Here is a 144,179-nt window from a genome sequence, read left to right on the forward strand (position 1 = left end):
TTTAATACATTTATACATTGGGTTTTGGCCTTTTTTGTTTGTTTGTTTGGGGTTTTTTGTATTCTTTGATCAAAGCAGGGCTGGGAAACGGGATTTTGAATTTTGTGGCAGAAGCATGCCGAGAACAGGCTGAATGCCTGTTGTGGGTATACTGTCGTGTCAATACAGACTTCAGCTGTATCTGTACAAATACAAATATTATTGTCTTTCATCAAACCTAGCCCATACGGTAGCTATGAGTCACATTGAGGTATGTTTGGTTATTTCTTGGTCACTTCCAGATCCCTGCTTATCTATTAACTCCCCCTCCCGCCCTTCCAGTGAATTCTTACTAGCATAAAAATTAACATAATCCTGCCTCAAATTTGCTATTGGTAAAACCAAAACTTGTTTCTATTTGCATCACAACTATGAAAAAATATTCATGAAAAGTACCACAACTGCACTACAAGCCTCCTTATGGATAGCACTATCTTATATCTAATGAACTTGTATCTACTTTTTTGTCTTTAAGAACTGACAAAACCAAACCAGTTACCAACTAAGCAGCGATTTACCTGCTTCTGGTTTTCATATCCATTATCTTGGATAACAGAATTCCCATCTTCTAACTACATTTCATTAGTTAGTTAGACCATTAATATTTTCTGGCTAGAAAGGGAGAATTAGTATGAAGCCTCATGCTTTTAACAGGACAGTTAAATGGGGAAACAGCAAATCAGGCTCCAAGCCCAGCTTTGCTTGTACCGGTCCCACAAGGCAATAAAAATGTGACATACATGGTGTAGCCATTCTGCATCCCTTCGGAGCTGAATTCAGTGAGACACAGTTGAAGGAAGCCCAGAGTTTCATTCCTGTAGTTCTACCATCCCATTCTTTTCTTAATAATCAATAAATTTTTCCATTTAAATGAACAAAGCAAACAGCGTCCTTCCTCATTACGAGCCATTTCAAATGTCTTAGCGAAAGATCTTAAATGTTACATTTTGCTATGTGCCTAGCACTAAAATCGAAGAAAATTAAACCTCCCAGGCTAAGATACATCAGTTAATATTCAGTGTCTACGGTGCAGCTATCCACGCCTGTGCTAGAAGCCAAACCTCCCCTCGTGCTCTTGGAGACAGACGCATCTTAGGTGGGATTCACTGTATCTGTGTGAGTGAGTATCTGAAGCAGCTCAAACTCACAATTCACCTTGGGCATTGTTAGGAAGATGTCTGTCAACGTCCGTACCTGCGAGCAAATCTCACTTCTGGGCTCTGCTGGCTGAGTACAAGGAGCACTGGAAGGGGCAGCGCAGGTCCAGGTTTAGCAAACCGTAACACCAGCTTCTATATTTCTCAAATTCAACAGTACTCAGAGTTGCACACTCAGAGCACAAGGAGGATTGGGAACAGAACCTGTCCCACAGGAGAAACTCTTGCATATTTCAGTTTATTTCAAATAAGTGTTCGAAGGAAAAAAAATAATCCGAACTAAAACAGGTTTAGTATATATTTGCTTTTCTTAAAAAATGATTCCATGAAAGAGTTTTATAGTTATCTAAGTAGCAATACAGTATTTTATATACAAAATTCCATTTCAAACAATTTACTGTACAAAAGAAAGTATAAGCAACTGTTACTGTTTCATGATTTCAGCAAGTAATGAAAAATTCTCATGTGTTCAGGATATAGTTCTACCATTTACAGGAATGTCAGTATTAAGTTGGGAATACTTTCGGATAAGTATTTACAGATGAAATCCTCTCCGAGGAAGTTCCCCTAAGATTTCTCTTCAGAACAGGTAGTTCATGTTTGGCTTTCTTCTGGATCTTTTGGGCTACCAAGGAATGAGAGGAAGAACACTTCTCCAACAAGATGTTTGGACAGAATTCTGCTTGACTTATTCCCACTCACAGTCCTATTGCAGTCAGCGGGCCTGATCTGGTAAACACTTACTCACCAGGCGTAATGCTTCTTGTGTGAATAAATCAGGCAGGATTTGGCCCTACAGTAGGAAGCTACCATGTTACAAATTTTACAAATAGTGACATTCCTGCAAGTCAAAATACAACAGAAACAAGAGTTAACAAAATATAAGCCCTTTATTAATAAAAATCTTTGGTTGGATCAATATTTTAAATAAGCTTCAAGAATATTTGGTTAATACCATTTTCTTTCTTCCACATAATTTTTCTGCTACCTTCTTTGGACAGACTACAGAAAAATATCAAGTTCATCACATACTTTAAAACAAATAAATATATCAAAAGCTAAATATGGCATTTTTTTAAGTTCTAGCATTAATCTTTAAATTAGTTTGGCAAAGAAAAAAGAAAAGGAGAAAGAAATAACTAATTCTTGAAAACAGTCTTTGACATTTGGTTTTGTAACAAACCATACAGTAGTTAGACTTTAAAGAAATCTTTCATTTTTATTCTATTTTTCAGTTTTATATTTGTAATGCAAGTGCCATGAACAAGACAAAGCAATAAAAGAAATGAGGTTAATTGCACCAATATTATTTGGAAGTGCAGTTTATCGTTTGACAAAGCAAAACTAAAATGTACTATGCTTAAAAAGAGTTGTACTGATGGGATTGAGCTAGGCATCGTAAGTAGGGATTTCAGACTTACACTTTAAGGAAGCTCCTTGTACAAAAAAGTATTTTTAAGACAAAAGAAAAGTCCTGTAACTAACTGAAGGTCTGGTCCTGTAGCCCCAGTGCAGGCAAAACTTCCATTGAAGACAGTAAGTGGGATGTATTTTGAATTTACTCCTCTGGGAAATGCCATCCAACAGCAGAAAGTCTGCAGGAGCAACTGCCTGGGAAAAGTGGGTGCAGACTCCTTTCTCCTGCAGAGAACAGAGGGCTACAGAGAAAAACCTGGCTGAGAAAGGGATGTGCTAAACCCATGGGCAAAAGGGACTTTCCTCAGCAACAACAGTGCCCAAGTACTAGGCAGGGCAGTGTGAGTCACTGTAGCTCTATGTGTGCTCTTTAGTTCAGGGCATTTATCAAAACGCTCTGTGATCACCTACCTGCCGGGAGGCTCTCCAAAACTGTGCTGCTCTGCCCAGCCACAAGTGAGGCATTGCTGGGGGCCTGGACCAGATGACCTTTAGAGGTCCCTTCCAATCCAAACCATCCTACGATTCTACGACTGCTCAAACACAGCTGCTGCAGTCTGGGGCACTGAGGTACCTTCATCCACATCAGTCGCTCACTGATAAAAACCAACTTTTCCAGATTCACTTTTCTGATGTTTATGAAGACAGCAGTGCCCCGGAGGGGGCCCTGGGTACACAGCAGATTGCCACAAGTGCCCCACACGCTGGTGTGACACTACAGCTCAGCGAGAGCTCCGCTGGTTTCAGACCTGCAGGTTCAAACACAGATGTTTGCCCGCAGAGCTAAACCCTGTCCTGGAAACAGAGTCAGCCTGGTGGGCTCGGCATGGTTTCCCTCCCGCCAAAAGGAATACTAGGGCACAACCTGAAGCTGAGTTTGCATATACTTTATCGAGTTATCCCATGGACCTTCAAGCCTGGGGTTCCAAAAATATTTTGAATTAGTATTATTATTACTTAAAATGTACCTTAATTTAATTACTTCATTAATAGGCTAAAGGTCAGATTCTCAGAGAATATCTCTATCAAGACATACTAAGTACCTGCATTTATTAATGCACACCAATGTCAATAGTGTTACCTAATGATGAAATATAAAAATTCCCTGCATTACTGCTTGTGCAAAAGAAAAAAACCCAACATTATCAGAAATAGAATGTGGTCCTCCATATTTGTAAGAGCATTTCTCACAAAGATGGGAGCAAAATGGCAGCACATCCTTCAACATGCACCAGGTTGTCCATTAATCGAGTCCTGCCCTTTACGCGATGGCTTGTGGATCAGTGGAATGCCCCAACACACCGAACTCCCTCCTCTTCTATACATCAAGAGGATACGAATGGCAGGAGGACAAGCTCCCACTGTGGCTCCTGGAGAGTCTGGGGCTGTGATTGTTACAGTTTTCACCTTTTTTCTTGTCCTTGTCTTTCCAGGTTTCTAGCATTTGCAGCTTCCCTTGCTCTTCTCTCATGAAGACCTCCACCATGAGAACTTTCTCTTTATGAATCTGCTGACTAATGTCCTTGGGAATGTCTGGGATAATCCAGTCAACAAAGTCACTCATAAACATGACCAAGTTCTGAAAACGAAATTGTGAGAAAATGTCAGAGAGACCAAATGAAGGGATGACTGTAGGAGGAGGGGCCATTTTTGGAGTACTTCGAAAGGAAGAATGAAGAAAGGACAATTATTTGAGTTGGGCTCAACTGCATGTCTGAAGCCTGATACGGAGCCAAATTCACCTCAACTTACTGTTCATGCTGGAAGTGGAGAAAAATGGCAGGCACAGATCTCTGATTTACCTGCAAATGCTGTCACAGCCCCGTAGAAATCCAAAGGAAGTACTGTCACTGATAAAGGGTTTACGAGTTTTACATCAGAAAGGCAGAAGCAAATAGCAGGGGTAGAATGATGAAAGTTGGTAAAACACACTTCAAGTAAATGTTTCTGATTTTAAACCCTTGATTCACTGAGAGGGAGGTCTTTCACAAGAAGGTGCATATTTTACCCCTCCCCCCTCCAAAAAAAAAGGGAATAAAAATTTTGCAACTGGTAGCTGGTTGTTTAGATGAGGCAGACTTAAAACACTTGTGCCACAATACCCAGCATCGCTGCTGTGACCGAATAATGTCATTTAGTGAAAAATGACAAGACTTTGCCTTCTTGTTCAGGTGCAAGTTAAATTCTAACTGGGAATATTCTGGATGCTTCATTTCTTGTCTAGGTCTAGAATAGATATTGGATGAAATTTATGCTGCTTCAGTGAAATTGTTCATGTTCTACTGGAAAAACTGGTGGAATCTGATTATGTGCTTTGCTGCTTGCTAAGGTCATTAAGTTGCTTTGGCATCAAACCAGTTCAGGGAATCCCTAGGGATAAATTTTTCCACTGAGGATATACCTGGGCCTGGTGAGTGGGAAGAAGAGGGTGAATGAGGATGGGAAAATTTCTTTGCTTTCCCATGAGACAGCTGAGAGACAAGATCCCTTCTTTGGCCTAATAACTTATTTCCAAAGCTGCCCTGCCTTATGTAGCTGAAGAAATAAAGATAACACTTTTTCTTTCTCACATAAAAAGTGCCTGCAGTATAACCTACCTGGAAAACTATCACAAATGCTAATCTTGCTGCTAGGACAGCCCAGAAATCCTTTGAAATGTCATACTTGTTTTCAGACCAGGGGGGTTCTCGATAGTCTTTGTATCTGCAAAACAAGACTCAGTAAATCAGTGATGTCATTCAGAAATTTTAGCACCATGAGGAATTAATAGTTGAAGAGTAAATCGAACTGTCTAAAAGCAAGTTCACTATTACAGCACGACACTGTATTAACTGCTCAGAAACAAGACACACCTGAACAGGTTTTACTCAACATTAAAGGTCTTCAATCTTAATACCCTATGATTAAAACAAATAATATCAATTCTGCATACAGAGTAAACTACACAGCCCAGGTAATTTATTTTCTTTTCGGACTGGCAAAAAGATCCCACAAAATATATTTTTAAGACTGATTTTAAAGACAAAAATACTGATCTCAGATCCATCGAGTGTTATGCTGATGGTGTTCTTGTTCACCATTAGCAAAAGAACGCAGCTAAATTTTGCCATATAGAGAGGTGAGAATTTTGCCTTACCTATGGCTTACAGAAAATCTATGTGCTAATCAACAATAACTTGTTAGAAATGGGAGCAAGAAAAATAGATTCAATTTAAAACCATAGCATCCTGTAAATATTTTGAAAGAATTAGGGCTCCATATTTTCAAATTATTTTAAAATCCCTGGAATATGGAAGAAATGATGGGATGAGAAGAAGAAAAAGGCTGGGACTAGAAAGGAGATAAACCTGGCATTTTTTAATTGGACCATGACATTAATACTTCTGTCTTGTAAATTCTGTGCTAAAAACATGTTTGCCAACCTCATTTATCCTGTACCTGGAGACCACCAGAAGGAAACCAGGAGAAAGTAAGAGCAAGCAAAGCTAATACATATTTTGGTGGTTTTTTCCTTTCATCTCAGAGTGATTTTTCTGTTTAGCGGTCATTTCAGCAGTTCAACTTGCACTATTGACATTTAAAAAGAATATAAATTAAAAAATAATATGATTATAAAGGTGGAGGCTTCTCCTGGTCAGTATGTGTAAATTTTTAGTATATGTATACTAAAGTCATCTTTTTTTTTTTTTCTCCATGGAATGTCTCTTCCCTCCTTGTTGTCCTCCTCCTCTTCTTACCCCCATTGTTCCCCTTTCAGGCTTGCTGGTCTAAGTGCTTTCACTGTTGCATTTGGCTTTGGTCCCCAGTTCTAAGCATTAAAACATTTGTTTTTAAATATGATGCATATCTGAGTAAGCCTAGGGAAAGCATGCATTTCAGCACGGACCTAGATTGCTTCATAAGCTCAAATATGCAACAATAATTTTCCTTTAAAAATGAAAACACTATGTAGAAATTGTTACAGGCATGCAGACTTCTGTGCAATGACACTTTAAGTTGGTCTTAAGTTCCAGTGCAGATAAAGATGCTATTACTCTCATCAGGAATTGCTACAGAAACTGGACAAAAAAAAAGATACGTACTCTGACATCATGGCTATAACATCAATAGCACATGACACAACATGACATCAGAGTAACATCATTTTGTTCCCTTAAAGCATCATTGTGCTGTTTATCATTATTTACCTCCTTTCCTGAAAAAGGGATTACATAGCAATAAAAATCTCTGCATGGATAAACACTGAATTTAACAATGCTAATCTCTATTTCCCAGACTAAGCAGTACGTCAGGGTTTGTGGCTGCTTAATATGTAAGCCAAGATGTTCCAGGCAAAGGATCCATCTGACGTAAGAGGCCACCAAGGTGCTAAAAAGGTACTGAAAATATAAGGCACCTGCCCCAGGAATGTAAAAGTTTGTCTTGTTCTTAGTCAGCTGTGAAAATACTTAAAATCAGTTATCATTCAGGAGAGTACCTGCATATCTGAACCTCGTAGCCAAGATCCATGGGGTCGTTTGGAGCTGTTCCTGCTTGAAAATCGCTGACATTAAAAGAAGATAGTGTATGGTTCACGAAGCCATGCATGGTGCCATTCTCACTGTACATATACAGGTACACGAGGCGTGGAATGAAGTCGGATGTGAATGAGATCACAAATGCCTAAGCCATAAGAGTAAAGAGTGAGCGCAATATTCAGGCAGTGGTTAAGTTAATAATATCCTCAAGCATGTCTGGCCCAGACAACTCGCGCAACACGGGGGCTGCTTCAGAAAACAAGGCTGGGGCAACTGCAGTCCACGGGGCCGTAAAAATGGAGTATTCACTCCTGCAACAAGGTTGTATTTACTGCTGGCTCTCCCAAGTTGCAGAATATTAGATGGGATAGTTCCATGACGACAGAGATTTCCACATGGATTACAACTTGAACTCCCCAGGGCATGAAGAGGCCATACCCCCCAGCACCAGAGGAAAGCAAAACCCAGCACTGCTTCCCCACGCCCCAGATGCATTGTATAGGGTCCAACTGATCGATTTCCAAGTACTTTTCTGTTCTGCAAACAACTGACAGTGAATTGACTCTATAAATTCTCATTGTGTTGCAAAAGGCCATTAATTGTATGTGTTTTTTAACTCCATCAAGATAAAAGGATGAGCAGACTGAGCCCAGTTTTATTTTTATGGTCATTAAAATTGCATTTTATTTGGTTATTTTAAAAGGTCTTCTAAAAACATCACACAGAAAATGCAAGACAGCCAGTTCGGCTGAGTTCTTCATAGCCAGCCTTTCTCATTTATCATTATTATGAAACATTCTCACTGGCATAAATCTCAAGTACATGTGGAACAAACACTGTACAAAATGTTTTACTTATATTATGTTAAAGAGAGGTAGTACATAGATCAAAGAAGGAAAAGTAACACTGGATAATGACGAAGAGAGACTACACGGAAGAGAAAAAAAATAGAGAAATTATTTCCAAAGGAAAAGAGCAGAAATGGTAAAGACTGTTTAAGGCAGCACACCAAATAACCAAAAGAATGGATTTGCCATAGCACAACAGACACCTGTGGGCAAAATTAAGGGATTTCCAGTCTGGATAATGGTGAAAAAACTGAGAGGGCTGGTGGGCACGTGGCTGTAAACCCTCCCTGTTCTGCTGCATTGCAAACATGTTGTCAGGTTGTTATTCAGCTTTTTCTTTTTCATCTTTCCCTAGGGAGGGTGCAATGAAGATGATCGTTGTGGATGTCTATTCATATAGAGTATTAGATAAGTACATACATGAATATATTAAGGCATGCTGAAGTTTTCTAAAGGGCTGAGATGTTCAGTAAACGAAATATTTTCATGGATTTTCAGAGCTACCTGAGTGACAGCAATGCAGTCCAAGGCCAGATTTTTCAATGGAAGGACACTGCTCTCTGAGGAGCTGAAGTAATTCACACTCAGTTGACTACCAGACCCTAAATAGGTTTCAGCATCGAAATTAAAAAATATGTCACCTTAGTGATAGTATTTAAAAAAAGCAAAAGTAAGAACTGTGGCCTTATTTATTTGAAGGGCAAAATTGTTCTATGAAAACATTCTGGAAAAAAGCTGCAATGACTACTATTTTATGTTATTGCTACTACTACCACAACTCTAAAATAAACACAACATCTGATGCACTGATATTTTGAAAATTTTCTAAATCATATACTTCCCCTTGATTTTAAGGAATTTATGCTGAAATAAAACTAATGGAGCAGAATGGAAAAGCCAGCCTACTTAATTAAAACTGTATTCATGCCAAATTACTTACATTTATGATGACAGCAAGCTTTCCAATACCTCTGAGGATATTATACCAGATTCCTAAGGAAGGAGACAAACATGTAAATGCCGGTCCACTCAAAATCAGATAAATGACATTTTTAGTTACAGTGTTAGAAGCACTTATGACTGTGCCAAATGACAGTTGTATTTTAAATTTTAAAAAAAAAGAACTAATTATAAGAGATTGATATAATGACCTGGAAGCAAAGGGAGCCCAACTCTGTCTTCCAAAGCTATGTTTGGGCACCTATTTTTTAAAAGTTTTAAGGCTCGTGTGAGACAGAGGACTGTTGGCATTGGTAGAAAAGAAAAACATAACGAAATTTCATTCAGACTTCTCAAATGCTTGAGGAGACTAAGAAAGCTACAGATGGGGAGCTGGAACCTCCACACACCTCGTGCAGAACATATGGGTCTACCAGCTTTAAGGATCTACCTGAATCTGTTTCTACAATTTCTTATCACTCTTGATCCTACCTCAGTTTCAAAAAAGCAAAGCTCCAGTGGAGCCACTTGATGAGGTTTTTACATTTGCATCTAGAAACCATACAGATACAGGTTTCCTCAGCATGGGCTCAGTGCGTATGAAATGCAATACCAACCAGCCCCATACTGACTGAGGTTCAGCCCCTCTGGATTTAGTCTGAGGATGATGCATGAAGTCCCACAGGTCTGCCCTTTCCCCATCTCCAGGTCCCATTCCTCACGGACAGGCTTCTCTGAGGTCTACACAGAGTGCTGATTTAGCAGACGTGGTTGTGCACCCTTGTGCCTGGTGTCTCTAACAGCCTTTTGGGCACTGGTGACAGCTTGAAAATTTCTCCTTAGCTGAAGTACTTGAACTGTAAGATTCAGTCTTGATGGAGAAACCCAGGGCTGCTACCAGATCTGCGTGGTCACAGCCCTGATGAGCCACTCTCCTGCGTCTGAAGGGGAAGGAAGCTGTAAGAGGCTTTACACAGGGTGACATCCCTGGAAGACTCTCCTGGCCTGGCCACATCCTCTGCTTGTTAACTCATACTTCATGTAGCTTTAGTCACCTGGCACAGCATACAGAAGCCAGCCTGGACAGAGTACAGAAGTGAACTTCAGGAAAAGATATTGAAGTATCAGTGGAAGCAGAGGTAGACCTCTGTTGGCTGCCAGTAGTTACCCACTGCCTTTAGCACATGGAACCTTCATCCTTTCCTGATTCTGCTGACGCTGGCCCTAAAAACTTGTCTGGTTTGTCCGTGGCCATCTCACAGTCTCTGAATTCGGGATGTCTCTGAAAGAAGTGGGGTTCTTTCACCCACAAGAGCGGGACTGATTGCAATAAATTGCAATCAACACCTTCTCAAAACCAAAAAAACCCCCTCAAAAACCCACCACTGACAAAAAACCAACACCCCTCCATGATCTCCACCAACAACCTTAGCCTGCAGCACCAAATAAGCCAGCCACAAACCACCCCAAAAGCAATGTCATGGTAAAGGCAATAGCATGGCAAAACATGATGCGTGCTTCCAACCCAGGATGATCCTGGTGCACAAGGATGAGCCCAAGGGAAAACCCTGCTTGCACAACACCAGAACAAACACCGAGTTTCGTACGGATCGTACTGCTCTTGCTGACTGGCTCTGTAATACAAACAATTATTTTAATGACCTTTTTAGTTGTAAGTAACCCCCATTTGGGAGCAATAGCTTCCTCATTATATACACCCACAGCTGTTAGCCCCCGCAGTAAAGGGAGGACTGGTCAGTTGTCACTGTCTCACTGCAGAGCCCAGTTCCGGCTAGATTCACTGCAGCTTTCAAGCCTCACCCTTCCAACATTCATGCTGAATAGGGATGAAGGGATACATTGACCCACAGACTTTTGAGTCTCTTCTTGCTCCCAAGTGTATTTTTCCAGGCCAGCCCAGAGTTATTAAATGCAGAAATTTTTGCTTCTGCAAGAAAACTGCATTGCCAGAAAGAACTGTTGATGTGCAAACCATGCGAGATATTTCGCTGTTGTATTGATCATTTTGATTTGAAAAGTGATACTGTTTGCTTAATAAAATATTAATCTGAATTTAAAGCTCTGGTCTTTCCATTTTAAAAGTAAAGCCTCAATAAGTTATGACAGTTCACAGTTAAGCCACAGTCTAAAGTTTTGAATTTTCCTATAAATATCTTCCTGTTAATGAAACTAACTCAGCATAATAATATCCTGCCATCAATCCAGGAATAAACAAACAGGGATAACAATAGCAATGTGCACTTACCTATATCCTTTGCTCTGACTGCTACCGGTCTCCTCAGCTCAGTAACAAATTTTTTCGCATCTAGACGGATTTCAATGATGTTGTTCAACAAAGCAAACAAAGGCGCCAGCGGGAAGGATGCAACGAACAAAGTTACAAACCCAAACTGAATAACTGAAAAGGAAAAATAAACCATTTCAATGGCTGTGGTCAGTATTTATCAAATGCATGCATCATCATGTCGGTGCCAACCCCCAAATTCTACCAAGATGACACATGCTAGGAGACTAAATGACATCTTCTGTGTCAGGCACAGTTTGCCTGGCTACTGCTCCATTCGGGCACTGAAGGGCCCGTTGCCCCTCTTGCAAAAGGCAAGGCAAAGTAACCAGAAGGATGCCGAAGCTCCTAAACCAATTTTGCCGTGGGAGAGGCTGGCACAGGAGCGATCTGAAGGAGTATGGCAGTGACCATGTTAGCTCCACATAAACTTGTCACACTCCACCCAGCAGGTTTTTAGACCTCACCAGTCCCACTGGAAGCTTTCTCTTCTGAAGTATAGAAACTTCTGGGCTTTGAAAACGCGCGCTACTGATTCTCTGCCTTTCCTGGGAATAATTTGCTTCCTACAACCTGGGATCTTACTTGCTTTTGTTTGGTGAGGACATCACTTTGATGTCATGCTCCTCCTGGTACTGTTAGTGTCCCATCTTTCTTTTTCTCTGTTCCTTCCAATTGCTGAGGTCAGTAACTGCACTTTTTCTTATTTTTAGGAATGGACAGCATGACCTCGTAGTCCGTACTGTTAAATTTCAATCTGTTTCAACTACTCTGAACATCGAGGTCATCAGATATTCTAATGTGCCTCTGCATTTACTGAGCACGCCAATTTTTGGTATTAGTATGCTTCATTGTCCTTTACGACTATTTTTGCCTAGTAATTCCTTAAAATAGTAAATAAAGTTGCTCTTTTAAGACAGAACCTTCAGGAATGCCTGATACTGCAGCAAACAGCATGATGTTGAAGAGTTCGCAGCCTTTCCAAGATTGAAAATAGGAAAAGAAATGTAGTTGCACAGCTGCAGCAATGCAGAGCTAATATCCAGTGCTTAAATAATACATTACTTAAAAAACCCATTATATATGAGCTGTCAAGTACAACCTAGTCTACAGGCACCTATCTCTCTCAGATTTAGTCCAGATTTTAGAAAAAAAGAAACAATCTGGTGTCAGAATACATAGTGGAAATGATCAAACCTGAATTAAGTAACTAATTTCCAGTGTAGGGTACAACTGATGATAAAACACGCCTCACATTCTCAAGTTCATGCCATTTAATCATTTGCATTTGAAACTTGACAGTGGCATGTCACATGGCTTGAAAGAAAATATCTAAAACAGTGCTGAAGGAAGGTGTCAGGAACAGCAGAGAACACAATTCAGCCCGCCCTGAAGCAGCCAGTGGCTGGCTGAAACATGCTGCAGTCCAAGACTGTACATTTTAATAATTAAGTTATGTCTCATATCCACTGTCCACTGAATCGACAGTTCAAAACCCTCAGCTCTCCCAATTAGAACAATTACGGTTTAAAATGCCTTCTTTCCACCTCACTCACTCATTTCCATATATTCAGGGGTAAGTCCAGCGAAAGGCTCCAGGTTATAGTCCACTTCATAACGCTGCTTTTTTTTCATGTGCTCTTCATGGTCTAAAGAACGCCGACGCTTTAATTTCATGTATCGTATAAATTTCTTCATTTTTCTGGGGGAAATGGAAATGATTCAGTTAGCGTGCCATTTTGGTCACAGTGCCCGTTTTTCAGTTCTTTTACATTATCAGACACAATAAGCTCCATACTATCCTCATAAAAACTGTGCAAGAGCCACCGTGCACTGAAGTATCAGGGATGATCATACATAGGTGCTGTAACACGGTGTGAGCGAGCCACATGTTCAGCAAGTATTACAAGTCTTGCTAACCTGTAGGAAAGCCATATGTTGCCCAACACTTTTCACAGACATCTGCATTGCTGGATGCAGCTGCAATTTGCAACACAGCAGACACAGGCTTACTGCAAAAATCTTGCGGGTAGCTCGTGAACCACGTTCATGTCACGGGGCAGCGGATATACAGCGTACTGCCCACATGTTTAAAACAAACAAACAAACAGACAAAAGTTGCTACTTACGGGATGCCAATCTCAAACAAATTGTTCTGAATCAGCTGCTTGCCCAACATGATGATACTGAGCTGGATGCACAACTCCATCAGGCAACCGCCTGGAGCACACTAGGGTGGACAGGGGAAATGCCAGTCAGAAACCTGCTGCATCCCTGTGGCAGGGGCAGCTGCTCCCACCCAGCGTGATCACAGACAGGCTGGAAACGCAATTACCTCTTCCATTCGGAAAGAATGGAAAATGTAGACGTAGTCTCCTGGACGTCCAACAAATCTAGGGCACAATAGTTAGGATTATAAACTTAATATGTATTTTATACTTGCATATTTGATTCCTAAATTTATGTCAAACTCTACGCCTTTGAGTGAGACCACCTAACCTTTAGTCCTGAAAAAGTGAGCGAGAATAATTATCTTTGATTTTGTTTTACTGAGTAAGCCCTGTTTCCTCAGTAAACAACTCAGTAAAACTGCAAGTCTTGTGTCCTACAATATTATAGGCACACCTTGGCAGAAACCCTCTGTGGTAATCCTCATTTCTCTTGCATTATCTGGAACATGCCACGCGGAGTATTTATTTTAGCCTCGTGCTTTCATGCTGGTTGCAAAAAGAGAGATGAAACTTGCTATGATATAAAGTTAGGAGTGGTAAATAGACAATGGTAATTAGCCTGATGGGGGATTGTATCTAAACATACAAAGCTATCTTTACGAAATGGTTTTAACAAACTTGAAACAGCAAAGTACCAGCTCCCTGCTTTATCCCATGAGGCTGCAGATTTTTGGGGTCAATACTGAGTTTTTAAAGCAGATTTACTTTATCACCCAACTACAGTCTTGGCTCAGCTACAGCTGCCCCATAAGCAACATGCTGAAACCCCGAGCAGCCGTTTGCGTTACTCACCGGCCTTTGAAGAAAGCGACGTAGAAAATGGGTGTGTAGGCATTGACAAATTTCAGCAGGAAAGCCTTAAAAATCAGCCGCTCTTCAAAATTTTTGTCAGTTTTTGGCACCTCTGGAACCAATGTGATATGGATAAGAAATGTTAAGGAATTATCCTACCTGCAACATTTCAAGATCTTATAAATGTGGACTTTGGAAAACATCAGCCATCTTTTAAACAAAGAGGTGTATATTTATAGCAATATATATTATTAAAGCAATATGGCCTCACTGAGGTCAGTGGTCAATCTGCTGAGCATCAACACCATTCAGATGTGTTACAACAGTAATTCCAATTTTATCACACATCTGGCTGACCTCCATGACAATCATTTGAAGATGGACAAGAACTTATCTGAAAAGACTTCTGGACCTTTTGTCACTGCTGCTTTTTGGAAATTATTTTTAAAAGATTTATTTTTTCTACAGTGTTTTTTTTGCACTCCATAATTTTGCATTTCTTGACATATCTTATGCCAATTAAAAAACGACAGAAAATGAAAACGGATTTTGCATGATACAGAAGAGTGAAGCCTAAGATTAGGTATAGGAATTTCTGCTGTATCCCCACCACCCATAACTGGATTAGTGATTAGCACTGCAACTGCTGAAAGAAAAACTTTTTGCCTTTCCAAAAAGCCAAATCCATGTGCACTTTGATGTTTATAAATAGCTGGTTGGAATTTTAGCCACACATTTGAATTTCCTAGGTTTGCTCATCATTTTGAAGTTAATCATGACAGCTAGTCATTTGTGTCCTCTCATTTAAAATGGCTCAAGCAAATATCAGTTGAAGATTTAAACCTACCGATCTGAGTTAGCCACCTTGCAATGCAGCCGTATACTTCATCCAGGATGATGATAACAACCAAATTGATGATGACTGCGGTGGCAGTGACGGTGACCCTAACGCTTGACCGGCCCGAGGGAGTTGAACTGATTGCCAGTGCAGCTGCAGTCGAGATCCGGTATATTATGACTCCAAACACTATGGCGAATGTCAGCCCAACCTGCAAGTAAGAACAGCACAGCCTCTTATGAAAGATTTAACTACAAATACTTTTCTTGGGACTTAGCAATGACCTTAAAAATGGGATCTCTGGGCCACATCCCAAGTCCACCGAACTCTGCATTAAGGATCCCAATCACTTTGATGAACTGTGGGAAAAGATCCTCTTTTGCTAGTAATTTGACCATCAGATGAAAAAATTGATACCACAGTCACATGCAAAAGGATTTTTTTCAAAGGCACCTAAATGTAAACTACCTGCTCATATTAAAAGCATCGGTGGGCATCCTTTCAGCCCTAAGAGCAACAGCATATATACATGGTATTTGCTTTATTATAAAAGCAAGCCAGGGTTGCAGCAGAGAGGAGTATTTCAGCTTAAGTCTGCCCACAAGCCTTGAAACACCCTACTGACACCCGCTGCACTGTCATAATCCCAAACTGAAATTAAATCTCATTAAATCAACGCACCTTTGGGCAATATAAAGGTGCACAAAATCTTACTCAATTTTTCACTGCTTAAATAGAGGAACAATTTTAAAATGTAAATCATATAAGACACTGATTATTCAGCTGAGAATATTAGATTTACTGCATTTGCATTCCCTGAAAACAGAAATAAAAAATAAACCCAAAACCCAGCCCAAACCAGAATCTCTATCCCTCCAAAAAAACAGATGAACTCAGTTAGTCTGGTATATTCTACCCTTAGGACTTTGGCTTTTTTATCCATCTGCCAATCTGTTCCATGTTTTGAATTATTATTATTTCCTTCAAAAATTGTTTTAAATGCTGATACTTTATCAGCAAATGGAAAAAGGCTGTTCTCATCATTACGTTACCTTTTTCTTGAATTAAGTGCTCTGTTTGCAATTCTCCTGTTACGTGGTATAACCCCATATTTGACTGACTTGTTAAAAATCCTTGCAATCAGGACTGCAATTGGCCACATCATTTCTTTCAAAAAAGTTTGGTATAAAAATGAGACCATTCTTGACTTCCTGACTACCTTCTGAGAGGTCGCTCTGTACTTTTTAAGCTTCATCCCATCAATGGTGGTGGTAATTTCCATTTCTGTGTCCTCATTTTTCCCCTAGCCTATTTAGGTATTCTTATTTCTTTGCTTGAAAGAGACAGCAAAGTAGAAATTCAAGCTCTTGAAAAGATTTTGGATTATAAAACAGTTAAATGCTTGAATTTTTTCACTAGGGAAAAGCCACGGTGAACCACATCAGTCTGATAAAGTCTGTCACAGTTTCACCAACAGTTCCATCACTTCTGTTCTATACAATGACTCTGTAACACAACTTTTAGGTTTTGCTGGGTGATGCTTACCATGAAGATAATGCCAACAAAATTGGTTAGATAGGCTGGAAAACGATCCTTCCATGTCAGCTTTTCTTTATCTGTCTAAAATTTAGAGGGGAAAAAAGGGTACATTTAATGAAGACAGAGTGTGTGATTTTGCACGGGACAAAAACAGAGAGGGGGAAAAAAAGGCTAGCAAATACACAACCGGTTAGAAGATGCAGACACAGTGTTTACAGTTACTATTCCACACAGGCAAATTGTTTACTGCGTATCTAGGTTCAAATTGGTCAAGCGCCTGCACTGCGAGTATAAATAAACCAGATTTTTCTGTATACTTTTTGAAGGAAACATGCAAATAGGCTGTCACAAACCATGAAGTAAGATCCCTCTTACTCTTAAATATTTTCTTTTGCTTTCCCTAGAAAAATTCTTCTTCCTCTCTCCCTCCCCAGCTAATATTTGTAGCTTTCCAGTTGTACAAGTGGTTCCACTGAAATATAGATTAAGTATGTTACTGAGTAACTCCAAGATGAATGCACAGTTGACAGGGAATATCTTGCTTTGGTGTGTGGTAAGGCTGGAAATTCCTTCCAGTGTGATTTTTAATATAAAATCCAGAATGATTTTTAAATACCTGACTACCCACGTGGAATTCAATGGACCACGCCAATACGAGTTAAGATGTGCATGTATAATAATTCTTTGTAGGATACCCTAAATCCAGTCAACCAGCCACTGCCTTGATTTGGCCAGGAAAATTTCATTTAGAACAATATTGCACATCTAGAGTCCTTCATAAGCTGTGATGCCAGGAATTGTTTCTACATACCAGAAAATAAACATCAGAAGGAACATTATGGAAGATGATGCAGAAGGAACATAAAAATATTACTCAAATTCTATTTTTATTACATGCATGTTGTCTCAGGGAAGTGCAAGCAACTCTTTCAACACACAGCCCATGCTCCACTGCACAACATAACGTCAGTCCAGGATGGTAAACCTAAGATTAGCCATGCAGTGCCATTCCCAACGCATAGAAACAGTGTCCCAAAGAGTGCTGAAGAAACAAGGGGAGGAAGGGGAAGAAACCCAGAACTGAATGTGAATATTAAACAAAGGTTCAACAGCCAAAAACAAATTGATTTGTGTCTTCCATAATTACTCATAATTTGAGTTTCTTCATAAGTTTGAATAAAAAGAACCAATTTCACCCCAGCCATGACTGTCTTAACTCTTTGTCTCCATTTGTTTGCTGTCTCTTCTGGAAAATATCGGTGCTTCTGATGGCAGTCAAAGGAAACAAAAAAAGGATCGGGCAATATAGCATTACAAAGCACTCTAAATTAATCTATATACTCTCTACTGACTCAGCATACATAGCGGTTTAGCCACAAGTGAATGCTCTATTAGTTTGCTTAAGGCTTTGTGTTTCAGCTTTATGTTAATAAAACATAACAACAGCAAAAGACAAACTCTTGCCCCAAATCCTAGGGTAGATCAAGCAATCCCGCAAAGGATATTCCCTTTCTAATTTAGGATTGTGCCCTTCTTTTTCCTTTATGGTATATAAAGTATATAATTTTTTTTTTCCTTTTAAAATATTTCTTGAAAAAATTATGAGCAACTTCTGGTTTAGCTTTAGATATTTCTTTTTTAAGAAGATTCCCAAATCATCTTACAACTGTTGAATTTGAACTTTAACACTGTAGATCCTAATGAAAAATAACTACCAACTCTTTCAGAAAAAACTCCTTTTCTCATGTTTCCCAAATTAGTAACATCCAGATTGAACACAGCCCAAAAGGTTATAAATAGTCTGGTTAAAAAAAAAATAAATTATCCTCTTTTAATTGCTCAGCTTTTGTACTCCAGTATTTGGAGGCCACCATTCATTAATTGATTACCCTACAGTCTTCCACATTTAAGATCTGAATTCTTAATATAGCCAGAAGTACAGTGAGTTGCAGGGTTTTAGCAGAATACAACAAAGTCTGATTCAAACATTGTTTATCCACTAACCCAAATTCTTCTTCTTCTGCAGGGCTTTTTAAAGCAGTGCTGTAAGGTATTGCATGTGACACTGAACCGCTTACACACAGCACCCTATAGATTAACACAAACATACCACCATCAGCTTTGGAGCATCTTTTAAAAGGGGCCCAACAGTACTCAAGTATAAGCACGTGACAAAATCTGACACAGATAGTTTAACACCAGTCCAATCTATATATGCTGTCTCTTCAAGCATATGTCATGTTAACATGGTTATTGCAGTTGTATTTCTATAGGTTTTTCATAAAATCCCAATTTAGGGTATGGTTCCACTCTACTGTGCTGCTGGCAGCAGATACAAAAGAGGAATTTCTGCTGACAGGTTTTGCTTATGCAGGAGCTTTTATTTCTCTGCTTAAAAATGCATTCATACAAATGGCTGAATTCTTGCAGTTAAGGGGGAATAACTGCTGGTAGGGTGGGAACCAGGATGTGAGGGAGAAAAGGAGCTTTTTCGTATCAGTCTGCTGCTGACAGACGGGAATAAGGAAGCAACTGCTTCAGCGAAAGGGCAGGGGAGCGGCTCAGAGGGATTGCACCGTCCGCTGGCAAGATGCACGCGTCCCTGGGATGGCTGGTAGCACCTTTTTCATGGTGATGTAAAGAGCAAGTTAAAAGTAAAAGCGAGCGCTACCTGATTCAGTGGAATAAAATGTTTTTTAAAGTTATGTTTTTAAAAGGCAGAAAGTTATTATCAGAGCTGGAATTCAGCAAGGAAATTGGTGTTAGTACTCTTCATTAATGCTCTAGTAGTATTTTTATTTACAAAGTCTAGCAAGACAGAGAACCTCTCCTGAGAGGCTTTAGGTACTGATACCAGCACAGAATAAGATGCTTTGCTGCAGTTTTCTCAGACTTGATTCGTTAGCCTAAGAGAGGCACCCTTTCAACTGGGCTCAATTAACTTCCCTAAACCACACTCCCATATCTAATTATTAAAGACATTTCTAGACTTAATCAGGTCTTGTGCACTGGCATACACCGAGTATCCCATGTATGCTAGGACTGAAGACATCTGGAATCTTAACACAATGTGCAATGACTCTATTTTTTACCTGTTTCTTATTCTTGGCTCAGTGCCTGCTATAATGACCTTCTTTTTCAAAGTCTTTTATAAATCGAAAAAACGAATGTTTTTACCATACCTCTTTATGTTTGTGTTCTTTTCTCAGTGATTTTTCTAAAACTTTAGCTTCATATTCTGCTCTTGGATGATCCTGTGAAATAAGTCATATTTAATATAAAGCAAAATTATTTCTTTTCTGTATCAGCTACACATGAACTGTTTGCAGGTCAGTTTCCTGATCATTTCTGAGTTTTCTAACTGGATTCTAATTCACTTGGTATGTCATTCACGTCAACTGACAGTTGACTGTAATTAAAAAAGAACATTAAATCCCGTATCATTCACAGTTCTACAGCAGCAACTGCAGAATGATCTGGACTCACTATCAGACACCCACGTGCAATACCATGTAGATTAAATTTAGTACATGAGAGTATACAGCACAACCTGCTGTTAGCATGGTTCATACCAAGTGCCATTATTCTTGGATTTTAATTACCTACATTTTTTATAAACATTAGATTTTTCATGACATTAACTGTAATTTCAGTGATCCTCATCTCATGAGGGTAACAGTCATCTGCTGTAAATATGCAAAATACTTGGCTTTGGGGTCCCAGAAAATTGTCAGTTGGGGTCTTCCCCTAATCCTGTCTCAGTCAAAATCCACAGATTACCCATGTGCATTGAAGGAGAAAGTGTAGGAAACACTCAGAAGTAAGAGACAGCCAAAAGATTCAGAAAGATTCACGGACTCAGAATTCACTACAATTATGCATTCACAAAAGACTCAGGATTTACAATTATGCATCGGATGGGAAACAGAACTGAGTTGAAAAAAGTCTGAGCAAGTGGAGAGGGGGAGGGTGTAAAGGCAAAGCAATCAGTGGGAGGTCTAAAGAAAATCTGATGCTTGAAAAAGAAACAGTGGAGATCAAAAGATGGCATTCATCAGTAGACATGTAATAAAAAAAGGTAGGAGCAATTTTAAAAAAAATGTTTTCCAAACCTTGACTGCCTCCTTCGGGAAACCAGAAAAAACCACGAAAAACAAGAAAAAAAAAACAACAAAAAAAATGATTACTGAACTGTTGCAGATCATATTGGATTTATATTTTTAATATTACATGAAACAAGCATAGGTACAGTGGATGGCTAGGCACTACCAGAGAAAATTAGTCTACTCATGTTCTACAACTTTTATTAACATTACTCTAAGTATTGTATGAACTAGGTGTCCCTAAAACACTAGAAGATGAGACACTTGGGGGGGTTTAGTGTACCACTGGAAACCCTGACCCTTCAATATGGTTCAGTTTCACCCAAATCAGAAACAGGAGGGGCTTAAATTCTCCTCTAAACCCATGACTATATTATCTAGCATTGACTACACAAAACAAAGAATAAAATATACTGTATTAACAGCTGCTGTTTTAGCTGTGTAGAGCTCTGGACTCAGACATGAAGGGGACAGACACCAGAAGGATACAGTTAATCCTTTCTACTTTCATGTATGCTAACAACAAGTTACCAAAAATAAAAGAGCATATAGTATCCAGGAAATAAAACCCTATATTCTCTCCCAGTAAAATAGGTATGATCTAACAAAGCTCGTGGCATAGAGGCTGCTGGCATAGCACACCTAAATATATTATGGAGGAGATAAACATATTAAGAGAAGGTAATTCAAGCAGAAGGGTTTTGGGGGTGAGGCGAACAATAAACTGTGCCAGGCTCATCAAGCTGCACAGTGCCAAACCCAGAGCTGGTGAGGTTTTTGTTTCACGTGAGCAATATTTTTTGTGTATCTATTTAGAACATCTAGAGATATGACAAGGGTGGTCATACTTATTTTAATAACAACAACAGTACAAAAAAACCCCAGCCAGCCAGCAAACAAAGCAGCAGACGCCTGTACAAGCCATGGGTCCTAGCTCAGAACCTGCAGCAGGGGTTTCTCAGCACGGCTAGTCACATACAATGGGAAAAAGGAAGGGACCTGCACATCGCCGCCGCTTCTGAACTGTGGTACAGCCCTGGGCAAGGCTGCTGGGGCTGAGACTGCGTTACAGCCCTGGAAGGTGTCTCCTTTTTAGTAAAGCGACAGAATTAAAAAGAAAAAGGTGGGATACAGCTTCTCAGCTGGCTGGGGATTGTCTCTCCTTTCCTTCTAAAACTTAATTGATTTTTAAGTCCTTTTTTTATACAGATTCCGCCTTTTTCCCTTTCACACTATTTAGCACACTTAGCATAAACCTAGCTAGTGATATTCTTTTTTTTAGCAAATGAAAAAAAAACCTGCACACTGTGTCCCTCCCAATAGCCCAAGCCCACATGTCTGGCAATATTTTCTTTGGTATTTTCCAAGTCACGGCTTCATCCTGCATCGTTAAAGTTAATAGGAATTTTTCAGTGCTTTTTTACAGTGCTGTAACTTTATCAACTTCAATACATTCATTTCTGATTTACAGCAGCATGAGATGAATGAGGTCCTTAGTTGTTAGCACCCTGACATCAGCCCAGCAGTAAGATCTGAGCTGTATGTTCCATGCCTATGCTGCTAGGTGTGACCGGACTACACACTTCAAAAAAATAGCAGATTTTGTGGCTATACAATTACGTTTCTATGGCAACAAGACATACTAGTCATACCCTTGCTATAAAAATCTCGAATAGTTCATGTACAGAGATTTTCCTTTCTTTGAAATGACGGAACCGCCCCAAGAGCAGTTCCCTGTGAGGCAACGTCTATCGGCTTGGGGCAAAGAGCTATTGGTAACACCACGGTGGAAGTCAAAGAGTCAGAACTGAAGGGACAAACCTCCTCCTCTTCAAACCCAGTCAGGTCCCACCTGTAGTTGAGACGCATCTGTTTTCTCTTCCAGTGTTCCATGAAGGTGGCAGCTGAAACAACAGTTTCAGAATTATTTTGACATTTTACCAAAAAAAAAAAAAAAAAAAAAAAAAAAAAAGAAAATCGCAGCAGCCTCTGGGGTTTGTCTTAGGAGGCACTCTGGCCACACTGCCCATCGCCTGCTGTGTGTCTGCGGGCTCACACCTCCCAAGGGTCTCAGCAGGTGCAATAGCGTTTCACATACCGGGCCAGGTTAACTTCATTCTTGTGACCCATATTTCACAGTAATGTCTCTCTCTGGGAAATAATGAGGCATTAGAAGCTAAACTTTTTATCTAGGTAAGCTAAAAGAAATGGCATTTACTACATCCACAGCTTCATACGGAAAGACACCTACAATTTTTTAAGGTGTCTAAGACAGACAGACACCCAAACTTATTTAAATATTTGTATGTCTGACTATGGTATTGTTGGTCTTCATCTGCATGTAATTCCATCTGTAAATCCAAATAAACCTGTGTTTTATCTCTACAAAATATGAATGACTTAACTAGTCCTGTTCTGCTGGTATAGTTATTCCCTCAAAGACAGCAAGATAAAGCATTTTTATATTGTTATAATTACATCCATTTAGTGGTCATAATAGTATGATTAGCTCTAATTATCACACCCAAACCCAAATACTCATGCCAGCTACAGGTGGACAGGCTGTAATTCCTGAGTCCCAGTGAATGATCCCGGTCTATATCAGTCTATCTGCCTCTGAGACCGAGCAAGTTCTCAGAGGACATATTTAGATGCTGGGAATACACCAGTGCTGTACAATAAAGAAGTGATTATGAAACAGGCAAGTCTACCAAGAAATGGTGTTCCCAGGGGAGTTTCCCGCAGTGAGTATTAACAGATGTGCCCAGAAACATTCATGTCCAGAACGACCAGAGGCAGGGGGAGGGTAAGAAAGTTGAATAGAGAGGAAAGGACACCCTCACGACTGGAACCAGGCTAGGGTCATGATATTAATTCGCCTTCCAAGAGAAACTCTCACGTGCAGAACTTACAGCTGAGCCCCTTTACAAGCCGTAGGCTTCCTGTAAATTGGGATGGCCACAGCTGTGTCTTACGAGAGTCTCTGTCATGGTCCCTGGAATTGCCTCCCCTCTCCCTGCTGCTGGCAGTTCTTGTGCTGGGGTCTGCAGCTTCCATGTTCAGCAAGAAATACAGAAAATGAACAAGAGCTGTTCCTTAGTCCTACTAGAAATCCTTCCGTGGCACTGACTTACAACAATGCAAAATGAAAAGGCTGCATCTGAAACACAGCCAGCTCATTTCAAAAGCCCTCAGTGAACGTGCCAGGTGGTGATGTACTGCTGCTTTGCCAGGCATACCTGCATTTTCATATTTCATCTGGGCCCATAAGCATAAGTGGAGCTTAAAAATTCCCAAAGGTTACTGTCTAGATGATATTGTCTGGATTCTCTGACATTTTTAATGCCATTTAATTCCAAACAGCACTGGGCCACAGTCCATGTTTAATGTTGAACTTCTAACCAGGGCCCAGTTTGGTGCTATAGCTGTTTTAACACTCATGTGAGTGTAGTTCTCCAGGGTGTTACGATACCCCCATGAGACAAAGAAAGCCTGGCCAAATGTTTGCTCACAGCACCCCTGAACTTGGGATCATTTTCTTGCTATGCTAAGGATGCCCTGGGTCACCTGAGCAGGTTACTTGGGTCTCCTCTGCCTCAACTCTTCAACTATACACGAACCTAATACAACTTCTCCTTATGTGCTGTGGTGCTCACAAATGTCACTGGAGTCCATATGTGTGCCTATATTTAGAGACAATTTCTATTGATACTATTTCCTTAAAAAATGAAGTACTCCTTTCATTTTTAAAAAATTCTTTTAACAAATCCTTTAGAAATGAAATTTGCAATCATGCAAATTCAAAACCTTGTGGGAAAAGTTCTGATCTTCCCAATTCAAAAATACCTTTCTGAAACAACATTCATTTTATATGGTATTGTACCACAATAAAATTTTATGTTGACCCTGAAGAACTTCAGGAATTTCACATCCCACTCCAAAACTATCATCTTAGTATTAAGCCTGATTTTGTACAGAGCACAGAAACTGGCTTCTGCCATTCTGCCTTACTTTGCCCAAGAATGTTACAAAATGGATGGAGGGACCCATAGTTGTTTGCTAAGAAAAGGGAGGTAAGCAGCATTACTTTCTAGACAAGAGAGTATTTTGTGCGAGATCCACACGGGTTCACAACAATTGTAACTGAGGAAGACCGAAACCAACACTTGACTCTCCATGTGAGAGAATCAGTCTATTTAAAGTCTCTGACACTGCATTCTGCTTTGGAGTGTATCACGTTTCTCCCTATATGCTACATGGCAAGATGATGATCTGTAAGATAGTGATCCCTCCTCTCTGCTGTGTAACTGGTCGAGTTCAACCTCCCACCACCACTTCCCAGCTTTCCTTCCAAACCTGCAGCGCTCTTGACTCCCCACTGTTCCCAAAATCCCTCTGCAGCACTGTCCTTGTCCTCTTCCTTACAGTACTTGATAATCAGCTCTCAGCATTGCATCTAAAACCTTATCTCAAATTGAGACCTTGGTCAAAAAGACACTGCTTTAAACTGAATTATGTTGAATTGTACTAAAATCAGTTCAGATGGATGGTAATGTAAAAATGACTCCCTGCATTCTAGAACAAATAAAAACTCAGGCTGTGTTTTCAGGATTAAATATAATCCAAAACAGGTTATTTGCTAACTCACAACAAGGTGTACAGGAAGGGCAAGCATCATCTTGTGCTGTTCTCACTGATGCTGGGACTTTGTGGCCATTAAACTTCAAAGCTGGGGGGAATAACATGCATTTCCCTATTCTCTGTAGCCTCTCTATACAGGGCTCCCAGTCACAAACATGGGGTTTGGACCCCATCAGTTCCCACTTATCTTAACAGGCCCTCCTGGCCCCAGCGAAGATGACCAGAGGCTCCTCCCCTCTCCTCCAGCACCCATGCCTGGTGCTGGGGTGCCTGAGCAAGGGGGTCCCTATCCCTCCTGCAGCAGGGAGGAGAAAAGCCCTCAATAACCATTCCTGAAGACACTCTCACAAAGATTTCATGAGTGGGTTAATATTTTCAACTAAGTTCTACAGACATGTGAAGAAAGGTTAAGTGATGTGCTTAAAGTACAAGGGCAGTCAGCGTCAGAAAAAATACCTATAACGCCACTGTTCCTGCTTCATGGTCTACACGCATGATGTCTGCCTGCTGATAAACTTAATTGCATCTCAGAGCTTACTCACGAATCAATGTTGGTTTGTCCTGAGACGCTAAAGGCCATTACACTTCCCTGCGGAGCCCTCCCCTCAACCCCAGAGTACATTAATATATTTCTTCTGTAATGTTGTAAAGTGGAAGCTGGCTCTCCAAATAGATTTTTTTTTGTGTTGGCAAGCTGCGCAATCCTGTTAATGAAATTTTGACATACCACGCAGCAGTTTTATGACAGATGCTTAACAATTTCATTTGATGTTCATCTTGAGCAACTTTTTGAATCTTAGCCTTCAGTCCAGAATATAAATTTTGGGATGACAGTTTCATAGGAAAGAAAAAAAAAAAAAAAAAGAAAGAAAAGAAGTTCTCTATATAATTAACTGCCCGAGTATAAATATACTGGTTTATCTCTTCTGTTTCTTCCTGTTGTATCTTAAATAATTAAACACTTAACATGAAGGCATATATCTTCCTACCCCAGAGAGCCATGAAGACTGAGAAGAAGACAGTTGCAGGGTTATCAAACAGATGGCTTGCACGAGCAGTCGCACAAGCAGAGCTCATCTTCCAGTAACTGCATGTTCTGTCACATAAGGGACACATGGTGATATTGTTCCTCTGGTCACACATTTCCATACTGCAACAAAGCAACCACATATGGAAAAATCATGGTCAGTATGGCTCCATCTTCCATGCTCCAATGATCTTTGCTCCTCTGCACAGCACCTGTTTCTGGTCTGTAGGACCATCCGATACTACCCTCACAGTCCTTCCCAGCTCTTGCCCCAGTGAGCAGCTCTGTTCATAGCCTACACCGTTGTGGGGGCTGAAATCCTCGTGCAAGGCTGCTGTCTCCCTCCATCCCCAGCCCTACTTCTATTCCAGGGAATAAGAGAGAGCATTATGAGAGACACAAGGCTCTATCTTACAGTAGAAAAATAAAGAAAATAGAATTTAAAAATAATTTTTGTTTTGAAATACTAACTACAGTCATAGATAAGGTACAGGGGAAGTGCCGAGTATCAAGAGACTGGAGTTCAACCAATTTATCTTCTATGCACTGCATCTGTGAAATAGCAGCAGTGACCCTCCCTTTGACTTTCTTCAACTGTTGGAAGCAGTACAAAGCAATCTTAATGAACAACACAAAAAATAATCTATTTTTCTATATCCATTATCTGCTTTGTTACTTAGGGCTCATGGCTGATGTACAAACTATGTCATTTTCATCTACAGCTGATGATGCATGCAGGGAAAATAATGCAAAATCATAGGGCTTTAAAAATATTAAAATACAAAACTTAATAAAAAATTAAAAATAGTAGGACATCAAGATTTTGCTAATCTGATCACAATTGCTTATTTAAGGCATGTATATTCTTGATTCATCTTTATGGCACGCAATGCCCTCCTCAGCACTTTACGATGGGAAGCACTAAAACCTATCATTAGCAGTATTTTGTTGGTTTGTTTTAACATAATGATCTGAGTTAGGAAAAAAACCCAACACCTGAGCAACCAGCCAAGAATTATTTTTAGTACATCAATGCAAACTCCACAAGTAATATTAACAAAAAACGCTAATGATTTAAAAACATGCTGCAGCAACTCTCAGCCCTTGGTAGCAAATCCATCTCTTACTGTGATCAGAAATCAGTGGGACCGCAAGCTCTCCTATCCCTACAGACTTGGCTTAATTTTCAGCACAGCTTCCAAACAATGAAGTGTGTGGGGCATGAGGAGGGAAAGCAGAGGGAGCACACCACACACTGGCAAGTGCCAGTTGGCAGACAGACCTCGGGAAGCCACCACCAGCAAACATGGATCGGGGCATCGGGCTGTGGGTGGCACAGGGCAAGCCGCAGCAGCCAGGAGTTTTGGCTGCGCTCACCCTAGATATTAGTGACAAAACATTTCTAGAGAAAGGTTACATTGAGTTTCTAGTGGCCTCCAGCAATATGATATACTTATTTATTTTACCTTGGTATATTCTCATCCACAGTTGCACAGCCGTATAGGAAAACTATGATCCCTACAATTGAAGCTGGAATAAGCATTTGTGTATAAACTCCCAGCCAGGCAAAATACAGTCCAATCTTCTCTCCAAAGTATTTTCTGAAATACATTTAAAAAAAAAAGAAATGAGAGAGAGAAATGTTTCCTATTTCTTAAAATATAACATGGCTAAAATTACAAATTGCAGCTGGATTAAGCATGGAGAAAGTAAGATCTGATGACCTGTGGGAATTTTTTTCTTCTCAGAGGACTCTCTTTCTCATGATGCTTGGAGTTAATCCAGAGATACAGGCACCATGAAAATAAGTCATTTTTTCCCCTGTGCTTCTGCTGCGTAAGTCGGTATCTTTGGATCTCCTGTGAGTGAATCCTCTTTAAAAAGCACCTCCTTTTCTTCATGGTCTTAGCTCTCACCACCAGCAAACAAAATTAATTAAAATTATGTCCCCCACAAGCTTTCACACTAGGTGGGATATATCAGTGTGTTTTTAAACTCACAGAAACCTCCTTTTGACCCAATGAACTTGCCATTCTCCAGAAACCTCCAGCGTGGCACAGAGGGCAGCACCCCCACAGGGACACCCGCCCGAGCATCACTGTGCACAGCTTCGGCGCTGCCCAGTGGAAACACAACGTTAAGGGCTGAACTCTCACCTGACCAGGTCAATTGGCTGGTACTTATAAAAAACTCCGTAGCTTGCCCACTCCTCACACAGGAGCTGTAAAACAAAAAGGCAAAGCAAAAGTTAAAGCGCTGCGTACACAAATGTTTCTCCTTTGGTCCAGCAAACTGCAGAGCTTACGCTGTGGATCTGGTTTCACTGCTTTGTGGTTTCAAGCCATAATCTGCCAATACACGCAGTATGCATTAAGTATTAAAAACAAATTTGATGCTCTGGCATGCTATAGTACAGTGATGAATTCTAGTACATTAAAAGGCTCTCCAGCAACTGGACTGACGGATAACTATAGCAGGGACAGGGACAGTAGTCCTGATGTTACGATCCGTAGGAGGTATCTAGTGGAATGGATGTGAAAGATGAATATGCTTTGAGTTAGAAGACAGAAAAAAACCTAGCATAAACTGGTTTTTTTTTCACTACACAAACCATAATATTCATCATCCATCAAGAGGTGCTGTGCAGAGGTGTCTCAAAGGCTGCATTTAAGAGTTTTTCAGCTTTAAACTAAAAGGACACGATGATTTCCACTCGTCCTTTTGATTAGGATATGGGCCAAGGAAAACAATGATCCCCATTAGTGATTTATAAAATCAAATCACTCACAAAAATAGTTTCCTGTGAGGCCTTCAACTTAGCTTTTACTTTGTAAAATATATAAATAGTGCTTCTCAGACCCTATTTTTTTCTTAATTCAATTCAGCTAACAGAGTGAATAAGCAATCAATGTGTGTACAAACAATACTGGAGAAGAGGAACTGTGCTCACTGGCCACCCAGCCATCACCTCCTCTGTGGGACAAGGGGAAGAGAAGCTTTACAAGCTCTTGTGAAGTCAGGTCTCCCTTTACTGCTCTTCTTCCTGCTTTAACCCAGTGACATGACCTTGGTAGCAGGATGTTTGTGGGCCAGCTACCGATATTTCAAGGAGATGCTTTGATGGTCACGTCTGTATTCATTAATTCATTTAGCAACAACATCATCTTTTTCCTTTTTCCTCAAATGTAAAAGCACAAACTGATTATTGCTGAGGTACTTCTTTTTGTTGAACATTGGGTAAAAAATAGAGAAAAAAAAGACAACAAATTTCAGAGCTTGGTTGCACAAATCTCCATCAGTGGGTGAGGGCTGTACAAGCAGCTCAGCTGTGGAAGGAACTGCATCGGGGAGCCACAACCTAAACCAGCTATCATTACAGGGAGGGCAACATTATTAATCATGTTTATAGAAGAACAGACCAAAATAGGGTATTATTGCTTAAATCTGTAGGCTATTTTAACATGAGAAACTTGAGAGATGTCAGCCTCCTACAGCTCTCCAGTGAAACGCAGCAAAGCAAGGAAGGGCAGGACTGCCCATGCCCATTCCTACTTCTTGCATTTTATCACAGAAAAGTCATACAGCGAACAACATTTCTAAAGTAGTTTTGCAGTTCTGCCAAATCATTAACACAAACTTTCCAAGCTGAACTGCTGTGCTTCTCATGCAAATGGTTCAAGCCATTCAAAAAAATACAGCTTTACTTTTACAGAAATATGACATAAAAAATCTAAGTGGACTGTGGATTTTCCCCTCTGCAACTCAAAATCATAAATCTTTATTAGTTTCCTAACAACAGTAAGAGCAGAAACTGAAATGTAAAGGCAGGCCTTTACTAAGCAGCATCGTTCTTGCTAATTTTATTTTTATTCTGCTTTAGGTTTCTTTCAACCACATTTTCCGAAAGTTTAAGGCCAGCTGCCTGTGTCTGGGAAACAATTAATGATTTGGGACACCTCAACATCTATGTGCACTAGCTAAGACCCTTCCTTTTATTATTTTTTTTACTTCATTTTTACAAACTAAGTTTGTGCTGGAAATTAGATTCCATTTCTGTGATCTAAGCTGGTGAAGCATATCAGGAAAACACTAAGCTAAGGAGATTTTGCATCGATGCCATGTTTCAGTTTTGTACAACACTTCAAACCAAATTTATGCCTAAAGTACAAATGAATTATCTCTTTTATCCTGACATTTATCAGCTTGATATTCAAAGCACAGCTTCAAAGACATGATTAGAGGAGATCAGTACACTAAATATTTACTTCATTTCTATGCCTCAAATCTTTAATTTTGTAGTTAAAAAAGGCACAGGCCTGGCCTAGCACTGGATTAGATTAAAGCAAGTTTCAAGAAACCAGAACAGACATGCCAAAACACGCCACAAGATTATTTGAAGGAACTGGAAGTCAAAAGCCAAGGTAAACATTTCCAAACACACAGTGAACTTGTGAAATGAATGAATTTGTGAGGTCAGAAAAGTTAGTAATAAAAATGATAGTCCAGATGCCTTGAGGAAACATGCACTCTCATCCTGTTTTTGGTTGAACAATGTGTTGCTTAATAATGAAATGACAGGTATGTGGTATTTTTAACACACATTAATAGAGGGTGAACATATTTTGATGAGCCATTTGCATCTTTAAGGCCCAGCAGACCTTTAATTTTGGGTACCTATTTTTTACATGACCAACCTGAAAGGCTTTATACCCGTTTTTCCTATTATCTGAATGTCCACAGCAAAGTTTTGGATATGTGACCGTCAAACAAACTGAAAAGGCAAAGTTTCAAGTCTGAAAGCCCAACATATATGGCACCTAAATTTAGTAGCTCCTCCTGAGAGAACTGGTCATAACCACTCTACTTCAGTTTTTTTCTGATACATGGGAAAAAAAAGCCTGTGTTCTTTAGAGAAGTGTGATCAGGAGTATGTAGTAATTGTACTCTGAAATTAAGAAATCAATACTTCTTCAAAGGGAGAAAAATTTGGTTATTCTTATGAAAAGTTATTTCCTTGGAATATTTCCTACTCCTTTTACCACTATGAACAAATGTCTTTCAGTATACAAACAATAAAAACACAATTTAAACCACAGATGTATGCAAAAAATGATGCGATGTATCAGTATACATTCACAGGGCAGCTTCTGGCTGAACAGTGCACATTAAAGCTTTGCTGAGAATGTCTCATTTCTGATAAATATTCAATCTTTCTTTCCCAATAACTTCTATGCTTACGTTTTTCAACTGCCTCCCTCCTCCTCCCCCCAACCCAGTTGTGATCCTCACACTCCAGATCAGCAGCACATTAATTCAGCAGAGGTTGCAGTGTTGAAACCAGAGCTCATTATAGAGTGGAGCAGGATTTACGTCAGGTACAGATACTGGAATATGACTGAGCATATTCTCATCAGACCTGGTCTGAAATGACATCATCTGAACTTTAGGAGGGTTTATATGTAAACGCTGTCAGTACTCTTACCAACAGGGCGAGAAATGTATCATTATTGAGCTTGGTAACTTATACATGTCCATACTGCATTTCATATTTGGGTAAACTTAAAAACTGGAAAGTACTTCTACTGCTTGCCATTTAGTGCCTTTTTGCAGTATTTTCTGTGAAAATTTAGCAAACATCCAGATTCCAACAGGTGACTCTTCAGGCTGGGACTCGTGCAAATAGGTCAAACCCCCTTGATATCAACTTACTTTTCTGTCATTAGGTTCAATGTTTTCACCTTCATAGTCACCCTTTAAAAAAAAAAAAAGAAAAAAAAAATCTGCGTCATTCAGTGAGTCGCACCCAGAACTGCTATGCATCTTGCATACCCATGTATCCCACTCACTTAATGCATCAAAAACAGAAAAAGCAATCTGTAAAATAATGCTGTATTTTCGGAGTTCATTTGTCATAGCACACTTTGTCTTCTGTCATCAGGCACATTAAGAAAGTAATAATGTCCGTCACTGGGGGAAAAGGAATGAATAAGTGATAAAGGTGGCCTAAAAATGTCAAGGGAAAGGATGCGGTATTGCCATGGTATTTGGGGTTCAGCTCAGTCCACTTGCAAGAGAAGAGACCAGCTGAGAGAGCTGATCCCTATCCAGACTCTCCAAACACTCAGGGCTGATTAGATTTGAGGTTTTAATTTGAAGCTATTTTTAAATATGATACAGGAGTAAACCAAGACAATAAATAACTTATATACAAGACTATCAGTAGCTGTCTAAAGACATGAGACAAGTACATGCAGAGAAGTTTATTTAACCTTTCTGGATTTCTATGCGATATTGCTGTAGTTTAAGAGTGCCTGACATTTATGATAAACATCAGGCAGATAAAGAGGCTGTTCTGGTCTCAGTTACATCGTGATAAAACACTCGTGGTCCCGTGTAAAGCCAGTGTGAGTGAGGGGAGCAGAAAACTAGGAAGACACACTTCATCTTCACATCCAGAAAACCGGCACCAGGCACGACAGCCCTTGTAAGCTCACACAGCCAGTACATCATGAGGAACACGACTGCCACGTCCCCTTGACAGCTGTCAAGCCTTTCTGTTACAGTCTAGCTAAGAGCATGTGTTTGTTAGTTCTAGTTGTACCTTGAACCTTTAAGTAAAAATGTCATCAGCACCCAACTGCTGTGTACCTCTGGCAGGATAGGGATCCCCAGCTCAGGTATGAATGCCACCAAAATTCCCCACCTCTCTCTAATCCTCTTGACAAACACCATAGTTGAACACACTCTTGACATCTTACTGAACTGCTCAAGAGCAGATTTCATCAGTAAGACGGTCTGCAGCCATGCCCAGTCCCATGTCACTTCAAGGTCTTGCTTATGGGTTTTCCCCCAGTGGCAACCAGTCGCACAGACACACAGCTACTGACACCTCTGTGCTGGCAAGGGGGATGCCAGGCAGATGTGGTTGAGGGAACAAGCTACCTGGTGCCCCAGGAATAAATACATTTCTTAACACTGATGCCAGGGATCTCAGGAGCAGGTGGTCAGAAAATAACAGAAGCATTTCATTTGCTAAGCCAGCAAAACAACTCTTCTAATGTTACGTTCAAACGTTACTTATGTTCATCAAAGTTAGAACAGAGGTGGGGAGTTCATTAAAAGGAGCAGAGTGATGGAAACAACCCACAGAAGTTACTGCAGTCGTGATACAAGCAAGCAGGAAGTCAGGATCCAAAACACTCATGGCTTGGGATGATGCCATTAATATGTAACGCATTGAGGATTTCTTGTCAGATAGTAGATATGTAAAATACATTGCAAGGTCACTTACGTCATGCAAAGGATACGCAGCACTGTAAACTCCATTGGCAAGCAGACTGGTGATCCCTTGAAAAATAAAGACATAATAGTTATTTATAATTTTAAGGTTAGACAGTCTCACTTTATCATCCTTCCTGGAGATTTCCCTCAAAATAAGAGTCATTTGGTCAGATAATGATTTTTCTGCCATCTCATTCCTTTCCATGTAGTTTCATTTTTAATCATATAGGTTATTAAACATGACTCATTTTATGAAATGGAAAACTGCAGAGAGCAAGAGGAAGTCATATATATTTGAGAATCAAGAATTAGAAGCCAATGACTTGAAATTAGTCATTAAAATAAATTACATTTTCTGAAAAGTCAGTTTGATTTAAGGGCAAGCCTGAAGATTTGAAAGTGTACAGCAGAAGGCTCGATCACAAGAAGAATATGGCTGGAATTGATGGCGTACAGGAACACGCATACACACTCATCATCCACACAAAGTTTTGAATTAAGATTTCAGATTGCTTAGAGAAATTGTAGGGAAAGCCTTTGCGAAGACCTTGGCGTAATACTTACCATATTTACCACATTTTCGTCTTTTATTTAAAAGGGTAGTTTCCTTCTTTCTTCCCTCTCCTTTCCCTGTTTACACATCCGTTTATTAGTGACATGCATGAGGCTGAAAGCAATTAATGCTTCATCTATAAAATGTATGTGGTATAAGGGACTTGGAGGAGCCCTGCCTTCCCAGGTGTGGTAGTTAGTGTTCCTTAACTTAGGGCCAGAGTATGGATGGGTTGGGAGGAGCTAACGTGTAAGTTTGGAGGAGCACAGCAGCAAGCGGCTCTTCGACATTGCAGTCCACTGCACCATTCCCAAAGGTCACTGGGCTGGACCTGGACCTTTGAGGGCTGTAGCACATTACTCCTCTAATGTTCTTGCTGCAGCTGCTGGCATTAATATAGCTACTTCCAATTATGGAGTATTACCCACGTCTGAAGGTGTCACGTTATCTGGGAAGATACATTTGGGGATTCAACGAACCAGTCTTGGGTGCTGAATCAGAGCTAAGTCAAGTATTTGTCTTTGTGCAAGGCTAAGCTGATTAATGCCAAGAAAAAAAAATAAATCTGGCATTGTGGAGAATTTAAAAGGACTTAAAAAAAGGAAATAAAAATGATGTGCTGCAGTGTGCTCCATGCTGCCCATCAGTTCATTGCTAAGAAAAGAGCGTGGGACTGGATTTGAAGGAACCTTGACTATGAACCAGGAAACAGCTAACTGTAGGATCACTGAGACATTTTTGATTGTTCTTGAAATGAGAATTTTCCAAGTTCATTAACATTTTCAAGATACTAATCACCTGCTGGAGGAACTACTCCAGGAATGCTCAGTATCTTGCAGTATCGTTGATTTTCAAAGTCCTATTTAAGATTATACAGTACTATGAATTGTCTGCAAATGTTTCCACACTTCTGGCAGAAACAGCTAGTGATCAGATTATTTTTCTAGGGCTGTGCAACCGATCGAAGACCTACATAGTACCCTTCTACATATCAGTATTTAACAATGAAGACAGGTTCATACTTTTGCAAATTTTCAAAATAAATAACAAAGACTGCAGTGTTCACTGGGCAGCCACCTTTTTCCTGCTGGGCAGAAATGTTGAAGCATTATCTGTGTTTGCTCAAATCTGTTTGCAACCTTTGCTGGGTTGTAACCCAGCATTCCAACGCTGGAACACAAAGGACCTGATTGAGTTATGCTGAGTATACCCACGGACAGGCTGGCCTAATGACATTTTTATTAGGTATACTGTGTGACCTTGCCTTTAGCCTCCCCGCTATTCAACTAATCTCTAATGTGTTTCCCATTTCGGGACTGGGAAAAAGAAAAAAAAAGAAAGAAAAAATATCAAGTGAGTAATCAAATCCAAGGCAAGAATTGAAACCGAACTGTATGACCTTCCCCTTTCGAGAGTGCAAATACGTAATTTCCAATTAAAATGATCCAGCACCAGCCTCGAGAAGGGTCCTGAAAGTCACAGATTAATTTGGATTTCCCATGCTACAGGGAAACAGTACTTCTGTTAATACTGGCTGAACACCAAAATTCAGTGTATACAAGGACTCAACAATTGTACATTGTATGTTGTTACTTCAACAGAAAAGTCAAAGCGTGAAAATCATTTTTGGCATAATTATTCTTCTATTATTTGATGTATTTCTAAGCAGCTGATGGGTCAATATTGAACAGAACTACCTGTAATTCAAGTTCCCATTGTTATATTTAACTGCTTGTAAGCAAATAAATGCCATAACAGATTCCAACTGTTATCAAACATTTTCTCCCATGTTCACGCACTTTTCTCATACAAATTTGTTTCTATTGGTTGCCTGTTAAAAAGCTTGGATAGGAGGGTATTCACCCTTCATCCTTATATCATTTGGTTTACAATTAACTATTTGTTAATTTTGCTCCCACAGTCAAGGGGACCTATATATCACAATATGTATGAAATAAAGTATGTAACAACTGAACAGGAAATGCTGCCAACAAATCTTTCAGATGACCTGATCTGTAATTCATGTTTACCTGTATTATGAATTTACTTCTTACAGCACAAGCCCCAAGGCTGAAATCCTAGAACTACTGGCCATGGCAGTACCAATTTCACAGCAACTGACTTGCAACAACTGTTTTGAGGGCTAAGAGATGGGCCAGCTTTCAGGGTGTGCCTTAGTCCTTGGCCATTCCACCAGGGTAATCTCAGTTCCACATAGAACAGTGTTTCATGCAGTCATCAGTTAAGACTACTTCACTCAAGTCATTGAAAAGCCTTCCCACGATAAAAACGTGAGGTTCCTACTTCAAAGGAATGGGCCAAACCATAGACTTTAACTGCAGTTATTGAACTTCATGGCAATACCCTCATCCGCTTCAGTGAGTGTAAGACTGAACCAACACAGAGCACATATTATCCACTGGTTTATATCACCATCCAGTCCTGCTGCAAAGGACCTAACTAACATCTGCAGGGGCTATATGCTCACTTACCACTTCAATTCAAAGTCAAATCTATAAAATCACTTTTGAAAAAATTCCAAACAGCTATATTAATTAAATTTCCAAATGAAACAATTATATCCACAAACATCAAATTAGAGGGCAGGGGAAAAACCTAAACTCCACAGCCAGTTACAACTCACAGTTATTTTCAATACCTGAAAACGATACCAATCTTAAAGCTAAATAATGTTCCTTACCCATGCTATATTTTGCTTTGGTACATGTCGTTCTTTTCAGTATTTCATAAACCTATGGAAGTAAGATAAAAGAGAGGAAAGGGTTACTTCAGATACTGCCAGTGAAAAGCACAATCTTTTTGTGTACAGCTCAAATATTGGCAAAACCAAGATGCTGATGAAGTCATCATTCTTTAATAAAAGTCATGGTATTCAGGAAAGCAGGACTTAAAGATTTCCATCCCAATTGTCCATACAAGAGAGAAATGCTTAACTAAATAGCCAGCTACCAAGATAACTGATCAAGGGAAACAGGGTTACATTAACCACCCACATAACAGAAACGCTATTTTTGCTCATGTTAGACATTGATCAAAGATCAGAAGCCCTCTTCTACCCGGGCCAGGTGGTGTGCTGCACCACCTTTTCCCTTGCCTCTGATGGCGCAAGCTGGCTTCAATCCAAGGACCTCAGTAGAGCTTCAGGCTCTAATGTGTGCACAGCACGCAGCCATTTATCAGAAACTGGACTAACACAGGCTGACCTAAAAGTTTCTGAGCTTGCACGACCTTGGCGGCAAAACAGATGTATTTATTTTAGGTTATATTGCATTTATTGTCAAATAACCTTTGCACATCTGAGCATGCCACCCGAGTGGTTAGGCTTTCAGCCACTCCCGTGCAGCAGTGCTCTTAGGCAAGGCAAGCACTCAGCCAGCATGAGGCTGGCAGGGGAGCGGGCAGCAGAGGAAAACCTTGAGCAAAGGGACCTGCTGCCTGTTGTCTGGCCTGTCTGGGGAGTCAGGGACTGGTTTCCTGGAGATGCTCCCTAATCCACATGCTAACTTGACTGCTGCCCAGTTCCCGGAGGGAAGCAAGTGAGTGCATATGGGGCAAGTCCCACAGCTCGTCTGCCTGTTGTTGTTTTGTAACTCCAGTGAGTTAAAGGGCTGTCACAGAAAGATTCCCAGTTATATAATGTTTGGGGTTGGGTTATTTTTTTAATAACTAAAAGGTCTTCGGCTTAGTTTCTATCCATCAAAGACTCACAGGTAGTAGCTAGATTCTTACTCATTTTGCAGTAGGCAAAAGGGTCAATATTTGCACTATGGTTTAAAAATACGTATGAGAAAGGCAGGAGAGAACTTTAAGAAACAAGAATACAAAAATAAATGCATGCAGGATAAAATGACGCTGGGAAGCATTCAATACATCTTTTATAACTGGGTGATTTACAGAGATTTCAAATTAACATACTACCAGCATTATCGTTTTATGCCCAGTGTTCCTTGAGAGGCTTAAAACAACCCCATCCCTCCTCTTCCTCCCTGCCTCTGCTATGAGATACTTCTGCTTCAGTCCATTTTTCAGTCAGTCTTGCTCACCTTCTTGCCCTATGGTGCCATTTTGTCCTGCTACCTTTCTTAGCCTGTTGCCATGAATTTTAACTCTTCATTTGCTCCCTGAAGTTTCTGGGACTTACAAATTTTTTTTACCATATATCTAGACATATAAAAGAAAGTCTACAAACAAAAGTTATGGGTTTTTTTCAATCTCAAATGAAATGTTTTATTGCAAATAAGCCAATTATATGTTTGTATTTTTCTTTTCCATTTCTATGCCACTGCATCTGCCTTCCCCGGTCAAATTCACTTAGCCCTGATAAATTGTGCTCACATCAAACCAGTGCACTTCAAGCTACCTGGGAACTACATTATGGGGTCCACACACTGGAATTTCAAAGCAGGAAAGGGAAGTTAGATATCTTACACCCCTTATCACCGTAGCAATAAAAGGCATCTATAACTGCGATTAAGCTCTTTTGGAAACCACTTAGCATCCAAAAAGGCTAAAGTTAAATATAAGATAAAAGCATGTTCACAGTCACATTCCAATGCACCGATTAGCAAGAGTGGAATGGGGCGAAGAGTCCATGTTATACTTTGAAAAGTGTTGCAGCAAGTGCTGCTTAGCATGGTCCCTTCCAACTGCCCCGGATGTCATATGAGCTGGTCTTTCAATTCCCCCCTCAGTGGCTATAAAGGAGGCTACACCTTCTTCCCCACTCTTATGTTTTCTAAGTCACAAGAAAGCACTCAAATGCAGTTTGTGATATCGTATTCCTGTATTAGGTTTTATTTCTGTAAGGGAACTGCAGAAGTTTAATTAAGTGAGGAAAAGTCCCATGGTAGTGCTGAAGGAGTAGGGAAGCCCTCCAACACAAAAGTAGGAATGGCTCAGCCCAGTTCCAGTGCTGCGCAAGCTTACATCACACTCACTAGCATAACAGGGGTGAACAGATGCATAAACAATCAGAACAAGATGCAGTTTTCTGTCCTTGTTTCATTTGCTCCATGTAAATTTTAACGTTAAAGGCAAATCATTAAAAATGTTAAATAATGTTAAACAGAAATCATCAACCTCAACACTTTAAACACCATTCTAGAGAATCACTCCCCAAAACTATAAATAATCTTCCCTGTAAATTTCATTGGAATTTGTCTTGGGAGATTTCCCAGCATTTTACAAAAAGAGCAATGTATAGTTAGAAAAAGGTAAATGAGTCACAGGGGTGCACGTAGCTGGTAGCAGAACCAGCAGGAGAATCTAAGTCTATTCCTTTCTGCTGATATGCCTCCTAAGAAACTGTCCCAAATTAACTGTGAACTAGAAAGAAGATCCACATTATTTTCCAAAAGGCAGCAACCTGTCAGCGTTCCTGTTCAGCACATAAACTAAAGCTGGAAATGCTGCATTTATAATTTCAGTAACTGATGTCACAGGTGATCCTTGGCATTTGGTTGAGAAAGGCAAACGTTAGACACGCAACGTACTAAAGCTGGCAAAGGGGCTGTTAAAACCATGACTAAGGCAACATCCACCATAAATTATTTACATACAGTACTTACTATAGTGCTTCTTGTTTTGCTGTCAAAGAAGGAATCTCTGTCAGACAAATCAAATCTGTTAAAAGATTAGAAGGAAGACCATTAGGTTAAGAAAAAAAGCCTGTAATTTCCTGCTCTTGTTGACCCCTTCAATATTTTCATTTCTCCTGGGGATCTCTCATAGCTAAGATTAAAGAATGGCTTGTAGAAATGTCATCAAAAAGAAAGTCCATCCCAACTCTCCTGTTTTAAAGAGGCCACTTACGTGTTTCACATGGTTTATATATTTATAGGCTTTTCTGCACAGAAGAGACCGTGGATGCTCATTTAAGTTGAATTCCTGATCACTGCTGGCCCTGAATTTCTCCTAATAATCTTTATGTTTTGTCTGTACCTAAAATCCCATGAGGCCACTCTTGCCTCCCTTGTTCAGCAAAGACACAGGTGGTCACACTGAAAAAAGCCACCACCGCAAGCAGCGTAAGGCACACCCACACCTAAGCTAAGGAGCATCTTCTGGGCCTTCTCTGAGCCATTGGGCTCCTTCACCGTAGGAACATCCTACATGCAATAAATATATAAATAAGTTTCCTGCAAGTCCAAAAACATGTCAAATGTCACATACATTGACTGGCCCCTCTAACACACACAACTCCACCAGTGTTCTGCATCCCTTGATTAAAAACTAAAAACCCTGCATGTACAGTGAAGAAATCCTGCCCCAAGACTGTTGCTCATTCCAGCTGGCACATATATAAACACAGTCTTCAAAGTTTCTCCTCTGGGATGCTGGCCAAGGAAGAGCAGCAGCAAAGCAATCCAGGGCAGTCGAAACTTTGGCTGGGCCCCACCTTATGATTTTTTTCCTACACCCACGTTTACAGCTCTTCTTACTGCTCTGAAATCGATGGCAAAGCTACCACTGACTTCATAACATTTCCAGAGATGAGGCATGGCTGGCAGTACATGGGTGAGCTACCCATACCAGATGAATGAAATTATTCTGAAATTTATCAACCCACATCTCTGGCTACAAGTTTTACTGAGCATTTTATTTTATGTGGAAAGTAGACTATTGTAAACTACATTATAAATTGTATTTGGTGGTCTAACAGTTGATGCTTATAGTTATACAGATATGTATTATAGGCCACAACAGCAGCTAAAACACACAGAGATTTCACAGAGGGGCTCTACAAAGCCTCATTCCTCAATAGTGAGTTAAAAAAAAAAAAAAGTAAATTTACTGCAAAATGGAATTATTTTTTACAGTAATCCCTAAACAAAGTCTAGGTGTTCATTTTCCCTTTCACCTTTCGGTGCCTTGGCTGCTGTCAGAAAGGCTGGAACTTGTTGACACTGGACAACTACAGAAAGTTTTCACTTACAAGTGCTGCTTCTCTCTGGAGAAAGGATAGGAGAGGCGCTTCACTGTCTGAGGTTTGTGTTCTGCTACTTTTGGCTGGATGGGTTCTGTTATTTTTTGAATTACGGAATTAATCTTTTTCAGAAGACCATGGGTTTGATTGATCTGATACATCTGAGTAGGCAAAGAGAAAAACAGTAAAACTTTATTGCTTTTTGGTTATCCATAAGTGAGCATAAACTGTAAGGAATAAACCATCAATTAAGTAAATACATCACAAACAAGTATTGAGGAATATAGCTTACCTTCTTGAAAACATTCACAAAGACATAGATGGATGGGAAAGTCAAAGCAAGGCAAGCAGAGGAAGCCTACTGCTCTTCCTCTGAGCCAAAACACGGACCGTGTTTGATTCCAAATAATCAGACTGGGGTGTTCAGTGGAGATATACTCAGCACTGGCTCCTGAGACACTGGCTTCTCTGGCATTTACTCTTTTTCTTGGTGCAATAGGACAAAGAAATGAAGAAGCTACAGAGCCCCTGTGTAAAACAACAGAAGTGGTCTCCTCTCCCAGGGAGCTTTCCTGGGAATACTGTGCAGGTTTCAGGAGTCTCTCCTCTTCCATATAAAGGAACCAAAATCTCTTAAAATGTCAATTGCAGTTCTTTAGCGCTAAATGCAGGAATTGTGTTAGCAGGTCACACAGGCTTCCCTCTCTGAGCCACAAAAACTACATGCAGATCCAGGGCAGGGTTCCCACTGCAGGGAGATGCTCAGCTGGAAATAAGGCTTTAGGGGTCTGAGAGTGTTCTTTGGCACATCGCTTCTTCTGGGCAATGCCTGCAGGCTTAGGTGGCCTCTTTCACATCCACAAAAAATACCCCACAAAATGCCCACTCTAACTTTTCTTCTGTGGCAAAGCAGCTTTAACTGCAGGATCACAACAGACTTGTTTATCTAACTGTGCTTCTGATTAAAATCAGCGGTGAGGCAATAATGGGAATTAATATGAAAGCCAAACCAAAAGTGTGGGTTTAGTGTTGTAATAAATGATGCTAGGCTTTGAGACTGTCTCTTGCTCCATTATAGACTTCCCTCTGCAGTCTCGGACATGCACTTAGTATGTGTTTAAATATTAATCCATCTCTAAGCTATGCTCACTGAACAGGTAGCTATCTATCACAGATGATTTAGAATTGATGAAAATATACTGTCATTTCTTTAATGATACTTCAAATATTCTGAAAGGTAATTTATTTTGTGGTACAGTAGTTCCAACTCCTGCAAACATGACTAACTATGTATAGGAATAGTCAGTAAACCCAGCAAGACTACTGCACACAAATTGTTACTTTTATGTTCATTTTTAGCAGTCTAGCATTTCAGTTAAGAAAAAAACTCCAAAACGCACACAGAAATTTCATCATCAATTGCAATGTTTTCTGTTAAAACACACAGAGAGGATGAAGCATTGCATGAAATCACTCTCATTGTGTACAGACAGCAGTAGCAGTCATTAATTCTTGATTTCCCTTCCTCCTTCCAGTTATTCTTTCTGCTGCCCCAAGCAAGCAAGTTTGTGACTCTCATTTTCTGTACAGATTGCTTAACTATTTTAAAAATGCTTGTGGGAAGAAAAGTCTGCATTTGTAAGGTGCTCAGAGATGAACATATGTTTAAACTATGCCTTCCAGAGAGAAAAAAAAAAAAAAACCAAACCAAAAATACCAGGACTCACCTTTTTTGTGGGCATCTTGAGCTTAAGAAATTCTGCCTCTCGACACAATACATTCCACGGTGCATGTATTTTTACAAATCCAATGCCATGGATTTTAGTCTTAAAAAAAGGCAAGAGAAAAGGTTACTGATGAGAGGAAATTAAATACTTTTCCCCTTGTGTTTCAAAAATATTTAAGGAACAAACATTCTATTACTGCCAACATGATAAATCTCATTTGTTTCAGACAGCTAGTTTCTTAACAACAGGACAATCACTGAACACCTTTCTGTGCTGAGCTGCTATAAAATGCGACTCAAAAATGCTATTGTCTTCCAGAATAATTACCACGAGGTTAGACAGATAAAAATCATTTGGGGAAAAAAAGCTAATGACCATGGACACAAATACAGACTAAACCAGTTAAATCTGAAGCACAGGCACCCAGCCAAATGGTATGATTTCTTGAGTGCACTGTAATTAATGGAGCTGAGAAAGTCCCTGATGCCTCCTAAGAGCTGCTCAGTATCTCAGGATCAGAACCACAGTAAGAAAGAAGCAGCTTCAGATACAGAAGTGAATATCTACATTAAAACACTTAGCATTTTAATTAGGAAAACTGGTAAGCAAAAATCAACAAAACAAAAGAAAAAACCCATAAAAGTTCGTGATAATATTAGCAGTATGCTTGCACCCTACTAGTTCTCTGAGCTCTGTTCTAGATGGCTGGACATGGGGGTTTGCTTCTGGCACTCCCACAGGAGTAATTATTTCAAAGCCACTGAACAAATGGTACCAAACCAGCAGGCAGTCAGTAAACAGAAGAGAAAGAAACTTTAACAAATCCTCCTAATCTTGCTGCTATATCAGCTCAGGCAGTTATTATAACTAGCTTTCACATAGCTATATTCCTCACTGGCTTTCTAGAAATCAGTTACTCAAAGGATCTCAATAACTGCCAGCCTTCCCATAAGGCATGGCTTCCAAACCACCTTCGAATTGACTTTGCTGAAAAGAGTTTAACTGACTTAGTAAACATATGTTTAAGAAACCTGTGCTCTTTTTGCAATTAGTAAGGCCTCCAATGCAACCTCATGGCATGCTTTTCAAGTCCCAGCGACTGCAGGTTTTTCCCCCTGCACCGACAGGCTGGATATGGAACCTGATGTAAACCCCTGTGGCTTACTTTCATCTCTATACATTCCTGCTCTGGTTTGGTATCTTGTACTGAAACGACGAGGTTCTCTCTCTCTTACAGTGTCCTGGCTTGAACCCTGAGCATGATTTGAAATCATATTATGTGTCATAGGTGGGGACCTCCCATCTTGCAATGGATTTAAATATCTATGACTTGGCACAGACAAGCTTCCAGTTCACTGCAGCCACTTGCAAGCTTGATGGAAGGCAAGTCTTATTTTCACCAGAGGGACACAGTGAAAATTTTTTTTGCATTATACCATACAAAAACACATATTTTATTTATCTATCTATATAAAATTATGTACGTGCCTTTAATTTGTGAATAATAGGTGGCAGATTCATTTTTTTAACACTCTGATCACAGGTCTTGTTGAGATGTTTAATCTCAACTTTTAGATCCTGTAAATAAAACCAGCATAAATGTTTATCCTCTCTCACAGGAATTGCAGGCGTATTGGTTGGATCAGTTAATTGCAATGTCTTTCTTTGAAATTAATACGGCTGTGCCTATTTCCACTAATCACACACTGGCAGTACTTCACACACATCATTTTTTTATATAGTCTAATGGTCTTTTAATAGAATATACTGGTTTCAGGGTACAGGTGAAAGGCGTTACAAGCTGTACTGTTCCTGTCTAAGAATGGAAAGAGCAAACTGTAATACAGACCCACGCGCTCGAGCTAGAGCATGTACCAGAACCTCCTGAACAATCTTAATTCTCTTGAAGTCTATACTGAGGTATAAAAATGTCACTGTCTGTATCAGTTATATTTCATCAGAACTGGAATTACCAGTGGGTCCAAACCACAGCATACTGTAAACCCACCAAACTGGGATTAATGTTCAGAGCAATTTAAGTCTCACTTCTGGATACGGCAACACCATCAATAAGCTGTGTTGTAATAGTGGATGTGTCATGAGTCCTGGCCAAGAAAAGTAAGGAACTTCACCTCACAGGGCATTAACACCACCACAGCCCATGCCGGTGAAGTGAATTAAATCAGTGCGTGAGGATGGCACTGCCAGAACTAAAATAAAATTCTGGAAGAGCTGAGCTTGCATAACCTTGACCAGAGCCAGGCTCCCAGGAGCAGCTCAGCATCTCCCAGAATTCGACCATCAGTTATCTTCCTTATCTTTAACTCTTTGAAATGGCTTCTTACGTCCTCATCACGTTCCAGTTCCAGACCAGCCTCCACAAGGTTCCCTTCATACTCCTCCCTGCGAAACCTCTTGTCATCTTCATGGTAATCCACGTGAGGTTCACTTTCTCCCATTTCCAGGTGCACTCCCTTCCCAGGAAGTGGCTGGTCCTGCTTGGTGCTTCGGGCACTTGAATCATTATGATGAGCTCTCCTGGCGAGTGTCCTCCCTGCAGAGGACTTCTTGTAATGATAAACTAGGATGTAGTCTACTTTTCTCTTGCCATCTCTGAAGTAGAGTCCATATTTGCAGTCAGCATCTGGATTTTTGGATAGGGAATTTAATAACTGGAAGCAGGGAAGGGGGGTGCGGAGAGAAGGAGAGAGAAGAATAATGAGTACACATGCCAACACGGACACCAGACAGACCATATCCTTATAGCAAGGACTCCTTCTTGCCAGGAGTACACAATGACCTCTTCAAACAGCAAGCATACGGGTGGAGCATCCCCTTGCTACTGACTCAAAACAATTTTGCAAGTTAACACCTGCAATTTACTGATAGCCAGCTGGGATTTTATTGGCCAGAAATAAATAGATAAAATGACTGGGATTTAATCTAATTACCAGCACACTAGTTTGTAAATCAGCTACTTGGTGGATTTGGTTTTCTCCTTTGGGGGTTAATCACCACTAAGATCATCTGTCCTTTTCCACCCAAGACATCTGCACTTCAATTCTGACAAGTAGATTAATATCATGTGGAAACATTTCTCACTTCTCTTATCTATCGTTGCAAGTTTATATCATCTGAGAAAGAGATCATCTTGGATACAGACTGAAGGGAGCCAGCTGGTCATGAAGCGCAGCCAAAAATGCAGATGGACTGTAGCCAGGGAAGTGGGTTCACTGCTTATTGAGTTCCCACTTCTTTTCCCCACTTATAAAACCTGTGTCACTTTGCAATCTGATGGTGACAAAGGCTTTACTCCCATCTTGAATTAATGCTGTGTAAGTTGCAAGAAATGTAAGACTTAAAACACAATTCCATTTCCAGGCATTTATATGAAAACTGCACAGTGCAACTATAGAAACATAAAAAAGTACTAACAATTATTAATTTCTACTTCAATAGCACTTCTCATGCATAATTCACAATTCTACCCTTGGAGATGCACAGACTATTTAAAAAAAAAAAAAAAAAAAAAGAGAGAGAGAAAATTCACTAGTAACGTACATTTGTTTTTACAAAAAATACTCATGACAGGAGTGGCCTTTCAGGGACCAAGGACATTTTCTGGCTTTTAGTTTCACAGAAGAACATTAAGCCTCCATGTAGGGAAAAGGACTTCTGCTTCAATTGACCACAATTGGCCGTCAGCTGCAAATCATACCAGTCAAAAGTCCTTTGGGCTGTGTACACCTTCTGTTTATTTCATACTTAAACCCATGAATGTTAAGTTATTTGGAAAGAGTTGGTTCTAAGACAGTCCAATTTTTAAACCCCAGATGAAAAGAGCAATTTCTGAGCTTACTGTACAGTATATGACAGCCAATATAGCCAAAACTTCATTGAAACCCACCCAGTGTTACACAAATTTGCATATTACTTTTATCATTGCTTTGGGGAGGGCAGGTTCCAGCCACTTTAACTATAAATCAATGCCTTTAAGGGACAGTCTGTTCTTCCCTTTTTGCCGTGGGGAGATTTTTACTCACATAACAAATTGAAGCAGCAAACCCCATCCTCCTGGGTTTGGAGAGGAGGAAGTGTACCGAAGAAGTAATTAGACAAGCGTAATCAGATGAGTGCATAGCGATAACACACAGCAAGGAGGACTGGCACACAGCAAGAAGCCTGAGATGCCAGGCAGTATGTGGAACAGCTGTCTGCCGAGGTGGGGATGCCTGAACATTCATTGCTTTCCAAAGCCTGACTTGATCATGTCTGCCCAGGGCCAGCTTGGCTGCAGGTCTCCATCTCCTCAGTCCCTCGCAACTTTCTCCACGTGTGCCTTTGCTATCTGTTTCTCTCTCCTTTTCCTTCAGGTTTCCATCTCTCTTTTCCATTTAAGCTAACCCCTTTGCTCCAAATACATACTTATATAATAAAATAATATAGCATTTGCTGCCTTCATGGAGTTTGCTATTTGTCCTATTCCCTCTTTGCCCTGCTCCACATCTGTCTTATTTAGCCATGAAAATAACACACTCATCGGGGCACAGGCTGCTCATAGTTATGCCCTATCTAGATATTCCTACTTAGTTCTTAAGCAAAGCTACAACATAGAAACCCACTAATAACTATTGATTGTGAAGCAAGAAGAAAGTAATGGCAGACACCTGTGAATTCAGAATATTTTTTTTTTAAAAGCAAGCTGACAGTCTGCTTGTGGCAGACAGCTTGTTATGCAAATTTCTATAGAAACAAAATGTTCTGAAATAGTAAATAACTGGATTTTCAGGATATAATGCCTCTTCAAAGTAAATAGCTGTTGTAAACAAGATAAAAGAACACTAGGATTTCTTTTAAGATAACTAATCATATTTCATTTTTAAAGATATGTTGATCTTATTAATTAATTAAACATACATTTCTGAAAAACGGGGCTGAACTGACAGATGTTCAGCTACAGGCGGGGAGATAAAATAGGCGGAAGTCTCAGGCCCCAAAACTTCCTGCCTTCACTGGACTGACTTTACGAGGGACAGCAATTAGCTGGTCTGTTGTGGAGACTAATTAATAAAGAAAATGGGCATGACTGAAGATGGCTCTTGAAGATGACAGCAGTGAGTGCACCAGCTGTTTCTGACTGCTTGGGGAGCTCAGGAGAGATCAGTACATCCTGACCACCGCTCCTCTTCTCCTGGAGCATGCCTTGGGTGGAGAAAAGTGGCACTGAAAATCCCTAGTGTCTGTCTCTTTGAGCCACTGCCATCAGGAAGTGCATGAGAAACTGAATGAGAGCTTCTTCACGTTTCTTTGAACTTTCCTGTTGAAAAGCTGACCCTTGTGGGGCTCGCTGGTATTTTAGGAGAAGGTGCTGCACTGTGGATACTAAAGCCTCAATAAATTTCTTAATATATGACAATAGCTATATTTTACTTTGAAAAGGATATAGCAGAAAAACTCAAAGGAGCCTGTTGGTCCTGATTTAAATAAACAGATTATTTTAAGGACAGGGCATTAATGCTGAAAGGTACTTATAGGCCACATCCTTTCTCACAGTGCTGCCATGCTGAAATAAGAGAGCTGCATTGACTTAGCCCATGTGAAGCTCAAGTCCCTTCAGTTGCAAACAAGACAGAGAAAAGACATTTCAGTTTTACCACATCAGGAGGGATGTTTACACTCTGACAGAATCACTCCTCCATGCTCCATCCTAATTAAACCTAAGTACAATGATGGAGTATTGCTTTTTGTGGTACATCTTTCTCCAGTGAGATCTGATATATAGCCTGCTCCACCTCAATTCCTTTACCTGAATAAACTCCTTTTATGTGTTTATGACATAACCAACTCCTAATCCTGTTGGGTATTCATATTACCAACTTCCTTTAAAATCAGTGTTAAACAATTTAACCAAGGCACAATTAATGACACTGGAAATTCAACCTCTATTGTGTGCGACAGAATGTTAGTTTAATGTTACCTACATTAACAATAGCTTTTGCATGAAATTTTAGACATTTTTTTCCTGTTCTAGTCTACACATTGAAAGAGATTTAAATGTTGCCACAGCCTTATTGTCAAATTCCTTACTCTAAGAATAGCCAATCCCTTTTTATGCTACAGGTTAAACAAGGATCCCTTGCTTCCCTTCTTCACATAAAAGAAAAAACCTCACTGAATTAGCATGTACTGTGGCTCGTGGCAACCCTCCTCAGCACCTCTGAAAAAGGGAGGTAGAGGATTTCAGAGCATCCTGGGAATGGAAAGAATGAGACATAAGCTAAGCAGTAAAGTGCAGTACGCCAGTTATGAGACATCTGGCAAGTCCTTTACTCACTGTACTCTCATGCTGGTCATATCCTATATCCTCAATAGCTCGGATGTTGATAATGTGGATTCCCTTCTCCTCAGCAGGTAGACAGGAGTATTTCTTGTTCACCCTCATCACTGTCTCCTCTGGAGCCTCGTTGAGATCTTCTGGCAGAAAATCTACCCCATGAAACTCACTGTCTGCGTCTGAAAAGAAAAGGAACACTTTCATCAAGACACTTTAATCCCAACACTTGCTCCTCCCAGAGCCACCCAAAAGCTGGAACATATCCTGTTCCTGCCTTCTCCTGCCAATAAGCCCTTGTGCAGGGCTCCCACCCCTTCTCTGTGCCTCCCTTCTCAGCTTTCCCACAGCCCTCTTCAGCCCTACCTAGGCCTCCTCCTCCAGAGGAGTGCTCAGTTGACTGTTTCTGCACTGCTGTCACAGGATGTGTTTACTGTATGGTCTCATAGAATGATTACATTTCTTGGCAAGAGAAGGGAAAAAAAAGCGGGGGGGGGGGGGGGGGGGAAGTCTGAGAATTAGCTGGTGAAAATAGCTGGCATGGTGTTTTCCCCCTTTCAGTAGGCATTTTCTCCTTCAACAAGCACTTGTTCATGCTGAAAAACTATGTAGTGGGTTTCTCCTCAAGTACCTATGTACTGCATCTGATTTACTGAACTGTTCTCATTGAAGCAGTCTTGAAATCTGAGGTTTCCTCTCTCTCAACCTGCCAGACATCTGTATTGTTTCCACTTATTATTTAAGTATAAAGATGGGCTAAAGGATTTAATGTAAAAATTTCACTGAAAACTAGAGCAACCAGATAACTGACAAAATGCAAACTAGTGTTTGCATATGTGCATTTATGCAAGCAACAGAAGGAAAAGTTTTCCAATATTTTACTCATTTTGACATTGACGTAAAATATTGCAGTGCTATGCCCTTTTTTTAAACCACACAGGAGTAGGATTTGCTTGTCTAAAGAGTGAAGGTAAAGCAAGAATATTAGAATTTAGCCTTGAATGGATACTAAATTAACTCCCGCAAAAAAAATGAACAACAAAAACATGTAGAGGAGCACACTTTAATAGCGGCTATATTACAATACTCTGCTGCTGCAACTAGTTCAACACTGTCTCTGGAGCACATGACAGCAGAAAGTGTACAGAATTAGCCCATCAGGAAGAATACTTCCTGCTACCTACAGCTGCAACTAAGCTTATAATGAAGTGAGGATAAATACTGCATTTTAATTAGCTATGTTTTAACCTAAAAGCATGTTACTCCTTTTCACCAAACCACCAATCTGGATTTGGTTGAACTACAGGGATGATGTGGAAGGAAGAGACAGGGAAAACCTCATTCCCCAACAAGTGTGCAGGTGACGTGAAACTGAGGAGCATGGTTGATAAGCTGGAGGGTAAAGCTGCCACTTCAATGGGCCTTGACAGTCTGGAAAAGTGGGCTGAGAGCAGCCTCATGAAGCTCAACAAAGTCAAATATAAAGTCCTGCACCGGGACAGATTGCTCTCAAGCACAAGCACAAACTGGGCATGGACCTAACAGAAAGTAGCTCTGCAGAAAAGAAGCTGAGGGTCCTGGTGGACAACTTCAAAGTAAGTGACCATCTTGAGTGGTAGAGGATAGCTGCATACTGGACTCCATTAGTAAGAAAGCAGGTCTAGGGAAGTTATTTTCTCCTGTATTTGACACTTGCCAGACCAGAACCAGAGTGCTGTGCCCAGTTTTGGCTCCCCAGCCCAAGAAGTACATTGACAAACTTCAGCAGGTCTAGTGGAGGACCATCAGGGTGGTCATAGGGCTCAAGTACACAAGGACAGGCTCAGATCTGTGCTTGCGCAGCCCAAAGAGAAAGCAATCAATGGGGTCCCATTCCTGCCTTCAACTACCTACTGGGCAGGTACAGATTTGGCAGAGAGATTCTTCTCATAAGTGCACAGCAAAAGGATAGGAGGCTACAGACACAAGTTGCAACAAAGAAATTTATGACCAGACATAAAAAGAATCTTAATTCTTTAACAACAAGGGTGATCACACGATGGGGAAAGGGTGCAGTGAAGCTACAAATCTCAATCCATCCCTGGTCAGAGCTCGACCGCACATGGCCCCAAGCGACCTGACCCAACTTTAATGTTGGGAGGGTACTACTTGAACCTGCAATCCAGGTCCCTCGTGGTGACACACAGGAGTTAGCATGGACAATCTGCAGCAGCAGAGGAGGAATGTGTGGCCAGAGCCCTGGCAGATTTCTTGAGCTTATCGGAGTAAGATAAACATTAGTATGAAAGTCAGGCTTCTCTGGATCTTGCAGACCCCATGAGTTTGTGGATCTTAATTTCAGTTCCCATATCTGGGAAATCTGCTACCCCAAGCCACTCTCTACAAGCTGTCTGTATGTCTAGGAACTACAGCACTTGTCTACAGCATCATCTTTGCATAAAATCTGGGTAGCAAGTATCTTTACATATTTCATGTGCACAGCATGCAACACCCACATCTCCACAGATCTGTGCTGCTGTTCTAGGCTTTTTCTTTAAAATTCTCAAATAGTTATCTCAGAAAAGATACCATACTTTTGATCTTGGGGCAGCATCCTCAAACTCGGTATACCACTTGACTATCAATTTGTAATTGTTAAAGAAGCTTTTTATGGGGTAATATAGAGATGCAGCCAAAAAATCAGCTGTCTCATGGGAGTGACTAGCACGTCTGTAACAATTCCCCATGCATGTACGCTCTCTTTTCCCAACATACACACACACACTCCCTGAACACAAGGGAACTGACACAAATGCAATCAGCTGCAAAATCCTATGTACTCAAGCTTTTATTCTATAGTTGTAAAATACTCATATAATAATACAACAACTTTTGGAATTCCATAAGCATAACAACCCAAGTTTTTATTTGGAAGAATGCCTGAAACAACTTTCTAGAAATAATACCTTAAGCTGCAGAAGTCCTCTCTCTTTTTTTTCCTGCTTTCACACATATACTAAATACAACCTAGTTACTTCAGCAGATCAGAGAGGATATTAAAGTGAAGCACCTTTCACTGACTAGGAATTTGAATATTCTGTATATCTCATAATAGACCTGTGAACTGAAAAGGGCTAGTTTAGAAATTACAGTTAGGATGGAATATGTTTAAAGCAAAAATCAGAAGCTTCATATAGTCCAAATGAGCTCCCTGTGCTCTGCAGCTGCACTTCCGAGCAGCATTTAAGTCCACAGTACAGAGCAAGGAGACCTGCTGAAATGACTCAGTACTATTGTGCAAGCCCAAACAATCACCCATCCGCAACCATATGTTTACATTTCTGTTTACACATCAGTAGCCTGGCAATATCGGAAAGAACAAATACTTCAGGTGAATGAAGTACAATGAATCATACAATTTTGGTTTATTATGACTACTGGAAAAGATGTGAAATGTGAGAGCTTTATTGATACAATCTTAATTACAACAAGTCTGATTTCTGTATTTAAAGATGATGTCAGGATTTATATTAAATGAAGCCATCCAAACCACTTTGGTAATTACAAACGCATGAGGATTATAACTAGTTCACTTATGCTGATTTGGCAGAGGTTGAAGCATTCTTTTGCCGAACACAGAATGTCTTTTTATAGGCAATGGAGTATTTTAAAGTTAAAATACTTTAATATTTTATTATTATTATTATATTATATTATTATATTATTATAGTAATATATTATTACTAATAATGTTAAAAACATTAATCTCTGTTTTGTCTTAATCATATTAAACAAGGACAAAAATTTAATCTCAAATTTAAGTTCAGAATTATTTATGTTAAGGTAGTAGATGTAATATGAAGAGCACAAAGCACATTAATGTCCTAATTCAGCTAGAGTCACACCTTAATCTCTTTGTTGAAAGCTGAGTTTTGTGTAAATTGCTAGCTTTGCTGCCTTCTAACACTGACTAACTCACTCTTCCGTTTACTAACCAGAAAACACCGTAACAAAGACTTGAAGAAGCACTCAACATATTTCCACATAACCAGTCAGCTGGTAGTGTTCAGAAAGCCATGGATTTTGAGACAGCAGAAGTTCCTATTCCCAGAACACAGTCTCAGACACACCCGATGCTTCGTTTACACTTTATTATATATTGCTTTGTCATTTCCCAGTATTTGCTATGAATTGCAGAACACCCTGCCAAGTATAGAATATATAATGACATACTTTAAAGTATTCCTTGCCTGTCATTCTGTAAGGCCGCAGAACGCTGAAAAGCATTTGAAACCAATTTCAATCCCATCCATGAACCAGGTTTGAGAAAACATTTGGTGAACGTCAATCATGTATAGAACTTCTACCTTCCTTAGCACAGATGCTGCCAGGTAATTCCCATATTTGCTGTTAATAACCCTGTAATTTTTGTAGTTGGTATGAAAGAACAGGCTTTTAGGCAGCACTTATGTCTAGGGACTACTCCATAGGGTACATGACCATACACGTATCTTAAAAGCTGACCCTTTTTTGTTACAAGTGAACTAACATGGGAAAGCAAGAAAAAGAAGACGTACATGTTTGCAGCAGCTCTCAAGCTACCTTTCTGCTCTCTGTGGGCTTTCCCAGAGATCTTGGGATGTTGTGGATTACACTGAGCCACCAGCTGCAAATTCAGAGCATGGAGACACTACAATGACCTAGTGAACTGCAGTAAAGTTAGAGGTATGTTAGCCCATTCTGAAATTTCTAAGATGCATCAGGTACAATGAGCTCTGTGCCACTTCCAGTACAAAATAAGCAAATGCTATATTAATCTGAAGTAGATAAACTTAGATGAATCACAGAAATGAGAACATGAAGACAGAAACCGGTGAATGAAAAGATCAGCAGAGACAGTGCATTACAACAGTAAGGAGGGTCTGTGCATGTCACGTGTCTTTGACCAGTTACTTCTCCCCCTGAATCTCCAATGAGTCTCCTGCTCCAGACAATATGGGAAATAAGATTAAATTAATAAAAAAACTCCTCCAATTTGCAAACATCTGTTCCTTTGTTCAAACTTCAGTTGCAGCTGTAGAAGTCCTCAAACTCTTGCAAAAATTAACAATAAGTTTTCCACCACAGAAATTTGGCACATTACGCTGTAACCTTTATTCTGTTAGACAATGCTCTTCCATTGGACTTTGGTGACCAGGTGACCCAAAACTGAAAATCTCCTCTAGAAACGGGTTTATTTTCTGCACTACTAGCCTCAGACTTGATCCACCATGTTATTAATATTATAGTCATAATCACATACAGCCACTGAATTCTCAGGCAAAAAGTATTTTTTTCATTAAAATAAATGAAAAATTGCATTCACACAATGCAGTTTTTACAGAAGCATCCTGAGCTAGTTCTAAAATGAGCATCATCAAGTTAAGTATGAGTATATATAAACAAACGAACAACTATTTCACTTTTCAGCCCAAAACCAGTAACTTTGCTGAAGCTGGCTTCTCTTATCTCCCCTTGTTTTCTTTTTTAGGGAGTATGTTTAAGAAAGTGGCTAGAACAAAAAAGTCATAAAGACATCTAAGTTAGCTGTCCCAGTCGTTCGCAACAACGAAGAAGCAGGAGAGTTACAAGACCATGTGATTCAAGAATTTTACATCTCCACATTCTTATATTTTTGCCTTATATAAATTGTGATAGAATTCAGGACGAAAAATTAAGAATCAGACAGGGTAAGTTCCTGGAGTGAATTGTTTTAAAGGAGCCATAACACCAGTTCTTCACAAAAGCTTCTGAAATACTAGTGTATGGGGGTTAGATTCCATAAACTGAAGACATTTGTTCCATATGAATTAACAAATAAAAGTGCTGTGCAAAGGTCCCAGAACTGGTAATGACCTACTGCAATAGGGAGGAAGCGTATTAAGGAAGTCATGCACACACACAAATATATATATGTTAGAATACACATATAAATATAGGTTGTATATATTGTTCATACTATTTCTGCAGAAGAAATGCTAATGTATGCAATATGTCAGATATTTTTTGGATTTGGGTTCTGTTTAAAAAAACCTTTGATGGATACTGAGAGAAAAACGCTTTAGCATGTTTTTGCTTACTGTATATTGCCCCCTAGCAGCAGAATCCTCCTTCAGCACAGTCTTACCCATTTTTTCCTGTATCTTCTAGGTTCAAAGCTACAGGTTAATCCTTCGGCTTAGGAGAGAGAAAAAAATAATTCTCACAAGTGACTTCCTATCACTTCCTCCTCTTTCTTTGTTTTAGTTTTTTGGTTTGGTTGGTTTTTTTCCCCCCCTCGTGATACATAAAAAGGTTGTCAGATTTGGAGCCCAAAATCCCCACTTCGTCCCTGGGAAAAATAAGGCAAGGCAAATGTCAAGGAAGCCTCATTATGCCACTCCACCAGTGCATCTCATTCCTGACCTATGGGTCATTCCTCCTGTCCCATGAAGCTCTGCTGTGGGAATGCCAGCGAGGATACCCGCCACTGGCAAAGAGGGGAGTTCTTTTTTGGGACACTGACACCTGTTTACGAGGCACTGGCCTGAGACCAACACCCCGGTCAGGAACCACAGTGCTCTTCAAGGAGCAGTCGTACATGTCCTGAACTTTTGTTCTGTTCAAAATCCAGAAGTTAAGCACTGATTAGATCCACATTTGTGACCATTTGATTTAAATTTTCCCTCGCCTCTGCAGCTGTGAGCAGCCAGATGTTGCCTCTAGCTGCACTACTTCCGGAGATGCAGGAGGTTGCACTAATACCATTGACTGGCCTGGCAGGCAATGGTTTGCTGCAAAAGGCAACCAACCTACCCTTGGGCAAGACTAATGCTTTCAGGGATGTTGACACCTCTCCACCCGCCTGCAGAGAGGTGCTTCCCTGTCCCTTTCATCTTCTGTAGCACCACGCTCTGTAGGGCACCCTGGAACTCACTTATCTCCTTTGCTTTTGCATTTTTCTTAAAACTTGGCTGTAGCCTAGATCTGTACAGGGTATTACCTTAATGAAGCAAACAGCAGGTCACGATCCAGTCCATTAAAAAAAGAAAAAGATTGAACAATGATACAAAACTTGGATTTCAAGGACAGTTTCCTTTACAGAATAGAAATACTTCAAAAGCAGGACAATCTTAATCTAGCTGATGCTGACAACTTTGTTAGCACTTCATACTACACTGAATCGCAGAGCCCATTCAGACACTGTGTGTCCAATATTTGGGAGACTGAAAAACCAACTCCTGTCACGCAGGTGGAGAAAATCTCCTAGCAGGAATATTTGAAACATCAGCTTGCTTAGCTATATTTCTCAGTACTGACTTATCAACAGTGGGTCTCTAGAGTGGGGCTGTAGCTTTCCTGGAAGGCTGTCTACAGCTTTAAAGTTATTGATTTATTATCAGCAACATGTTAAAAGAAGCTTAGAAGAACACACAACTATGACATCATTTCTATTTCTGCCCTTCTATTTTTGTTTTTAAAGATTAATTTACCCTGTTTTCAGTATGTTCCTAGGCTTGAACACATCTAACCTGACACAAGCCTTGTGAAACTAAAAATGAAGAGCAGAATCACCTAAAAACTGTAATGTTGGGAAAATGAACATTTTGATTAAAATGGCATTTTCAATAACACATGAAGAACATGCAAATATAAATTCTACCGTAACAAGACCTGTGCTGTCTGTTTATTTAGACCCTGGGAAACCCCATATTTTATAAAAACACACAAAGCCTCCCTCACCCCCCAAGAAATTGCACTTTTTTCCCCCCGCAAGTACCAACAAGTACTTAATGGTCTATTAAGTAAATCTATTTCCAGATATATTTCTAAAAAACTTAAACTAAGCACTCTTCTTCCACAGACTCTGGAAAAATATTTCAGATTTGCTTCTGTGGCTATTCCACAAAAAGCAGCATTAAAGCCATGCTCAAGTCCACTGCAGATTGTTCTTTGCAATCTGTAACTACAGTGTTAACAAATTATTTCTGTCATTTGATAGTACTTCATAGCAAAATAGACAAAATGAGTGAAATTCTGCTCCTAGTTATACATTGCTACACATACAGAAACATATTTTGCATTTTATATTTGTTTTAATGACAGCAGAAGCGCTGGTGTGATTCTGAAACATATCCTCTTGAGTTTCTGTTGATTCCAAAACATGTACTGATGACTTTCTTGAATGCACTTTGCAATGTCATATCCTGAGTTATACGTATTGTGAGAACAAGGGGATGGACTGGATATGGAAGATCCACTGAATTCATGCCCTATGAATGCTGTTGGTTGTCAAGCCCATTACTTTTGTTTGTATGTTCCAAGGAAAGGCAATTTTTACCAGTGGGAGCAGTAAGATCAAAGGAAAGAAATACTAAAAAAGAGATTATGGGGAGATAATTTATATGTATTGGGACAACGTATACCTAAACTCTTACAGCAGCCTTTAAAGATATCTAAATACATTTAAAATATTAAGTATATTTTCCTTTACCAGGCTATTACAAAGAGCTCCTTATACCAACCATGCAAAAGTAAGGATTCAAAGATTATCAGTTTTCCTGGTAAAGTATGAGTCATAGATGGCAACCTGGGGCTGAGGCCATAGCATGTACTGACTGGCAAGGCTGCTCTGATCCAAGAGGTTTCCCATTTAAAGTCCTGATCTTGAAACATTTGCCCTCATGTTTAAATTTCCATGCAATGAAGTCTCACAGGCATTCAGACTGCATAGACTTAGGCACGGATGTCTTAGAAGGTTTTGCTAACCTGACAAAGATGGTTGTGACTATAATCACCATGTTCAGTAACTGCAGCTCTTCTACATTTGCGCTGAAAGAGCCAGTCACTCTGGGTGGGGTTGGGCTTTGTATGGCACAGCTCCACCTCATATATGTTCTTTGGGTGTGCCGAAGCAGCTGGAGCTGGTTTGATAGTGGGGTGGTGGTAGGCAGCATCCACCCAAGGTCCCAGTGCAACCTCTAGCTCTGTGCTATTTGAGGAAATAAAAGCAAAATCCTGCACTAAGCCAAAGCTTGATTCTGGCAGGTTTTCTTCATACCCCTGCAGTTTTAACTCGGATGCAAAGCAACACCGCTCTATGACAATAAACCACTTTCATTGGCAATTGAAACAATCTCTCTCTCTCCCTGAGCAAATGAATGCAAATCGATGAAGGGAAAAGGCTCTATTACCTCTTGTCTAACCATGACAACACCATTCCCTGTGTTCCCCAGTCTTAATGAACTAAAGTTGAAACACACCAGAGGCAGAAGACCTATGAAGTGACTATGCAACCAGGCAGTCGTCTCCTTTTTTTTAAGAAAGCTGAGATCTGACTGACACAAAGAGGCTGATGCTCCAAGAAGGTGCCACGTGCTGGCCAGCTAGCTTGCCCTGTGCCAGAGGATGCAGAAACACATGCTATAGAAAAATAAGATACTCCTGCTTAGGATTCCTGGTAGTCCCATCTCGGGTGGCAAAATTCTTGGAGCAGAAAAGTAAGCTGTCAGCAAAGCCACCTTCCCTTCCATGCCGACAAGAGGAAGGATTGGGCCAGTGCCTTGGTAAGGCATTTTGAGACCCCCCAGATGAAAGGCACACTTGAAATGTTTGAGCAGAGATAGGCATTCTTTGTAGTTTGGCCCTCGGCAGGGAAGCTGATAATAACAGCAGCGCTGAGCCCAGGCTCACCAAGTCTCTTCCTTAATAAGCTTTTGACAAACTTCAGTTTCTACTACATCTTCATATCAAAGGAACAGTCAAGACCCAGTCTAAGTGTAAACTGCTGCCCTGTGGGTTTTGCAACCACAAACAGACTTACTAAAATGCCTGGATTATCCAAAGACACACCAGTCAATCCACATTTACTACCAAAGACCAAAGGAGAGGAAATTGCCATGAAATTGCCATCAACCATAAAATGAAAAGAAGCAGAGCATGAAGGACTCTGTGGGTGCTGCATGTGGTCAGAGGCAACTGGGCCAAAATCTCTATCCAGATTTCCAGGTTTCATTCCTAACTTGCTCTTGTTTGTTCTGTGGCAGTACTTTTCCAAAAGGAGCTCAGAATCCCTACCAAAGCTATGGTCTTTAAAGAAGCATATTTCCACATGAAGGCAGTCATGTCCACAGCCAGCATGTAGGCACTTAACACCACTACCCACCTCCAAAAAACCCCCACCAAATCTAGTGACTTTATATAATGAAAACCTAAGAGACGTATTTTGAAAGATCATTGTGTTCAACCTCTGCATGAACAAGAATGTCTTGGCAAAATCAATGAGAAGCCCTCCAAAACAAGGACAATTTTCTAATCATTAAGACAATCACGTATGGCACATGCACTAATGGAACCAGAAATAATAAAAGGCAATTATAGTCCAGTATTTTATCTCAGAAAGTTTGAGATAATAGCAAAAGGGAGAGCCCTTTCTGTCTTGTTCATTACTCTTTAAGAAATTGTCCCCAGAAAAGAGACTGACAATTACAAGCATCACCAGGTGAGCATTAGTCTTCCTATGACATACTCTCAACACTCTCTCTTTAGTACTAGGCATAAATTCTCCTCCTTTGAGGAAGCAACTCTGAGCACCATGAACATATGACCACCAAAAAAACCCCTAAAAATTATATAGTTTCAAACAGTATGTCTCTCTTTTAGCCAAATATTCTGTTAATTCCCAAATTGTAGCTGTTTCATTACAGTTTGTCCAGCAAGTGAATGGTATTGGTTCATCCTGGACTGTACAATGCAAGGCTCCACCAAAAAATGTTTTTATATATATAAAAAAAGCTAAAAAAGTCTGAGTCTTAAGCAAAATAGAACTATGAAGCAGACCAAAATGCATCACACTCATGTGTTCAGTGATGGTCTGCCTGAAGATACTCTGGGTAAGAAAGGAAATGGCAACTCCTGCCAAGAACAAGCATTTGACATCAATGCAGACAGATAGAAAGAGAGAAAACAATATTTGTTTTCATATTTCCTGAGAAAGATATTGAAGATGTTGTAACCTTGTTATTTATAGAGGGCCAAGGTTTCATCCTAGAATTTAGGAGAGGAATTTATTTTCCTCTAAAGAGTGATTAAGTTTATAAGCTTAAGACAAGGTTTTATTGTGTTTTTCTGTTTTGGTTAGCGGAATAGTATTTCACTTGCTGCCTTTTTTTTGTTTGTTTTTTTTTTTTTAAAGGAAAACGTTCTATTCATTTATCTAGTAAATGTTTATCAGTTCAGTGAAAAAAAAAAACCCTAAACAATGGAATAAAATGGAATTAAACTTTAATATATTGCTTATCTTCAAGCATTGAAATGTTTAGAAAAAACAATACTCTGCATGAAAAATTATTGTTTTACAAAAATATTTAGAAAAGTAATTTCTTTGGATACTTTCCTTTAGTGTATCTGTTATTCCATAAACTTTTTTGAAATATTGTAAACTGCTATTTTCAAACTTTATCACTTTTTAATAACATACTCTACGTTGGTTAGTTCAACCAGTTTACAAGACACATGATACATTTTTGCCGGCAAGGTTTCTAGTCCCATGAATAGTCTCTATATTACTCCAGGTTTTTAAAAATATTCAAGCTCTTTAGAAATTACCTTGAAGTGATTGCTTTTAAACTTGCGATAAATTTATTGCTGATTAAGGGAAAGAAAAATTCTTCCCCCTGACAACAGTGATGATGTCAATACCGGTATTTAAAGGGATACAGGGCAACTAGTTAAATATAAGCAAAGGTGGTGCAATTCTGACCAATTTCAAATCTAATGGATATAGCTCACTAGTCATGTCCTTGAACCATTTGCTTTACTAACCTTTTAGATGTCTGGAACCCATAGCTGTTGCTATTCTTTATTGTGACTGGCTATGTATTGCAGTGGTTACAGTGGAACAGGTGTCATAACCCTGCATCAGCTATTGCACAATGCATGAATTTGAGAGACTTAAGATATTTAAAATATCTGAGCCAGTTGCAGCGGTTGAAAAAAATTCATGGGGGTGTAAACTTTTAAACCTGTCACTCCCCAGCACAACTGAAGATCAAGGCACCCTTATACTACATGCTTGGTAAAGGCGTACAGAGAGGCAGGCACCTCACCTGGCTCAAAGGCACCAGGGCATTGCCCACAGCCAGCCGCCGAGCGAACGCACACACATTGCCCTGCTTGCCTCCTTCGCATAATAAAAACAAGACAACCTTCCAAGTGATGTACATTTGCTTCTTGCCAATATAGGAGCCATGGAGGAGCAGCTTGGGATAAAATGTGCATGCAATTGATTTCCCTGGCTTTATAGCCTGTAAGAGACCATATACTGGGGTGGGGGGTGTGAATTGGTGGGGGACTTGGTTAGGGAAAGCTATGTCAGACCTCCTCCCAGAGGAGTGGTTTCCATCCAAGCAGCTCCTCCAGCAGCAGTGAAGACAGCAAGTGGAGTACAGGTGTTTTGTACTCCACCAATACACACACAAAGGATGTTAGTGCCCCCAGACAGTGGATAGTGACTGTACTTCTTTTAATAACCCCACGTACTGACATGAAGAAACATCTGAATGTTTTAACACATGTAATGTTTCTGAATCTATTTTCTTTATCTAATTTTAACACGAGCATGATTTTTGTTTATATAAAACTAAGACTTCTTTCTTGATAACTTTCATCTCTAACTATATTCCTTCAGGAAGCACTTATAATTCAGATCAACAGTTTGTATTCCTTATTCCTTCCCTACCTGCAGGCTGGTTCTTGCCTGTCACCGAAGATACGCAGCACAGCAAATGCCCCACCACAGCACAGCTCCAGACAAAGAAGTTCAACAAGATGCTTCAAGGAAACTTCAGAGAACACAGAAATTCTTCTTGATTAATGTCCTGCAATAGTACATCACAAAGTTGTATTTGGAAGGCTGGATGTCCTAATGGTACTGAAAATTGGAGCAAGTATAAATGTAGGTATGACTTGAACCAGCCCAAAGCTTTTGGAGTGCCTATTCTTACAGGAGAAAATATTTACAGACCAAGTGCAAGCTGTCACCTCTGAACATAATGTTCCAGTGGGAAAAAAAAAATGCCTCGTCACAGCTACTCTAGCCTGTGTAACAATTCCTGCAGCATCCTATTGGGATCTCCCTGGACAAGAAAATATCAAGTGCTTTCTCTGCTAATCTTTCCACTTGTTAATCAGCCCCCAGGCTCTTAGAAGAGCCTCAGCCTGTGACCTTTTAAACAAGATTTAAGAAGTCAAGCACCAAAATCAGCCAATTGTAGAAGAATCTGTATCTCAAATGCTATTTTTCATAGTAAAACAATTACTTGCTGGTTTGACAGAATGGGACACATCTTCCTTTTCAGCACTTGTATCCTGTTTGGCTTCTTCTCTTAACACCTATTTATTTGGGAAATTTATGGTGCAATTCCCAGAGGCTGGGATGGCATATCTGTTACCCACTTCAATAAACAATCTGGAGTACTGTTTAAATATGGAAATGCTTAGTAGCGTCACAACCAAAGTGACCAGCTGTGCTGCTGCTATGCCTTAGGAAAAAAAGAGGGGGCAAAGGGATCTTCTTGTGCAGACAGTCGTTTGTCTTTCATTAATCCACCAAGATCACTGGGGTGCACCACACAGCTGTAAGATTTACAAATTGCAAAATATTGATTCAGTTGAGCAGATAAAAATTTCCACCCAGCAATGACCTTTTAAAACTCTGCCCTTCTGAACGCAGCCTTGTTGCTTCATCACCAGGAACCAAACAAGGTACACTGGTTGCATCCTCATGGGTCGTAGTCCTCATGGGTGCAATGGCTGGTAGTTTAAGCTGGGATGCCAAGCTTCTGCAATCCTGAAATGAGTCAATACTTCCACTACTGGCACGAGATCCATTCTGCCCTTCAGCTGGCATCTTCCTCTTCTAGTCTGGGAAAGGATACTTACTGGTTTTATCATTTACTGACAGTTCTGTCTTCCTACTTTGTAGGTACCAAAGACAAGGTTGTTTTTGCTCAAATCCCAGTGACAATTAATTTCTCAAACTTTTCAGACTATGTGAAATAACAGCCACATACAATGTGGTAAGCCACACCTGACCAAACATTTCTTCAGTTTTCTAAATCTGATCTCCTACCTAAACTCCTGGAAGAAATACCTCCTCTCAGAAACCAGACTTGCTGTCCACAATAATGACTGTGTGATTCCCTTTACCAAAAGAGGTGAAGGTGATCATCTGGGGATCTTCTGAGTCTTTATACTACTGCCTCATGGCCCTCACCTCCAAAAAAAACAGCTGAGATTTTTCTTGCTCAATCTCTAGACAAACTCACCTGGTACATCAGCTCCTCTCTCACATGTCAGTTAAAGGACAACCTTGTAAACCTCTTCTTCCTTTTAAATCACGCAAAAATTTGTTTTACTATAGGTAACTCCAAGTTGCTGGATTGCCTGACCCCCCTCATGATGGTGTAAGAAATGGCTAATAAAACACTCCTCTGCTCCCACAACCACCTGCATCTTGTTCTTGGGAGACACTTCCTGCTGAGAACGTCTAGTCACTACTGGTAGGAGAGGTGGTCTCACAGCAGAACATCAGGAAAACCCTGTCAAACTCACTTGCAGCTAACACCTTACCATCAAACTGCATGCCCACTGCCTGTCCACCCTTTGCCCAAATGCAATGGGACTTCTTGATTTCAAGGAACACCCATAAAAATATCTTTCCTATGACTGTAATTCCTTTACAAGCCCATCAGGGCTCTCAGTACAGGGGAACGTGGTTTCTGCTCAAACACAGGCTGTTCCTAATCTTCTCCAGAGGTATCACATGGTAGCTATGTCTAGCATTGCAGGATACCACAGGACTCCTTCCTTATGTGACAGCTGATCACAGTACAACTAACCCGCTGTGAGACATAGCTAAGAAAAAGGCAAATGACAAGTTAGGGTGTATCAAGCCAGGTACTTCCAGTAAAGATGAAGAGCAACAGCAGTGTTTCTCTGAGATATTGCCTGCAGTACTCATCTCCCCCGGTTTCAGGAACATGAATTCAAATTTAAACAGATGCAAAATGAGTGAGGGGATGGTGGCAATGACAGAGGAAGAAGATTGTATTTCTAGAAGACAATAAAAGAACTAGAAAACTACCCCTTCATTACCCTCTTCCCTGGGTAGTCAAGAAGCCAGAGGGCAATAAAGAACAAATGAAGTGCATGTGGGACTCCATTAACATTTAAAACACTCAAAGACCATCACTAGAAACCAGGCTCCAGATCAGAGGCATGAGGTTTACATCAGAGCAATGGAGGCAAAACCAAAAATAAATAAATAAATAAAATAAAACTATTTTTGTAATGGTACTTGAGAAATTTATGAATGGGATTCTGTGATGTGGTTGCCCGAAATAGCAAAGATTTGGACATGATGACCCAGGAGTTCCTGAAAGCAGCTGGCACAGAGGCCATGTGTGCACAGAGGGTTTCCCACTATTTCCTTTCCCCTCCTGTAAGAGGGACTTTTCCCTCTGAGTTACAAACAAATTTCAGCATTAACACAGGGCACCTCAGAACAGGACAAGGATAATGAATATTGCCCCACAAACAACAATTCTACCTAGAAACCCAAACAGAAGTTTGCAAACCCCATTGGCCAAATGCCTCTCTTCCACTACCTTTCTTCAAAGACATATTTTCTTGGATTTATCCTCATTTTCATTGCTCTCCTCTCAGCTTCAGGCTATATGATACACACTTGTAAAAAGATTCAAAACTGGATGAAGTACTCCAGGTCAGGCTTTTCCAGCCCTGAGAAGTCATCTGTACATACTTGCTACAACATAAGATATTGCGGATTTACGCTGTTATGACTCCTAGACCCTTTTCTGAGGAACTGCTATTTAACCAACTAATTATCCCTACCCAGATGGGAGTATTTTGCACTTGTCTGGTTCTCATCTCAAGTCATGGGAGCACATCCTTTTCCAGGAAGATAAGCAACAAGAAGTCTGGTTTAGCAATATAAGACTTAAGGCTGCTAGTGCCAGATCCAGAACTCGACAGTCACATAAGACAAGATGCTGAAGGGTAAATACACTCACTTTACTGGTTGAAGTTTCAAGAAAATTTTGGTGGGGCAATTTGGCATCAGCAGGCTTTCTTTTACATCTATTATCAACTGTCCTGCCATGGCCAGCCTAAAGCTGGCATAGAGGAATAAAGCTACCATTAACTCATTTGGGTGCTTTTTTGAAGAATTTGATAGAAATGCAAACCGATTATGCCCACACTCAATGAAAATGAAACTAACATTTTTGAGTGACCTGACAGTACACAGATCTGACATATAAAAGAGTGGAATCAGGGCAAAAGTTTGTTTTTGACATAGTAAAACTTAGGTTCATCGATACTGGAGGAGATTCTTCTCTGTAAACATGAGCACATCTGATGCAAGATCAGAAAGAGAACTTAGGGCAACACATACACTAATTATACAGAAAAACAATCAGCACTCCAGAACAGATAATAATGAGAAATGAACACTGAAGGAAACTTTGATGTACTTCTCAGATATCTGTGGTACTTTAATACTGGATTCTGTTCAAACATTTAGAACATCTCTGTCCAAGATCTACATTTCAGATTGAGAATGTGTTGATGCACAACTAAAGTTTTAAAATAAATACACCACGGAGCAGAACACAAACATGGATTAAAAACAAAACAAAACCCCTCTCCAGTTTAAACTCCCCTGTTAAACAGCTTTAAAACCACTTCTCCTTCATGTAAAGCTAAATCCAAATGCAAAATTTTATTGAAGTCATTCTTAACGGTTCAGTTTGCAGCCTGGATTGGCCAAGGTACACGTTGACTCAGTACAATTTGAGTCACGGGTACAACCCGGGTCAGACTGCTAGCTCCTGCTCTGACCACTTGACTACAAGGCCTTCTTTATAAAGAAACTGAAAATAAGCAAGTATAACACTAAGGGCAATGTCAATCCTGACCGAGGAAAGCACAAACCTGTGCGTATTTAATAGGTTCAGTTCATTACTGACTAACTTAAGAGGACCAAGTTGAAAAGGTATTTCCAAAAGCATCAGTGTTCCAGTAGTGACAAGGATGAGGAATAACAACACAAAGCAAAAGAAGAGAAATGGAGTCATTCAAGCTTCTCTAAACATACCATTTTTTCTTATACTCCCATATAGCAGTAAAATATTTTTCTGTAACACCCTCCACTAGAAAGTCACCTGAAACAAAACTAAAAAGACATCTTAGGTTTTCTAAGATGAATGAAATAAGTAAACACAAAAGCCACCACAGGGAGGAGAAAAAAAAACCCTTTCCAACAGGAACAGCCACCAATCCCTCCATTTACACAACAAAAAATGTCCACATGACACACTTCATTTTCATGCTCTGCAGCCAAGCCATGGAAAGGTGAATTTCTCCCTATCATGATGTGACTTGGATGGCCTCAGGTGTCACAAAAAGCATATGGTAGTCCTCAATATACCATGAAAATTCTGAAAATGGTATTAACGCCACAAAATAATTTTCACCCCCATTTCCTATCTAAATTTCTTGTATTAAGCTCAAAATTCCTGTGAAAGCCCCAGCTGGGGGCACGGACAGCACAACTGGAACATGTCCACAAGCTCCACAAAAAATGAACATGAATTTTTTAAACACCCTATATATAAACTACGAAATGGCATGTGCTGTCAGGAGTACCATTCATGAACAATATGTGCTAGTGTCTACTGGACTGTTTATAAAATATGCCATTAAATTGAAACACTTCAGAGTATTGAGAAGAGCCTGTCTTGCTTGCCCATTGCCAAGAGTGGTTTTAATTACACTGCTGAAGGGAGACTAAGTGAGTGCGTAACAGCTCCAGGGACGAGCATAACGCATGAGCAGAGTCTTTTGAATGGGACTACTCATGTGCCCTAAGTTATATACATGCTCCACGTACTACAGCTTTTCAAAGTTGAACAAATTAACCAGCAGCTCTCATTAATGCAGCCAACCTTAAGGACATTTGAAACTAGGGCACGGAGTAGGGCATCAAAAGGGAGACAGGGCACTCTCACTTGCAAGTATGCATGGGCTTGCTGCCACCAAAATGTCCTGACACATTTCCATCATGTTATTTTCAAAACAGCTGCTGCACACTGGCACTGCCAGAGTGTTTAATTACATGGAGTAAGTGCTGCAAGCCTGCTGCTGCTCCTGCCTGCACGCTGAGCGGTCAGCGTGGCCACCAAGACAGGCACCCTCTCGCCCCAGGTGACAGGACACAGACCACAGCAGCCACCTGCAAGGTAGGTTTTTCCCAGCACCTGCACAACTTGGTTACTGCTAGAGCCTATCCCTTGACCTCAGTGAAGCTTTGGTGCCTATCTTCCAACACAACGTTTCTGAAGCCACCCAAACAAGCAGCATATGAAATTTGAACGCATACCACTACAAACATTGGTTTAACATGCCCTTTCCTTAAGAGGCAAAGGAATCAGCTCTCATTTTATTTTCAGGGTGCAATAGCAGCTGGTACCAAGGAAAACAGAGGTGGAAATACTTTTCTAAAGCCTTTTCCAAAACATTTGCATCTACATGCTGGATGATGGGCCATATCCACACACTATGTGGCACTGGGAACAGACTAGGGATTTTGCATTTCAAAACCGGTCAAGAGTCAAATATTTTCCAGTGAAGGGGCTGCTTGTATTTCTTTCAATCAATTACCTGCCTGCTGGACCCGAGTTACAGACAGTGGAAATCACTAATATTAGGAATCCTATCATTCGTAACTCTTATGGTCCAAATTCATTATTTGGATGCATAGATCTGGTGACACAACGTGCATCTTCCCCTCTATCCTAAAAAAGGGTTCCTGGATCCCATGCTGCAAACTCCCAGGCAGCGAGCCCTGCTCACACGGCACTTTTGAAGAAAAGAAACAGTATCAGTGTACCTCCTATGTTTATAATTATAGCTTTAATAACATTCCACCTCTTTTTCAATTTTTCTTTCAGGCTCCCTTGACAGCCTCTGACAGACATTTCCAAACTGTAGCACATACTTCGGTGACTATCAGTTTTGCTTACTCCAGACACTTGATGGATGCCCCCCTAGAAAAAGAAAAGCTACAAGTTACTCCCTCATAAAGCCTTATAAAGAGAGTTTAAAGGATAAGCTACTCACTCTTTAGCGCTTTCAGAAAGCTTTAGTGTAGCAGCAGGTTTTATACATCCATGTACACACTCATTTGTTTACTTTTGTTGGGACTTTTTGATTGGGTTTAAGTTTTACATGTATTGAGTAAGGGATGACAGGCTTGTCATTTTAAGCTGTAAGATTATTGCATAAATGGGGTGGAAAGAAATAACACTACCAAATCCAAGGTAAGGTAAAGGCTGCGTGTAGCAGACTCACATCATTGATTGGGTGTTTAAGCAACAGAAGAGCAAGAATGGGGCAAAATCTCCTGATGAGCTAAAGGTGGTATTGCTGTAAGATCTTTGCTTCTAAACCCACAAACAGAAAGCAACACACGTTACTGATGTAAGGCCTCAGAAATGCTACAGTTATAACCCTCGTTATCCAAGTTCATAATTTTACTGTACAAATTAAGTGAGGAAAGATGGTTCCTTCCCTCTGTTTTTAACAGATAGTTCCTTGATCCTGTGCTGTACACTTCTGACACTGTAAACCAGCACTAAAATACAGGTAATGCAAACTGAAACCCTTGTACACGCAAACTTTGGTGAACTCTTACGACAAGACACCAACTGATGCAAAGAGCTTATTGGATTCAAGAGGGCAAGGGTAGATTTAGACTAGGTATTAGGAAGAAATTCTTTACTGTGAGGGTGGTGAGACACTGGCACAGGTGGCCCAGAGAAGCTGTGGATGCCCCATCCCTGGAAGCATACAAGTGTTGGATGGGGTTTTGATAAACCTGGTCTAGTGAAAGGTCCCCAACCCATGGCATTGGGGTTGGAACTAAATGATCTGTAAGGTCCCTTCCAACCCAAACCATTCTATGATTCTACGTGTTTTATGAAAACAGCATCTCAAAAAATACTTTGCCAGCCAACCTGGAACTCCAGATGAACCTGAGAGAAAATTCTTCAGGGGCAAATTTGTTTGGGCTAAGACATCTTGCCCCCTTCTTGGAGGAGGCTGTGGGACACATCTGGAGGCAGACTGTGGCTTGGGGGCCTTCGGCCTACAGGAACACACGTTTCCCGTAGTAAATTTCTGTGCTCTTCAAATTTGGTGAGTAAATATTCCAAGCCTCATCTACTGATCATTCCAGAGATAACAAATCAGTCTTTGTAAAATGGGAAGCTAGAAAAGACAGAGCATCACCCAGATTTACCCCCTTCCAAGAGCTTTAAAAAAAAAAAAAATCCCTTTCCTCCCAGGTGATGCCTCTGTGGACAGCCCTAATGCTCCCACATTGGACCCAGAAGGTCTCTTACATTTCTTCTGGTCCTCAGTCCTCCATCCCAAATGAGCCAGCCCCAGAAGGCAAGGAGCCACTGCTGCTGCACAGCTTCCCAGCTCTGCCTCTGACTTACCGCTCCTCCCTGGTGCCCTCTGACCGTGGGAAGCTATGGGAGATGAGGGCACTCGGTGCCTCTTGGGGTGCTCACCCTGGGGATGTATTTGGTGTTGTGAGAGCACAGCTGAATGCAGAGAGACAGCAAAGCACCAGCTGCCTGCATCAAACATGCTCAGGCATTGGTTAACAGTTTCTTTTTTGGAAACCTCAATGCTTAAATCTCCTTTGATCACAAATACTGATCAGATAATCTATGTTCTTACACATTCTATCCACCACTGCACAACCATACGGTTAGGGAGTCTGCTCAGCTGTGCCAGGGAAGACTTGTGGCTTGCAGGGACCCAAAGGCGAGGGCTGTGACTGACCTCTACCAGCATTGCTCTGCACAGGAGTACTCACCAATACTCTACTCTCAGGTGCTCACCTTACCCAAGAACAACATGCATTCAGAAAGAAAAAGAAGGAAAAAAGATGTATTCTTCCACATGAACCTTGGGGACAGCTTGGGAATATCATCTCTTTCCTGCAGATGGAGATTCAGTAGCCCCCAAGCTCCATCCTAGCTCCGGGGGTGCAGCACGTGGCAGAGGGATGTGAGCAGGGAGCATGTCTCCCACAGCCAAGGAACTGACACTCTTGACAGCATCCAGCTGCTCTCTGCATCTATTGCTTCCTTCCCAAATATAACCAGCTACTTACCTCAAATGCCCAAGCTTAACAAATAGCTGGGGCATGATTTTTTTTTGGTATGAAAAGAGGAAAGTATCCAGAGAAAAAAAGAAGAAAGAAGTAGAACAGACAGAAATTAAACAATCTACCTTAAAATAACCTCTGCAATATCATCTGTCTCTTGTCAAAAGTTATTAGGGAATAAAAGTGACAGACTGTCTACTAAGATACATCCCATGTCCAAGTGACATACCTAAAACTTGTCAAAGATTTCCCTCTGTTGATGTGACTGCTTATCCTTAGTGCCCTACATGTTACATGGCTGTATATTCTTGTATGATGGAAGCACTTATTTATTTGTTGAAGGAAAAGAACACTTTTTCTCCATCTTATTTTACTCTTCTAATGCGACAGGTCTTTGTCTGTTCCTCACATAAAACAGAACCATGACTAAAACCAGACTCCACATAATTATTTTTCCTTAAAAATAAAGTCAATAAAACTCATAAATGTGAACAAAAATGGAACTAATCTATCAAAGAACTGTAAACGGATTTTCCTTCACCGCACATTCTTCACATTAAGAAATTATTACTGGTCAATATTAAAACCAGACAAATTACGTGGTGCTTTGGTGAAAGAGAGGACAAAACAACTCATATGAACAAGTTACAGGAAGAGATAAATGAGAAGTTGCCTCAGTCCAGACAGCAATTAGTTTTTGGGAACTTGGTGTCTGCTCTGTAGCCTCTGCTGATGTTGCAAGTAGGGCCTCTATATAACGTATCAAATCAAAACTGAAACACCAGACTTGGCCAACTTTTGGAGTTTGAAAACTGGACTTCGACCACAGCTTTGATGTGGTTGTGGACTGGGTAAAACTTCCCATGAAGTTTTAATTCTTGTTAAAGATGCAGAAGGGTAGTGCAAGGACACTAGGAGAGTTCAGGAGAAAAGTTCTGTCATGGGGATAATGTGGAAAGGGTTTTCTATGTGGTGGCAAGACACAGTATAACCAAAAAAATTTAAAGAGATTAAAAAAAAAATATTTGCAGTTGAGTATCTATTTTTTTTTTCTTAGAATAAACTTAAAATTAAACCAAACAAAGCAAGCTACAGCATTGAAATAGAAAGCACACAGATAACGGGAAGGAGAAGAGAGCAAGAGAAACGCTTCACATTGTAAAGTGCACCCCAGGGGTGCAACTACACAAGAGTTTCAGTGAGTCTAAGCGAATGCAAGTTGTGTGTCAGAAACCTGTCTACACCATGCCAGCTTGACAGATGGAGAGAGGGATCTGTTTAATCTTGGTAAGAGGAGATTAAGCACAAAATTTCCTTTTGTTTCTTCATCTATTTGTTATTGGGGAACATTTGAAACTCTTTTCCATACTGCGAATGCCTACTTTTACTTTAGTTTAACTTAATGCAACTTGAGCAATGTGAAGGTAACCTGAAAACAGCAAAGCATTTCTTACACAATGCTATGATGAATCCATAGCCTGGAGTACTGGGACACCTCAGAGTATCCCACCAACACAAAATTGTTTCACAGGACTGTACCATCCAGTTTTCAAGTTAGTATTGAGTTGACCAGAAGAGAAAAGTGCCTTCAGATTATGAAGAAAAATCTCTGGCCTCCCAAAGGCAGCGCAGGAAGTTCCCGACTGAACCCTAACAGACCCCATAGTCATAGAGGGTTTTAACTTTTAATACGGTTTAGATTAAAATCCTATCTGTCTCTACAACTTTGATGAAATTTTTGTTTTCTGTGTCAAGGCCAAAACCAATGAACTAAAACAAAGAACTTGACACGTACGGTCTCCAATATACAAACAACTGACTGTTTCCATAGAAAATTAGAGAACAGAGAAACTGAAGTAACTCTAAAAAAATGAATTCCTAATACTGTAATAAAGGCCACATGGTCTGCTCGAGTGTAGAAGCTGAGAGGCATAACTGATTAACCAAACGCCACTACTGATTTCATCTGTGACTTTGTGCATTTTTTCTTCATCTCGGGACATATCCCTGTGTCTCGGTCAATGGGAACTGCAGGGCTTACCTTCTTACGTAGCAGTGCATTTGCGGAATTAATTATTGAGCACTTAATCAAATCAAACAGTGAATGAACTTACTCCAAAGCATGAGTTCATGAAAAACACAAAGCAAAAACACCACTGTTGTCTGAATTTTTGTGGTTGAATTTGAATCTCTTATCTGTACTCACTGGAACAATTTTGGTCTGGGTTGCACACAAAATTATTTTGTACACCAAAGTTGAATACAGTTCAACAGAACAGAAAATTAATAGAAATGCGACTTGGAACTTAAAAATTCCAAACACCTTCTGCAAAATTTTATCACCATTACATCAGGCTGCAGATTCTGCCCTATTTTGGTAATAAACTGATATTCTGAATCCTGTCTTACAAATACCACAAACTCGACCTTGCCTCCACTGACCATCATTATTAACAAAAAGTCACTGAACAATAATGATGGCATTGTAAGTTCACACAAGAAACAGTACTTGCAAAGGTTTTGGATGTGAGATGAAAACCCATTTAGTTAAGAATATTTTATTGTGGAAAAGGATGTGGAAACAGAAAATGTTAAAATGATAAAAAGACCTGAATAGAAAACCCGTGGTTATAAATGGAACAGTTGCTGTAAGCAGATAGTTCTGTACATCCACATCTGTTCCAGTTCAAAGCAGTTCATGTGAACCAAGGGAAGAAACTATTTTTTCCTTTAGCTTCACTGCTGCAAACCTATCTGCATTCAGGCCAGGGCAGAGAGTCGGAAGAGGGAGAAACTACCATAGACATACTGGCTCAACCCAAACCTCAACACGATGGGGCTGCCACTGACATCTCTTCTTGACTTTCCCCATTTCACCCCCCAATATTAAAACACATTTAGAAGAGAGCAGCAACAGTTGCAAACACTTAACTCAATTAAAGTTGCTTGTTTTTGCTAAACCAAAGGCATCTGTAGCTTAAAAGCTCTGGGTTTGTTCCTCTACTCACAGATAGTTTCTGTTTCACAACTGTCCCTTCTGGGGCCACTTTGATGATAACGTGGGAAAAGCAGGCAGAACAGCCAAACAGGGAAATAAATATATAAAAATAACAAGGTTGCTCCAGCTCTCATTCAGGTTCCAAAGAAGCTCAAATTTCCTGCCTGTGGATAGCTGAAACACTTTCCCTACCCAGTTTGGTCTCTGTTTCTGTAATATTTTCTTTTCTCCTCCTTTTGAATCATACAATAATAAAAAAAAAGATTTTAAAAAAAAGTAGCTGCAAAAAGGATCTGGTGCAAAGAAACAGAAAGAGCAATGGTATCAAACTTAGGAAAGGGTAGAAGCTGAAATTAGCTCCCTGTTTTGGTGTGACAGCAATACCAAACTCCAGAGGAAGGGCATTCCCTTGTAATCGTCTGGTTATGAGAAATGTTTATTTTCCTACTTATATTATTAAATGTCAGGACATATACACCCTTTATGCAGTGCATGAGACATAAATGCTTTTTTTTTTTTAAACACCAGGTTGTTCCCATTGAGGTTGAAATATGTTTGCTAAGGTCCCTGATTTTACTTGTTACCTGCAAAACATGAAAGCTTCCCGCAACCAAGTCTCTGTAGGCAACTCCCACTACTGATCGACAATGTGCTCAAGTCAGTCAATACAGAGTAACTGCTGGACTGAAATCAATTGCAGGTTCCCAGGAACTACTTTGACTGGGTTTTACTTTAAAGATTTAGTGCCATTAGACATGTGCTTTGCTTCCAAAATTAAGATGGATGGCAAGATCTCCACTGGATTCCAGAGCAGAGTCCAGGAGAAGTTACCTGAAATGCAAAGATCCTCCACTTCAACTGAACAGTTCTTAAAACCCCTTAAACAGATGCATGAAGGATGGATCAGGTCTGTATTGTGAAATACCGTTTGCATTTGGTGGAGAAACACTGTGCAGGGTGGGAAGCATGCTGCAGATTCCGCTTGAAAACACAAAGGCATGGAAGTTGTTGGGACACACAAGGAGGGTCATGTGTTCAGTTGCCCACTTCCCACCAAAACCAGGGCTATTTGTACGCTTAAGTGCTTTACTGGACAAGGGCCAGAGGGCACAGCAAATTGCAGGATACAGCCCCAAGGAGCTATTTTGAGAAAATACACTGAAGAGAAAGAAAAAAGGGAAAGCTTTCATTAATTTGTATTATCAAGACAAAAAAGATCTTGTTTTGGAAGCAGGCATCTGCTCTTTTAACAGAAAGCTTGTTAGCAAGATGCTACAAAGAGAAAGTTTAAAAATTAAATTAATTAATCTGCCATTTAGAAACTATTAGCTTTAAAAGGCTTTGATTCTATTTCTACACCTCTGGTACGTAGCAATGTTTAAAATCTAAACCAAAGCCTGTTTCTGCTCTTCCATTGGTAATTAGTATGCGGTCTTCAGGGTTTATTATCCAACTACTCAGTTGTATAGTCAGCTGGACTTAAATGGCTAAGATGAATTCAAAATACTTTATCACAACACACAAGAGACAAGTCATTATGGCAGTATAAGAATGGTACTGGTGAGCACAATTTCTCTTGTAGTCAATGACTTGTCATTATCCTTAGTGTGTTTGAGAGATTAGATTCATTCTCAAACAAAAACAATCAGCTGCAATTTAAAAAACCAAGCTATTTCATTTAGGCCAGATCCTCCAGTGTGGTGACAGTAGCAGTCCCCTTCAAAATAAACAGCACAGCGAGTAAGCACAGTCTAATTTCCAATTCTGAACTAAGGAGCACCTACAAAAATTTTAGCCTGTTTAATCTGGGGCAGGTACACACTGCTCTGCTTCTTCCATTCTCACCAACACAGTGCACATGGCTGTATCCTGGACAAGTATTACCTTCTCTCAGCTGAATCAATTTCAAGTGAACTAAAATGACAATTCTCGTCATCTGTTACCTGTCAAACCCCGTAATTCAACATACTAATTCTTGCCAGATAACAGAAGTTCTGCAACAGCAAATGAATGCAATACAAAAGGAGCTCCCAAGAGCTCACTGAAGTTTATGAAGTCCTTTAAGATCTGTGGATAAAGAAATTCCTTGCACTTCTAAAGCACGTACAAAAGGGCTAGGACATGATTTCTGTGTTCAGCCTTTGCCTTTCAACCTGGCTTCCTACCACATGAGCTAAAGGAGGATCTCCTGCATGTCCTTGAGTACAATTGTTCAGAAACAGGATCTATTCCTACTCCGAGAGCCCAAACATCACCTTACATTTCAGGGCACATGGAGTAAAATATTTCTACAAGATGACTGAATCTGAAAAACAAATCTGTAACAAAGAAATAGTTGTCTCTGTTAGCTGAAGTATGTCCTCACAACATACCTTAAATTCTTCTCTCGTGCCTTTTAGCTGGTCCCAGTTATCTGCCAAATGGATTATTGAAAGCAATTGTAAAGATGAAATAACATTTCAAATCTATGTCCCTGTCGATGTCAACACTAAACCCTAGAAGACTGTTCACAGATAAATTGATGAAGCCTGCAAGCACAACCCTACTAATACAGTGCTGATACCCATATTTCTGGAAATGAAAGTTAAGGATTACTCAATTCACACCCTCTATAATCAGTCACACTGATAAAAAAAAGCGGAATATTTTGACATTCACTCTTCATTATTCTCTTTGTTAGCAAGTCTGCTTCTCCCACAGGACACAAAGTCAGTCCTATTAGCCATACCTCAAAACATAGGTGTGTGTATACACAGAGCTCCAGAAAGCACAAATTTGTATTGTCCAGTATACCTTATACATTGCCTTTCCTATTTAACATACATTATAACATAAAGATGTGCTGCTAGCAACAACAAGAGGTACTCCCAAGATATGTTCTAGGAACGAAAATGATGCTTAGCATGTTTGAGGTCAGATTACTTCACATTTCTAATGAGTAAACAAAATTACAACATGTTCTGCTATCGTTGTACAGAGCAGCCTTAAATTTTAGTAGGCAATCACTACAGAAAGGAGACCACTTCCTAAAAATCCCAATAACATTAGTTTATTTTCAGATCTGTTTGATTCAAGCTTATGATTGGTTTGGAGCATACTATCAGCAGCATGATGAATTGACTATGTGCCCTAGGAGACTAAATTTGTTAAAGTATGTTGCTTGAGCAATTAAATGAAAGTAACTGTTGCTCTGGATGTTGGCGTGATCAACCTTAGAGGTAATGCAAGAGAACAATTACCTGGAATCTCACTTGGGTTTTATTGTTTTAGTAATAAACTAACCTTAAAAATCCACTCTTTAAAATTTTTTGTTAACTTTTTGCACAGAGCTGCAAGGACTTACCACCTTGGAAGAAGAATGTAGAAAGCAGCAGCAGGCAGTATTTCACCTCCACGCTACCTATTTGACATGTGAGACCCCTGAGGCACAACCCCAGAGCCAGCCCTTTCCCTCCATCATCCCCAGGCTGCAATTCCTACACCTGGCTAAAATCCTGGAAAAAGCCTGGTTTCACATCCATCCTTTGTGACTCAGGCTCATTTCTGTTTATACTCTTGTGAGCTGAAGAATGACGATGACTAGTAGCTATACAGATAAATAAAGTATATTAAGTCACAGGAAGTAAAAAGGGAAAACCATTAATTTATTTTTAGAAACCTGTTCTTGCCATTCATCAGAAAAAGAACACTCAAAAGTATGCAGCAAGATACAAGCATCTGGATGAGGTTTGCTGACTACATACCAACATTCAGACTACAAGCAGAGAACCATTTTCCTTCTTTAGACCACTCTCAGACTCCATGCCAGGAACACAGGATACAGACAATAATGTTGTAGTTTCCACTAGTGAGCCTCAGGAAAGGGTGCTTTCACCACACATGCTACAGCTGATTTGACATGGTCTGTTTAGTCATACCCTTTCAGTGGTCCTACAGCTGATACCTCCCTTCAGATTCATTGTGGCACCAGCTGGTACATCCCAAACGGTTACACACACACCTTCCATCAACAGTCTCCATACCAGGTTAAAACCAGAGAAAAGGTCTCAAGGTCTAGATCAGCTTCTCCATACAAACAGACCACGCCAATGCTAACCAAACCCAAGGTAGGTGATTTAATATGGAGCTGGACGCTTAGCTCCCAAGAATATAGCAGCAAATGCAGTACGCCCACACATCCCTTCTTTTTCCTCCTCTTGCTGGGCTGCCAAAATAGCACACATCCATCAGTAGAAAGCCTTTCCAGGACAATAGCGCTGCAACACACTGTGATGAATTTATTGGTATTTGCATAAAAGCTTCCATCTTTTGCAGTCTGCAGTAGATTTCTTCTGGGCAATCATACCACAAGCATAAAGTCATACCATATTTTGAATCTTTGCCTGCCAAAATCCGGGAAGAATTGCAAAGCACGTTCATTGACATATCTTGCAGTACATCGTCAGCCAAGATGCTTATAGTACAAATGATCAAGCATAAATACAGAACAGGCTTTTCTTTGACTGTTAATGCTGTGCTGGACACATTTCTGTCACTTTCCTTTCTTCCAAGCAGTAAAAAACTAAAACTTTTGAGTGATGCTTAGCCCTGAAACTCCCACCTTGGCTTTTGTTCCTGTTCTTAAGAACAATTACAAAACTCCCACAATATCACATTAAAAAGAAGAGCTTAAAAATGTATTCAGAGGACTCTTCAGTGACATCATAGAGGTAAAAGTAACGAATGCAGTCAGTAACCACTCATTTTTCCTATTTATTTTTTTAAAAATGTATCCTGAATCTGCACTGGATATGTAATTTAGTTGCCAGCCTCTTCCCTTTTTATTAACCAAATGCTGTGAAATGTGTTTGTCTCTCCCTGGACAAATTTTTTCTTAGTGAACCTTACTTATCAACACACAGAACCCTATTGCGTATTCCAAGTTTGTTCTGCAAGGACATCAGCTGACATCAATGAAGAGGTACAAGAGGCATCAAGTATTTGCAATGTGTTTAGAAAAAGTCTTTTCTCATTTTAGTACATACCACTCAAGTTTCTTCATACACAGGATACAAATAAAGGGAGCGGTAACATAGCAGGACTAGGAGCCAGGAATACATAACTTGTAATCACTGATGTCATGATACAAGTTAAATAATTTATAAGATATAAAAAGAGCAGTTAATGCCTGCAAACCACTTAGCCTTTTCATAACAGATTTTAGATTTTTAAACTCTCTTGGAGCATGTACAGTCATGTGCAAAACATCATAGGTCAGTTTAAAAAAAATAAGAGCTGTGGTCTGAAAGGACATTTCAGTGATTATATATATTATTAATGCTCCACTCAAAGGAATAAGAATGTACATCCAGGTCCTAGCACAGATACAGAGCTGCCAAGAATAAATCAGATATGCAGATAAGGTAAGCAGGCAAAGATACTGAAGAGGAATGGCATTGGATCAGGCGTTACTACCATCTTTTTATCTGTTCAACTCTGGAAATATTTTCTGTAATGGCTGGAAGGACAGACTGCCAGTGGAAGGTTCAAAGACGTGAACTGTGGGAGTCTGAACAAGAGAGAAAACCTTGGCATGTGGGCCAGCCACAGAGGAGACTCAGGGACAAGACACTAGAAACAGCAAAGGAAGCTGAAACGGCAGAACACGCGGTGCAGCACAAAGAAACAGAACAAATGAGAAGCGAAGATATACACAGGGACAGGGGTCAGCTGTCTGCAGATAAAGGCTAAAGGATACAGGGAGGTTAGGGGCAGGGAGAAGGGCTGGCCCTCCCACCAGGATGTAGTACTACTTTCAGAAATAGAGGCATGAGGGATACAAATCAAAGGCTAAACCAAATAAATAAAAATCTGTTTCCCTTGAGGGCATGTGGGCTAGCCTATGAAGCAGCGGTGGTGACTAATGCAGCCCAGCACAAGGAGCTTTGCTTCCTGTGCATTCAGAGCCTCCCAAGCAAGGCAGCCATTGCGGTTGTTTCTAAAAGGCCTATAGGTACCATAAATTACCTTGCAGCAATGATGGAGACACCACTATCTTTTTGCTCTTCCAAGTACCGGAAAAAAGTTGCACACTGGTAGTCACATAACTCCATTACATTACTTTGATCTAACAGCTGGCACAAGATGACTTAGCACCACTGAAAATAACACCGTGATAGGGTCCCAGCAAGGCATGTAGGCTGCCAACCCTTGAAAATCTGTCATTTGTAAAACCCCTCTTGGGGTTTGTACCTACAGCAGAACTGCAAATCCTGTCATAATCTCAAGTTCAGCAGCAAACATGTGTGAGGTCGGGAAGGTGAATATTCCCATACCGGCACACATTGTCCCCAGCTAAACCACGTTTGCAGTCTCTGAAAGTAAGCAGAACTATTCCATGCCACTATCGCTGACTTGGCTTGCATAATAAAATATAAGGATGTGCACAGTACTTTTTTAGAATCCCTGAAAACTCTCACAAGAAATAAGAAGTGGTGGCTTCTGTTCACAGAGCTCATCAGTCTAATGGTCTACCTAGAGTGACCCAACAACTCCATATGAAAAGCTGTTAAACATTCCTAAGTACTTCAAAGTCCCCATCATCTTGCTGAAGGACAATGCCAAGGACTTTGGACAGGCTCTCCTCTGGAGCCTGCTCAGTGCTTCTGGCTTCCATAGATCTCGTCCCAATGCCGACCGCTCTCTGCACCAAATGAAGCCATAGCAGAGGATTCAGCCTTTCGACTGTACAGTGCAAAGATTTACAAGTATCTTGGTAATACAGAGCAGGATACAGAGCTCTGTGTGGAGGCTAATGGGATCTCTTTCCCAAAGTCACAAACCTTGCCATACAGTGTGATACAGCCATATATTTAGCATTATGCTCTCAGCGAGAGCAGCTTCTCCCTCCCTTGCCTCCTGGAGAAGTCTCTGGTCAGGAGTGTATCAGAGGGTGGCTTGCTGATGACCAAGCTGTGTAAGATGCCAAACATGCCCCAGCGAGTGCTAAGTACCCCCACTAAAATGGGGTGGGAAGATGAGCTAACTTAGCATTTGTCAGCCTTTCACACAAGCAAAGTCCTGAAGTTTGTAGTGTATGTTTGTTCCTTCCTTTTTTCCTTCTTCCCAAAGTGATTCTAATTTAAAGCGAGCCTTATTTTCCAACCACAGCATGTCCCCAAGCATTTCCTTTTCTCAAAATTGCCAGAATCCAAAGGGTGTAATTCAAGTCAAATGGGACATTTTTCCCTTCCTGATGCCAATAAATACTGCTACTTCCCAGGGTTACTCTCCTGCCTTCTGTTTTGGCATGCTACTTTTACCCATATTTCATGTCACACCCGTACAACGCAGCATCTAGCCATAGAGCTACGCGTACCTCACCGGCGCATCCGCCACATCTCCTCCCGCAATGCCCCATCTCCCACCGCCTCAATGCTCTGTGACCACTCTCAGTGACTGGCAACCTGCCCTGCTTGCTGTCAGTCTCGCACAGGACAAGGAACACTTCCCACAGCTACTCAATGAACTGAGGCACATGTCTGCAGTCCAGCACAAAGTCAGAGCTGCTGCTTCAGCTCTGCATGTGCTCATCCCCAGAAATTAATAAGTTATTACTACAAATTAAAATATTAAGTTAATGATGTGCATGACTGCAAGTTACAGAGCTGGAAAAGAAGTCCTAATTAAATCAATACAGTTATTAGTCCCTTGTCATCTCTGATTAATTATTAGCTTAATATGCTTCATCATTTTCACTGTTAGTGGAAATAGCTGCAGTGCTACCATGGGAAGCAGGATAATACATACCAGAAACCTATGGAGCCATGCTGGCAGTCCCAGTTCCAGATTGAACAATGTCTTCCGGAGAAAAAAGGGAAAACATTTCATTTTCTGAGGTGATAGTCTGACAACATTTAAGTCTGTCACAAAAAAGCTCTCGTGGTTTCCAAAGGGGTCAGATATTCGCTCAGGGAATATTTGACTGCTGAAATGTAGGGGGTAAAGACTTGACTCCTAATCCTGCACTTAGTCCTGAGCACTTGTCCCAGTGTCTCTAAGCCTTTTGCTGAAGTGACAGGATATCACCATGTTCAAACGCCAACATGACAGTACCATTCCCCAGAGCCCATCTTGATTCTGACCCTCACCCCATCTTCATTAGATGCACTCCTTCCCCCAGAACATAAGGAGGAAATTGGCATAAAATAAGATGGCAGGCATCAGCTGCAATGTCTGGGTCCTTAGGGCACAGATGTAGCTGAGGACACCTGTCCTTTCATGCCACCAAAACAGCCAAAAATAACATGCTGACGTCACTTGCTAGAGAAAAGTAAAACAGTACTTTGGATGTAGACAACTGATAGTATTTACCCAGAGCTAAGGTGAGTATAGGATCCCTTTTGCTTTCCCATCTTCTATCATCCTCTCGCCAACTCCAACTTTTTCCTAAATCTTTGTAACAAGCAAGTTTCCTTAGCTGTCCACGGGAGGGTTTTTTGAGTATATAGACGATGTGAAAACATCAAAGGCAGGTCTCCACATCTCTCCAGCAATAAACACCAACAACTGGATAGGATTTGTACTGTAATACATGGATCCGCTATGTAATCAGATCCGAGTTTGATCTTATAAACAGCTTTTACAAATAAGCTCTTTTGGATAGGTCCTTCAACAGAAATACAAACACGCCCTTCCGAGAACAAAACTGGTCCTTGAACTCATTAATGAAGCTGGTACACAGCGTTCATGCTGCTAATGGGTGATTCAGTAAATTAAATAGAGAATGTCACTGTAAAATATTATGTAAAGTTTCTTAAAGATAAAGAGCCACTTGAACAATTTCTTAGGACTCTCACCCTATCACTGTAATTACCTCATGATAAATTGCCACCTGCCCCATGAGTAATGCTAGAGCTTTCTAGTGCCATTTTATCATTTAGTCCTCTTACCGATATCTCTGTTAATGTACTGCGATGACACTTCAGCTTCCCATGCTTTGCTTCCTTTCCACTGCAGTTTTGAAAAGTTCAAGCCCCTCCTTATTTTAATAAAGAAGTTAACGTGGGACAACCAGTAGCATACAGAAACTCCATCCCCCAGTATTTAGATGTAAAGCCCAGCTGTTTTGTGTCAGACATTGAAGAAAGTTTTCTTTTCATTCTGAGTGCTCCGGCTAGCCTACGGTTTGATGAGCACACAACGTTTCTTTTAGAAATGGGCTGAACTCCAGTGAAATATTTGGCCATTTAATGAGTAGACTCTAGGATAACGGTTTTCGTGGGAATCCAAAAAGAGGGAGTAAAGAAAAGGGCTCCCCCCATGCTATTCTTAGCTGCAAACAGTTAGATTTGGAATTTTGATTGTAAAGCATGGAATTTATAAATGGTGCCATGCTAAATTTACTTCATTTGTATACAGTTCAGCTGGATAATCAAATGTGTTCCAGTATGTTCCTGGTTAGCATCTCAATTCTAGTTTTATTGTCTCTAAACTGGTAGAAAAATGCGTTCAGTAAATAGCACTTGTAAAATTTGTGTTCCAAGGCATGTGTGTGAAGGTTTTATATACACAGTGTGTGAGCATGAAGATTGTATATAAATGCATATGTGGGTGCACATACATGCACACAGACACTGAGCTGTGATTTATTTCTAGAGGGAAGCCAAGGAAATTCCCACCCCCTACCATTCAAATGATCTGCTCTTTGGCTCTCAGCATTCTGTAACTTCTCAGCCAAGGAATGTATTTTCCTCTTCCAATATATGTAATTTATTTAGCTGCACACAATAGTTAATGATCCAGAGATACATGATTTAGCTGGTTCTGTAAAAACATTACTGACAATCTGAGACAGACCCATTTCATTCAGACTTTTTTCCCCCTCTCCTGTCTTCCACAGCACAGTGTGAATTGACAGCAATCATCAACTCAAGGATTTATCCCATGTACTTTGTACTCCAACAGTTTTTCTTAATTAGATTGGCTTCCTGGGGTTAGATATCTTTTAATTCCTATATTAATGTAGGTAAAAAGGACTTTACGTTGTTTTATGGTTTGGGGGCGGGGGGGGGTGGGGGTAAGACAGGGAGACAAAATATTTTCTTTCACTGCACTTTTTGGAGATTATTCCAGTATTTTTAAAAGCAGTTGAAGGAACGCTAACAGTAAGTCCCTGACGGACTCTCGGGGCGGGGAGCCGACGCCAACGGCCGCCCGCAGAGCCGGCTCCCCGGCCGGGGGGAGCACCCCCAGCCCCGCACCTCCCCGCCGCCGAACAACTTACGTGGTCCCCAGGGCGCTGCGGCCGGCAGCCTGCGCAGGTGGATCTCATCCTTATCCATCGCCTAGCCGAGCCCCGCAGCCTAGCCGCCACTTGGTACCAAACTGAACTTGCCAGGATCCCTCCTCCTCTTCCTCCTCCCTTCCCCCCCTCCCTCGCCTTTTCTCCGGGAGGGCGCGCTCATCCAGCGAGCGGCACCGCGCACTCTCCGCCGCCCCCCGCTCAGACTTTAAATAAGGGCGCCGGGCGGCCCCGCCGGGAGCGCGGCCCGCCGCGGGGAGCCGGCCCTCCGAGTGACGCCGCCGCCGCCGCTCTCCCCCCGCCCGGCAGCGCCCAGCGCGCCCCACCGCCCCCGCGCAGCTCCGCGCTACCTGTGGCGGCGGCGGGGCTGCCCTGACCTTGGGCGCGGAGCGGCGAGCGCCGGAGCGACGGCGGCAGCTGCCGGGCGGGGGCAGCGCGTCCGCGAAAGGTCAGCGCGCCCTGCGCGCCCGCGGCCCGGGGGGTCCCTACAGCCGCTGGGGTTAAGGCGACTTAACCGCTGCCCCGCTCCATTGCCTGTTCTATAGGGATGTTAAAAGCCCCCACACCTTTCCGTTTAACAAAAAAATAAGAAAAAATAAAAATAAGAAAAAGAAGGCAAAGCGCGGCTTGGCGCGCTCCCGGAGCCGAGCCAGCGCTTGCGGCAGCTGGGGAGAGCCGCCCCCCCCCCCCCCCAGCAAACCTGCCGCGTCCCAGCGCCCACCCGTGAGCAGCCGGGGCCCCTCTCTCGGGGAGGCCGGGGCAGCAGGCTGCCTCCCCTCTGATCACCGTTCACACCAACAAACCTGGGCTCTCACTCAATACCACCAGGTTACCTTTCTATAACTTTTTATTTTTTTTTAGAAATAAGAGGAGAAAAACAGCTGCCACTGGCTTTTTGTCACCTCCAGCTAGGTGGCTACAATATTTGCACAGGGCTTGAACAAGATTCCAGGTTTATCCATCTTCACTGATTCAAACCCCTCTTCAGTGCCCCACAGGGATTCCCTGTTCTTCTCTAAACCCACTGTCTGATCCTGTGCTGGGCTGCAGAAACCCATTTGGCCAAAACTGACACAAATTTATCTGCACTGTTCTCCGACTGCTTTCTCTTTTTGAAATCTCGGACAAGCCCTTAACCCTCAAAAATGCAAAGACAGAAGCACGCAAGAGCTCTGCCAGCAGGAAGCAGGCTCAGCAGGCTTCCCGGCTTCTGGCAGGCAGCCCCCAAGTACCCCACAATCACTGTACGAGGGCAAGCTCTGCACACCGCTGTGCTCCTGCTGTACCCAGACCCTTCCAGGTCCCCTAGCACCCGCAAAAGGGACATCACAGGGCAGCATCTTGCTGGTGGTACTCACCCCCAGGCTGCAATGAAACTGTGTGGCACCATGGCGAACTGGCCTGTGGGGCAGAGCATTCTCCCCGTGTCCCCCCCTTCAAAAACCAAGGTGCCCAGCACCACTGGGGTGTAGCACAGGGCTCCCCACCACATGACAGTGAGCAGACAGTGCTCCCACTTAGACTGTGGTCCTAATTCCACTCTCAACTCTCCTTTGTCACCAAAAGAATAACGGGTTATGGCTCAGATATCTCTGCGGGACTGTATTTTTAAAACTGTAAAAGCATCTTTCCTGGGTTGTTTGGAGGTTTGACACAAGGGACAGAAAACACATCAAGATAAACATATAAACAAGGGAATTGTGCACATACAGATTTTTTCTTCATAGAATATAATCCCTAGAGGCTTTGACACCAAGTCAGGGTGCTTTTAGGCTACATTTCATACCTTTTTACTCCTTTTCAACTTTTGTGCTTTTTTGAGACAGTATGGATTTCAACTATTTTTAAAATGCACATTACTTAGTTTATTATTAGCAGAAGAGCCAGCAAGTAGATTGTGTTGAACTGAAGCCTTGCTTATTGGCTTGCTTAACTGGAGATCAAAGGCACTTCAGAGCATGCTCTTTTTCCTTTGCCTAAAATTAATTTATTTTGGATGGGGATTTGCAACAGAACCAAATGTGGGCATGAGACCAACATATATATTTGTTTTATGAATGCGAAACAAAAAAAAAAATCTGGAAATAATGTTGTATTCCAGTGTCCTATCTCATCATGACCACAACCTCCATGAGCAACTACTAACTATAGCTGGGGCACGAACCCAGCCTGGATATATGCACACACAGGGCAGGCACAGCATGTGCCTTCACCAAAGGGCTAGCTTTTCTGCAGGTAATTCTCTACTGAAAGCTGAGCCAGAGGCAAGCCAGCTGATCAATGACATCATTTTGTAACAAACTTTATGAAGTTTTAGACCAACAAGCAGGATTTGAAAAGTTAAGTTTGTATTCCAGCCCCGCACAGGAAAAAATAAATAAATCTGACAGTACTGTCTCATTCCAGATGTTTAAAAATAAATAGTTGCCCATTAACACTTAAAGTGTCCTGAAAATGCATTAATTGCCTAGTATTATTTCAGAAGGTCCTGGGCTGACATGGCTCAGGTTTGAGTGAAAATGGAAAAATCTCAGTATGCTCTGGAACCTGTGCTCCACCCAGCAGTACTGAGAGGCAGGACACCAAGTGTCCTTCCCACTCCCCTAGATGAGCTCTAGCAGATCCCTTAGCAGCTTGGGAGAAGCCCTTTGTCAGAAACTGGAAAATCATGCACCTGGACAGAGTCTCCCTGACCTCCATCACTCTGTACTGCTGGCACTATTTCATTTACCTGTCAATATTCCCTGGGCTCCTCCCTGTGCAGGCATATGGACTTTGTAATTAGACTAACAAAGGCTGGACCACTCTCACACCTGAAGTGACAAACTGAGCAGCGGGACTGCTTAGACCCCAACTGCACATTAGAGCAGAGGAAATAAGATTTGTCTTTTCAAGAGCCCCATGAGCTAAAATAGGCTGTTGAGCTGATAGGAAGCAGAGACTCCAGCCACAGTTTTCTTCCTTAGCATGTGATAAAGCCAGTGCGCCATCTCAACACGTACTTGTGAGAAGAATGGCAGAGGGACAGAGAATCTACTGTCTGTGCAATAAAACAAAAATGCTTTCTTAACAATTAGGAAGGAGACAGTGCTGCTAGGCATCTACACCTATAGTAAGTGCACTTGCTGGAAATATTTATACTGTGCCCCTGCAAAGTGTATTATCTACCTTTATAACAATAATAATGCAGTTCTCAGCTCCCGTGATTTGGAGCCAAGCAAAGGCTCTGGGTGTTCACGGTGCTCACGCTCTGGGGAAATGCCTGTGCATAACACTGGCCCCACCATCCCAAACAGCAAAACAAACCAACCAGCCCACCAACCACCTCTTTGCTTTGCAGTTGCCTCTGAACTATTTTTATGAAGTCTTTTACACTTTTGTGGGGCACACAGCAAAGGCAGGGATACACTCCAGCTCTCCTTTCGGCTGGGGCATCCAGAGATAAGAGCCCATATCCCTGGCAGCCACCCGAAACAGCATGAACACAATCACATGATGGTGAAACAAACCCTGGCTGTGGCTGTGACAGCAGCGTATCCCCTGCCTCCCTGCCTCTGGCACTACACACAACATAATCCCTGGCTGTTGTTGATGCATATACAAAAAAAAAGAGTTAACAGATGTTGCATATGGGGTAGAGAATCAGGTTCCAGAGAGTCCCAAAATCACTGGCAATACAGGAAAGATAAACAGGGAATCATAAGTCACAAAATAAAACCCAAGGCATACCCAGAGAAATTAGCAAGTGGCAAGACTAAGAGAAACAAGAAGAGATTTTCTTCCCACATAATATGCTGAAACTAAGATTGTATAAATTGTTACATAGTAGTAATATATATAAAGAGCATCCTTACATTTTCATGTGATACAATCAAAGTCAGAAGAACAGCTTTTTTTAAAAGGGATGAGAAACATTTGTGAAAAATGGGTCCGGTGGTGTATACTGTACAAAGCAGTCTGGCTATAATTTTCAGCTCTGTAAGCGCTCTTAAGCCTCTGATTGTTGGAAAGGCATTTGTGGGGAAGGAAGTTCTGTTTCTTATCTCCTTTCCTTGCTACTTACCACTGACATACACTGAGTCCTAGGCTAGATGGACCTCAGAGTGTGGCAAGTCTTTTGGCTGTATAACACTCAGCATTTATATAGAGATCATGTACCTAAAGCACAGACTATTTCATTTGTTATGAACTCACTTAGGTCAAGCATAATCTATGTTGAAATTAAGTAGATACTGCTAAAACCATTATTTCGTCAATGCCCCAATCTTGCAAGTGCTTCTGTGCATGCTTATATTAAATATTACCATGAAGAATCTCTGTCTTTTTTTGTGATTTAACATTTTGCCAAAGTTAAGAAAGAAAAATGTTAGTTTGTAAATAGTAATAGCTAGTATGCCAAATATATGCTCAAAGCTGAAGGCAGTTTAAGGACCGAATCAAACAGTGTCTATAGTGCAAAACATCAACTACTTTACAGTTCTTTGCCTGTGCCAATGGCAGAAACTGGTTGGGGTTCACCACACATTCCCTAAATTAAGAATAATTATTTAGGATGACTGATTTTCACAAGTGTAGACAATGGAAGAGAAGTGAAAAATAAAGCACTGCATAAGAGCAGAAAAAAAAAAAATAGAAGACAAGACTCCCTGCTTCTGCACGTGTGAGGACTGTTCCCTTTCTCATGTCCCCATGAAATGCTTTCACTAGTTGCTATTAGCCACTACGGGTATGTGCAGGGTTTTCCCATTAATGCTGCTAAAGTTTCCAAGTGTCATTTTACTAAAGTTAGAGGAACCTCCCACTGCAATTTAGAGTTGGAAGTAACACCACCCAAGACCCCAGCCAGGACTTTGAAACTAAATTAGAAGATGCTGTAAACTGTGTTCACAGGAACAGCAAGAGAGAAGATTTGACTCAGACCATGTGAGTCACAGTTGGTCTCTGATTCTCCCCTTGCTGCTGATGGAAGGAAATTATGACAGCAGTAGCTAGCCCAGCTGCGCTGGCCAGAGGGGCAGGGAAGTGAAAGTGAGCCCACTCCAGTTTTTTTAACCCTCTGCCTATGGATTCAGTGCCCCTCTGTAACCCAAAGCAGATAAAACTGGACCTAAGCTACTGCTGATCTGAGTTTTCCTGACTCATTTTTATGAGATTGCCATCATCAGTTTCAAGCTTCTGTAGCAGTCTGGTGCTATGCTTTAAATTGTCCTTCTACTTAGAAAAGTTTTTCCTAATCTCAAACGCTTCTTGCTGTAAGTCAAGTCTATTCATCCGTGACCATTTCCATTAGACATGAAAGCGTATGTTCCCTTCTCTTTGATCTGCATGGCTAACAGCAGCAGCTATTGACTACCTTCTTGAACTGAAGCTTCAGGTAACCAGAGTAGGAAAAGTTAGAACAGTTTTCATGCATCTTTGGTTTTCTTTTTTTTGTGGTGTACAGTCCAAAGCTGTCACATGCAAGCTGTGGCTGCATGCTGTGACCTGCCTCTTTGTCTTTGGTCTTTTGGCAATGATGTTTAAAATAAGAAAATTGCTTACCAGAAGTTGCTCTTATAGCTTTACTGTCGCTTGAATCATACAGAGGAAAAAAGAGCAAAGTATTTAGCTGTGACTTGACTTACCACTCTTTACACTTGTAGGAGCCAGCATCTCCCTCAACACACATTTAGTCTGCATTGAACCTGCAGTTGTTGCACCATTTATAAAGGAAGCAGTAAAGCCTTATAAGATACAAGGAGACACTAACAACAAGGCAAATACCATTTAAGTGGCTTGGATACTAGATGACTGTAGCCCACACGCTAGCCATCTACAAGACATCAACAGGACAAAGATACAGCAAAAAATAATGTCCTTGCAGACTGGCAGCCCACTAACAAGTTTTTAACACTTCATTAACACTGCAGGCAGCAATAGTTTTCACATACCAGAACCTAAATACTTTCATAGCCTCATTAGTTATCAACAGATATACCATTAAAACAGGCCAAGGTTTGATATCCAGTGGAATTCAGACACCGAAAAGCTTACAGGTTTGATGGCACTTCCAGAAGGATCTGCTAGTGCTTCCAGCCTCTCCACATAGCCACCCCCCCCACCCCCCAGATAACCAAGAATCACACCTACAGTCCCAAACCACAATGTTGTGCTCCCTATTCATCCCACCCTCCCAGCCAGCCAGCCAGGAACCCAGACTATCCTCTCTTTCCTGCATCCAGCCCAGATACCACAACTGAAGGAGCCAAAAGCCTTTTTATTCCCTGGTGACTGCTCAGGGATCCCTCTCACAGCTCCCCGCTGGGTAGGTGGTGGGGCTGCCCCTCTCTGCTCAGGTGTTTCCTCTTAGCAGCACGGCCATAGCTGGGAAGATATTGAGGCATCTATTAACTCTGTCTAGGCTGTGCCATCTCTGCTGTATGTGACCCTGTCACAAGTGCATTTTATGCAGTGGTAGCTAACCATTTTAGACCATTATTTTAAAACAATGCTTCACAAGAAGTAGTAAGTTAGAACATGTGTAAATGAGTGAAGACTTGAAGTTATAATAGTACCAGATTGTAGTATAACAGCAAAGAACCTGTTGCACTAATATTTTGATAATATTACACATGATTGTATGTTTGCTTTTTCAGAATTTAATTAGTGCAAGTCTCAGTGGTCTGCATATAGCAATTATTTCCCAGGTAACATGCAACTATTATATGTCTTTCCATGGGCATAAGATATTAGCAGTGAAACCACACATGTGGCTATCACTGAATTGTATGTTTAAATTACATACTTTCATATATTCAGTTACAACTTCTGGTAACAGGTGTTTGCTAGTTTTTTGGTGTGGTTTGGTTTTAGTTTTTTTTTAAACTGGTTACATTATCTATTTTAATATCCACAATTTATCTCCTAGGTGTTTGTGGTTTAAACATGTGAATCATGAGTTCAGTCAAGACCTCTGTGAAGACTCCCTGGAAACAAAGGAACAATGAACTGAGAATCCAGCCCAGGGCTGTGAGTCAATAGCAAGTTCAGAGAGATTCACCAATATTTTCCAAAACATGAATATCCAAGCACCAGCATGAGAAACATTGAGGATGACAAGGTGATTAAAGAAACAGTGTTTGCTTTTCCAGCCTCAAACCTCTGTGTTTCTGCAGGATAGGTATTGAAAGAAGGATATACAGAAAATTTTGAAGAAGAATGTTTTAATATGCAATCATCCATTTGGGACAGGGTATGCAGATCTTAGCAAGAGAGAGCATCACCTGCAGTAGATGAGTGCTGGTCTTGGTAATCAGGTATGGTTGTATCCTCATGTACATGTTTTTGAATATCAAATGGATCCATGAAAGAGTATAGACATTTTTACATTGTGCTTTGAATCTATATAAATAAAATAAAGCAGAAGTGATTGCTTCCTGGTCAGACTGAACACCATATTCCAGCAATGTACCTGTAAATATAATTAGGTTGTCTGTATCCAGCTGGGTAATTAAGAATAACAAAGCCATGTCAGTTGATATTGTACACAAATGCACCAGCAAAATGCATTGCTTATAGCACACACTGATGTTTTAAAACAAGTGGCTGACAGTGGGTCTGGTGTGTTCCCACAGCCCAGGTCTCTGCTGTCTTCAAAGCATTGCCGGTGTAAATCAGGGGGGGAAAGTCAAGGAAAGCAGGGTGATAAAAACAAGGCACCACAAAAAGCTATAACTGTTGGCTAGGCCAAATGACAAGAGGAGAGGGCTGGAAAAGGAGGAATAAAACTTTTTGAGAAAAGAAGTTTGTAAACTTATGGCATCTTATTCACTGCGACTAAGTCAAAGTAGGACTTCTCCAGTTAGCTGTTACCTCATGTCGGGGTAGGTGCAACATTCAGGCTGCTTCTTCAGTTTTAATGTCACCTTATCCACCTAATCTTAATAAGTCTCTTCAATTGCACCACTTTGGAGTTAGTCTGTAATATGAGATTTTTTTTGTACCTCACCTTCAAGCCTGTCAAACAGACATCTGTCTGCAAGAAAAGAAGAAAGAGTGTTTCACTACTATTTTTGTGAGGACTGCAATCCAAGAGGTACCAGATTAAGGAGTTTTCTTTCAGAGGTCAACTGCCTTTCAGGAGCACTCAAGTCAAAACAGCCTCTTGCTGACCACAGATGAAAACTGAATTTCTGGGGTTTTAGGAAGTTCTGTATGTATTGTTTATGTAGATCAAATTGGGAAATAGATACATTCCCATAAATTTCTGGTGATTCATGTTCTTCCCAAAATCAGCTCTTGAATATTCCCTGTCAAAACATAGGACCTTCAACAGCTCATAAAATTTGCTGCATTCTTGTAGTGTGCTGGGATGGTTGCCACCCACCCAACCTGTGTCTGGTCACTGCTCTTCTCACAACTTGATGCCATAGTCTGGCAATTGGTTTTCAGCTGCTGGATCACTGATGTGCTTTGTCCTAAGTTCCCAAGTCACAACAGACATAAAGGATCCAATTTTCTGCCATTAACCAGGACCACCACAAAATATGTGCTTGGCAACATGCCCACTGACCCAAATCCATTTGTGTTCATTCTGGGACTGAAAACCATGGGTTTTTTTCCCGTTCTGTGTTGCAGTGCATGAACAAGGAGGAGGTCTGGTCATTAGTTACCATATATGTAACTTTTTTTTTCCTTTGGCATGTTTTATCAGCTATTCCAACAATAAACTCAAGCCAAGAGACTTATACTTTGGGTTTTTATCTTAACAGCAGGTTGAATTCCTGCAGGAAGATGCCAACACATATACTGAAGATGAGGATAGCAATTGCTATGTAGTGATATACTCAACTCAAGGTCTGAAAGGGGACCAGTGACACAGTAAGAGGCCTTCCAATGGCTGATTCTGCTCCAGCTCCTTTTTCACATGTATGACCTGCCCACCCAACAACCCACACACCTTAAAATAGTGGTACCTGAAAACAAGTCCTCAGGTACTTCTCACCATCAAATAATAAAAGAGTATTGTTTAAATATTGATTATATGCATGGGAACAATAAACCTGAATAGAATAGAGAAGAAATCTCAATGTTCTTTTTGAATATTTGTTTAAATACTTTAAAAAATACACTTACTATAAACATATAAATACCTTTAAGTTGTCAGTGGTTTTGGTAACATCTGGAAATATGTAAAAACAATTCTGAAAAATTACAAGTTAAAAATCTGATTTTGATGCTTTAAAAAGCTTTTAAAAACCTTTTTGTCCGCTGCCCTAATTTTTATACCTTTATCAGGTATAGTTATTCAAGGTCTTGTCCGTGAATCTTGTGTCTTCAAAGACTCACAGATGCAATTGATCTTTATCGTGTTCTTTTAAACACAAGGGGGCACCAACAAGCTAGTGGAGCAAGGCAGAAACTGTTCACATCCACTAGATCAGAAAGAACTATTACAACTCCTGATCGTCTTCTCAAATGAGACAGATTTTGAAAATAAAGGAAAGCAATGCAATGTTTTATCATTCCTTCATCTGAAAAGACTAGGAAAGTAATCCCTGGCATGTGTGTATTATGCTGCCTCATTTCTTATACTACTAGTATTTGGATTATTTCTGACCACAGATGGTTCTCTGGGAAGGTGGAATCCTGTTTCTTTGTTTTTATAAAAACAAAATCCATCTTTTAAGTAAAAAAAACACCAAATACCCCCTAAAATGCAAAGCTGAGCCAAAAGACCATTATTTTTTTAACATAGAAATATCAGTGATGTTTGCGTTACTCAAATTTCCAGTCCCTTTTTGATTTCTTTGTATTTTCGTAATGAAGGTAACTTTAAAAAGTCTGGAAATGTAAATTAAGATATGAACATTCTTAATGTACTGTGATACCATTGAAATATGGGCATCTGCATCTGCAAACAAGTGGAATTTGCCTCAGTGAAGAGGGTGAGCACGAGACCCAACGTCATGTAAATCCTGAGAGCAGAGCTGTGGGGCGATGGCAAGACAATGAGGTCACCTCGCTAACTGCTGAATTTCTGCTGTGCTTTTCTAGACCTATTGCAAGAGCCTGTGTCAAGCTGTAAGGTTATGTACGTGAAAGATCAGTTGCTATTCATTTTCCCTAAATTCAAAGGAACATGACATTTTAGTGCAATGAATGAAAGCAAGTTGCTTTTGGGACTTCAGTGAATGGTTTTGACAGAGTACTTTTCTTTCTAACTTTTCCATTTTTCTCTTCTTTGACTTCAGACACTGAAGGTTTCCTCCCTAGGTGTTTCCTGCTTTCTTAGGTGCATTCTTATTCTTCCTGGATTTTTTTATGTTCTTCTGATTCTCAACGTAATTATCCGTCTAGACCTTCCCAGCCTAAACAAACATTGGTAGAACTAGTTTTCAAAGGAATTAACACTTTCCAGGTGAACAAGAGGTCTCAAAGGATACTCCCCTAACTGAGAGCTCATTTAGATGGGACCCTTAAGTCAGCAGGTAACAATCACAAGGAGGAAATATGGTTTTTGCAAGTGCTAAACTATTTACACTCATTTAAAATCACAGCTCAGCCCTGCACAACCCTGTATAGAGTTAAAATGGCTTAGCGATATAGTCATACGATATGCAGGACAATTATACCATTCATATGATGATGACGATGCAAGTATGAAAGTTTCAAGCTTCTATTATTCTGCTTGGGAAAATGGTTCTACAGTGACACAGATCTCACTGTTAAGATTTTCATGATAACTTTCCATGTTTGGACCTGCACAGAATTGCTTTTCCCATTCTTTACATTCATCTAGGTTATGAACTGCCTGTTCACTATTGTGTTTGTCTGTCTGCCACATATAAGGAGAATTTATTAGTGGATTTCAGATAATGAAACCTGCAGATGGGCTAACCTCTACTATCTATGTATCTGTAACAAAGCAAAGATAGACGTGGTTGTGCAGAACCAAAGGCAGGTGTCTGGGGAGGTTTGGGAGATCAGGAGCAGGGCACTTCAGGATCAGAAGTCCCTCTGCATTAATTGCATGCAGGTATAACCTTGATTGCCCTGTAAACACAGCTGTCAAGTTTCTTTGCTCAGATACCCTCCAATCTGTAGACATGAAAATACAATTGCTTGTAGCCATGAAAATACTTTTTCTTATTTCTTAGCTATTTAATGCAGGTAGGCCTGCCAATTAGTGGCTTCCAGATTGAAAAGACTCTTTTGGCTTTGTAAATATATACCTGTTGAAGATGTAATGTATTCTTTAAATTCATCATAAGCTCAGAAGTGTCCCATGACTTAAAAATGGTTTTGTGGATAAAACACAGAAAAAGGAGTCAAGAGATGTGAATCCTTTTCACACTGTTAACTACCTTGCTTACGAATATGAGTCAGCTAGCTTGTCTGTGCTTTATTTCTCCTGTATAAATATTTACCTTGTACATTACTGACAACAGGCCCAGTTACTAGGAAAAAAAAAATCACCACTCCTGCAAACCTGAGACCAAAGCCTGGCTTTTCCAGCCTTAACGACACTGGCTTCCAACTGCACGTACCAGCCCTTGAAATCAGGGAAGTCTCTGGCTTAATAAAGTTTGTAGGTGTGTGAGAGGGACTTTTTCTTCAGTCACTTAATTTCAAATAGTTGGTGGGATGGAGTGAAGGAGAGGAGCAGTTTAGGAGTGTCCAGCTGTTGCCTGAGCCAGAATTTTCTCTCTTTTTATTTAATTTGAAAAATAGTAGTAGTTTTGCCATATGTCTCCAACAATGTTTATGATACAGGTGTGCTAGTTTAATGATTGGACTTGATTATCTTAAAGGTCTTTTCCAACCTAAACAATTCTATGATTCCATGATTTTGTGTGTGTGCGCTACTGGCAGTCTTAATTCCTGCATTTGCAAAAGCTTGAGTTTTGCTTGTGCTGAACTGCACAACATCACTTCAAGCAGAGATGTCTTATCTTGTCTTATGCTGCTGGGACATTCAGCAGTCAGCTCGTTCCCTACAATTGCCAACTGAACATCATCACCTGACGCTTTTGTTCAGGGCTTCAGTAATCAGTATTCACTGACATCCTTGTGTTTTGTTTACTTTTCATGAATCATTATTTCTATGGTTGTTTTCATGTTTACCTCCTCTTGTTCCCTTAGATAAATATGGTTTATTCTTTTTGCCTTCCTTTCATTTATGTTTGTTCCCTCTTTTATCTATAAATATTCTATGTGTACCCCAGACTTCTGGGATGCCTTTGATAGATGCCTAACATTAAACATGACTGCAGCATGCATCTCTGCAGTGTATCCAAACAATATACAATACAAGTGACAACACCAGGGAAGCTAGCCAAGGACACCAGAGCAATCTCTATCATTGCAAAAACTGTCCTGGAATTCTTAGCATTCACATAAAACATCTGTTTCTCATCCATGCATGGTACTTAATGTATCATCCTCAGACATATGAATCAACTCTTTGGGGATTTGGATACATCATTTTAGGGAAGCGAGGTAGTCCATACATGATAATAAAATCATACAGTGATTATGGTTCCACATGAATAACTTCCAGTGGCAACACTGGCTTAATCCATCCTTCTTCCTGTACATGCTGCGTGTTTTATTGCTGCACTCACTCCTTCCCCTGCACTATGGATCTGCAAGCATATGAGAAACTACTCAGGTTAACTTAGCTGAAGGAGGGGCGACCCACAAAATAAAAAAAGTTTTGGGTTTTTTTCAGTTTAATCAGTTCTTCAAACCATCTCACAACATGATGGCACACATGTTAGTGATGGTCCAGAGCAGGAGGCAGCAGGGGAAGGAGCTAAGGGCTACTTATAACAATCTAAGAGCCTGGATTGGATTTGGTCATAGAAAAGTTAGAAGAATGTCCCATTGTGAATTCCAATACTTCTAACATCATGGATGTCAAGTCTAATAACATTTCATTTCAGGCAGCAGTGCAAACTTCCTGAATTTTATTTCATTCATGATGTCAAATATGGCATATAATGTTTCAATCAACCTGAAATAAAGTGGTCTTTCCAAATCATGGAACTTCCCTGCAGACAGGAAGTTCTTTTACTACCCAACCAAGCAGAAATAAAATCAAATGATGAATACAACCTGGTTTTCTTGCTTTTATATTTAAATTTCCACCGAAGAATATTCAAAAAACAGAAAGAGGCTCTTGACATGATAAAGATAATGCTGCCAAAACAAAGTACCTTAGCCTTTCCAAACCCAGCATCACCTTCAGCATTGGAAAGCTTTAAAAATTATAATAAATCTTGTGACTTTTGTCAGAACTGAGGAAGACATACTTTCATCCTAAATGCACTTAATTGCCACTGTTTCTGCGGAGTGAAAACCCACTGGCTTAAACTTTCTGTTCAGAACATAATGCAAACTAGTAGCAGGGAATAAAATCCTGAGGATGTATTTTGTCTGCTTTGGCCTGGGTCTGATGCCAAGAAAACCTCCAGCAAGATTGAAGGGGTAATCAGCACCGGATAGGACCAGCATCACAACCAGGAGAGCCCAAGGTAGCTCAGTTAAATAGCTGCTGGGCTTGCAGGGTAAGAAAAAACTAGAAAAGAAAAATGTTTAATGAGGACTACATGGTCTGAATCTGTCTCCTTTCACTGATGTAATCACAAGCAACTCTGGTTAAGTCAATAAAGTTACAATGGTAAGTGGGAATAGTAAAAAATGTTTGGTCATTAAAGAATTTTAGGATTATGCCAGACAATATAATGTTCAAGTTTTGATAAGAGGCTAAAGAAGTAGCTTGAGAGTCATCTAGTGTAGAGCTTAAGTATTTATACATATTTTATTAGTGCTTATTTCATAATTACCAAAATGTTATTGTGCTAGATGTATGTTTATAAATACCACCAGATTCGCTACAGCACCAACTTTATTTATGTGATAAATATTGACAAGTTTATCTTAGAAAATGATCTCTTTTGCTTGGGTGTCTTTAATTAGTTCCGCTTTCTGTCATTCTCTGGAATTGATTTTTGCGTGTTTACTCTTTCTGAACTGTGTGTACAATCCTTGCATAAATGCCAGAACTTGGGTGATATGTTCTTCATCTCTAAAGCTTTGTTAAAGTGTTTTGAAAAGTGAAAAACAGAGGTTTCTATAAATCTGCCAAAGAATTGTAGCCAGTTTGATTTTATTTTTTTTCCAGAAGTTAAAGAAACTTGGAAATGGGCAGGAAAAGTTTAAACGTGTTTTCTTTAACAGTTTGAAACATCGTATTTCATGTTGCTATTATAAACAGTGAAATGCCCTATTACCTTATTTGGTTAAAAAAGCAGACAAGCTATATGCAGTGGGTATTCTGCCTTAAAGACCTCTTTTACTACAATTATTAATTACAGTGCGTGATGTTGGCATACCATATTGGTGCTACTGAGCTGAGAAGCCAAATATTGAAAGTTTCTGTTTGAAGGTTCAGTTCATAACCCCTCTGTTTGGATTAAGAGCAGAATGTTTGTGTGAATTTTTTTGCAAAAAGTTGAGCTTCCAATGTTTAATGGAAGTGGTATTATAACACAGGCCATGTCTCCAAAGTCATCTGCAAATGAAGAGCAAAACAGTTTTAAATGCAAACATACGTTTCATAAAGTTTGGTTTATTTAACATTGTTTTTTTTTTTAATCAGGAGATGAATTTATGGCTGACGAAGTAGATATTAGACAGTATTATGTTCAACAAGCATTCCAACTAACGTTTTTTAAGCTTCACAACCAAGATTTTGTTTTTTCTTAGATTACGCTATATTCAGTGACTGGAAGTCTAGTCTGTGTAAGAATTTTCACATTGCTCTGCATCCTATTTTCCAGGTTAGTTATCTGTTGCAATCTCTGCCTAAACATAGATGTAATGTTTAAAAGCTCTGTCCTGGTCTACAGTGTTCAGACGTGAATCACCACATAACTTCCCAACGCGTTAATGGCATTTATTCAAGAGGAAGAAGCTGAACTCACAAGAGACATGTCAATGCTTGCCCATGTGTTCGGTGGGAAGTCTGGTTGCAAAAGGTGTTAAATTACAAAAAAAGTATGATTTTATGTGAAAGAAACAATTGTGGAAGATTGAGGAGAGAAAATTTACCCAGTAAGACTTTGCTTATCCAAGATTCATACAAAGCAGTGTTTGAGGTGCTGCAAAAATCCACCAACATGATGATATTCACTGGACTTTTACAACACAAAATGAGGGAGGGTCTACCTGTACAAATGCACTGTGAAAGGAGAAAGTTCACAAGCTTCAGACCCCTTAGAGCACTGGCATCTGAGCTTTACTCCCTTTTTTCCCCTCGCAGCTGATCTGGGATCACACCGAACAGAGAACAGCCATTCTGGCATGCTCTGATGGAGTGAAAGACTGTTTCTTCCCTTGAAACTCGTAGGTATTTTGCTGTTTTGGGTATGGGATCAAGCCTGCCAAGAGATCATTAATACATCATGTTACCTGGCTCTGTAAGTGCCTGTGTTACTACTAGGCAAGTAATTCAAGATTGTTATGAAAAACAGCAACAACCTAAAAAGTGAAACAGAAATACTCCACCTTTTTAAAAATTTAAAATTCAGCATTGTTTTTCCAAGTTCAATTACAGTAGCAAAGGGAGTTCAATGATTTTTAGCTTGCTTTAATAGTTCTTGCCTACTTATAGGCATGAGAAAACACGTCTATAACATAAGCTTCCAGACTACCTGTCCATTAGTATAAATTTGAACTCTAAACTCTGAGCTAAATGCAAGCACTAAAGAGCGCTTTAGTTTCATTTCAGAAGGATTCTTCAGTTTTGCTTCTGACCTAATGCCGTCCTTGCTAAATTCTAACACAAAGGACAGTAGGAATATTTGAATTCAGGTGCAAAACCTGAAGCGTGGGAGCATTTTCCTCTGGGATTTGTGCCCATTACATTGTAAGATGTAATCCAAATCGCCTGTCCAAGGCCCTCGGCAATCTCTGGCTTGCTCACTGGGGCATTTACTGAGTGTCTCACTGGCACATTTCCTCTTGCTTGGCAGAAAGCTGGCAAAGTAGCTCTCTCTTGTTCCTACTTAGTCCTTAAAGAAGGCAGTACCTACCAGCCTGTCTTTTACTTGGGAGAGAATTTCACTCCATCAGTTAAAAGACACCTGAATTGCTTTCTGCTTGTGAACATTTTTGCTGTTTACGCAACAAAAGAGTCCAAGGGGAAATGTAACACCAGGAGTCACCAAATTCTCACCACTGTGCAAAAACTTGAAGACTTACAGGACAAGTATGGAACAAAATATTAGATTGTGCTTCTGCTTTGTATGTGTGGAAAAATGTCAGCTTCTCACTTTGTGTGTGTGGAATCACTCTTCATCTATTAGCAGCACATTTTACCATTCATTGCTACTGCCAAATCTGAACAACCAGTAAAACTAAAATATTGATCTAGAATCTGTCTGTACATTGCACATAATTAGCAGAATGGTCTATTATATGAGTACACTTCACATTAATAGAGTTCCAGGGGTTAATGAGATTAAGAAATATCACTGAAGGCACTGGGCAAACTGGCAAATCTGTTGTTTCTCATGAGGGTGTGCAATTAGAAATTAATCCAGTCACGTTCTTAGATCTCAGACTGAGATTTCAAGTTTTGCAGAGGAAGGAAAAAAACCTGTAACAATCAGACCAATGCAATATGAGCTGTTAAAGTCATGTAGATGAGAAAAATTGTAATTGAAACTTAGTGGAGTGAATAAAACCTTCTAGACACAAAACTAAGGTACCCCAAAACTCACAACGTACATTCAGAATTAAATCAAAAATTTGGGGCTGTTTTCCAAGGTAGTACTTATTCAGCACCTGTCTCTAAGTCTCATTAGGCAAAATCAAAACCTCATAAAATAAACTAAAAAAATCAGGTTATGCAGATAGCTTTTTTTTCTTTGCTTCTCTTGATTTGTATTACATATCTCCAGAAAAATGATCTTAAATTTTTAATATGCACAACAGCTGTTCCAGAATTAGTAGAGAAGGGAATGGCTGAATGGAAAGAAAATGTTGTCAAGTGACTAGAGCTGATGAAGACAATTCTGATTAAGTTTTGTCAGCAGTGTTTCTGAGAATCCAAAGGGTCTTGTTTCTGGGATATCAAACCACAGTGGGGGAGTTGCTGAAAATAAAACGTAATTTAAGAATAAATATAAATCCTATCTTGTTTAGAAGAACTCGTCATAGGGTAACAGTTTCCCACAGGCTTGAGTATAGTTAGGGAAATGGTCCTTCTAAGGACATTTCCGTTGTGGAGGAATCCCCCTTCAAAACTTCAACATGTTATTAGAGAGTCACTATCTCCAGCTGCCAAAAGAGAGTCCTATGAGAAAATGACTATCCTGACATTTCCTTCTGAGGTCTCTTCTTTCTCATTTTCCTTCTGGAGAGCTTCTGCCTGGGAGTGTGAGTCAGTGGCAACAGTGGGATTCATCACATCACAGACTGTGATCTGGCTTATAGAAATATATCTTTTCCACGGAGTCTTATACCCCAGTTACTACTGCTTTATCTGAATGCCCTTCAGCAGTGTTTAAGTAACAAGACGAACGTCTGCCATATGCTTGTTCTGTCATGTTCCTCCCAGCGGGAGAAGAGTGTACAGTGGAGTATGTTTTATAATATACACATATGCTCACCAACATGCATATAAAGGCTCACAGAGCTATGTGTGCGAATTAGAGAAAGGTCAAAATCCAAGACGTGTTCCCTGCATTTTGTTTGGAAGATTATGACATCTGTGATGGTCACCAGCTCCTTTGGAAATCATCAGAAGCTGGAGTGAAATGCAAAGAGGCTTTGCTGTCTGTGTAGGTGAATTTTACCCTCATTGTGGAGAGTTCCACCACACCACGGAGAACTCCCTGCATCACACTAGCCAAGGACGTTCCAGTATGTTCTTCACAGCAGTTCATATGTAGGAATTGCTCTTGAGAGTCTAGGATGGAAAGTCACTGCAAGCTATAGGCTTGACCAACCAATTGTAAGACCACTGACCAAGGGTATTAAAATATTGCTTATTGGTTTTCACGAGTTCTATCAAGATGTGTTGTGCTTTGAATGCACCTGGGTTGTAGGAAACAGTGCATATGAAGAAGTTGCATTACAGTATAATTAGGTCTGAAAGTAATTGAATTTATATGAAGTAGTTCTAAAACATGATCAGTATTTAGAATGAAACTGTAGGAAACCTGGCCTTTTTCATATGCAGACTACTCAAGATTCTTATGCTTGTCTCCAAGTGTTAGTCCATGGGAGTTTCCATCTCTTGATTCTCAAAGGGACCCTAAAAGTACAGCAAAAGTTGCAGGAAAAAGGAGAGCAGGGTAGTACTCAAGAGGACCCAGTTTCTGTTATTCACGTAATGTGTGACCTTTAGTATCTCTCTGTGCCTATATCTTTTTCTATTCTTGGTCTGCTTAGATTGTTCCTTCTCAGAAACACTAGTCATATTCGAGCATTATCATTACCATATTTCAATAAAACTATTATTAATTTAAAAAATCAGGTGTTAGAGACTAATAGGCACTTTGGACCAGGACTCAGTAAAATGGACTTCACAGGTTCAGCACAGAGTTCCTACGTGAATTTAAACAGGTCTTTCCCTGTGTTTCCATTCCTTATCTGTAAAATAGGTAGTTTTGCTTCCTTTCTGTGTGTTGTCTACCTGTGTTTTAAATTCTGTAGTGCATGGACATCTAACACAGTATACACATCTACATACAGCACCTAGCACAACAGGACCTCAGGCAATGTCTCTGGCATAAGACAGTATTACACCTACTGATTCAGATCAAGTTTTGCCCACTGTTGAAGACCTACCATACCTTCCACAATGATTCACACTTTTTTTCCAAGCCTGGAAGACAAATCATCTTTAGAATTCAAAACCAGATTCAGATAATTTGTGAGCTCTTCTAAACTCTTTCGTAAGTCTGCCTCTTTAGTGAGAAAATGTAAAACTAGATAAGCTTAACCTATTTTTATATTTTGCTATCAGAACTTTACACAGCTTAGATTTTCACTTTATATCAACTACAGATAACATTACAAATCTGAATTCCTTACTGAAGTTGAAATGTATTAGTGTTGGCAGAACTGTTGCTGAAGTGGGGATTCCTGTATTTAAACCCTGTTGTCCAGTCTTAAAGTGGACACCATCACTGTTATACACATACCAATGGAGGAAGAAGGAGATGCCAGCATTGTGTCTTTAAATCATCCCATAAATACGGAAGTATTTACCCCACAGTCAATCCTATTGCTCGTAAGCAGAACTTGGGGTTCAATAAATCTAATAAGCAAACTTCTATACAGGAAAATTAAGTTTAAATGTTAGGTGGCAGTTATTGTTCCCTCTTCTCCATATTTACTGTGCCTTAGAAATTACCCTTCTCTTCCCACTGCAGAGAGACCTCCTTTTAAGTGCATTTCCCTAAGGAAATGCGAATGTGTATCTACTTAATTTAAAAAGACTGAATATAACTGTGTTTTGGAAATTTTTTAATCTGATGATGAGCTGCAGTCCTTCTCACTATGCTGCAGACACCGTACCAAAACAAACAAAGTATTTGGTAACACTCTTTGCTCTCCAAGTGGATTTCCACTCCTCAGAGGACTAATGCACTAAAGTAGAAGGCATAAACAGAGGCTACAGACATCTTTGGTGAGAGTCTACAGATTTCAGCTGAGTCACTACAGGGATAAATGAACTGGGGCAAATTCAACTAATTTCCTTTCTGTGGGCATTTCAGTTACTACCTAGAGGTGTCAAGTAACTTCTCCAAGACACGACACTTTGAGCATATATGCTGGCAGAAAGGGACATTTGTTTTACTTATTTCACATAAAAACAGATCTAAATTGTCATTTTCAGTCTTTATGGTAAATAACTTTTCCAAAATGCAGACAGTAAAAAAATAATAAAAAAAATAAATCTGCATTTTCGAACAGCTATTCTTAATCCCAGCCTAGCATCCTTTCACCTCTAGATTTTTACCGTATCTTCTGCCTTGCGACTGTGTACCGCAACTAACTTCAGGTTCAATAGGAACTCCCTCTAAGCTTCGTGTGATGATTTGATGAGGAGCTGAAGAAAAGGTAAGGAGGAATATATCAGAGATTAAACTGGGGAAGAAACATACTTATGTCTAAATTTATTGGGAAAATTTCAGCTAGTTTATTAAATAGTCCAAAGGTTCCCTTTGCTGAGTTGTGTGAGGAGTTTTGCTGGGAAATGTTGTAAGCTGATAGTCCTTGGAAAGACTTTCCGAAAATTGAGTGTTAAAGCTGGTGTGGCACTAATAACCAGGTATCTGGTTGAAAAGTATGCAACAGCAGAAACAGGAGCCAGAAGGATCTGGATGCAGTTTATGGCTTGGTTACTTGTAAAGCAAGGTATATACCATATCTCAGCTCTCTCTATATATATGTATCAGTAATAATATGCATCAATATCACTCCACTGTCAGCTGCACAAGTAAATTGCATTAGGCAATACTGAGTAGGAGCTATTTTTCATTATATGTATTTATATGGACAGGAGAAAAGAAAAAAACCCCAGCTTTATCGGAATTGCAGATCATGAGAGCTGAAGAAGACCCCAAGTTATTTCTTTATTTTCCATTTCTTACATACTGAAAAGTAGACTAATTATTTAAAAGTAATGGGAGATATTATGTGGGAATTAACAGTGATGATATATTTAGACTCCTTGAAAATAATATTCAGTGTGATGTTATTGATTCACTTTATTCCTTCAAAATACATTCTAAAACTCTTAAAATTAAATTATTTAATTTAAAAATGTCAGGCTTGGAAAATCATAGTTCTTTATAATATTCTTAGCTAGAGTAAGTTATATGCTGTGTGAACTGTACTACAATAACAGTGCTACACTGTTGTCATGTGTAATATTCAAACTCTTTTACAAATGTGAACTGCTTGTCCATCTGAATTATAATACAAAGTCTGTTTTTATAATTGATCTCCCTGTCTGTGATAAGATCTTTTGTTTAAAGACACCAGTATGTATATTTTATCCCACCCTGCTACCACCCCATTACTACTTCAGACAGCATAAATATAAGAAAAATAGGTTTGTATACCTTTGGGTGCATCGCAGGTCCATCTTTATTCCTATGCATGTTTTAAAATAAATACTTTATACTTAACTTGATTTATAAATACATCTAGTGATATAAATGCTAAATACATGCTTGTAATATATTACTCATTCTTGAAATAAGTAAACCAAACTCAGTTCTCATAAAGAATACTCCCAACTTATATTTCCATTATAGGTAGTGTTCTTTTAAGCATAAAATATGTGCCCTAAGTCACCAGCATTTCTATAAACCTTTTTCTCTAATTGGGGCTGTCTTTAGGCACTATAACAGTTCAAATAGTATTCAGTCATGATTATTTGTAAACATTCTGAAAGATATTTCAGAATGGCTCTTGTAGTATGGACTATAACAGAATAATGCAAATTGAAGGGAAGTGCTTATCTATAAAAAAGTGAAAAGCCAGTGAACTGTGCCTTTTCAAAGCTTGTTATAGGCTGAACTATCAAAAACCATCCTATTGAATGTGTGCTGCACACAGCTACCCAAACATATGCATGTCTGCGTGGTCCGCCTGCCTTTGTCAGGTCGAATCCTGGCACTTCCAGATTCTCACTAGTTCCCAGCTTAAATATTCTTTTAAAGCAGGATGCAATAATTAACCTCTTTTTCATCCTTCATTTTAACAATATCTCCTATACCAGTCTGACAAGTAGAGCTACTGGAAGGAAGCTACTCTTATGGCACAGAAGGACTGTGGCTGTGCTATGAAGCACCCCGGGGTGCACCCAGCCTTGGCCTCAGCCCCACAGGAGGACATACAGGCTGATGGCATTCAACCCCTTCAGCAGCTGGGAACTGATATTGTAATGAAGGAAGCAAACATCAGATGAACAGATAAAAGTTTCAAAAGATAAGGAGCATGTGTTATGGGTAGAATGCGCTTTTGTACCCACTCAGTGCACCACTATCCACAGCCCTGCGGCTTGGCACAAACTTCATCCCTATTTGATCAAGTTTCAAAACCCCATCAGGACTGGCACTGCTTTCTTCAGGGCCTGCTGCTGATTTTATTAAAGCCCTCAAAGTTGTTTTTTCAAGAAAGTGCAGAACATCCCAGCTCTTTTGCAATGTTCTCCTTTCATTGCTGAAGCACATCCTGTGCACCGGCTTTAAAACTCAGGTAATTCAGATTCACCAATCAGTATTAGTCACATAATACTAATACATGGGAATAATTTCCTACCCCAGACATCTAGGATGTATATTTGGATATAGGGTCATGAATTCCTTCCTAGCTTACAGCTGTACAATTAAAAAAGAAAAAAAATATGCTACTAAAATCCTATGAAGCTGTCTAATTCCTCATCATAATTCCCTTTGTATAAAGAACAAATTTGATTTCACTGTGCTATTGTTCAAACTTACATCCAGTGCTGGATAAAACCAAATTTACAACAGGTTCTATTTTGATTATCTCAGAAAAATACTTCCTTTCACCCTTGCCATTTTTCTGATTCTACACAAAAATCATCATCAAAAAACACTTTAGTAATAAGTCAAACTTAAATAGATTTAGCATCATTCACTTCATACTTGTTTGAATAACTTTTCTGTGGAATTCATACTGCAGTTCTCATGAGATCTTCCCATCACTTTGATATTTCCTCACCCAGCTGTGTCAGAAACACTGCACTAAATGTTCTTGTGCTACTTGGAGCTTTCGCTTCTGGCCAATGCCAAGTAATGCACAGGCATGCAAACAATTAACACAAACTTAAAGACTTGCTGAGCTCCACAAAAATTAAGTTCATTTGGTTAAACTTTGGACCACAGTTTGTCATATAAATTTAATCAAAGACTAACATAGCTGTTTTCAGTAACAAGGGACAATAGCCGTAATTTGGAGTCCTTAACTTTCATTCAGTCCTTATTCAAAGAACAAATTGAGGAACATAAGTAAGTGAGGAGTTAAAGGGACTCTAGATTAACACCTGAATCAGTAGCAAAGTCCAAAATTACTCTTTATCTGTTATATATGTGAACATGCCATCAGAAATTACAAGGCTTTCAATACTGCTAGTATTTACAGGTGAACATTTAACCACTAAAGCTGGGTATTTTACTTGTTATAGTGACCTACTTGGATTCTAAGGTAATAGGTTCAGGGAACTTCATTTCCTGTTTATAAAAAATTCACTTTCTGGTTGTGACTCCTCAGTACTCAAACGTGGCACAGCAAAGTTGTGGCTTGCCTAGAGTTAAGTTAGACTGATGTGATTTGCTGCAGATCTAATAATAAAAAAAAACAAAACAACCCAAAACCTTGCAAAATTCAAAAGCAACTTAAGAGGAAATTATGTGTCTTAAAGGGAAAACAACTTCCTTTTTTTATTACAAGTACTTTAATTATGTAAAATTCTGTCACAGGTTCTTTTGAGATGTCATATACTTAGGGGTCAGCAAAAGTTTTGCAACCATATTTCTTTTTTGCAGTCATTAACCAGCACTTTACTGTGTATGCTCATCTCTTATCAAATATGTCATACTTGATAACTGTGAGTGAAACAGTTGTTACTTTAACAGTGTCTTTTCTAATTATTATTTTGATGAAAAATATGATTTATTTATATAATTTAAAATGTTTTTGCTTTTTCTGAATTAGAAAATGCTTTCCAATTGGAAAATGAATGTTTGCAATATGATCTCTAGCACTAAACTCAGTTAAGCATAGGTTTGTTTACTACTGTTCATCATTGCAGAAAAAAATGAAACTGTTACTTTCATGGATACTGACAGCAGAATACAGCACTCTAGATGAACACTGCTCAAAGTCTGGGAGTTTTTTTGATTACTCCAAAGGAATTTGTTGAGAAAACAGGATATGATTTGCATAATGTATCAAAATGACTGTTGCTTTTCCTTTATGAAGGCACAACAAACTTCCTGACCAGATAATATCCTAGCAACTCTTTGTGGTAACTGAGACACCATTACAGCAACAGAAATATTTACAGTATGTTTTCACAGCATATTAAGTCTCAGCTATTTAAAAAGCTGGAGGAATTGTTCTGGATTTCTAAAAATGGATGCTAAGAGTATGCTTTTAAAACTATGCATAGTTTAGAATCCAATTGTTTCTTTTTATCTTAGATGCAGGGTGAATTTGGAGGAATATTTTTGAGACATATTTCCTGTCATATATTGGTTAGTGTTTTCAATAAATTTTCAGCAGTGTTGTAATTTTTTGTTAAAAAAAGATTAGAGAGGTTAGAGAAAGACTAGCAATGTGGCAAAGTTCAACTTGTACTAAGTAAATTATGTCATGAAAATAGCAAAAAAATAAAATATCAACAGAAAGATGTCATAAGACATCATTGAGCTGACAGGGGAAAAAAATCCTTATTTTAATATCAAAATACTCAGATTTCATTTTGAAATCTGCTTTACTGTAAAAAAATTGCATGAATATGAACCTCTTAAAGGAACAACTAAAGTAGTATGATAGTAAAAGGCCCGTTTCTGAACTGCCTTTACACGCTGGGGTCAGTTACTCACATGACCCCAGTTCCATTACAGCCAATGGGACTTCATCCATGAGGAAACTCCTGAGGCCCCTTCCTAAAGAAAGTATTTGCTGTAGAAGGATGATTAGGTAAATTTGTAAGTATCTCCTGAATAACATTTGTTCATAAGTATGCTGAAATGTCTTCCATGGTGCCTTGCCACAGAAAGTGAATATGTAACCAGTTTAAAGCTGCATTAAATGGGTATGCAAAACCAGTTTGAAATTCAAGTTCCACTTGTATTTCATGAAAACCCTTTTCTTTAGGTGCAGATATGGGTACTTCATTGTTTTTCTTGTGTTTCAAAACTGAACAGAAACATAAAACATAAATGTAGAAGTGCAGCCCCATTTACTGTGAATGTGCTCTCCTGTACATGTTTCACTGACTATAAATAGGGTATTTCTAAGACATGATGAAATCTCTCTGGAAAACACCACATTAAGAATCCAGCATGGCAAACATTTATATAGTTATACTTTTACAGCATTCTCATCGAATTAATTTAATTATTCATTTGCTTAATGACCCAAGTCAGGAAAGTGTGTGTTCAAAGTACTCTGTCATCAATCATTTTTTTAACTTTAAACATATGTCAGGTCCCCTTGAAGCTGACCAAAGCATTAGGTCACTTTGAAAACTATAACTTTTGAGCAACTAAAAGAAGTGGGATGGAGTTGTAAAGAGTGCTATAACGTAGTCCTCCAGTCCTTGAGATATAAAAGTCAGTACTAGGCAAGTAAGCTTATGATTTTTAGCAAATGGAAAATAAAGCTCAGCATGCTTAGCTACCTCTATAACAAGGATCTGTAAGAATTTTACTAAGTATTCTGTGAATACAGGAATCTGTGTGGAGTTTTTCTTAATTTGTTTCATTAACTTAGTTGGGAAATATGATATAGTACTTAGGAACGTAAACACTCTGACTTATGAGTTTGTTGCTATACAAGTAAAGGGCTCTTTTCTCAAAGTCATGGCAGCCATGAGCATACACAAAGACATTCCGCATAGCAGAGAAGGCCACCCACAAAGTTATGTGAATTTCATTTTTGATACACATTCCTCTTCTTCCATAAAAAGCCAAGGTGGACTACTGTTGTTTTCCCATAAAGTGGTGAGAACACTCAATCCGAGTCATTAGGGCCTTGAACACAGAACATACCCCACCCCCACCCCCACCCCCCCATAGCCCCTGCTAAGATTCTCCTTTTGTACATACAACAGACTAGCAAATTCCCCAGAGGAAGCAGTCAAACTGAGGGAAACATTGCAAGGATGCTATCCTTGTGCACTTTAAATGAAATTTCCTGGCTGCCATCAGGCCTGGTTCCTAATGCTAACCAAAGGACCAGCCATAAGAGATGCCACTGGTGGAGAAAAAGCATTTTGGTTCTTGGCACCTATGTTTTACAGCTGCTAAACATGCCCTGTGGGTGGTCGGAGCCATTGGTTTCCCTTCTGCAGCCGACAAGAGACAGCAAGGGAGATAACAGCAAGGGGAAAAGGAGAGAGAGTCACAGAATGGAAGCTCTAATCTGAGACATGTGGAGCCAGATTCTCTGGGGATACAAATTAACTTGTCTCTGGTTATGTCAGTTTATGATTTTGATGCCTTGTAAAAGTACGTTTTATGTCACAAAGAATGAAGGAGCCAAATTAACCCCCAAATGAATATTTATATTTATATTGAGTACATTATTCATCTTCCACTTTAGGACAAGCAGAAAACAAACAAGGAATACCATTGGTATATTTTGCTTAACATAGACTAAAAATCTGTCCCTACTCCTTTATTGTTATTTGTTGTTGTATTTATCTGCAATTCAAACAGACAGTTCTGCTTTGTATGATCAGCAAGTGGCAGTTCTGGGGTATATGGAGTCAGTAACCTTTTGTATGAGTGTTTTTAAATATCCGCAAAACAGTTTCTGGCATTCCAAATATGTGTATATACATACTCCTTGTCAGGTCATTTCTTTTTCAGGTTACTACTGGTTTCTAACAAAAATCCCAGAAAAGGGCTTGCTATAATTCTTTGCAATTATCACTGGTTTAGGAAGATGAAATTGGAAACTAGGATATTTCTCTTTTGCAAGAAGTTGGAAACAACTTAAGCTCAGTAGATCTGCCTTAATTCTGTCTACATTTTTTCCCAAAAGTGAAGAGAAAATACACTTTTCTTTATAATCTTGACAGTGTTGGTGCTTGATTTGCAGCAGACAGAAAATATACAGATAATTTTTGCAATTTATTGGAGGCAAAATGAATTTCTCTGTTCCCAGTTTCTTTATTGGAAAAAAAATGAGTGCTGTCAGGACAAGTCTGTGCTTCTAAATGAAGGTGTGAGTTCAACATAGGCAGATGTATCCACACCAGCTTTAATCTGTCTAACATGGGTGATAATGGGTGGAAGTGAAGATGAACATGTTGTTCAGAGAGGTTTTCAAGACCCGACCAGATAAAGCCCTGAGCAACCAGTCCAACCTCATAGCTTGATCCTGTTTTGAGCAGGAGCTTGAATGGGAGATCTCCTGGGATCCCTTCCAACCTGAATTATCCTGTGGCTCCATGATCCATGTGGGAAGCACTGATGGCAGCATAGATGACAGCACACCTGCCTACCCAGAGCTGCTGATCAGTCATTGCTCCTTTTTCGTCTTCTATAAAATGGTCGACGCCACCAGCAGTCCCTGCTCACTGACTAATGACATTAAGGGTTACCTCTCCACTGTTCTCTTATTCTTTTCCCAGTGGCAGCTATGAAAATGAAAGCCTTTGACTGTTCTGTCCTGCCTGTGGGATGTCCTGAGAGTCTCCAGGGGAGTGAGCCAGGGTCAGTCCTGACCATGTGGGGCTCTGCAGCCTTTCTGAAGGCACTCCCACACTCAGTCTGGGCGACTCACACTCTGTAGGGCACTAAAGCTTTCTAAAGCACTCTAGAAGGCAATGTCATGAGATGTACTGCTTTTCCCATGTTTTCAGAAACTCCAGCCCTGGCAAGCCCTGTGGTCCTCTTATTCTTCATGTGATGTTTGGGAGTGTGAGCCAGCAGTGTGCAGCCTGCACTTGAAGGTGGCAGTGTGGCAAGAACATGGAGCAAGCAGGAATCCTTTACACTATGTTTGCAGGAAAACATTTTTTGAAAGGTCACGCTTAACAGCCGCATCTCTGCAGAGTTCACTCACCAGAGGGGCCAAGTAGCAGATGGAAACCAAATGCAGCAGCTATCCCCTCCCCTGAGGGACATAGATGACCCTGACTTTGCAGGGCTTCTGCCTTGAAGGGAGTAGAGCCGCCCAGGATGAGCCAGATGGTGGCCCTGGGAGTCAAGTGCATGGTGTGTTAAGTTCAAAGAACTTATCCAGCAGCAGCCTCATGGGCCTGCAAGTGCTCGATGGCTGTGTGTCGTTCTGCAGAGCCCGGGAACTGGCCTTAGGCAGCTTTGAAGGGCAGAGCCTGATCGCTCTTGGGTCAGGAATGAATAGGCGGAGAGCCCAGAAATAGATGTCCTGCTGTCCACAGGCCGTGAAGTCCTTTCCTATCCAAAAGTCTGCAGTATTTCATTCTGGGAGGCAGCTTGGTTAGTTCAGTGATCACAAGTGATGGACATCCAGAGGAGAGTGGTTTGAGCTCTTTGGCAACCATGTGAAGCCAAAGAATCTGATACTGTCCTAAACAGCAACCCCTATCAATGTCTCAGGAGAAAAAGAGGATACTCCAAATCACTCATCAAATACTGTGTCAGTTTATTCCTCATAAGGGGAATATGGAAACATACTGCTAAAACAAAAATCACCAACTATATGCTACCTTGATTTTAACAGAAACTATGACCAAAACTCCAGCCCTTGGGCAGGCATTTATCATTCGGTCTTACTGAGGATAAGGGCTTGATTCAGTTGCTCATACACCCATGTCTCATCCCATTTGACCCGCCCCAGCCTAGCTAAGATATTCACATGCTAGGAAACTTGCAGGACACTCCTGGAGCTCCAGGTGGAGGCCAGGCAGGATATGTGATAGCATCTCAGATGACACCAGATGACTGTAGACATCAAGATCTATGTCTTTGCATTGACCTTCACTCAGAACTAAAATAATCCACCCTGTCAGACAGCACACAATGATGGGCGCCGTATGGGAGCACAGACAGGTGGATCCCTCTCTGTGTATATATAATTTTTCTTGGGCATGCTTATGATCAAGTTCAAATCTCTCCTTATCATCACCTTGTTAGAACAACTGTTAATTTACTATAGTGAGATCTGAAGTTTCCCTGTGTAACATGAAGTTGGCTTCCTATGGGAACTTGTGTGATCTTCATGAGTTAACATCCTGAGGCTGAATTAGTTTTATCACCTCTTTATTGGGTGGGTAAATATTTATATCAAATTGTCCAGAGTTTAGCATAACAACTTCAATTCTTCCTGGCAAGGAAGCTAGCACAGGTCACTTTGTCAATGACAAGGCTTCTAGATAATTAAACAACACTCACTGGCCACTAATTTATACGCATTATAACTCAGACTTGAGAACCTAAATAGACCAATAGAATAAACTTCACAGACACTAAACACTTATTTGCTGTGACACTATTTACATTTGGGACTACAGAAAGCAGTAAATCAAAGGAGGACTTTAGGAGAGGAAGAAGAGAACAGTCTTCCTTTTCCTAATATTAATATTTAATATCCTTTCAGACATATTCAATATTTGATGCAATTGCTAGAAATGCATTTGGTATGGGAATTTTACATAAAGATGTGAATGAATAAAATAATGAGTGTTTCTGAAAAACACACGTTCAACTTTCTTTTAAAAAGTGTACACAGAATTACACTAATGTTTTTTCCACATGTGACACAGAAATGGCCCTTTAAAGCTCCCTCCCAGGAGCATGCACTGAGCTTCTGTGTATGGGTTGCAGCACCTGGACCCTGAGATTTTCAAAACTTCTGGGCCTGGAGATGCTACAGTCTAGGCTCTGTTCCTTGGCAAGTGTCTGTCACACCTACTGCACGCTATGACCTGATAGCCCAGCTTCTTTCGATCAACATTAAACCTAGTCCTGGGCACATTTCTATTCCTTATTAGACCTGAGAGAGACACCTGATATGCTCTTGTTGACTTCTTGGAGCCATTACTCTGGGCATAGCTCAGAGGCTTCAAAAAACATTTTGAACCCATCTTGCAGCAAGAGATAATTTGATTTACTAATAACCATGCTTCTAAACTCTGTTCTTGTGGAAAAAAGACCTGAAAAATATCTTCAGGAGTATTGTCAAACAAGCCTGATGACAGCTATTGTACCATCCTGATAGCCTGATATTATGTTATATCCCAGTAACAGATGTAGACATCAGGCAACTATAGCGGTCAAGCCTCACCTGGTGACCAGCAAGTGGAAGTCCAGATTTCTGCCTGTGTTTTTGAAAAAGACAGCAGCTGTGTATGTACATACGTACAATAACAGTTACACACAAAATCATGATCCAACAATGCATAAACCAGAGTGAAAATAAAGGAAAAGATCACAGTGGCAACAAAATAGAAAACAAGTTAAATGTTATAACTGCTTTTTCTGGCATAGTGACAGGTGCTACTGTGAGATTCTAGTGCCTGGTGTGAAAAGATGCAAAAGCAGATGCATAGAAATCTATTAGAAGTGATTGTTCATGTGGCAGAAAATGAATATCACAAAATTATTTCAAGGAGTGCTATGATTTCTTCTATTTTCAGGAAATAAGTTGAAAAGCATAAAAAATACAAGGAATATTCTATTAAAAGGGCACTCTCCACAAAACTGGGATAGAACAATCCCATCTGGATAAGCAAGAAGTTTGTGGTTTGGGTGTTGGGTTTTTTTGTGAAGATTGAAAACAGTGAAGCTGAACAGGCAAGAAGTACAGCTAGAATTCCAGGGGTCATTAATCTCTGCCATAGGGAAAATAAATAAATCAATTTCTGTTAATGTTCTTGGGGTTTAGTTTGTGGTGCTCAAATTTCATAACCATTTTAATATGATTTTAATCAAACTATTTTAAATTATGTAATTTATAACCCTAACATGTATGGAAAAATCATTTCCCATTCTTTTTTCTCCATGCAGTAATATTCAAATCAATGTACTAGTTTCGTTTTGCTTTGAACCTGGTACTTCTGTCTTTCACAGGATGTTTTATTTCAGAAAAATTATCATGAAGAAGATAAATTACATTCTTCATTGCTTTTGTATTTCCTTTAGTTGTATCTTTTACTCCTTTTGGCAACAAATCAAAACCGTAAGAGGTGTCTTCCAGCTGCAAGCAGAGAGTTTCATATATGCCTTATCACATCATTAAATCAATTGTGGTAGTGATTTCTCAGATTTTATTGGCTGTTCTTTCAGTCATTTTTCAGTTTTCCCAAACATAACAAGGTACAACTAGTGCTGGTATTCAACCATTACCTACATCATTTTTCAAATGGGAAGTCTTTGATACATTTTACCGTACAGGAAATCTGTCAATTAATAAATTCAGCTAAAAATGTAGAAATTATCATTAGTTCCAAGTGTTATTTTTTTACATCCTCTTTGGTACTGCATAAATGTATTGCTTAAGGCTGTGGTATGTTTTCTTTCTGGGCACATAAGAACTGAAGGTACAAGCCCAGTTGGATTTCTCATGGCAGCAGACTTGTCAGCAGATGTTTATATTTAATCCCTCTCAAGGCATTGAGAAATACCTCGTTGCCTTTCAGGGCAGACACGGTGGTGTTTCTTCTTAATGTCAGAGGAGTTTTCACTATCATAAATAAAAGACCATATCTCCCACACTGAAAATTAAATATATTTGCAAACAAGTTCTATCAGACCAGATGCATTAAAAGGCAGTCTTCAGTTAGCCCCATGGGTGTCAGCATATGTGGTGCTCTATCACACAAACCAAGGCTCCAGCAAGTCGTGTTGCCTCCTACCAAGTGCTGCTGTTGCTCACTGCTTCCCATATTAGGCAGGGCAGCCATGATAAACTGTCCTGCTCTTGAACTATTCTTGTAAAGACAATGTCCTAATGTTTTTTAAGATCTATATTGCTACTGGATTTGTGTACTTCTGTTTATATACATTTTAGATTCAAAGGTCTCCCCTGTGCTGGAATACATCCAGTCTCACAAGTGAGGTCACATTAGGGATAGTTCTCTTAGACAGCTTCTTGGGGAAAGGCGTTTTCTGCATTTTCTGTACTGAGCCCTGGGCTGCAATTCATCATTAGAGGAATCTTTGATGGGAGCTACTAAATGTTAAAAACATGCAAATAAAAGTAAATAATTTGGAACCGTGGGTGTATTACAGTGTAAAACCATGTACTCACCCAATACTTTCCCATATTGGGAGCTACAAAGTCACTTTTCTACCCGAGCCTGTTGTGTCACGCAGTCCAGAAAGCTCGTCTCTGACAGGGTGCTTGAAATCTAAATGTAAAAGAAAGTACAATACTAAAATACTGACCATTCAATGTGAAAAATGGAGAAAGAGAGGGCCAGTATCAGTCATCAGGTCCTGGTCCCAACTCTCAGACACTTTGACATTTTTAGACTTTGTAAGTGATGTGAAAAATAAGGACAACAAATTGCTGCTGAGGATGTCTATGGTATCAAGAACAAAGTCAGTGGCAGTCCAACTAAGCTGGAGTAGAAGTGGGGGGTGGGGGTGTGGGGGGTGCAGGAAGAAGACACTGTACCACAATCGTCTGATTTCAGCAGACCTGGATGTGCTGCAGCCTTGCAGCTAGCTGAGGAGGGGGAGCTCTGGGGTTGGCCTGGCAGTGTGCTGAGACTAAGTCAGAGACATTGCAGGGACAAAGGAATTGCAAACTCACTAGCAAAGGCTGTCTCCCTGAGTTACATCATCTGATGTTGAGCCATGGGTATTTCATTCTCTAATAAAATTATGGATTTGAAGGGACAGCTTTGCTAAGTTGTTGTCATATACAGTCCACACAAACTGAGCTCATGAATTTTTCCAGGGAATTGAATTCCAAGTGATGAAATCTTTCTTGAAGCTGCTCATTTTCCACGTGAACTGGGCATAACGGTACAATCATTTGCTTTCTTCTGCTAAGGAAACTGAAGTCACTTGAAAGAACTAAACAGCCCATCCTGCTAACAGACAGGTTAGCATTTATATAGGGTGTCCTTGCAATTTACCTCTCAAAACAGGTTCACTAGTAGATGAAAAGGTTGATAAAACTTCTTAGAATATGAATCATACATTTGTCTTTTCCTCTTTGGTGTGCCTTTAGTGAAATATGTGCAAAAAATAAATGCATCTTCTTGAGATGGAAGATACATGAAAGTGCTGGAGCTGGTTTCCTCTGTATTGGGCTAGAGATAAAGTAGGGGCTGTTGCCTCCACACTGACGTTGCTGGGAAGGGCACTTCTGCACGTTTCTTACAAGAAGTAGCCATGGCCACACAACCCCTGCTCAGATAAAACAATCAGTTATGCAAATGCCCAGCACCATGCCCAATATCAGAACAATATTATTGGCAAAAAGGCTGCATGCATAAGGTCATATACTCGTTAGCTTTTGAAATTTTGGAGTGCAGTCTCAAATGAAAGGAAATGAAAGAAAAGAAAGATATGACTCCCAGTACTGCCATGTACAGCAATACAAGAGGATTAAATATGGCTTGTCTTATTGCTTCTTCTCTATTTGTTGCCTTTGGAAATGAGGCTAATCGCTCTAGAATTTGAGGAGCAGCTTCTGAGTGCACTTGAAAATGCTGCAGAATCTAAACATAGCTACACTGAATGTCTGCATATATCCAAATTAGATATCTTACATTAAAATAATATGATCACTACAATGCAAAAACAAGTGCTTTGATTGTACTATTTTAATTCAGAGTGGTGGTTTACAGCCCTTCTGTTTAATGACTTTGTAATGGCCTGGGGTAGATCACATTACTGCTAGAGTTTTTCTGGTGCTAACTCTCATTTTATTTTGCTTAATTTTTCCTGGCAAAACCAGATTGGGCTTTAATATATTTAGTGTTTGAAAGGCTGCTTAATCAACACCAGCTTAGGACAACTTAAACTGTTGTTTTCTAAAACCTTCAGATTTGTCACTGAAAGGCAAAGCAGTAGAGTGACCATGTTCCAAGCAGCTTTAAAGTTAAAACACAAGTAATAATACAAATATGTATGTCAAGGTCTTGTGATTTTTACCATTCCCACACACATTTCTTTCTGTTCCAACCATGCTCTTTTGTAACACTCTCCCAACATTTACGCAAATCAAATAATTACTGTCTCTGCCTTTGATGGGATGGCTTCTGTGCCTCAGGTTACTACATGCTTATATCTTAGTGGTTTGAATTAATTGCATGTGAATACATCAATCCAGAAAGCTGTTCTAAAAATGTGTGTTGTTTAATGACGGTATTACAGAATCAGACCAAGAGAACGGCATGAAAACTGGAATAATCTGCTACATGAAAGAAAAGGTCACATGGAAATGTTTGATGAATATGTTCTTCTTAAAGGACTTCTTGGTGAAGGAAATTTATGACTCCTGAAGCCCACCTGAAACTCAGCCCATGGAACCCCAAAGAACATTGTCAGGCACACGGCTTCAGTGACAGTAAAAACCAAGCTGAGGCTCAAAGGAAGCAAATGTCTCTCGTGTAGCTCAAGACTAGGAATAAATAGAAAATATTTAATTAAAAGTAGCTGTTCTCAGAGACACATGCCTCAAATCTCAACATAAAGAATATCTGGTGATGAAATGTCACAGAGACAGACATCGGGTGTTTTGATTTCTGCTTATATAATTGCCACACATGGAAGAAATCTGTGATCTTGCAAAAATTTCTCTACTTTTCTATGACTCTGCAACTTTCTTTTATGACTATGAAGGAATGCGTTTGGTAATATGCAGACTAATTAGACTGTACAAATGCTCTGACAATGAACATTTCTGAAATGGTAAGTCCCATAAAAAGAGAGAGTGCCTTATTTTAACAATTTATTTGCAAAGGAAATGGGTGAAGACACAAAAGGCCTGGCTTGATGTTTGCTGGCCGTTCAGGCAATCTGAAACTACATGAGTACAAGCAGAACCTCAGATTCTATTGTTATTTCCAGTATGACATGTAAACCACAATCCAAATTTTCCAAAATAAAGAGGGCAGTAACCCTTCTCTTGAATTTCCTATCACTGAAATAAGCAATTTCAGCTGTTCTCAGCTTCACCAGGCTGAACTGAAATAGAACAGTCCCATCTGTAATTATAAATTCATAAATCACTTCTCCAAATTGTGTATTTTTTGTAATTCAAGGTAGGCAGGATGTGTTATACTAACTTACAAATCCAATCTATGACCTCCTGTGTTTTGACAACAGTGCCAAAGATTGGGCTGGAACGTGAGTGTCTTGATGTTACAAGACACACTAAGAATTTGTGAAAAACAGTTTGGAAAGCACTGCAGAGTGGCAGCCATGCACAGGAAATTTGATATGTAACAGATTTAGAACAGTTATAAGGAACAACTTCCTTTATGATGACGTCTAGGAAGTCATTTATCATCTCACAGAGGAGTCTGGCACCTTAAAGTGTTTATCTAAGGAAAGGAAATGAACCCCTGTCATCTAATAGAAACAGTATTTGATCCATTTCACAAAGAAGTACACTGGTCAAAGGAATTTTAAATAATCCCCAAATCGAGCATTTGGCTATACCTGCTTCTTGTCTCCAGGAAGCTCTCAATCCATTACTTTCCTGGTGTTTTCCTTTCTTTTCAATCCTTTCCATATTTAGACAATCTCTGGGTTTGAAGATTATCCAAGATTTATTCCTTTTCAGATTAAATTTACAAATACATCCAGTTACATTGAATAAAATAGCTGGTGTACTTTAAACATACCAAAAATTTAGTTTCCAGGAAGCAAACTAATTTGGATTCACTAAATATTCTTGAAGTCTATCCTGCAGACTACAATGCAAGGCAGCCACAGGGACTACCATGTTTAGTGCCTGAGGCAAAGTCTATTAAAGTCTTCCCACAGTCTTCAATGGGCTTTGATTAAGGTGTTTGGGTGGGATTATCATTGAAAGCTTGACTAGAAGAAGTGTGTTATAAGGAGGAATTTATATTTTTTTTAAATGATCAGAGAATAAAGAGGGAAACCTGGAATAAAGTCATGTTGACAAAAAGGAGAACAGAATAGGAACAGGTTTGGTGGGAAGTATAAAATGGAGCAAAAATAGCAGGAAAGCTTGTGAGGAGAAATGAGAGCCAGAATGCACAAAATAGTAGATTTATTGGTCCTTTGAGGCAAAGGCAGAGATTTAATATTGATTTGTAAGGGCTGAGAAATCCAGGCAAGGATCTGAATGAGACACTGAGAACAGCAAGAAATGATGTGACTCTTACCATAGTATTAGGGATGGATGAGAGAGTAGATAGGAAGGAGATCTGGGAAAAGACAGCACTGCATGGCAGATTTCAGCAATAAGCTGGAGGGGAGAGGAGAGAGCTTCAAGTCTTACTTGCTGAGTCTTGATAGTGAGTCTTAACATGGAAAAGGAGCAGCCTAATGCAGCCCCTAGCCTGCTGTCCTGAGTTTCCAATCCATGAGGCTAAAACTAAAAGGCAAGTGTTAAATTGGGTATTTCACAGAATATTTGCACTTTTTACAGCTTCATCTGCACAAAATAACTAGATGGATGTAGAATGCATAACAGGACAAGTGCAAAAGAGGTCATAGGGAAACACTCAGGCATGGCTCAAGGTCATTAGTACTGAAAGTTGTAGTTACTTCCCGAAAAGAATGAAATAGAAAAAATAGAAACTGAAAAATTTTCACTGGTCTTGGGTCCAAGCGAGACAGCAGAAGAAAAAAGAGTGGTATGGAGACCAGAAGATATGATTGTTTTCTCTACGGAAAAAAGAAAAAAGAAATTATGCTAAGCAGAAAACAATGTGAGCAAAAGTTATTGTCAAACATAAGCTTCTGGCCACAAGGCTGCATGGAAATGGCTGACTCCTCATGATTTGCTTATAGGTTGTTGTCTTCTAGTGCAGCAGACACAAAGTATTCCTGCAAGTGACCAATAATAACTGAAACAGGTTGAATTTGTAGTTTTGGGACAATACTGATTGCCTTCTCAGGTAGTGCAGGTGAAGTCTAGACTCTTCAAGTTTCCCTTTCACTAGGGAACCACTGCATACAAGTGTTTTCCTTTAAAAACAAAACAAAACAAAACAAAGCCACGCCCTCAGTTATCTTTCTCTATTTTCACCTTTACTTAAGTCTCTGTTTCTGCAGCATGTTGTGGTTCATTGTGACCACCACCACAAGATCCCTTTGAATTTGCTACCTTTAGGAATCTGCAGAGTTCAAAGCTTGTGATACTTCTAAAATCCTGGGTAGTCACAACTGACTGGTTCAGCATCTCCCCCACCACTTTCCCTACTGCTTTTGGCTGCCCCACAAGATTGACATCTATGGACTCTGCCTTGCCTTGCAGCACAGATCGGTGCTGGGACAGTCTGTTCTTGGGGCTAAAGAGCTACTCAGCATGTTCCCATAGAACAGGTTTACAGGATTTATTCTGGCAAATTCCACTACATATTCACTGCCTTTTTCCTTTCCTGTTATGGGACACAGCCATTGCTGTTCTCTGCCTTCCACCTCCCTCTAACTTTCAAATAACGAGTTTATGAAGAATGTCATTATTTGGCTAAGTATCTCTCACTCTGTCCATAACCCATTTGCATCACTCAATAAAAGCTGTGTAAACATTTTTAGGAACTGCCAAAGGAAGGGGAAAAAAGACCTCCTTCCCAGTCCCCCAGTCTTGGAAAGAAACTCACCAGACTCTGACAGGTTTTAACTATTGGTATTTTCTATATGCTTCTCCCTTTATTTGGAGAGAGTATTATTTAACTCTAGCAAAATGACAATTCAGTTCAAATTCCTCTTTGACGTAACTTGTTCTTTTCTCTAAATTTCAGTGGGTTCACACTGAGATCTCATTTGGCTGCAGATCTCCTACCTGACTGAATTGCCCTCCTCTGGCCTTTACTTTTCTTTGTTCAGAACAAAAAATCAGAGACAGGAGTTAAACAGGTGCACACATTGCTGAACAGGAAAAGTGTGCTGAGTCCAACAAACCTAATATGTTTATCTCTTCTCCTTGTTCCTGCTGTGCCACTAAAACCTTCCATCCACTCTCTCAATTAAAAAAAAATCTGTCTTCACCACAAGTCATCAAACTCTTTTTTTCTTTAATGACTTTACTTGGCAAATTACTCCTGTGTTTACTGCCTTGGTGAAATCTCAGAGTTGGAATTCCCAGCCTGGCCTTAATTTTCCATCTTCATTCTGCTTGTGCCATTCTCACTTTAGTTTCCTGTTCAGTTTTATGATTATCCTTTACAAATTTTCAGTACTTCTGGAACTAAACCTCTTTCTTTCAAATGAGTTAATTTGTCTTCTTCAATATCTGATTACATTCCCCTTCTCTCTTCACTTTTCTCCTTTTCTCCCAGTAGACCCTGGCTTATGTTTTAGAAGGAGTTTGCTGATTTGTAGCAAGCAAGCATTCCTAAGAAAGGCTAACTCCTATTTAGCTATGTGAAATAGATGTTATGGCCAGGCTGCATATTGTTGTCATTTAAGTCTACATAAACCCTGAATACTGCCACTAAAACAAAGGAAATAGATTTCAGATTGCTGGTCTCACATTATACCTTTCAAACAGTGAGGTTTATATAATTTCAGAGGAAAAGAAGCCAGCTTCTTGAGTAGTCTAGGAAAACCCATTCAGCCTGCTAAACTGTTTTAGTTAACATGCAAAACTCTCCTTAGCAAAAGCCCAGAAAACCAGCCTTGTTGAAAGGAGTACCAGCAGCAAGGAGGGCAGTCACCATCCACAGCGGCCAGCTTGGAAATGACTGCTCAGCTGCAGGAAATTGCCTCATTTTTCTCTTCTTCACTGACTTTAGCCTGGCTGAAGAATTCACCAAATCAATGCAGGACTGCACAGTGAAAGTCACAGAGTGAGAGTCTCCAAAGAAAGACCTTTGTTTAAGCTGGACAATTTATCACTGGTCAGAGAGCAATGCAATGGGGAATGTTTGAATTCTTTCTCTCCTTTTCAATGATCAATGCTCAGGATGTGAAGCAGCATGTAGCCTGCAGAGCTAGAGCACAGCCAGCCAGTTTTATCTTCATTATTAAAGATCTTGTATTTATACACAGTATTTACAGCCTGTGGGATGTCCTGGCAGCCTCTACCAAGGCCGTGGCAATACGTAATAATGCAGATACGCTTTACTTCATGGAAAATAGAAGCTTATGTCATGTGACCTTATACATGCCTGTATTCAAATATCAGATTTTCCTGCTGTTTAATCCACCTTTAACGTTTCCAGAAGACTGGCTCAGAGTTGTATGGTACCGTAACCTTTTATATATCTCATGACCTATCCTGATAAAGCAGTTGATAGCAATTTACTACAAATCCCAGTCAATCTGAGGCCTAAATGTAATTTTTTTGTGCAAAATATTCTCTGTCTGAATCCATCTTGTGTACAAATCCATCAATTTTTGTATTATTTCTCTTCTGCAAGTCCATGGCTGTAGTGAAGTGGGCCTCTTGTCTTCTTCAAGGATTTTAGGCAATTGTGTCATTTGAATGGAGCCAGTAAATAAAATCATTTGTTATCACTTCAGTGTGTCTGATTTGCAATACATTCATCAAAAAAATTCAAATCTTTTTAAAATCTTGCACCATCCATCAACATTTCAATCTTCCAATTTTACCATCTGCCAGCTTCGATTGTTGGTGCTTTCCCATCACAATCATTTCTACTATACTCATCATTCAGTCCTCAAGAGTAAGGGGGTTAGAGAATGTCTAAAAATATCATGAAGGATGTCATCAATTTCAGTCACTTCCCTGGAAATGGAGACACTGCACATGCTGTTCAGTCATTTTTCCACCTCAGACCATTCAGTCTTTCCACAGTTGCTTCCCCTTGCCACCAAGCTTCTACTCAGGAGCACAACGGAGTCTGATGCAGCTGTCCCAGAGCCCTTCACACACTTTCTGTTCTCTAATATCAAAAGTTAAATACTAGTAAGATAATTCTGTCATTGCCTGGTAGTGACTGAGAAAATTATTTCCTTAATGTTTTGGTTCCTCATCTACTTTCTGCCTACTCTGTATCTATAAATAGGTTTAGTGTCATTTGAGCAGGGAACTACAGCTTCAAGCTCAAGATTTATTTCTGCCTCTCTAATCAACTGGTAATGAACTATGTTGTAACATTCCTCTGTATCAAAAGAAGTAGTCAGCATTTACTTTTGCTCCAGTGCCTGAAGACATCCTAACCGCTTCGGAAAAGAAGTAACAAACCCATTGCCAGAGAACATATAATCTGCCATCACCAGATTAGAGGATACGTAATAGCAAAGAGTGGGTGAGCAACAGAAAATAAAGAAACTGATTAAACATGAAAAGATAACAAAACCAACAGTGGGATAATGTGTTTTCTGAGCAAGGCCATGATCCAATGTCACTGAAGCTGTCTGAATGAGAAATTTATTTCTTATTGGTTTATTCAAAAAAATATGTACTTCTGAATATTTGCCTGTACCATTAACATTGTTTCTTGTGTGCTTACCAAGGCAAGAAATAACTCTCTGAAGAGTCTGGAAAGTAGTAAAGGAGACAGCTTAGTCCAGGATGAACTTTACAAATGAGAAAGACAAGGCATGAGGAAGAGTGGAGTTCCGTACAAATGAAGCAGAGAATCAAGGACACTCCTGGTGCCCAGTTGACGAGCACCCTACACAAGATCACTGGAATGAGCTTTAGTAGTAGCTGGGATTTCTTCATACTGTTTCCTCCTTACTCACAGAAGTTTACCTGAAAGAATTTTGAAAAATATTTTCAATTCAACGAACTATGCCCTCCTGCAGTCAGATTGTTTGAGGTCAGAATTGTTCCTGTGTAACACTGTGCTATCTCTGCAGATGATTGACACCAGGCAAGACTGCATAGCCTTGGCAGAAGGGCCAGGGCAGCACTGCTGCATTGTCTGTAGGAACATGACTCCTTCATTTCCTCATGCTGAGAAAAGGTTGGGAATAACAATCCAGCCTCTACTCAGCAAGGCCTCAGTCCTCTCACAACCTCTCTAATCTGCAGCATATTTAAAGATCAGACCACCTTCAAAGAATCACTTGACTTTATCTATCCTAGTGTCTGTTCACACTGTCCTGGCCAAACTATTTTACTGCATTTTATCTGCAAGCTCACTGTGACTCATCCTGAATGCGGACACCCCCTCCTACTGCCTATCATCTGTCATCTTTCTGGTTCAGCTCTGTTTCTGTTGCTATTACTGTAATTGCAATGGCATTTGCTGTAGTTAAAGATGAAAAACAGCTTCCCACAATAACCTTCAGTTCTCATAATTTCTTATGCATGTTTTATTGAGGATTTTTAGATCTGGCATTAGTTGTCTCCCTATGTTACACAAGATGAATATCTGGTTTGATAACTGGAAAAGGGATAACCTATGGTACTGTTGTTTTCATCTGAGAAATCAGGTCCTGAAAGGAGGCTACTTCATAATTTTCGATTTCTAAATGTTTAGTGTGGTGAGTTTTCCTCAGGTGCTTGATCATTTTTCATAAACCACTTTCTTTCCTGCAGCATTTGCTAGATGTTGATTTGGCACAAGCTGCTTATCTCCATATCAAAGAATTTACAAGTTAGTTAGCTATGGCCTATGTGGGGAGAGCTGATGCTTTGCCCGAGGCTGCTTGCAAACTCCTTAGAGGGGGAAAGAAAGCCACCTGGATGGGAAGGTTGTACCAGAACCTTAGGAGCCAGAGACATCCCAAATGCTGTAACTGCCTAGCCGTATCAGTTGGAATTGGTCTCTGGCTGTCCAGAGGACCAAACACTTCTAAGTTACTTCTTTGTGAAAAAGAGTATTATGTACCTAGAGAACAGCACAAAGTATCCATCTGGTAGTGTAAAAATACCTATAATACTGAATGTAAACAGATTACCATACTTGTAACACCTAAGTGGGAGAGCCTACCTAATATCTTACTAATTCTGGAAGGAGAGTGAGTGTATTATTAGTTTGCAGACACAAATTTTTTAAAATCTCCCTGAGGACAGGAAAATGAGACACAACCTTTTTGAGTAGGATTTATTTAAAATCGAGGGACTAAGAACTGCATTTTCTATGTTCACAAGATAGAAACAGTCATTTCTCTTCCACTGTTTGTTAGCAAGAAATTAAGTGAACCAAGGCCAAGATTCAGTAAAGCATGTAAAACCTTGCTTAACTGTATCCTTAAGCACCAAAGCTTTTCGGAGCAGGCCTTCTTTAGCCTCACACTAAGCCCTGTTGCTGTCAGTTTCACATAGGCATAAGACTTTTGTTAGGTCTCTGTAAAAAATCATATCAAAATATACACTCCAGAACAATTCAGAAGCAAGATACTTTTAAAGTAGCATTAATAAACTTCTCCACTGTCTTTCTACACAGTCATAGTATCTGAATCTGCCTTTCAACGGGTAAGTAATGTTTTGGCATTATTTTTTCATTACAAAGCTTATCCACAACAAAAAAATTAAGCCAAAAGGAAAAGAAGTAAAAATTACTTTTCTGTTTCAAATAAGAATCCACATGCTATACTAAAGTGAGCAAAACTTGCCAAAAGGTGTCAAGCTCCATCTACTGGCTATTAAAATGAACTAATAGCATGCCGAGTTTTGGGGCTATCTACACGAAACAAATCGATTCATTGTCTTTGTAGAATTTCAGTCCAATTCCATTATACTATATGTTAATCCATCTTACTTAAATATTAGCTGTATTTTCAAACTCTTATGTCATTTGCTGAGTTACGTAGCTTAGGAGAAAAGACTTTTGTAACTACTGCATGAGGTGTTAGGCTATGCGTAAATAACAATTTCCATACAGCTAAACCAGAAAAGATTCTAGTATTCTCTTTTTCTTATGGTACTGGTATCACAAAGATTTCCACAAGGCTTTGACCTGCCTAGTTCATACTTAATTTGGTCATTGAAGACACTTCTTAGTGGTATCAAGGGAGGTCCAAAAAGTAGTTATACCTGCAAATACTCACCTAAATGATTAAACAGGGAAGGTAGAACTCCCTTCAATTGCCATAATATGAGGGAGCAGGGCATGACAGCAGCAGCTGAGGAAATGTTGCCTGCACAAATAGAGACAGTCTCATCCTTTGGCCAAGCAAACAAAGGGGACTTGTTTTTCACTGGCATTTGCTGTCTCAAACGCATAAATTCTATATGCATTTTCATATACACTGCCTTTTTTCAAATATAAAATCTCAGGGACTAGAATAAATTCAATGGTAATTTTGAAGAAAAGCAACAGCTACTTGTACCTGCAGGTTTTTTGTCAGATGGAACTTTTGATAAATTAAGGATAACAGTACATCAGGCTAAAGTCATACCAGCTAAATGAGCACCCTTTCAGTTGTGTGTTTTTATAACAAAATAAAATCATTCAACTAAAAAACAGAGAGCAGCAAAGCTCTATAAAATAATAGGCATCATGCAAATTCAAATCACCTTCAAGATATTGAAGTTGTACAAGGCTTGAAGAAGTGTATTGCTCCTTGGACTATGTACAATAAATATCATAGATTTTCAATCTCATTGAGCCAAAAAAGACGAAGTGGGAGAGAGTGGGAACAGCCCTGCCAGGGATCTGGTGTTCAGAAAATTCAACAATCAGAAAAGGCTGTGATTAGTGTTAATAGAACATAACTTCCTATCTTTTTCATGTTTATTTACTTTTGAAGGAACATTCTTCCCTTAAATCACATCCTGTTTCAAAAAAAAGCTGCTATGCTAAAGTCTTAGATTTACCAAGATTAAGAAAGTAGGTCGACAAAGTCCCATTAATCTGTATCATGTGTTAGCTGAGTGGATATGCAGGCTCTGGTTGTGACTGGGACTTCTCCCCTGCTCATCTGTCCTAGATGCTGCCTTGTTCCCTTTCTGTTAGAACACTTTGCAAACCTCATCCTGCACGAAGCTGGACATCCAAATCCGTTCCGTTTTCCTGTGGTTTGCACTGTTGACTATGACCTTCACATGCCGATCTTCTCCTCTCTTAGCTTTTATGATTCTGCCCTCTCCTGGCTAGTTTCCCTCCTTGTTAATTGTATCCTCCCTGCTGCAGAATCAAGAGGAATCTCACAAAGATCAGCTCTTGACCCACATTTCTCCACTCTGTATTTATGTATGTAAATATGTGTACTTACTAGAGAAACAATCAAGTCATCACACCTGAAAAATGCTGGTGACTACCTAAGTAATGTCTCCGCTGGTTTTCAACGAGTTTTCTTCTCTGGGGAATCCCTTTCCAAAGCATGGGGGCATCCACATCTTCCTTGTTTCCTTTTCTCCATCTTATCAACAACAGCAATGTATTTTTGCCGCTGAGAACAACACTCTGAGAATTGCTTTTTACTTAGACCTTTTCATGGTGTCTAAAAGCCTTGTACTGTTGCAGCTCAGAAAACAAAAGCCTTTAACTGAGAGAGTTACATCTGGAACCTATTCACCTCAAATTCCCAGTCTAACCAGCCCAAAAACCTATGCCCAGAGGGCAAGCAAAGTCTTTGGTAGCTAAACTTCCCAGGTCAGGTTCTTCACTTTGACACCTTTGTGAACTGGGATGTATCATCCATGAACATTCTGAAATCTCACAGTCATTTCAAGTGTTGATTTTTTTCTCTGATTTTCAGATTTGAAGTGGACTTTACTCTTATTTTTTTCAAGTAATAAAAGATTAGCTGCCAAAACAATGATCAAAATAAATGTCAGCCCTTTTGGGTGCTGAAGTACAGGTTACCCATAAAGGCAAACTTTATTGGTATTTTTATAACACTGTCAATGGGAAGATCAATAAAAGTACTGTCTGAAAACACTGTGAAAACATAATCAGATTTTTTTGTTGCTCTGTTTCTTTTTATATTTTGGTTTAGACACTCATTTCAACAAAAACTCAGTAATAATTAAACTTACTTTGGCCAGCTCTGTTCTTGGCAAATGCTATCCTGTCACCCTTTATCTGTTCCAAAATCCTTGGCAGTTATAAGTCTGGACTTGCTCATGTTACCCCCTTGATATCCTTACTCTTCTTCCACATTCAGTCTAACTCAAAATCTCTGTCTTTGAGGTGACATCAGAGCTTCTTACTGAGCATACCTATTTTTCTCAGACTGGCTGTGGAGCTGTGTTTTACAGAGATGTCCTTGACTGTCATAAATGAAATTGTCCCATTCAATTTTTTTAATTTCCATTTTTACACAGCTTACTTTTCAGAGGAGATTTCCACAGATATCCCCTCCTCCAGGACCATCCTAAGCCATAAAACATTTAAGACAACATTTGAACCATGATTAGACTTTTTACGTAACTTTGTTATTGTTATTTGACAGATAGATTCCCCAGTCTGCTCATTGGCATTTTCTCTTTTGTTTCATCTTACGCTCCAGTGGAAAGCTAGAGTATAAGACATCTAGTGGAAGGATCTTCAAGGCCCTTCTAACCCAAACCATCCTATAATTTTATGATACAATTCTATGATTATTCTTTTTAATTTATGTAGCAAATATACACAATACTATCCCTACACTACTGATGTTTCAGGCAGGATTAAATTTTATACTGATAGTCTTATTTCTAGGAAGAACTCTATCCTAAATAATGACTCTTCCTATAGAAAGCAGCCCTGAAGTCAGTGCTCAGAGACTACTAGAAGAAGGGGCTCCACCATGGAATAAGACTTTTTTTTTTTTTTTTTTTTTTGTCAGCAGATTGATAACTAACTGAGAATAAAACCTAGCTTGTAACTTGGTTGCCTTATTTCCTGGCTCTAGCTCTTGAAAGAGCACAATGAATGGATGGGGCGATAAGTGAAGTCCTCAGAATTCTACATAAACTGAATTCTGGATATCTACGTTTAACTAATGGAGTAAGATGCTGTTGTCAGAGGCCATGAAAGTGGGAAATCTTTCCAGAAAATCAAGTGAGAAATGCAAAATAAAATACTTAAAATAAAATGTCTGTCTCAAGCTACACAGTTTTCCTGTCTCAGGTCCTTAATTCACATTTCAGGTCTCTGTTTTTTTCTGATACATTAAAGCAAAATCTTCTTCTGAAAAAAGTGGCACAGAACTCCTTAACAAACAGAAATTGTAAAATTCCAGATATCTAGAGAGTAGACTGCAGGTATAAGTGCTTCAAAAAGTTGGCATTAGATGCAAATGCAGAAGATAATTCATTGTATCATAGTTTTAAGCCTTATAAAACTGCTAACTCTTGATGAAGAAATATTCAATATGGTATAACTTCATATATGAATTTTACACTCAAGTCCTTTATTTTTTTTCCCTCATTCCACTGTTGATTTTTACCATACCTGCTTTCATTAATGTCATGGAAATACCTGATGCATAAAGGATTTACCTGTTGCAGCCTCTGACTTCCTTAAGCATCCTGGAAGACACGTAAGCACTTACTCAGCTGTAGAAATGAAGGTAATCTCATTCAAGAAAATGGGACTAACCAACTGGGACTCTTCAGTTTAATAATGAGATCCTTAAATAGTCAGAATATGAAAAAAGCTAAATAAAAAGAGCATATTTTTGTAGTTTCATAATATTGAAACAGTATTCCAGTCATTTTTCTCAGAGTGGTCACTGGGAAATGCTGGTATTTCCAATCACATAATTTGTCTGTACTAAGAGCAAAATTCTCCGTTAGTATTTCCTGGAGCAGCCTAAGGCACTGATAATTTCAGAAGAAGAGAGATCATAAGTCAAATATGGGGAGCAACAATGCTCTAGTATCCAAACAACTTTATGCTCTTTATTTTGCCTTGCCAACTTGTCATGAGCAGACATTTTTCTTCAGAGCAATCTGGATGAGATAGACGCAGAAATATTTGGAGAATCTGGGCCTAAAGTCATCTGATAAGGAAGCAGACCCTCTGCCTCCAGAAGGCTGGGGGCAACTTCTCATTATTTCTGAAGTGGAAGATGACACATAGCTGGGGAAAACTCGCTCCACTCGCACCACTCAAAGCACAGTGGAATAGTACAGAATCGCATTACTTTGCCTTCACCACTCCCACTGCACAAGTGGACATCTAGCCTGAATACGGGCTTCAAGAACATTTTGATGGATCCTGACAGCTCATCAAAATGAATACATTGTGATGAAAGAAAAATGCAAGAATAGTCAAAATAATTTATTCTTCTTAATCTGTTACCTGTTTATTCCTGTTGTCCATCTTTCCCTTGAAAAGCAAGGATTTGAACAGCTGTACTTAATACAGTAATACATACCAGGGTTTACTACAGAGAGAATCTGATATACATTTTACCATAAATTTTGCATATTTTAATGATATAAATATGCATTAAATGCATATTTAATGATGCATATTTTAAATCTACAGAGTTGCTGCTGGGTATTTTTAAAGTGCATAACTTTTACTCTGCAATGCCTCAGCAGTTTTCTCTTTTCCCTTGACATCCTTCCCTCCCCATCACCATCCTGAGCATTACTATAAAGTTCTCTCCATCCTATTTTTTTGACCATGGCCCTCCTCTCATTGAGCAATGTCATGTCTCTGCTATATCAAACAAAACCCATTTTTTATCTTCACTTTGAAACCCTTTCAGAATCCCACCTTGCAGATTCCTGTTCACTGTTTAGTTTGAGACTAAATAACTTGATTCCTTCTGAACTGGAATTGAGTATGTCTATGCGTCCTCTCCACCTTTTTCACACTTTCTGACTAAACTTTCCCTGGGAAATTTCACTAGACTCTTTTTTTATTCTGATACGAAATGTTTGACTTCAGGTAAGAAAACATCCTTTGACGGAAATGCATTTGGCTGAAACTGTTCTAAGGCATCAGAGCTAATCACCTCTGACTTTTAACCAACCCATGATATCAGCCTTCCACTGCAAACTCATTATATTTTCAAAGTTTAGTTTGTACTGCTTCCTGCCATGCTGTCCTTCAAACACTTAGAAAGCTACTTCATTCTCCTCCTTCTAATCTCTCCCTTGAAGTGAGGGTGACTTACAAAAAACTGGATTCTGGATGGGCCACTCATTCTTTGACCCCACTACCTCCTACACTGGACAGTGTTATTTCAGTTTTCCCCCTTCCTGGACTGTCTTCCTCCTGCTTGCGAACATCAGCATAGGCCGGATGCTATGAGGAATGGGCCACCTTTTCAGTCTGTGCTTTTTTTGCCCTTGCCCTCATAGCTGCCAGGTTTCTTATTCTAGTATCTATAGTATCATGACCATAGACACAATCATGTTTATGAAATACTTTTACTTAAAGTGCAGTCAGGTTATGAATGATGCTGTACAGAGAAATTAATAATTCTGAAGAAAATAATAGGGCAAAACATAAAACCCCCTGCAAGTTAACTTTTAGGAAAATACCTTTGAGTGAAGAAGAAACTTTAATTTCAGCAGAAACTTTCTCTTAGAGGAGAGGACAAGGATGAAATTTCTGATTAAAAGGACAGGAACATATCTGATCTGAATACTGGTGGTAGGCTTGTATTTGTAGCATTCCGTTTCAGTTCTCCACTTGGCCTAATTTGGAGAAGCAAGTGCATTGGGTGCTGGGCTTATGTTGTTCTGGGCTTCTTTCTTTGTTTCTCCCTTAAAAATAATTCTTTGAGATTTGTTTTCGTTCTAGGGCAAACTCAAACCTTACCACAAAACTGCAAAATCTTTCACAGAATGAGAAACAGGATTGTTTTCATGCACATTCAATTGCAAGTATTAGAACATGGTTTCGCGGAGCACATTGTTCTGAACTGATTCTAAGCCCCAAATACAAATGTTTTGTAGCTAGCCAGACCTTGGCCAGCTGTTTCCTGGGGTCCTACTGTACTCTGTAATAGTCATGATTACCAGTAAGGCACCTACTGGCAATCCGTGATTGATTTTCTGTTTTCTGCACAGAAGTGCCATTTTGCACCTCCCCACAATTGACACATGTGTATGTTGTAGTAGACAATACAATGAACTGCAGAAATGTTTCATCATTTCTAATGCGAATGCAAAATCGTGTTACACTTACCTGCAAAACAGCATTTGTGTATTCATAGAAAATTAGCTTGCTAATCTATAACACTAATTGGGTGCATGTACTAGTGTGTTTGTACACAGATGCATGCAGGATTTAAAATCTAGGCCAAAGACAACATGGGACAAACATAAAGGGATTCATATTGCTGTTCATGTTTAAATTCTCTGATCCCTTCCTGCTTTAGTTCTCTTAAAATCTTAAAATTCCAGTGCATTTTTTGCACCTCTCCACCCCCAATTCCTTATTAATCATTGGTGAATGAAAAAAAGTCCTGAGTTGCACCTGTATTACAGAAAAAAAAAAAAAAAGGAAATTTGGAGATGTGAACATCCAACAGGGAAATCAGTTTCCTCTGACTGTAACAAGCTCCATTAATAGTAATAAATATAAGGGGTTTTTTTCAGATTTAAAAAAATGACTTTTTTTCTAAATAAAATATGACTAGTTGACAAATGTTAATTTTCTAACAAGAAAAAAAATGTTTCGATTCCAAATTCATATGTCAATGAGAAAAACAATTCTTGTGTCTTCTTTTTACTTATTGTGTCCATTTAGAAAAAAAAAAATATTTTGAAGTGTTGGTTTGAACAACAGATGAAAATGTTCAAATACATTGTTTCTACATTTCAGGTAACAGAACTTTCTCATTTCAGTTCTAGCTAAAGATTGTCAGTTTTGAAATGAAGGCATTTTTATGAAACAAAATTTATCTTTCTCTAAGAGATATGCATAAAAATACAGGACAAAGAGATCATAAAGGGATAGCCTCACTTTCTAATAATTTGAAAACTTGTTAAAAATCAGTTACCCTTGTGACAGTCTTTCCAGCCACTGCAATACCTCTGTTTCTGTTCAGTCTGTAAAAATGCTTCTCCATAACTTCTTTTGTTTTCTATGCACAGAAGATAGATGTAGTACAGTCATTACTGTCTGCACAGAAATTACTGTCTGCAGAAAACCTCATCACTATGAATTCAGTCATTAGCAATAGCATTATCCTTGGTACCCAGATTCTTCCTGCTGTCACCAGATGGCAGCCTCGACATATTTCAGTGACATGTAGGTTTCTTCTATGAAGTTAACGGTGGCCTTCCTGAACACTTCCCCTTTGAGGTGATTTCTTTGCTATACACACTTCTGACTATATCTCAGTGGTCTGCAGTCATTTCTAGCTGAACCCAGTCTGCATATGGCTAGCCTCAAGTCAATTCGTTCTGCTGCCTGCAATGCTTTAAATTGACATCTCTACTTCTTCATCACTGAAAGCACTGAAGTCATAAGCTGGGATGATTCAGTGTATTTCTTTTGTCCAAGTAAAGGTGAAGAATGGAGAATTTATTGATAAATCCTGGACAACTTACTCTAAGCCCTCTTTTCTGTGCTCATATGCAGAGAAGTTTGCATGCTGTGGGTGCAGCTGTGTGTGCCTGTGTGTGCAAAGGAACCATGTTGCAGGAGCACTGGTGCGCTGCATGCTGAGCTGCTCCTTCCTCCCCTCCCCTGTGCCTTGCCTGGCAGGATGAATTTGGTGAAGAAAGAACAGCTTCTCCCTCCTGATCCTCCTCACACATGTGAACATGTGTCTGAGTTACCAATCCTTCTTACTGTTTTCTTCTAAATGGTTTAGATGCAGTCGAAGCCCTCTATCTCTGCAGCTTCAGCAGAGGAAGCTAACAGAAGCCTTCCAGCACCCCTGGGAGATGAGGGACAAGGTACTTATGGGGTCAGGAGGATGCCTTTACCCTTGTAGATGATCTTATTTTCAGATGCCACCCAGATGAGGTTTCCTTCACCTAATTTGTGTAGTAAACAGCAGCTTCCCAAGGCTTCCCAAGGACTTCAGGCTACAGAAAGCTTGAATAAGCAAACACACAGAGACTTCGCATACAGAAGTTAAGCCCAAAAGCAGTACCCAAATCCCCTTTACCTGATGGTATTGTCCTCTGTTGCCTGGTTTTTGGTGAGGAAAAGGAAGTCACGGGACACTGGGCTTCCCAGGAAGGTGGGAAGCTACAAAATGACATTGGGAAATCAGAATTTGTTGGTGATTAAGAGATAGGGAGTGACATCTCAGTGAAAGGAAAGATGTGCTCAGAAAAAATAGGATTCACTCTGAAGGTGTTGTTATAACCTATCTAATAAATAAATTATAAGAAAAAGGCCATATAAATTCTGCTGTGGAGAAAAGGGAATGGTTGGAAATAATATTAAAAAAAAATTATACATGAGTCAGGATTGTTTTCTAAACAGCATGGACAAGAATGATTACTGGGCATGGCAAGGAGAGCTGAGGTGCCCCAGGGGCTGGAATAGCCCTACTTTTTATTTTGGGAATGTGAGCAGCCAGTCTCGGCAGCAGACGAAGCATAGCAGGGGGCAACAACCCTCCCATGGCCGGCGAGGCACTGTGTGGGGGAACTGGGGCCCACTGGCTGAGGGCTGCTCAAGAGGTGGCCATTCAGTGCCATCAGTACGCATGGAGTTTAGTGTATGTACACTGTGAGATGACTCCAGCATCATAGTAAATACTATTCAGCTACACAAGGATTGCAAGACTTCATTCTCAGCTGTCCTCCTCCCAAGTTTTCCCCAGTTTGATGTGAAAATGCCAATATATTTGAAACAAAACAATGTTAAGAATTTACTTAATGGCTTATTTTTCAAAAGAGTCGCGTATCAATTATCTTTCTCATAGTCAGTGAAACAGTTTAAAAAAATTGTTTACTTAAATATTCATTTGTTCAATCCAGGGGTTAAACTTTTGGAGATCTTATTCCTAATTTATAAACAAAGCAAAGGAAAGGAAACATTAGATATAGCAGTAGCATTCCCATTCTTGGCTAGTGTGCCACCATGGTCATGTTACTTCTGAAAAGAGAATGAGGTAGGTCTGAAATGAAATTAGGGACTCAAATACCAATGAACTTTCTAGAAGAAGCAAGAATCTAAATCCAAATTTTGGAGCTAGTTTCATAACACTGGGCCAAGTCTATCCCCTTGTGAGAATATACTTGAACTTTGAGGTTTTCTGGCACCATGAACCATAGTCTGAGTTTGGTACTTGGTCCATCTTTCGTTTACTGTTACCAGATATCTACAGGAGATTTCCCCCACGCTGCACACCCTACACCTTTAGAAGACAGAAGCTCACAGACAATGACACATTGCACAAGAGCGTGAGGTGAGAAATACTAGTAAAGCCCTAGCTAAGCAGTCACCTTTATTAAAATGCCTTTAGTTCATGAAGATCCAGGATGTGTCAGCAGAATCTCTGTTTAAAAACTTCTTATCCCCAAGGGCTCTATGTAGTCAAGTACATTTTTTCTAATCCTGAAATTTTTGCACAAATCAATTTCAAATGGAACTCAGTTTTACTTTAAAGTTACCAAATAAACACTTGCAGATCTTAGATCCTAGTTCTGGAGAATATATCTGAATTAAAATCTTCTGTGCTGAAGATTGTTCCTAGATACTTAGGGGTGATGCATTTGGGATAGCTAATTGTAAGATCTGAAACCTGTAATGAGCTCCAGATACTCACACAGATGCTAGTCCAGGAATATTGTCTTAATTTTCTTTTTCATTTCCTTTCCTTTTAATAAGATGTTCCTATAATTAAACTAGCCTAAGGCTTGATTCAGCGGGTAATAACTCATGCTGAGGTTCAGTGAGAGCCTGAAGCTAAATATGCTTAGATATGAATAATACACAGTTATTTTCCCCCTGCTGTTTTTACTGCCATATCCCTTGGCTTGTTTGAAACGGGTAAGTGAACACAGAACTTGCAAAGCCAACAACATTGTCTTCTGCCAAGGAAAGTGCTTTCCCTGCCTCCACCCTGCACATCTCTGCAAGCCTGAGGTCAGACCACACTATGCCCTGGCCAGGATGGCCTTCACGGCAGAGAGAGTCCTCATTGGAGCCTGCACAGCACCTGAAGGTGGTGTTACATCCAGAAGGGAGACTAATCGTCCAAGCATGTACACTCACAGCTAACTGGAAGTGTGTGAATAGTATATTCATGTGTTTAAAGTCATACATATGCACACACAGTTGCAAGGATGGGGCCCTAATTGGAGTTTGCAGACAGCTGTCCACAATTAATGAAAAGGGCTCATTAGCTGGCATGGAAACCAGCTCTGCACATGAGCCAACTGAAGAGCAGACAGAACTCTTGCTGCTGAAATCATAGGGAGGTAAACAGGTTTTCAAAGTTTTTTTTCCTCGTTTTGTCACCTCCTATAACCAGGAATGTACAGAGCCCAAATTGTTCACCAGGTGAATTGCTTATCAATTAAGAAAAACTCTAAATGCAGAAACTTTAAGGTTGTCATATTTCCTTTGATTTAAAATTATTGTCCCCTTCACCCGTGAAAAAAACCTTAAAATTCTTTGGTTCCCCATTTCTGTGGCAAGCTAACACACTAGTCGTATTCTGGAGTCTGTTTATGAAATCCTCAGGTAACCCTGAAACGTGGCTTATCACCCAGGCACCACGGAAGAGAAACAAACAGCAAGTCAGGTATTGATCAAAACTGCCAAACTGCAATCATTGTGTGATGAAAAAATCTAGCAACAAAAATCTAGCTGATATGTTAGGAACCTGTGACTGGAAATAAAGATATGGATGTTGATCAGTGTTTTTTATTGCTCAGGACTTTATATTCTTAAGTCAGTATGCAGTTGTTGATACTGTAATATGATTATTCTTGGTTGATCCATGCATAACTGAAGTCAATCCATGGCATTTATAAACATACTTTATTTAGTCTTGGGTTTTATCCCACCATAAAAGTGAGCAATGAATAAATAATAGAAGAAAACTGGCCACACAAAGGACAGGCTTCCAAAATCAGATGTTGGATGTTTTTACTCTGGTTTGAATATAAGAGTTTCAGAGACTTACAAGGACTTTTAAGGCTTAAACTAGAAAAAGCACATGTGTGCTTGTACATTGGGAATCAACATAGACTGCCCACTTGAGCCCAGGATTAAGCGTGCGAATTGATCCCGACACTCTGTCATCGGTACCCAGAGCTCAGCTCCAACTGGGCCTGCCACACACAGCAGTTGTGGGTTCATGCCACCCCTGCTAAAGATAGCGAAGTATGGCCAAGGAGTCTTTGCTCTTGTTTCAAGCTCATTAGATGAGTGATGACAGGTTATAGTAGCGGTCCCTTGTGGCCAGAGAACAAGCAAGGCCCCCAACTGCTGCTGTCCACTACAATTGCAGTTGAATTTAGCCAGCTGTTGTAACAACCAGTGCGACATAAGAAACAGACCTCCCTGCACTCTGGTTTAACGAGCTTTGTGCATTTTCTACCAGTTCCCCTGCAAGATGCCACTCAACCGTGAGGCTTTGTGCTACTGCTGAAGCATACTGCTATATAGTCTCACTTCTTGTGTTGTCCCTCATATTGGCAGAAACACCTTCCTCTTAGTTGTTTCCTGTCTTTCAGTCTGCTGAGTCTGAACTAAACCAAATATTTGCAGGGAAAGAGAAAGAGAGTAGTTCTCCACTCCCTTGCCTCTCTTCAGACTGACTGCTCAGGGTTATGCTCTTCATTTTAAAAAAGACGTGGAGGGAAATACCAACAGGGGGATTTTGCTTTCACAGCCTTCTTCATATATAATGAGGATTCAGTATCAATGTGCATCCTGAGTTCATTTTTGCAAAGCAAGCAGTGGATTTTGTCTTTGTTGAGAATAATTGAAAATATTTTTTCTCTTTGACCCTTTGGGGAAAACAAGCAGAATCTAATATTCTTTTGCAAGAAACGTGCTCCCAAACCCAGAATTCTGGTTAAAACTGTTTTCCCTGTTTCTTTTCTTTGCAACCACTTTTACTAGAGATAACCTGAAGATGTAAAACCCCTCATTCTCTCTCACTTGTTTTAAAACATTCCAGTGTTGAGCATTCAAAAGTGTGGGATGAGTACTTATGCAATAAAGATGTTTTCTAATTAGGAGTTTAATGTTTGTGTCTTTTAAGCATCAAAAACATTATATGGTTACCTCAACATAATCTCTAGTATGATCTTCATGTGTTCATTTAGTGTCATTGACTGTAATCTTATCTAGGCTCAAGACTAAGTTAAATTTACAGCACTTTCAGTGTTACGGTCCTTCCCTGCACTCACACTATTTTCTGAATTACTGGAAGATACCTAACTTGATGAGTCAGAACTCATTAATGTGGGGAAGCACTGCAGTAGCCCCAGTGCTCCAGTATTCTGAATAATCATCTTCATGGAGGTTTCTGAAGGATATTGGCAAACACAGTTGATAGGGTTGCATTATAAAGTGTTCAAGAGGAGGAAAACCTTGTAGATTTTGTTATTTGCCAGCCTGCCAATAAAGTTATGACCTCTGTTTCTGTTTAATTTGCCAGTGGTAGGTATAAATACATAACTACCACCCAGCACCCAGTCCTATTTTCCAAATATGTGTTAGCAATTAAAGCTAGAAAAAGACTTCTTAACTGATTTCCAGTGTGCAAAAACTTCTCTGAATATGTGGGAAAGATTTTGTTTCTGTTCTGTAGATGTGTTGATTCATTGCTCTAAATTTTTTCTAGTAAAACACCACACATTATTTGATACAGATGAAGGCAAGGCAGAGAGCCAGGCATGGGGCACAGTTTGAGAACATGATGAGGCCTTTGTGGTTCTCCAAGTCATGTTTTAAAATAAATTACCATCATAATAACGCTGTATTGAGAATTGCAACTGTTTTCTTATTTCTGTCACTTTCTTTCAACTTTCAGAGAGACAAGGTTCTTCCTTCTTCTTTCTAGAGATATTGTGATGCATGAAATGTCAAGAATCACTAAAAAAAGTACTGATCTAAATCTAAACAGAAAAGAGTCTTTTTATGGAAAACTCCATCACAATTCTCTGTGGCAGTGAGAGATTTGTTCAATGGCTTTGGATTAATACATTCTGAGTAATGTGTCACATTACTAGTTATTACTGATGTTGCTCTAATTATGAAAGTACTTTTATCTTCCAAAGGAAAGCTATTTAGTGATAATTTTAAGCCTTGACTTCATTTTCATGGTTTTCTCAGCCACACTGCCTTCTTGTAAAGGAGACCTGATGTCCTGGTTTTCCTTGTTTACTGTGAATACTAAACCATGCAACCTTGGCAGATAATGCATATTCTGTATTTGTAATACACACTAGGGAATGAATTCTAACTCTAGGGATGTTAACAGCAAATTCTCCACTTTAATAGAGTCAGGATTTACTTCTAGGCGCTTTGTCCTTTTATGCATTCCTCATATCTTGACGCAGACTCAACAAGGTGGTTCACATTGAGTCTGCAATTCATATTGAATTTGAAAAAAGGATTTAAACTTTAATCCTAGTTCAAATCATAATGGAAAGCAATAACTTTATATGAATGATTCATTACTGTGCTGTAAAGTAGGTGAAAACACACTGCCTCTAGCATTTGCAGTAAATATTTGCTTTTGGAGTATCTGGGAACTCCACAAGTTTCTGACTCTTATTTAAGATCTGAGAGTTTTAAACAAAAGTATTCTTCCTCCTTTTTTATTTTGTTGCACAACACAATTTCCCCTACATTTAATTCATTCAATATGCAAAAAGATTATCCACTTTAAAACTAACTCTGTAGTAGTATAATGTTTTCCCAGCAGTGTTCACTGAGGCCTTACTTAACTGCATCACTATTCAAAGTCTGATGCAAATTCCTCATGCGTTTTATGGTACTTATCACTACAATAGCCAAGTGCAACACAAATACAAATGTGTGCATATTCACAACATCTTGGTGAATCGACCAGGTGGTGTTACACTGTAATTTTATAGCTTACAACTGAGACAGGGAGGTCAAAATTAGTAATATTCACTGACTGTAGGTACTCAGTTTGACACCCTTAAGACTTGATTTTTTAAGTAGGAGTATTATATAGCACATACATTTTAAAGTGAAATGCTGGTTATTTTATGTCTGTGAGTGCTTTGGTTTTTCACAGAACCCAGTATCTCAACTTAGGCACCAGATAATGAGAAATCCAAGTTTTAGGACTACATGAGAAAGATCAGATCAAAATAACCAGCCAGCCTGCTCTTGGGAAACCAGGGCACCAGGGTAATCCAGGGAAATGAATAAAATAAGACCATCCTGTTTCACCAAGGGGCATCACATCCCAAAGAGCTACTGCTTAAACAGACAACACAGTGGTAAAATAAGGAATGTGTTATTTCCATTCTATCAGGGAACAAAACAAAATCATAGGCAAATATTGGATTTTTTTCAAAAACACATACAATGTGTCACTTTCCACTTAGCACAGGAAATCTACGTGAAATACAGGTACAAAAGACAAAGATCAAAATGGCCTGAGTATAGGGTGTAAGCACATGCTTCCTTTGAAAAACAACTGGAGTGAAGATGCTATGACTTCGTAGGTGCCTACAAACGCTGATCTATTTCTTGTCAGCTATATTCTCTAAAAAATGTGTAAGAAGAAGAAACATGGAAGGGCTCTTGGCAAAAATACTGTTTCATTTATTTTGAAGGAAATTACAAAATTTACATTGAGCTGCAGGACCTGTGACCTACAGTTTATGTAGCTGACAGTATGAGAAATTTTGGCTCCTCCTGTCAGATCTGGAAGGGAGGATTTAGATCCAAAGTCCAGTACCAAAATCACAAGACCATTCTTTTCTTGACAGAAAAAAGCTGGTATTAATACCAGGTCTCCTATAAAGTAATTATTAAATAGATGAATCACAGTCAGGAGCACAACAGAGTTATTCAGAAACACCAAGGAGGTGATCCATAGTAATTTCAAACTGTTTATCACCTTCATTCACTAAAACCATGTTGCTTTAGCAGAAGAAAAGGAAGGAAAAAAGCAAATGCTGTGTCTGACATTGTTACGCGTTTCCCTGGATTACCCTGGTGCCCTGAATTAAACCCCCAAAACTAACAAGAAACTGTTTCCCAGAAAACAGTCTCAGACTAGCATGTTTTTTCAGAGTTATTAGCATTGGTGTTTATGTCGGGTGAGCTGATGAAAGTCCTGAGGGTTTACCTCTGACAAAAAGAGTGGGACAAATACACGAGTGCCCAGTAGCCCAGCTCAGCTGTGGTGAGGCTGCCAAAGGAGATAATGCTGCCAAGTGAAATGGCTTCCAGGCTGTGCACTTGTGTGTCAAAATGACATTAGTGTATCTTGACATAAGTGCTGTCTTTTATCAGGGATAAGCTTCAAAGCTACAGAGATGGAGGGATGGGAAACTGGAGTTTGACAGGAAAAATAGTTGACAGAAAAACATAAAGAAAATTTGTTAAACAAACCCAGCACTCCAAGAGCCAGCAATACCTTCAAGGATCAATTTTAGAGCAAAGGATGTTTCATTGCTGCATGACCATGGTAGTTTAGGCATAGTAAATACATTTTTCTCTGCAAAATGCAATGGAATTCAAAAAGCCTTGTGTCTCCTCCACTGTCTGGAGCTGCCTGCCCACTGCTGGCTGATGAAAGAAACTTAAATCACAGAGAGAGTATGGAGCTAGTTAAAAAAGACTGATATGCCTGTTCATATCTATTTTGATATAAATTCTGGACAATTTAGATGCTTACCTAAATAAAGTTCAACAAGGAGCTCTACAAGGCAGGAAAGCACTTAAGTTTCACAGCCTGAGGAATGGATCAGAGGTGAAATTATTTGCCAAATTTTCTATGCATTGCAGACCACTAATAATACCAAGATCTGAACAAGGCATCCCCAGTCCTAACCTGGAGCTGAATCTCACAGCTCAATTCATCCTTGCCCAGCAGAACTATTGTGGATTTCTAAGAGTGTGGCTGTACTCACAGGCCTCACAGGTCAGAGACTTCCCCTGAAGAATCTCTCACTGACTGATTATAGGGTACCTGGGAAGCTGGATTTGTCACTTGGAAATACAGAAAGAGGAACATATAGCTTTGTTTGCAGCAATTATCACTGAGGTTTCCTACCTCTTTGGTTCGCTACACAGAATTTCCGTTAAATTCCACGAGCCAAAACATTGCTGAATGGGGTTAAAGGTTTCTAACTTCACATCAACAAAACTTCCTGCCAGAGTGATTGTTATGTCCAACAAGGTAGGTCATTTCCCTCCTGTGTGTTTTCCTCCTCTTATCTCTGGTGACTCCAAAAGCACATAGGATTCACAGAAGCTAAAACTAAAACAACAACCCATGTCCGGTCAATCAGGTCATCTCTGATCTTTCGGTCAGTCCCCTTTGACAACCACATAGTCAATAAAAATACTCAGAGATGCCAGTAAGCTTAATTCCTCTATCCCTTTCAGAGGCCTGAAGCCTGCAGAAGGCAGAAAGATAATTTTCAGGTTTTTAGCCAAATTTCATCAATCGAAGAAGAAGGGTGCTGCCGATTATAGATGACATGGCTTCCTCTGACAGCTGTATATTAGCATGACTGATGTCTGCTCATCTCTGCTAGAGTCCAGAAGCTTCTGCATGGCACACACGAAGATCAAAGACTTCTATCTAAGTCCCCTGCCTCAAAATATTTACTTGCTGTCATCTGGACAGATAGAGAGAAGTCATGGCCTCAACATCTGACAACTCACTCGTGATGCTACTAATGTGTCCCATCTGCCATTAATGCCACCAGTGATATAAATAGGATATTGCAATGCCTACATAAGAGTAGTTTCCAGACAGAGATAACTAGATCAAATTCAACCTGGATAAGGCAAAAGAAAAACAGCCAAGAAGGAGGGATCACTAGGAAAACAGCCCTCCATGGAGGTGCATACAGAACACAAGCCCTGAAGATCAACAGACTCAAAGACTTTTTTTGATTCCTATCGGGCCTCCAAAACTTAAGCCCAGATACATGTGCTTAGATTTGATTCTCAGGTTGTTGTTATTGCTTAATATCATACAGTCCATCATGATTAAGTCACTTCAGCCACATGAGGTTGAAGAAAACATTTCATCGTCTTGTTGAGCAATATAATTATACAACTGCAATATCATTGCTAAACTAAGCCAGGAATCACTGAGGGAACAGATCAGCTCCACAGCAGTTTAGCACAATATTTTGAGAGAAATAAAGAATATTACAAATACAAAAAAAAATTAAAAGTATATTTTACAAATATCAGCCATATGGCCCATGAGTGAAAGCTGTCTTTTGGAGAGCTGCTTGTCTTCTCGCTTCTAAAGCTGTCTTTACGCTTCTCATAAACAAGAATTTTACTGCATAGCAGAAGGACTAGTATAGCAGTGACAGCACAAGCTAAGGGACAATTCTGAAACAGTGACTGTTTACAGTTGTGTATACTGCTGCAAAGACTTCCAAATTCTAGTATTTAAAAAGTTTGCAGCATGTCCACAAAAGCATTTGTATATTTGACCCTCATTAAAATCCCAGATGAAATCAAGAGAACTTCAGCACTTGTTCCCAATCAGCGCATCTGAGCAGCAGTCTTTGCAGCGAGATTGATAATGAACAGTGAAGCCAGCTGCCACAACATCCAGTTGCATTCAAGAAAGGAT

At 39.9% G+C, this 144,179-nt stretch overlaps 1 protein-coding gene and 1 long non-coding RNA gene across 5 annotated transcripts; one reads left to right on the forward strand and one right to left on the reverse strand.

Moving 5' to 3' along the window:
* Window positions 1–1,480: 1,480 nt before the first annotated feature.
* On the reverse strand, window positions 1,481–83,935 carry ANO1 (anoctamin 1). Of its 3 annotated transcripts, XM_056354847.1 has the most exons (28): window positions 83,755–83,935; window positions 49,234–49,412; window positions 45,245–45,571; window positions 42,900–42,998; window positions 41,182–41,333; window positions 39,815–39,869; window positions 36,928–36,979; window positions 34,238–34,303; window positions 33,684–33,739; window positions 32,102–32,143; window positions 28,549–28,613; window positions 27,859–27,993; window positions 26,355–26,515; window positions 22,546–22,628; window positions 20,734–20,745; window positions 19,804–19,875; window positions 17,809–17,886; window positions 16,628–16,702; window positions 15,092–15,293; window positions 14,245–14,356; window positions 13,557–13,614; window positions 13,351–13,451; window positions 12,778–12,923; window positions 11,183–11,335; window positions 8,918–8,970; window positions 7,090–7,274; window positions 5,210–5,315; window positions 1,481–4,191 (listed from the first exon to the last, which is right to left on the reverse strand). In XM_056354847.1, the coding sequence occupies exons 1-28, from the start codon at window positions 83,810–83,812 to the stop codon at window positions 3,931–3,933; spliced, it is 3,144 nt and encodes a 1,047-aa protein (XP_056210822.1). In that variant the 5' UTR covers window positions 83,813–83,935; the 3' UTR covers window positions 1,481–3,930. The 3 variants fall into 3 exon arrangements, with proteins under 3 accessions (XP_056210822.1, XP_056210819.1, XP_056210821.1); XM_056354844.1 differs by lacking the exon at window positions 17,809–17,886 and having other exon boundaries at window positions 83,755–83,934; XM_056354846.1 differs by lacking the exons at window positions 17,809–17,886; window positions 34,238–34,303 and having other exon boundaries at window positions 83,755–83,934.
* Window positions 37,645–64,516, forward strand: LOC130156390 (uncharacterized). Of its 2 annotated transcripts, XR_008824403.1 has the most exons (3): window positions 37,645–37,783; window positions 61,973–62,182; window positions 63,212–64,516. It is a non-coding gene; the product is annotated as an uncharacterized LOC130156390 (long non-coding RNA). The 2 variants fall into 2 exon arrangements; XR_008824402.1 differs by lacking the exon at window positions 63,212–64,516 and having other exon boundaries at window positions 61,973–62,712.
* Window positions 83,936–144,179: the final 60,244 nt, after the last annotated feature.

The sequence above is a fragment of the Falco biarmicus genome, chromosome 10 (genome assembly GCF_023638135.1).
Source record: "Falco biarmicus isolate bFalBia1 chromosome 10, bFalBia1.pri, whole genome shotgun sequence".
NCBI classification, from domain to species: domain Eukaryota; kingdom Metazoa; phylum Chordata; class Aves; order Falconiformes; family Falconidae; genus Falco; species Falco biarmicus.

Bases quoted from the DNA above. Each gene is read 5' to 3' on its own strand.
- ANO1 (XM_056354847.1), bottom strand. From the start codon at position 83,812: ATGGATAAGGATGAGATCCACCTGCGCAGGCTGCCGGCCGCAGCGCCC. The intron at 36,980-39,814 runs GTAAGTACTGTA...TTACTTCCATAG, and splicing joins GCAAAACAAGAAGCACTATA to GTTTATGAAATACTGAAAAG. The intron at 13,452-13,556 runs GTAATTGCGTTT...TGTCCACCCTAG, and splicing joins ATTCTTTCCGAATGGAAGAG to TGTGCTCCAGGCGGTTGCCT.